At 28.1% G+C, this 115,173-nt stretch overlaps 7 protein-coding genes and 1 non-coding gene across 8 annotated transcripts; 3 read left to right on the top strand and 5 right to left on the bottom strand.

Annotated features, from left to right (window-relative positions):
* Positions 1-5,446: 5,446 nt before the first annotated feature.
* On the top strand, positions 5,447-9,600 carry LOC113549946 (odorant receptor 22a-like). The gene is made up of 6 exons (XM_026951482.1): positions 5,447-6,179; positions 6,688-6,739; positions 7,751-7,850; positions 8,990-9,109; positions 9,192-9,350; positions 9,476-9,600. Exons 1-6 carry the CDS (start codon positions 5,447-5,449, stop codon positions 9,548-9,550), a joined length of 1,239 nt encoding a protein of 412 aa, XP_026807283.1. The 3' UTR covers positions 9,551-9,600.
* A 2,353-nt stretch (positions 9,601-11,953) lies between these two features.
* LOC113550259 (WD repeat-containing protein 82-like) lies at positions 11,954-16,858 on the top strand. The gene is given in 6 exon segments (XM_026951992.1): positions 11,954-12,235; positions 12,511-12,781; positions 16,090-16,350; positions 16,423-16,664; positions 16,667-16,713; positions 16,715-16,858. Coding segments are annotated over 5 exon segments (954 nt in total). The 5' UTR covers positions 11,954-12,235; positions 12,511-12,512; the 3' UTR covers positions 16,850-16,858.
* A 1,331-nt stretch (positions 16,859-18,189) lies between these two features.
* Positions 18,190-22,123, top strand: LOC113559342. The gene is made up of 3 exons (XM_026965085.1): positions 18,190-18,238; positions 20,143-20,299; positions 21,871-22,123. The coding sequence occupies exons 1-3, from the start codon at positions 18,190-18,192 to the stop codon at positions 21,971-21,973; spliced, it is 309 nt and encodes a 102-aa protein (XP_026820886.1). The 3' UTR covers positions 21,974-22,123.
* Positions 22,124-38,972: 16,849 nt separating this feature from the next.
* LOC113559265 (dosage compensation regulator-like) lies at positions 38,973-47,776 on the bottom strand. Its single transcript, XM_026964962.1, is given in 24 exon segments — positions 38,973-39,021; positions 39,099-39,129; positions 39,132-39,304; positions 39,379-39,485; positions 39,661-39,680; positions 39,683-39,770; positions 40,109-40,282; positions 40,363-40,538; positions 40,609-40,791; positions 40,944-41,118; positions 41,267-41,473; positions 41,934-42,025; positions 42,328-42,445; positions 42,523-42,713; positions 43,714-43,953; positions 44,201-44,414; positions 44,477-44,674; positions 44,770-44,925; positions 44,999-45,243; positions 45,306-45,352; positions 45,422-45,546; positions 45,668-45,724; positions 45,799-45,959; positions 47,367-47,776. Coding segments are annotated over 24 exon segments (3,366 nt in total). The 5' UTR covers positions 47,506-47,776.
* Positions 47,777-55,619: 7,843 nt separating this feature from the next.
* On the bottom strand, positions 55,620-75,114 carry LOC113554519 (ankyrin repeat domain-containing protein 12). The gene is given in 8 exon segments (XM_026958403.1): positions 55,620-56,078; positions 56,143-56,397; positions 56,470-56,682; positions 56,764-57,536; positions 58,452-58,559; positions 58,562-58,740; positions 58,820-58,976; positions 74,792-75,114. Coding segments are annotated over 8 exon segments (1,902 nt in total). The 5' UTR covers positions 74,829-75,114; the 3' UTR covers positions 55,620-55,898.
* Positions 75,115-80,812: 5,698 nt separating this feature from the next.
* On the bottom strand, positions 80,813-82,533 carry LOC113549954 (trypsin-like; the record flags this gene model as incomplete). Its single annotated transcript, XM_026951491.1, has 4 exons — positions 82,270-82,533; positions 82,089-82,184; positions 81,215-81,411; positions 80,813-81,119 (listed from the first exon to the last, which is right to left on the bottom strand). Coding segments are annotated over exons 1-4 (864 nt in total), but the record flags the coding sequence as incomplete, so codon positions are not given.
* Positions 82,534-85,580: 3,047 nt separating this feature from the next.
* LOC113549297 lies at positions 85,581-89,526 on the bottom strand. The gene is made up of 6 exons (XM_026950527.1): positions 89,267-89,526; positions 87,939-88,053; positions 86,419-86,652; positions 86,226-86,326; positions 86,076-86,143; positions 85,581-85,992 (listed from the first exon to the last, which is right to left on the bottom strand). Exons 1-6 carry the CDS (start codon positions 89,306-89,308, stop codon positions 85,815-85,817), a joined length of 738 nt encoding a protein of 245 aa, XP_026806328.1. The 5' UTR covers positions 89,309-89,526; the 3' UTR covers positions 85,581-85,814.
* Positions 89,527-93,123: 3,597 nt separating this feature from the next.
* On the bottom strand, positions 93,124-93,248 carry LOC113550773. The gene has a single exon (XR_003405081.1). It is a non-coding gene; the product is annotated as a U4atac minor spliceosomal RNA (small nuclear RNA).
* Positions 93,249-115,173: the final 21,925 nt, after the last annotated feature.

Here is a 115,173-nt window from a genome sequence, read left to right as displayed (position 1 = left end):
TAAATTGTATAACTATTTTACTTCGAAGTTTATATACTAAATCATTTTTATTTACGATTTTGCTATTGAAATATGAAATTATTTATTACTTAGATTGGCTTTTTTATACACTTTTGTAATGGGTTGTTGCTACACGAATAGTCTTTCGTAAGTTAAGTTAACGCATAATACTAAAATCATGGTTATGCAACTATACTTGCCTATATATATACATATTATATCAGGGGTAGATCCAGACCAAGATAACAGGGGGACGATTTTTAAAGGGCACACATCAATTTTAATAAAGTATTTATTTAGGTACATACATATATTACTTTCCACAGTCTCATACAGAACAAAAATATATTTTTTATAGTAATAGTAATAAAAATATATAGCAATATAATGTTTTTACTCTTGAAGTATAATTACTTCAAAAACTAAAATGAGGGACTTCAAGTTATTTTTTTTTGAGAGAACGTGGGGGGGCGATCGCTCTGTATTATATTATGGTACTTGACTGCACGTGCAGTGGTGATTGCACCTGTCATCTATAATTTGTATAACAAAACATATGATTGATTCAGCGACGATCATCGTTCGCTGGCGATGATTTGTAGACCACGGCGTTATCACGCGTGATAAAATACCTACGCTACAAAAGGAGTGTGACTTTTGGACGTGAATAAATAAAATTATTTGAGCAGTTTTGTATTATAATAATTACACAGTTTGAAGTAACACATTAATAATAAATATTTTTTTACAATGGCAGGTTATATTTAAAAACATTCAAATTATCGAGTTTTTCAATAAAGTTATATATAAAGTTACTGTCATAAAAAAATTTTAAAAAGTACTTATCTAAGTAGTTAAATTGCGAATTTTTGTTGTACCTATATATGAACAAGATTGTTAGTAGCATAAAACAAGATTGATTATGACATGGAGTCATTGGAAGTTATAGCCACTATTACGCATCAATTCCGTTTGAACTATATACTTATGATAGATTTGCATATAAATATTGATTAACTTATCGCTAAGTCACAATAAGAAAGTATCTTAATTAAGTAATGTTTTACCTATAATGTGAAATGCTGCAGCGCGTGGTCAATATTAGATTATTAAGTTTATTATTATGTACTATACAGTAACAAGTTCCTTTAAGTCAACAAAATATATTATATATAAATAATTTGTATAATAATATAAAGTGTAAATATATATTGTTGTGTTATTTTTTAATTACATGCAGAGTATTTTTATTCTCATGAATAATTCTTGTATAATTTAACATCGTATTTATTAAGTTTATTTGGTACTTCAAAATCAAAAGTTTACATTATAACTTAATTAGTTTAATATAAAAAGAAATATTTATGGTAGTTGATAACTGAATAATGTAAGACTTGTTTTTTCTCGTTAATTTTTTTTATTACAATACAAACTTGAGCAATAATAATACTACAAAATCTTTTCTATAGGTATTAAACATGATTTAAAATAAATCCATAGCATAGTATTTGCTGGTGTCTAGTGATATTAAACAGTAGAGCGCAGTATATGATCGGTTCTATACAGGAATTTATTTAAAGTTGTGAATGTGGTGAACCACGATTGAGCATAGACTATTTTACCTTATTCTATTTTACCATAATTAACTTCTAACAATACGATTAAACGTAGAATATTTTATTTGACGTCACCATAATCAAATTTTGTAATTTTCACATTATTATTATACGTTGCAATATATCATATGGCGGCTCCCAACTACACATTTTTGTGACTCGCAACTACACTGAGTCGAACCCTACGGAAATGTATATAACAAGCTTCGCAATTTTCAAGGCACATTTATGATAAAAAAAAAACCTACACGATCCACAAGCCACGAGCCGAACCCAGGTTTATATAAGTACAATGTTATCGATTAATAAATTGGTTCCGCAATAAATCAATAAATATTAATTTTATCCGTAATACTGACTATTCTCAACGCAGCGTTTTAAACAATAAACATAGAGCACTGAAAAAACTTTTGAAATGAATATTACGGTTATTAAGATAAATAACTATTTTCAAATTATAGAAATAATTAAATTTATATAGTGAGTGTTCGATTATCCAGTCCTACATATACGCCAGTACGTTAAAAAAAAGTTTAAACGTGTTTTATTTTTTTACCACGGAAGATATAAATGATATGCATATTATTTTACCAAAAAGAATCAAGTTAATAAAACGAAACAAGATATTTATAATTTATATGGCCCGGTAACGCCGATTTGAAGCGCGGAAAGGATAACAGTTCACTAATGTGTTTCTTCCAATCATATTTTTTACATTCTTCGTGAAATTGGAAATATAGAGATGTTAACTCGTCTATTAACTGTTTAATTTTTTATAAATTTATTGCATTTTGTAACTGTAATAAATGATTTATGTTTTTAAAAATATTTTATATGATGTTATGTCAATTAAAAATAACAACGTTATAATTTACGATCTTTTATTTGCTAGATTGCTAATATAATTGTACCTTTTTTTAAAAATATTTTTTTTATCTTAAAATTACATTAACACAATTTTTTAAAAACTTTAGTGTTTTCTAAAATAATGGGTGCTTTACAATAAATTGATTATATACCGTTTATATATTATTAAAACTATAATTTTATATCTACATAAGACTTCGCACGAATTTTTCAAGCCAAAATATTTTCGCACAATAAATAAGATTAATATTATATTAGGAAAATTATTTTCATTATTCTGCAGGCTAGAATTTTAAAGTATACAACTAAATAAAAATAACTTAATTAATTAAATTTAAATTTAAAATGTAAGCATAATTGTTATATAAAACTTAGTTGTTGATTACCTATTGAGCTATTCTTCAGACTTACATGACAAAGCAGGTAGCAGATACAATAGTTTCAAAAAAATTATTGAAAAAATAATGTTCCAAGCGAAATGTGTATATAATTACTAATGATAATTTTAATTACATGTTTCTCGTTTCCTTCTAAGTTATTCTTATTATTAATTACTAATATTAGTACGGTTTGATGGCAAACATCTAATTAAAGTAATTATTTATTCAATAAAATGCGCTAACTACTTAGAATAGATGATTAAAACTGAATAATTGATTATAAACAGTAAATATAGATACACAAAACAATTACTGCGTGTATATCGTGTATACTCGTGGATTAACTTTTATCCAGTACAATAATTATACATTCATTATCATCAAGCAATAATAGAGAAACACGCCATAATAACAATCTTCTTAAAATAAAATTCGTTTTGTTTAAACGAGTCAAATTATCACAAAAAAATTTAATAACACAATATTTTAATAATTTACGTAAATTAGTTATTTAAATACTTGTATAATATTCAACATTTTTTAACTGTCATTTAAGTTATTTAATACATAAATTGTATATCAAAAACAATGGAAAATGAAAAAATATATATTTGCAGAAATCTAAAAAGTTATTTTATTGTAATTATTAGCTATTCTTGCGGTTATACTATGTATACATAATATGCAAGTTAAAAGACTTATTATAACTCTAAAATCTTATACTTCACATACGTATCAAAAAACTATCAAATATATATTAAGACAAAAAACCTTAACTGAAGTATTAAATTTTTTTTTTTTTGTATTATATTGCATCCATATCAATCTGATTTTTATATAAAAACAAATTGTTGAGTTCAAAAATCGGACGTATAATAATTTATAGTGCACGAAATATTTGATTCCAAATAATTTAGATAATTGTCTTCGATCACTGACCATGTCACATATTTTGGTATAGGGGGATACGTGGTTCGAACTATTATACAAACAGTAACAAATTGGTTATTATCCTGTGGCCTAATTGGCTACCTGGGGTAGTTTTGCATAATTAATCGAGATATGTTTTTATTTAAAACAGTCTGAGCGAGAGGGTAACCCGACCCTGTATCTAAGTGCATCCAAAATGCATTTATTTTTGCCCTTGGATCTAATCAAGGCGTGTCTTATTCGTGCACGAATAATCAGCACGAACATCTGTGCGCTCATTATAAACATGGACGTTCTAGACATAACTAAAACGACTGTCAGATAATCATAAGGCAACTTTTAGTTATTTTTATCAGCGGTGGAGAGCGCAAAGTTAATCGAACGGAAAACACACAATTTTTGGTAAAATATAAACATTTAAATTATACTTAAAACATATTTTTTTAGCATTTACTTAATTAAATGTTTATCGCCTCATATTAATGTACATTCAATGATTTAAATTAAAATTATTGGTTATCTAAATAGATAATTATTTTTATTCACTATATGATATGTGAATTTTCATACAAATGATGACTACACTTTTATTTATAATATTTCTTATTATATATAAAAGCGACATTCAATGACAAACAATATTATCATACAAAAATTTGATCATCTTACGGTCTATCAAATGTTTTTTTTTTCAGAAATCAGTTTTCCTAAATCATCAATAGTTAATTAAAGATCAATATTGATTCGCTTTAAAGAATACAATTCACCTTACGAATTTTATGTAACATAATGTATATGATATGTGTAAAAATGAAAAAACTTGATGTCAGTAAATTAGCATCACTATTAGCATTGTGGAATTTTCCCGATATTCATCTTGGCAAAAATGTAATTTAATTATATTGCCGTTAAAAATAACCTCCCTAACACCGTCTATTGTTACAACTTGTGTTACCGGAGTTGTATGTTTAATGGTAATAATATCTTTGAAATAAATGCACAAATGCATCAATATTGTATACTCGAGACGCCGTATTGAATTTTTTCTATAATACTTTTGTTATTGTTTTTATTACTCGTAAGTCGTAATAATAATTTTAGTAATTAAACAGAAAATGTTACCGATAAATTATTTTTCCACAATTATTATAACAACATATTTTATTAAAAGAATACACGTTTAAGTATTTTACTAATAATTTCTATACGTTTTCGTGACTTCGTCTATGAATCTAAAATACAAGATTATGATGTCAAGTGATTCTGACTACTCGGACTACTACATCTAATGAGTAATTCATTAAAGAATAATGGATAACGAGTATCTGCGTATATAACATATTTCAAAATTATGATGATGTATATAAGCTAATACACAACATTTTTTGACAACAAACCGTCAATTTCTGATTTTCAAAAAAAAAAAATTCAATTTTATATTATTTACACTACATTATCGCGTCGTTTAAAAAATACCCTATCGGACAAATAGTGCGTAAAATCCTAACATTACTATTGTAATATTACAGCTTTCTCCAGTTTCCTCATTATTATTATTATTATTATTCATAATAATAAATTGTTATATAAGTTTTATATGTTATATGTTTTAAATTTTCACAGATTACTATATCTGCAACAAAATCTTGTGTGATGGACAATTTGAAAATTGAAGAAGTTGCCATTAACTTGAAACTATTGAAGCTATACCGATTTTATCACATGATGAAACCGAATGGTACAAAAATTTTCAACTGTAATGCTTATCGTCTATTATTTTTTCTTTACGGTGCTATCGTGAACAGTATGGTCATTTACAGCATTATAGGATTTTTTGTCGACATGGATGATAGCCTAGCCATAAGTGACGTTGATCTCTTTTTAATATTATTTGTTATGATCAATTTTTTTTTTTGCTCTTGGAGAATATCCTTTATTCTGAAAAAAAGTATCACAATTGGTGACGCGTTAAGCATTTCGCGATTTAATTTTTTTACAAGCGAACATTGTCGTAAACATTTTAGTGTGCTATACGACAATCGTGAGAGAACGATTAAAATCACTAATTACTTTTTTATATTCTCGATGATAGTATTAATGCAATGGATAATATTTCCTATCATGGTAATCACGTTTACGGCACCCGATATCGAATATTATCGCTTACCGAACATTATGAACTTGCGTTTTCCAGTATCTACACATACTTATAATCAATATTATTTTATATTTTACCTAATGGAAGTAGTGATATCAACATTTCCCATATACGTAATAATGGTGACAGACACACTAATATTGTCCTTCAGTTTGGCTATAATTTCTCAACAGGAAGTCCTTAGTCGGGCTTTTAAAAATGTCGGACACAAAGAAAACTCTCAATCAAGTAAGATTTTTTTTAAAAAATTTCTTTGACCACAAAAAAAAATAATATCAGAAATAAATTTTAATTATGTAGCATTAAAAATCACTTGAATTATAAATATGATTATTATTTAAATTAACTGAATACAGATTATTGATATATTTATCAACATGCAAACTACTTATTTATGTATAATTGTATATACCAAATTTACCAATGTACAACCCTTAATTCACACCCAAGCACATTTTTACTGTTTTAGTCGTCGAAAATTATATTTGATTTTGGCGCGTAATCCATAGTCATTGTTTATAACTAATAACTATATATTGAGTTATAACTTATAACGCAACTACCTATCATCTCGGAAGTGACCCAATCAAATTTCTCCAACTAGATTTATCTATAATAAATTTTAGAAGTATTAAGCACCAATTTCTTATAAACTAATATTGTAATTCCAAACTTTAAATATTTATGATTACGAATAAGAAACATTTTAATGTATAGTTCTTGGTTAATATTACAGAATGTTATGAAGATTTTAAATCAATTCTAGGAGATCATATACAACTTAATCTGTAAGTAGTATAAAGATTGACAGTAGTCAACTAATGAAAATGTTATATCATACATGTTTAACGTATAAATACTTAAATTATTTTACAGACAATTTAAAGAAAAAAATATTTAGCTATAGTAAATAATATATATATTTATTAATATGTTAGAATGATTTAAATAAAACTTGAAATAGTCAAATATGCTTAGTTACTTAGTATCGACTATCGACTATCAATTATGTGAATTAAGTACGTATAGGTAAACTATACAAGACACCTAATTACGATAAAATAAAAATTATAATATTGAATAATCAATACCAATATCAAAATTTGTGTAAAGTTAAAGAAATATGAATAAAATGTACTTTTTTCTTAAACTTACTTATAATTAGTCCAGAATTATTTAAATATTCGTTAGTTTGGTTTTATCATACATTTATAGTTATTATAGTAACATTTTTTTCAAGTTTAACAAAAACATAATATAAAATAATTTTAAAATCAAAAAACATATTATATAGATATATTAACAACAACGGAAAAAATGTCTGCTCAAAATCTAAAATTAGATGAGTACCTATCATAATATTATAATATAAAATTATATATGCTAACCTTAAATTACATAATTTATTTGATTAATATTATATAATGAGAATATTAGTTGTGTGGCACATGTAAAAAATGTTTGTTTCATCAACTAAAAGTTTTAATACTTACTAACTTTTATTATACTTGCTCGTACCTAGTTTTGTTATCGTTTAATATTTGTTTATTAAATTATCAAATAATATATTCTTTAGAATGGATCATTACATTGACATATTTTTATAAATAATTTTCTGTAATTTAATTTAATAGGTTTTAATTCATTATGTTTAATTCTCGTGAGTTTAAATCTTATGTCGACTAAAACAATAGTCATTAAACATATCATACAATTATATTCAACTGATCAAAAATATTGTCAAATCTATTAAACTTTAATATAATGTTAATTTAATAAAATATTTTTCTTTTTTTCAGGAAAATCAAATCATATTATTCAATAGTGAGGCCTGTTATTTTAGCAAACGTTGCTATGTCATCGACTTTTTTCATAATTGTGACATATGTGTTAATCGTGGTAGGTATATTAAATTGTCTTTATCGATTATTACAATATATGTTATTGGGAATGTAATTAATTTTATTAGTGCATCATACATGTGTTACTACCTACTTATTTTAGTAGTTACATTATACACTATGGTTCATAGTTTACAGCTTATAATATTATATAATATAAACATGTAATACTAAGATCGCCAGCACTATAGATAGATAGAAGTATAGAGAACTCGGAATTATGATTGTTTATAGTGCATTAAATCAAACCGTAGCTTTTATATTTTTAATATTATGCCCTTAAACAACTTCATTATTAATAACATTTATTATTTTCTGTAAACCATAAAATTAGGGTAATAGTATAAGCTGATTTTATGGCTTAACCCAATATTGCAATTGTACCTGAAAAAACAATAGCATAGCGTAAATCAATTCCAACAATATGTCAAGTGGCAATAAATCACTATCGAATGAATAATATTAAATAACCTATAATCATATCGATCACTACTAGTATACCTATCTATCATAAATCCATACAACAAAAAATAATAATTAACAAAGGATTCATTTAAAAAAAAAGTTGAGTTATAGAACCACTATTATTTATCGAGCTATATATATATGACCAAGTATTAATTTAAAAAATTGATTATATCTTTTTACTGAATTAAATTAAAAATTGTCTCCATCATGTCACACATCCAATCCTCCAATATTCTCAATCAGTTACTCACATTTTTCAGTAATCTGGTCTTCCATTCAGTGATTATGCATATTTTTTTAATTATATTTTTCATTTTACCAACTAGAATATCTTCCATAATTATGCATAAAGTTGATATGGTAAAAATTTGTATGCCACGTTCATAAGAACTTTAATTCCCTGATAATTATTATTTATTGCAATCTTGTAATATGTCTTATTACTGTTATGTACTTGGCATGTTACTGCTTTTTTTCTATTCTGCTGATAATTCTTCAAATTTCCAGATTCGACCAATCAGTTTTCACACTCTAAAAATAATAACTTTCCCTCATTTTTTTAAAAGTCCTGTCTAGAATTTCATTTCTACCATGTGACATATATTTATTAATTATTTATCTAGTGCATTTAATCATAAATTTTAATTCATTTCAATTTTTTTTTTAAAGGTTTGTTTTTCTAAGGAATCAAATCAAATTCTTACAATTATCAAACTCGGATCATCAGCCCTCTTTATTTCTGCGCAATTTTTTTTATATTGTTATTTACTTGACAGAATGAATCTTAAAGTAAGTCTTTAATAGGTCTTTGATACAGCCTTTAATTACTCCAAGTTTTGATTTTGTTTGATAGTAATTATATTTTTTGCAGAGAGAATCTGTTAACTTTGCTATATATTCTTGTGATTGGACGAAAATGGATTTAAAATTTAAAAAGTTATTATTATTAACTATGCGAATGAATGATGCTAATAATTTAATGATAAAAATTTCACCAAAAAAAGTCGTCAACTTACAAATGTTTACCAATGTATTTATTATTTATTTATTTATTTTTCTGTTTATAATAAATACTTAATATACCTACCTTACACATACCTATACTACCTACAACCTACTTTAACAAAATAAATAACTAATTATATGTTGTTTCAGGTCATATCGATGTCTTACAATATTATCTCGGTCATGTTGAAAACCACAAATTCTAAAAATGTAATTTCAGAATAAATTATATTCATAAAAGTAAAATTGATTGGCCAACATCTGCACCATTTCATATACTATGATCATACCTGATATACCTAGGTAGATAAGTGTTGAGAAATGTTACTCGAATTGTCGATTATTAGTAAGTACTAAGTAGATAGGTATATTTATTAGCTACAAACAACAGTTTGTTTATTCGTTTTATTACATACAAATTTTAAAGTACTTATAGATCGATTATAACTATTAAATGACTGCTATAGAAATGAAAGCTATTTTTTTCAAATATGTCAATCTTTTTTAGCAAATTGTCAAATAAATAACTTATTTAATGTATTAAATTTGAAATCTAAACAAGTATTAAGTAGTTTTTAAGTTATTCATTTTATATATTTTAGATTTCAAATCTATGTGGAATCATCACACATAAAAAAAAAATATTATTATTATAACTAGTATTTAGCCAAGTTCGTTTTTCTTAAAAGCTACTGTGTTATAGCTACTATAAGTAAATTATTTTTCCATGATAAATATTTGTCAATTTGGTCATACTATTGGTAATATACAATATACAATTTATATAAGTAATCAAAGGCTTTTTATTTTTTAATCATTATATATTTGATAAAACAAAAAATTGTGGCCGAGTGGCTCATACAACATATTTTACATATTATAATAGAAAACAACGAAACATTAAAAAAACACCATTAAAAATGCTTAATGTAACACAAAATGTTGATAACAAAAAAGTAAAAAACAAAATCAAAACAAGATTTAAAAAAGGTAAAAATATACATCGACAGGACAACACAATAAACGGAGGAGGATGCACGATATATATTATACATAATTATTGTATATACCTATGTACAGCGAGTATAGTATAGGCTACTCGTCACCTTAGCAGCGTTCTCGCGAGGTCGCAATCGGTATTCGGTCTCACTGACAAACGGGTGTCGCAAACACGTTTGTTCGAGCACGCGATGCGACGAAAAATTAAACGGCAGACAAGGCCCAACAGCTTCGGTCACGGACTCACGGCGGCGATGTTATAGACGACAGCGAGCGCGTCGATGGCGGAGGAGACCTACAAGTCGCGGGGCGAGCGAAGAACTGATGCTGCAGAATTGGCGACCACCTGAGGCAAGACCGGGCCGGCGGAATTGCCTCGTGGCGAAACAGTCAGCGATCCTGATCTACACTCTAAGGATTTCGTCACTGACGATCACGTTAGGTTTATTAACGTTTAGTTTCCACGGGTCTGGCGCCGTTCACGTCCGTACTCCCAGCTCTTTATATCGTTACACTAACACCCCATGCCAAAGTATCCGCCGTCGTTGCAGGTTTTACGTGGACGAAATCGTCGCCGTTGACGGTTCGTGCTCGTGTGACTTACCACCGGACACCGTCCGTGCTTTGTCTCGTATCCTTCCGATTCTTGTGTCACCGTCGTCCAGTCCGATGATTTCGACTAAGGGGATGAAGAATGTGCCTGCGGACGCCAATCGCATCGGGCACAACACAACCCGTTTTGCGGCGCATTTTTGGGCCACCCCAAATCATTGGCGACGTGGTGCGGGTTGCGCTCGGATCTGATCCACCGACCATGTCACTACCAATTGCGTTTTCCACATCGACGCCTCGTCCAAATCGCCGACGGTTCTTAGTTGCTTGATAACCCGTGGCCCATGATTGCCTTGGCCGCTTCTTGATCGACTGGCGTTCTTTCGATCTCTAGAGACAGCGCGTCTCGCCAGACGGCTGTTCGTTGCTGCACAAAGCCAGTTCAATGTTCAATGTCTTCTACATCATAAACTACTTCCGACTGCGTCGATATTGTATTCGGTCATCGTGCTAGTTGTATGTGTAAGGTGGTCTACTTTGTTCGGAGTGTTCGGACTCTTTAATTGTTAATGAAATATCGTCAAAACCTCAAAACATCACGTTGGTATTTTTTCTCCGTTGCTTCGTAAGCGTTATAATAATGTATTCGGACTTTCGAAGTAATAAACTAATAACTAATAGACAATAATATCGTTTTCGGAGTAACGATCATGAATTAAAACATATTTTAATTCGTGGTAATGATCTATTCTATCGTGGCATCAGCTGCATTATCCACGTGACAAATTGATCAATGTCATTAATGATTCATATTTTAATATTATTTAACCCACTGTCATATTCGGAATAAGTGACATTCGTAGTAGCGTTCCATATCCGTATCGGCGGTAACGTCTATTCTGTAGTAACTGGTAGTACTATATAATTCGGAACAATCACGTTTCATAGCAATAACATTGCAGTGCTCACTGCTTTATTGCTGAAAATGTTGGCTACACTGTTTACGCGCCGGAAAGACGCGACTGGCGCCCGGGCGCTACAAGCTTACAGCTGCAGCAGTTAGTATGAGTAGTATGACTACTGACTAGTATGAGCCGCATTTAGTGCGCATTGTCAGTTCGCCGCCAATAGTCAATCGCCGCTATTACGCTTTTTATTTCCTGGATTCTCGACATTTCTCGCCCCCCGAACACGACCCGTTCTCACAAGTCGCACAGCTATTACATTTTCCAGTTTTCTCACTCTACAGACGACCAACTAAAGCTGCTTGCGTCCTTTCACGTATCGAACAACTTTAAGAACTCCGCCGCCGACTCATCATCGTGGTACTGACTACGGAACACAATCGGACGTTAATTGGTAACGGCCAACAACAACGACAATATTAGTGTTGTCGATAATCAATCGTCCTGCTCGCTAGCGCGTTTGTGTGTGTGTGCGTGTGTGTATTTACACCTATACATCATTACATTAACACAGAATAGATGCGATGACTTACGACATACGTGCTTAGCCGTCCAAAACCTCTAGTCACCAAGTCGGTTTCAAGTCTCATTCGTCTCTTTGCTATTAAGCGTCGACGCGTATTCTCGTCGTCTGTCATCCGGTGATTGATAGATAGTTTATGGTTGCAGAGATGAAGCTGGTCGACAACGTCGTACGCAGCTTCAAGGTTGCTAAGGTGTTCCGCGAGAACACCGACAAGATCAACAGTTTTGACTTTTCACCTGCCGGAGATTACATCATATCATGTAGTGAAGACGACCAGATCGTTATATACGACAGTCAGAAAGGCGAGCTGTCCAAGACCATTAACAGCAAGAAATATGGCGTCGATCTAATACATTTCGCGCATACTAAAACGACTGCTATACACAGTTCGACCAAAGTCGACGACACTATCAGGTATATGTCAACAAACCATGCTCCTCGCAATTTGTATTTCGTATTTTTTAGTTGTCTTTTTGATCAATTATTATGCTTTGCTTTCTTTAGTGTACTGGATAGCGGACGCTCGCTTGTGTAGTTGAATATTGTAATAATCGGTCAACACCAACAGCGACTAGGTTTTGTCCGTAACATTTAAATTAAGAAAATAACTAGTTATACATAAAGACATAAAAAAAAATTTATTTTGATTACTTAATACTTAAATATTCCCTTTTTAATTTTAAACAAGTTTTTGATTTTTAAAAGTCATTTAATAATCATGTAGACAACTAATTTTTGCCAATTACGAATTAGTAAATGTGCTGTTTAAGTATACACTATTGTAAAAACATACATTTTGAATGATAGTCACGTATGCTGTACAAGCATAAATTCTTCATGTGTTACTGTTTCTTATAATCATTCTGTTTCTGCTTTAAATATTATAATCAGTTATCTTTTAGAACAGGTAGGTAGTTAATAAAACATTATAGTTCATATAATTAAACTTTATTTGTAATAAGGTAGTATATTATTCTAAATCAAGAGGCTATATCCTACTCCCCAGAAAATAATATAGATTAAGATATTAATGTGCTGGTTTTAGGTCAGGATGGGTAAAGACAAAGTACATAACTTTTGTTCAATTATTGATACTATATAGCAGAGGTGGGTAACTGACGACCCGTAAGCCACATCCAGCTCGCAAACCTTTTTTATCTGGCCCGCGTTAACATTTTCAAATTACATTATACAATTTCAAAGTTAATCGTCTATACCAGTGGTTCTTAATCTTTTTAGTACCGCTGCCCAAATTTATCCCGACCCACATGGTTTCACTTTTCAAAAAATAGTTATAAAAAACGAAATTTGTATTATATAAATATGTATAAATTTGTAATATATATTTAGTATTTTATAGGTTTATAATCAATTTATTTTGGTGTAACAAAATGTGTGCTTGTTTTCTGTTATAACAGCATTGACATCATTATTCAAAAATTGTCTGACGACCCACACTTTGAGAAATGCTGGTCTATACTCTATGCTAAATTAAAATGCATATTTTGAATGACCGTTTTTTGCTCTCTATATTCTGACCTGCTAATTTTTAATTTTCTAAAAATTTGCCCTCTAATAACTTTCAGTCGCCCATCCCTGCTATATAGTATATCACTGTGTTTTTACCGTACCAAGTTCTCAATCCAAACAAAACATTTTCCTAATATAAATTATTATAAACTACAAAATAATTGTATTATTCTTTTAAAAAATGATTTTTGTAATTGTGTATTAAGAGGACGTTCTATCTGCATGTTTTGTCTCTATCTGAGAAACGTTAGATCATAGCAAATGTGCTTTCAGCAGAACACATTTTTTATTGTTAGCTTTAATATTGGAGTCAATTTACCTGTTATCAAACTTAAAGGTAAGAATATTATTTAGGACATAATAATTATATTATAATTTTAGAGTGAGTTATAGCTATGTAAAGTATTACAACTTTAAAATGTTCATAACTCATTCTAAAATTATAATATCAATAAAAGCATAATGACATGTCTTATATAAGATTCTTACCTTTAAGTTTAATAATGGGTAAATAAATAAATTGACTTCAATATTAAAGCTAACAACATAAAATGTGTTCTACTGAACACAAATTTGCTATGATGTACATTAGTAAGATGGAGACATGATATGTGAGTATAACGCCCTCTTAACCATAATTATTTAAACTTTAGTAATTTTAGTAAGCACAATATACATATATATACATTTATAAAGGATTTTCTATTAAATAGGTTATTTACCTTTTGGCTTTTATGTTCATTTTATTATTTTATTTGCCTAATTATTAATTTCTTCTTCAATAGTTAGTGTTATAAATAGTGTCAAAAATTTACAGTGCTCCATTTGCGTTAGGTTAGTTATATACAATAGAAGCCACTTATTAGAAGCACTTTTAGACCAAGATGAAATGTCAATTGAGCAATTGGTTTTTTTATTTTTGAAAAAAAAATATCTACTATGGAAAAAAATGAATCATTTTATATTTTATGTAAAATATATATCTATGGATATAATATATCTAATTTTTTACAACTTCTTGAGTAACTTGATCATTTTTTCATGGAAATAATATTGCTCAAAACCGAGAAACACTAACCACCTTTATGTATACATACCAAAGCTGAACTAAAACGGTAGCATAAAGAGCAAAATAGGGGTACTGTATCAGGTGCAGATCTGAGTGGCGATAGCCCCCCTCCCCCACCCGTAAATATATTCTGGTTCCACGCTTGTACTGTACTTAGGATAAAGAACAGTATAATAAATTAAATTAATTGTACAAGTAGAATTTAGTATCGATACATAACGACAGTAAGGATAAGATTATATAGTGTAGTAGTACAGTAGTACCTTGGCTCCAGTTGCTTAAAATAACCAATATGTTATTTCAATAATACAATTGATTTTCAATGTTTTAATTGAGGTTTTAATGTATGGGCAGTTCATCCTTAGACATTTTATTTCAAAAACTCAAACATATCAATTATCCGTGTTCCTAATCAATAGGTTCTAGTGTATTCTCATACAAACAATTTTAATAAATTTCATTGACAATTTTTTATTCAATTACATATACTAAGCTACTTTTTATAAAATATTAAAAATGAATACAAATTTCATTGTTCAAAAAAAATATTTGATATATTTCTACTTACCGAGCACCCTAAATTAAATTATTTCTTTTTATTTATCTTGCATATTTTTTCATCTATGACAGCGGTTCCTAAACTTTTTTTTCTGCGGTGCCTTTTTTTGGATCCAATTTAACCACGGTGCCCTGCTGTAAATAACAATAGGCAGAACAATAAAAAAAAATACTCATTGATAATCAATTTTATGTAGGTGCACAGTTTGAGAACCGCTGATTTATGAAAATAATGACCCAAATGAAAATTGGCCTATTATTAGTTTTGGTTAAATAGCCTGTGTTTGTATATTTTAATTAACAATAGTGTGATACAATAGTTAGCGAGGCACATGCGAATGTTCAGTATAATTAATTTTTTTTTTCTGATTTCTATTTATATTATATTTATATAATTAGTCTAGACTACTTCCTAAAAAATTATGTAAATATTCTTAACTGGTAATCTAGTAGATTTTCAACTTATGATAATGTTAGTCGAGAACAATATTTAATCATATAAATACAAATATTTCAATTAAGTTAGGTTAATAAATATTTTTAACTATCACACTTTAATTTTTAGATACTTATCATTACATGATAATAAGTACATTCGTTATTTCACGGGACATGCCAAAAAAGTTGTGTCATTATGTGTGTCCCCCATTGAGGACATGTTTGTTTCTGGATCATTGGATAAAAGTCTCAGATTATGGGATTTGAGGTCGCCAAATTGTCAAGGTTATATCAATGTTATGGGAAGACCTGTGGCAGCTTTTGATCCAGAAGGTTTAGTGTTGGCTGCTGGCATTAATTCTGAAACTCTCAAACTGTTTGATGTCAGGTAAATGTAATTTATATTTATTTTTATTGAATAAAATTAATTACCACCTCTAACTGATATTTTTAATTTTAGGTCATTTGACAAAGGACCATTCATTACTGTGAAGCTTCCTCAGGAGAAAGAATGTGACTGGACTGATCTCAAATTTAGTCAGGATGGCCGTACAATACTTATTCCTACTAATGGATCTTTAATTAGATTGATAAATGCATTTAATGGTACACCAATCCAGACATTTACTGGTCACTTGAATAATAAAGGCATTCCTATCGAAGCATCGTTCAGTCCAGATTCTCAATACATATTCAGTGGATCAACGATGGTCGTATTCATGTATGGAACGCAGTTACTGGCTATAAAGTTTTGTGTTCTCAATGGAGATCATCCAGGCCCAGTACATTGTGTTAAATTTAATCCTAAATACATGATGATGGCCTCTGCATGTACAAATATGGCATTTTGGTTACCTACAGTTGATGAAGTAGCCAATTTGGCATAAGTCAAACATTCATTTACGTGTGTGTGTAACTTACATTACCTAAGTACAATGTACTTACTTAAAGTCAACAACATATTTTAATTATTGATTTTCCTATAATTTAAGTTATAGACTATTAACTTTTATTCAATTATTTTGAAAAAATAAATGTTTTTATTTTTATTTCGTGATCATTTTAAAGCTTATGATGTAATAAACCATTATCTTCGCTGAACTAATTTATTATCATGTATCTATTTATTAGGTGTCTCATGAACAAGCGCACTGTTTCGATAACTTGGGTTGTCCTAAGTGGACACAATATTATGTTATTTAATATTATGTGTTTGCTTTGTCGATGTACCTAAGACTACCATTTCCATCGGGATGTAATATAAAAATCGTTTATTCAATACCTAATCAGTGTCGCTGGAAAACAAAAATAACACACATACCACTTTTCATGTTAATAATTGTGAAGTTTAGCATCTAGGAACATCAATATAAAATGTCTAGTGATGTGCCTAAAGTAAAAAATAAGCAAACAGAAAAAAATCATTATATAACATAATATAATTCGTGCACTTGTTTGTGTAACGTAAATACTGAACCTATTATAAATCTAAAATAAATTTAAAAAATGAGTATTGTTTAAAATGTATTTAGGGAAATATATTATCGTAAATGAAAGGAAATGTGTTGTATTATATTTATTGTTCTGATGAATGGCCGCAAAATGCTGTTAACAAACTTTTCAAAATGCATTTAGATCGAGCCGGCCAACTTTTTTAGCTTATATCTATGCGTGGACCCAAACACGAGCGGTTTAAACGACTATTACACAAAACTTGTAAAATTCTACGTTTGCATTATATCAAATATGTATTATAATATTATGTATTTAGTTTTCGAATTCGTCACGATATTAAACTGGACCAGACCATTAGCTGACGATGTATCGAAATTATTAACCGTTCCGATTGGCGACTCGTTATGTTCGTCGTCACGCGATTGGCGGACTGCTCTGCCGTCGACATGTGGTTGGCTGTTGCCGATGTGTGTAGGGCGGAGCCAGTATGGTTTACGCCCAAAAGGTGGTTTACGGGGAGCATAGGCGCAAACAAGTAGAGGCTATTGGTCCGCTGAGCTTTAAATTCATAACAGTGGTGGTAAGACAGTAAGATACATATTCTTCGGTTATAAAGTTAATCTTCATTTAAGAAAAATACATAATATTTTAGTTTCGAAAATGCAGTTAAAGTCTTAATGCTGAACTTAGAAGAGGACGCTACACCCGCTGTTGTCTCCGTCTCACTAACGTACATCACAGCAAATTTACGTTCAGCAGAACACATTTTGTAATGTTAGCTTTAATATTGGGAGTCAATTTACCTGTTATCAAACTTGAAGGTAAGAATATTATCTAGAAAATGTCATATGCTTTTATTGATATTATCATTTTAAAGTGAGTTATAAGCGTTATAGCTATGTAAAATATTCATAGCTCATAAATATAATATAATAATAATAATAATAATATATTATAATATATATAATATATATATGTATATGCTTAATATTAAAGCTAACATCACAATATGTGTTCTGCTGAACAAAATTTTGCTATGGTCTACATTAGTAAGACAGACACAACACATATGGGTATTACGTCCTCTTAATGTACATTTTAAATATTATATTATAATGCATTGAAATTCATTCATTTTCTCGTGGGCAAATATAGTCTGATCTCGAGGAGTTCAGTTATCTTAAAACTGTTTGAGCTATTAGAGATTTCTCCGGATATCAGTACTTTACAGTACCTGTCGGTGCCCGGTGTGCGAGAACCCGAAGTCTAGTATCACAAATTTATGCATTTCTCTCTGTATTCCAGCAATTTGATAATATGTATTTAAAAGTAATTGAAATCTATATTAATTTATATTTTAATAGGTACTATATGTCTAGTCTATATTTAATAATGAAAATGATAATAAACAGTAACAACAAAATGGTTCAGCGTATACAATATTTTGTGTTTATATGTTAAAACTTTTCTAGGATTTTCTATTTATTTTTTTTATTTTTAATATTTAATAGGATATTTACAATTTGTAAAAACAGTTAATAATAAGCATATGAACGCGACAGGTAAATATTGTAATGATATATATATATATAATATATCATTATTAATTAATAAATTAAATGTAATTTATTTTAACATTTAACAATTTAAGTTACAAATTATAATATATAATTTAATTTAACATTTACATTTAGGATTAAGTAGATAAATAATATACTATCAAATGTCATACACATAAATGCTTTGTAAGATGATGCAGTCTATGCCCTGTTTAATAGCATAGGCAGCATCCCACAATTTCTCATATAAAAGCACAGAACATAGGCGCTCAGTCACATACCCCATCAATATCACTGTTCATATATTTAATTGGTAAAATTAAAATATTGTTCATAATTCACGTTTTTATTTCATTAATACCTAATCCATTCAAAACTCGAGAGGTTCAGTTTAAACAACAAGATTTGCAAGATTTAAGGTAATACGTATATCTATATTTAACATATACTCTACGCATAGTTATATACACTTTTTTTTTACATAAAAGAAAAACTTCTCTTATCCACACCTCGAATTAAATTTACACGTTAATAAACATATATATAAAGTAATGAGCTAAGAATATCAATCTAAATACCATAAATTAATTTTTATATACTAATATTAAATTAGAACAAGTATATCGTATTTTTAACTCATTAAATTATGGACTTGAATACTTGAGGCGAGTAGCTAACTAGCAGTGGTGGCACTCGACCATAAGGAATATAGGTCGATCGTTATCCATATTAATTTTACCATTATTGGTCAATCGCGTAATAAAAAATTGGATAATGCAGGCATGGATTAACGTATAGGCAAAGTAGGCATTTGCCTAGAGCGCCGAAATTTTAGGGGCGCTCGAGACGAGAAAGAATATAGGATGATATATTTATGGATAACATAGAAACTAACAAAAAAAAAAAAGGTCAATACGTAATTTAAAAATATTACAATATTATGAAATTACGTAGACATAATATTATTATTAAAATTTATTAGTTATAGAAATACGTAACTCACTTCCAATTATTTAAAAACAAATGAGATGTGGCCTGTGTAGCTATTTTGAGGCAGCAGTATATTGTTTAACAGGATGAGGGTTATATAAATATAATGGTAATATATTGTGATAAACAGTAGTAATAATATTGTTTCGCATGTACCACGTGATAATACTTTTGAGTTATCATTTTGCCTGTTATCGTCACTGATATTTTTATTTCAAACAAATTTTTGTTCTTATTTGTCTTATTTAATGTATGGTGTATAGTTGTTTTGTTCAAGTATTATAAATTAAAATATTGTTTGAAAACTGTTGAGCCTCAGAGACTGTCATATTGGTAAATATATTAATAGTTGAATATTTTGTTTACATTGTTATGAAAATATGCTTCATGCTTTAATATTTATTTTATATGCTTATTTAGTTTTTAAAAAAAAAATGTTAGAAAAAACTTGAAGAAAAACAATGTATCATTAATCAAAATCAAAAAATTAATTTATATTTAAGTTCTCAAAGTTCTTCTCAATAGAGTAATGTTAATGAAACTCAAGTATCTGTATCACTCCAAGACACATTAATAGATGATAATCAACCCATTGAGTTAAAAGATAAACAATTACATTTAAATCAAGATAATTTTAAAAATCAATCTATGATTATTGATGGTACTAATAATGTAGCCATAGTAATCAATTGAAATGAACCAGCAGATTGGTAACCAACTGACTATTATAGATAATATATAGCAAAAAATGGCTTTAGTCAGAATATAAATGCTGATTTAAAACCTTCATGTAATATATTATAAAAATATTAAAAGACATTGTACCAAATCTTATTTTTCAATAAACTGCCAAATGGTGTAAAAGTAGAAAGAAAATACCTAGTATATTCAATAAAAAAAAATCATTATTTTGTGCACTATGTAGATTATATGGTAAAGATAGTAATTTTGGATGGGGTAATGGATTTAATGATTAGAAAAATGGATTTGATCGCTTAAGATCTCATGAGAATTCATCAGAACATAAAACAAATATAGTTAATTTTAAAATTCTCCAACGAGGTATTGGTATAATAGATACAGAATTGGCAAGACAAGTGGATAATGAAATATTATATTGGAAAAAAGTATTGATTTGGACAATTGAAATTATTAAATTTCTTTCTTCGAGAATATTAGCTTTTCATGGTACTAATGAACATATTGGTATGAAAGATAATGGGAATTTCTTTGGAGCTGTTGAATTGCTAACACAATTTGATCTATTTATTACTAGTCATGTTAAACAATTTGCTGACTCGGGAAAAGGAATACAATCATATCTATCGAAAACAATTTATGAAGAAGTTATTATTAAAATACACAAATCTTTAACAAATGTTATCTTAGCAGAACTGAAAAGGGAAAAATATTACTCTATTATTGTTGACTCCACCCCTGATATTTCTCATGTGGATCAATTAGTATTTGCTGTCCGGTATGCGTGTTCAAATGGTGAACCTATTGAACGATTTTTGTTGGTTATGTCAAATATTGGACATAAATCTAAGGAGTTAAAAGATGCAGTTGTAAGAATACTTTCGGCCCAATATACAGGTTTATAAGTCAGAATAAAGGAATTAAACCCCAATGCTGAATATAATCCTTGTTAAGAGCATTCGCTAAATTTAGTTGGCATTAATGCTGTAGAAAATTGCTTAAGTGCTTCTAATTTTTTTGATTTGCTACTAAAGCTTAATAATTTTTTTTCATGTTCTACAACTAGTTGGTTAATATTAGAAAACATATAGGAAAAGGTAAAGTTGTTAAGTCTTAGTGTAATGCAAAGCCCACTAACATGATTCATGACATTTATGTTATTGATAAATAATTTCTGTATTACTATATCTTTATTTGTTTATTAGTTATGTGGAGAAGGAAACAGCTTCATTAATAGATTTAAATCAAGCTGTTGTCATGTTTGGATCTATGAAAACAGAAGATACCTTGTTATTGCCTAGCATCTAAGCAACGCTCAGAAAACATAAATTGATGATAAATATTTTATATTTATTGAATGTTTTGTTTTATTTTTTCGAAAATATCTTTCTACTCATAATTGGCGCAAATAGGACATAAATCGAGGTAAAATTCCCCTCAAATTAAGTCATCATAAAGTAGCTAATAGCATTGAGTATACAACAAAGTATAAACAATTTTTACAAGTTCATTCAAAATAATAGCTTAAATTAATTTGAAATATTTTCATACAATTTTTTGAATGCAAAACATAAACAAATAATTTTAATTTATTACATATTATATTTATACATTATATACATTAGACATAGGTATTTTTATAATATATTTAAAAAAACATAGGTAGGTTAACTAAGTACACATATCTTAAGATAAAGTTATTTAATAATAACATAATTCAAACAAGAAAAAATATAAATACTAAATATAACTATAAAACATTTTAACTTTAATTCATAAACTAATAATCTTCACATATCAATTTTTTATTATATATAATTTCATGAAACATACTCAACTATACATATATACAGTCACATGTAGACCAGTTTATCAATTTCAAACGTCCACAACCACATCATGTGGAAAATTCAAGCGAATCAGTCAATGCTAGATAACACGAATGCACCTCATCAACACTTATCTAACACCTAATCAGATAAAATTAATTGGTATTACATGAAAAATACAAATATTTTGACCTACAACAGTTTTCTACAAACAAGAAACATCGAAAATGAAGCTTACCTACCTCTTTAATGAATTATATTGGGCTCACTAAAAGCCATTTACATTAGGTCCGTAATTAATTAAATAAATTGATAGCAATCACGACTAAAAAACCATGTTTACTTCTTGTACAGTCTACCGGCTTTACTGAAATTTCGTCTTCAGCAAATAGAAAGATTTTTTGGTTTTATGTGAGAGCTATTGAACATATTCAAAAGTATATAGAATTTTTGAATTCGATTAAAACTGAATTACTCGTATTACTAAAACCGCTTGCATCCAAACATCCGATCAAGTTTAATTTAAAACTAAAAGCTACATATAATAATCCAAATATTGATAATTCATCAGAAAACCAAGCGTTTAAGACCTCAGCTAGGACGATTTTTTCCGAAACTAGAATACGGAAATTTGTTGAAGAACGCTTCACAAAATTAATGACTGAGCAAGATGCATAATCTAGCAAAGGAAACGGATTTACCGTACAGTGTGTTAGACAACAGTCTACAATGCTTAGAATGCTTAGATGGTACGATCTTGATGGGGAAATACGATTTTTTGAGCCTAGGTACGATCCCACACCAGAATCATCGATAGAGTGGGAAATCGGAAATAAATAACTAATATATTCCTCGAATTGAGGTATAGCACTTTTTGTTAAATGTAAAGAAAGCAAAGGCGAAAAAAACACAGCTTTTCAAAAACATGAACCGATGAGCTACGGGTTTTTCGTAAAGACTACAGAAAACATTCCGATTGATCTGCTGGAAAAGTTCGATTTACCACAAGAACCCATTATTTTCCGTGGTAATGAGTCTCGTCAAGACGTAACCAAAAGATTCGTGAATGAAGTGACATAGATTGTGTTAGGAACCCTTGCACATACTTTAGATTAGTAAGCATATAAACAATAATATAGTAGTGTAGCAATATGTTCATTTTTTTTTTTGTAAGCGACTGCGTCGCCAAGATAAGAACGTAGAATAAGCAAGAGTCAGTCGGGAATAAGTAGCCGATTCATACAATACACACCACTGTGTCGTTAAAATATTCTTATAATAAAATAATCAATAAAATATTTTTTTTAAGTTAAACAGATTTTGTGCAGTGTTTTGAATTACAACCCGTAAGTGAACGAACTATTATACAACAAATATACCTTTCGGACTAAACTGAAAGAGTATATAACAATTGGAAGAAATCAAGATTTGCTTAAAACAAATAAACTCATCATAATGACCAAAGAAGAGCAAACAGCATATATGATGACAAATACATGTAATTTTTCAAACAAAAAAAATAAAGTAGCAGATCACAATTTCAGACAAACATTATATAATACCGGCAATCTCAAGCTTCAAACACCGAATTTTATACCATGTTTTCTACACAATTTATCAAATTGTGAAACGCATTTTATCGTAACTGAATTAGGTTATGACTGTATACATACAAGTTATTCCAAATAGCGAAAAAAAGTTCGTTTCATTTTCAAAACACGTGACCAACACCTTTTCAATACGATTTATAGACTCGTGCAGTTTCATGGCACCGAAACTATCAATACTTTCATACAACTTAATAACACCCGGGTCGAGAAGTTCAGAGAGAACAAAACACTTTTTTACCGAAGTTATGCAGCTCGTTACTCGTAAAGGTGTACTCTCTTACGAATATACTGATAGTTGGAACAAGCTCGAAGAAACGAATTTACCAGAAATAAAGCGATTTTTATAGTACACTAACAGAATCAAATATAGACGGATAATGAATACAAGCACGCTAAGACTGTATGGAATCATTTTAAATGCAAAAATCTTGGAGAATATAGCGACCTTTATCTCAAAATCGATGTTCTATTATTGGCCGATGTATTTGAAAACTTTAGAGACATGTGCATTTCAACATACAATTTAGACCCCGTTTTCTATTATCTTTTATAGTTGGTACAAGTTCGAAGAAACGAATTGACCAGAAAAAAAGCGATTTCTATAGTACACTAACAGAATCAAATATAGATAATAATGAATAAAAACATGCGAAAATTGTATGGAGCCATTTTAATTGCAAAAAACTCAGAGAACATAGCAATCTATATCTCAAAATTGATGTATAATTACTAGCACATATGTTTCAAACTTCAAGAAAAATGTGCATTACAACATACAATTTATACCTTGTTTATTATTATACAGCTCCAGGTGTTAATTAAAATAATTTTGAAATATCCTTACGTCAACTAAAATTATTACTCTCTAATTTCGAAATGCAAATATTATTGAAAATACTAACTATACAAGCTAGTATAAACCACGCTAAAGCTAATAACGAAAAAATTAAAGGTTATAACCCGTCAAAGACTAAATCATGGATAGTTAATCAAGATTGCAACAATTTTTACGAAGAGCAGATGGAAGGCTGGAGAGTTCGTCATCAATATTGCAGATGTTTGAATTACCCAACCGACTGGTACAAACAGAGGAAAGTGTTTTACTTCCAGGAAGTTTAAAGAGTGCTGTGATGAGAAAGGAATACAACATACATTGACTTCAACATGCAGACCGCAAGCAAATGGCCAGGTTAAGCGCGTAAATAACAGCGTAGTGATATCAATGCGTGTACCTCAAAAGATTGAGAACCCATGCTATATAACCCTCGTATAGTCATTATAGAAGAAAAATGCCCCAAATATCCGCTGCTACTTAAGTCGTGAACTAACAGTTAAAAGTATGTTCAATAATTTTTTTGAAAAACGACCAAAACTATTGTGACTGGTAAATATAATATAGAAGCATTCTGAAAAGTTCAAACATATCACTTAACCAACCAAAGGTAGATGATGAATATTAAGACTGTTTGAACTTTCAACAAAATCCATTAATTCACGATGAAGAATACAAGATGTATTTATTGCTTATTATACAATTTATAAAAATAAAGCAAACGATACTAATTAAGAGAATAAATGTATAATTCATTGATAGGTAGAGTAAACCATGCTGACAGATTATGTGTTACCTATATTTATGATAATGATAGGAAATCCTGTAAGTAGTGGCACAGATTGTTTTTTGGTTTGATAGATATTATGTTTGTTAATTTTTATGTAGATTATTGTACATTTGTTTGAGAAAATTCCTGTGTTAGAAATTTAGAATATAGAAGAGTAATAATGTAAGGTTTAATAACCAAACAATTAGCACACAAAAAAAAAATCATCAGCTCAAGTTCAAAAAAATGATAAGAGAAGAAAATCTGCTTATTCTATGCCAAGAGATATTCGTACTGGAAATCAAAGTATCCTTTGACCAACATTCGTAACACAACGTGGAAGATATGAAATATGTAGTAATAAAAATGATGAGTTAAGATCCCATTCAAAATGCTCATATTGCAAGGTCTATCTATGTATAAATGAGAAATACTGCTTTTCTGAATACCATAAAATATAAAGAACAATCTTAAATATCTAAAAAAAATAAAACTTTCTATAAATTTTAATTGTTTATTCAAAATTAAAATAAAAAACCATTAATAAAATGTGTATTTTTGTGTAGTTTATATGTATATAAGGAAAAATAACTTTAATGCCTGATGAGCATAAACCAGGCCATAAAGGACTGATGGGATTTTTGTCCCAGGATAAAATAAAGATCAAAGAACGGTTGAGAAACTAAATCAAGAAAAAAAACAATGAATTCAAGTGTATCAACTACTATCCTATACTCAATGATGAAAATACATACAATCCTGTGTGGAAAAGAAAAACAAATATTTCTATGGCCAGGCTTGATGAATACAATCAACCAACCGGAGTCAATGGAAATTCATTTTTGAATATTTAACAATTACATATAATTATAAAAAAACATTGGTATCTAATTTGTATTATCTTAATTCAATTTTTTTTATGGTAATAACTACTTAAAATATAATATAATATGACTCAAAAATATATTTTCAATATTTATTTTATTTGTGTGAAACATAATTTTTATTTTTATTCTTTGAGGAATATGGCTATAGCCAAATAAATTTGTATTTCTTATAGGGCATGTATTTTTTTAAATCTTACTATATTTTTTAGTTTTATTCAAATTTAAGTAAAAATATATTAGGTACTAATGGTTTCATGTAATTATATTTAGGTACAATTGGTGAAATGTAAATAAATATATAATTATTTATGATCATATATATCAATACTAAGATAACTATTATTTATACAAAAAAAAATTGAAATAAGAAACAAAGTATTTACTATTTTATATATTATATAATATATATAGTAGTATCCCTAAATATTAAACTTAGTACCTACTCAAATATATTAAAATTACATTACATTTCAATTTGCAGTTCAATATATAAAAATTTATGCCACAGTGAAACATATTTGAAAGTGTGTAGGAGTGCAGGTTTCAATGAATTTTATACTTCAGAGACATCAGTAAATAAGGAATGGTTCAGAAGGAATCAATTTGTTTAAATGAGGCAACCTTATATTATTATACATTACTTTGATTTTATATAACCAAATCCTATACACCAATCCGACTATGAATATTACAGGAGTAAAAAAGTTGAACATTTTCTTAAAACAAATAAACCTATGATAAATAATGAATGAATAAAATCAAAGAGCACATATTGCTTAATGAAAATTATATGTAACTTATGTAATTCTATATTTACTAACAAAAGTCAAAAAATGATAGATTACTACCATTTACCTGGAAAATTTAGATAAATGTTATGCATTACCTGTATCTTAAGCTAAAAAAATTGAATTTCAACCCATGTTTTCTACATAATATAACAAATTACAATCATTCAACCATATGAAATACGAACAATAAAATCCAAAAAATTATGCTTCAACTAACAAAATGATAGCATATAGCAAAAACTGATATAATACATACACTTATGGCATTATAAATTTGATTATTAATAATACTATTAAAAAAAAAAATACTATAGTTATTATATCATAGATATCTACAATACTTTTTAACTAATAAATACTTTTGTGAATATATCTATATTATATTGAAAAATACTTAACATTTTTATATAAAATTCAAATAATACTAAAAAATGCATATTATATAAATTTTTTAAAATTGTAAAATATAAAATGAAATCTATTTTTACCAAGAAAGAAATTATTAGACTATATTAAATCATGTTATACCATCTCTGTAAGATGAAACCCCATGTAAACATTATATATATTTAATTAAATCTTGTACTTTCATACATAAATACATACATACATATATATATACATAATAGTTTATAACAATAAAACTTACTATTAATATACTTAATTTTATAATTGTTTATTGTAGTCTATGCAAAATAAAAATGCCCACTCGATCGTCCAAACTCATTTTGTTCGCGCACGTTTGTTGCCACGGTATGCACTGATGTTTGCTGTCGTCAACATGCAACAATTGTATACGTAGTGAACTACAATATTCCCAGTGTTTTCATGATACTATGCCATTCGTGGTTTATGCATTTATCCTCTGTAGACACGATGGCGGTTTGTCAACAGTGACCGGTAACGGCAGTAGTTGACAATGACGACCAATCATAGCACACCTAAATCTCACCAGGGAGGTCAAGCCGTTCCCACGGCTCTCAGTATACATGTGCGACAAGTGGGGCATTCTTATTCTGAATAGACTATAAGTTAAAATTGTTCATAATTTTATAAAATACCTCTGTAGATAGTATTTTTCTTGTAATATCAATTGGTTTTATTTGAGTGATGTAGCCTGTCTTAATGAAACAACGAGGTGTTGACAACGTGCTTTTATTAGCATTATATACTTGGTTTAAATTTTCCATGTGTGCTAACTTAAACCCAATGCGATCAAGACAGAACTGAAACTAAATAAATATTTTACTATTTTAATGCTTATCAAAAGGAGTATGACAAGGCTGTAACTGGAAATTAATTTTGGGAGGGCTTTTTAGCAAAAAAAATTGTATTCTAATTTTAATATAATATTGTATAGGTTATTTTACTACCACATACTTGAACACAAAAGAAATTAGGGGGGAGGGGGTTGAACCACAACTACCACTTAGGTACGGACTTGGGGTATGGAAAAACAAATGAACAGGTGTTGTTTAGTAGTATGTAATATATGTATAGTTGAATATGTTTCATAAAACTTTATGAAATTATATGTAAAACAAAACTGATATAAGAAGATTGGTTTATGAATGTAAGTTAAACGTTTTATAAATACAGTAAGTTCTTGTTACCATAAAAAATCCTGTTATAACGAAAGTCATAGAAGTCCCCTGACAAAAAGCAGGGCTTATAAACAGCTTTCTTAAATTTTGTTATAAAAAAATTTCCGTTGATAACGAAAAAAAATAGGTCCCCTGGAGTTTGTTATAATGGGATTTTACTGTATTATGTTTAATATTTACATGTCTTCATAAATTAATTTACCAAAATACCTATATCTATATTTCTAATTAATATTTAATATATGGGATGTCTCACAAAGATCTGACAAATGAAATAACTTTTGTTCAAATCAATATTTTAAAAAACAATGCATAGACATTTGCGCTACATTTTTATTTTTTAATACTGAAAATAAAGAACTAAAATTTGATTAAAAATATTCGAAAATAGCCAATTTGTGAATCTAATTTAAAAAAATGTAGAGGGTAAAAACATTTAAGTCCAGTGGCTGATTTTTTAAAAAAATTTTAAATATCAATATTCTCGTTAAGTAAATTACGATCTAGTTTGTAAATATAAAAATAAAAAATTGTTAGATTTAAACATGCGCACCTTATTTAAAAGTGTTTACATAAAATATTTTTTGAAATTATTAAGTTTCTAACATTAACTAGATCGTAATTTACCTAATGAGAATATTGATATATAAAAAAATTGTAAAAAATCAGCCACCGGACTTAACACATTCGAGACGGTCCGTCATAATCTAAAAGTTACGTTTGAGACGCGTAACGTATCTGGCGCGTTACAATATTTTACTTATAAAAGACGAATCACGCGTCTCGCGCGTTGTGTCTACTATCGAATTTTAAAAATCGATATAAAATCATATACTCACACCATTGTTTTCATACGACAATCAATCGATAAGTAATATCGTAAAGATTTTTTATATAAAAAGAATAAATTATTTGCTCCACGTGGAGCGTCTCTGGAATTTGATTCGAATCGCCTATTGGCTGTTAATAATAGTTGTTTTCAATTAATAATTTTATCAAAATAATATTTTTCATTTTCTTGGGCTGTCGTGTGTCGGCTTGACGGAGTTTGTTGACGGAGTTTGTTCCTAAATGGTAATACTATTTTATTTATATAATTTATGTGTATAGACACGCATATTACGTATTATACGTCATAATATTGTCTTGTTATCGAATTATTTCTAAAATAAAATAGACGCTGTATACATTTGATTTTTATTCAGAGCGTGATTAGTAAATAATTTACGTTTAATATTTTATTATTTTTACACTGAAAAATGTCTAAAAAAATTAACGACCAAGACATAAGTCGTATGTTAGATGAATTTATGGATGATAGTGGATCTGATAGAGAAGATGATAATGTTGATAATAATAGTTCTGACGAGGACACGTGTGAAGCTGTTTATACGAATTTGTTACCGGTTGCATTTGAAAATGAATGTGCAAATCTTTTTGAAAATCTTGTTGAAATGGTTGACAATATTGATAATGATTTAACTGTTCCAATTACTGATAATAGAAGGCAAAATATGAATGAAGTACCAATAGAAAATATTGAGAGTAATTATGACAATATAGCTGAGGAATGGGGTTTTGATGACACCATAGACGAAATTCAACATGAAAATTTTATACAAAATCATGATAATAATGAACCTTTTTTAACAAATAGAGATATAGAAAGACGTTCAATTGAAAGTACAGAACCTGTTATATGTGAATGGGAAAGAGTAAATCCTGAACCTCAACCTCACGTATTTACGTCAATGTCAGGTGTCTCAGATGAAGTACTTGGTAAATCAACTGAAATAGAGTTTTTTAGTATTTTTTTCCCAGATAATTTAATTAAATTAATAAAAAAAAAAACTAATAGGTATGCATACTCGATTATTCGATCTCTTCGACGAAAAAATATGCTGAAACAAAATTCTATTTGGCATAAATGGAAACCAGTTAATATTTCTGAAATATATAGTTTTTTTTTCAATCATTCTTCATATGTCTATAATACCAAAACCACATATCAAAGACTTTTGGTCGAAGAATGCATTTATTCATAGCACATTTGCGTCAAAGCTAATGACTAGAGATCGTTTCTCATCGATTTTTTCAATGTTGCATTTGAATAATAATGCAAATTATTTTCAAGAGGTAAAGAAAATCATGACAGTTTATTTAAAATCCGTCCTTATATTGATTTAATCAATAAAAAAACAGTTGAGTCATATCAACCTGGTCAAAATTTGACTATTGACGAAGGTATGTGTCCATTTAGAGGTCGTATACATTTCAGAGTTTATATGAAAAATAAACCACATAATACGGTATGAAATTATATATTCTATCAGATCCTCTTACAGGATATACTTTAAAATTTGAAATTTATTCTGGTAAATCATCAAAAAGATAATTCGATAATTGCTTTGTTTGATAGACTTTTAGAAGAGTATTATTATAAAGGTCACACTGTGTACATGGATAGATTTTATACAAGCCCAGCACTTCTAAATGCTCTTTGGAAAAAAATACAAATGGGTAGGTACGGTTATGTCTAACCGTAAAGGACTACCTAAAGAAGTAGTAAAGGAAAAATTACAAAAGGTGAAATGACATATTCGAAACAAGGTCCTTTGGTATGTATCAAATGGAGAGATACAAGAGACGTGTTGATGTTATCAACAGCTCATTCAGCAGATATGAAACAAGTCTCAGTTAGATCTAAAACTGGTGAACTTCTTAAGTTTAAACCTAATTCTATTATTGACTACAAATAACAACAAAACAGGTGTTGATCACGGAGATCAAATGGTTTCATATTATCCATTTCAGAGAAAAAGTTTAAAATGGTGGAAAAATGTTCTTTCATTTATTTATGGTAACAGTTGTAAATAGTTACATATTGAAGAACAGAGTAAACCACAAAAAAAATAACATTAAGGACATTTATAATTAATTTGGGCTTACAACTGGCAGAAAAAAGTGGCTATAATCAAGACAACTATAATGATACGGTTACAAATCGGCTGTCAGGACGACATTTTATTGCACGTATACCATCAACAGCATCAAAGCAAAATCCAAGAAGAGTCTGTAAAGTTTGTGCCGATAAAATAAAATATATAAGTGGCAAAAGAGGAAGAAAAGAAACTTCGTTTATTGCAAACAGTGTGATACACCGTTATGTATTGAGGATTGTTTTGAAAAATATCACACTATAAATAATTATTGGTTGTAAATTAAATCATATTAGTTAGTAATAACACATTTTATATAGGAATTTTCAGTAATTTTATTATTAACTTGTTTTTTACTATGAATCCTGAATAGTATTATTAAGACACATTTTATAAATTATAAGATTTTATAAATTTAAGTTTTTTGGTATAACCTAAATTATGTTATTTATTTTGAATTTATGATAAAGAAAAATGTTATTTTTGAAGTTTTATATTAAAAAAAAATCGGTCGACTTTTTTTTTTTTTTGTCATTTTGATCGGTTTTGACCGGTAAGAAAAATATGAAGTATTTAAGTTATGAAAATTATTTTTTTTTTTTTTAAAACTACAACATTTTTACTATATTATAGTGAAAAAACCATAAAAGTTTATTAAAATGCGAAAGCATAATAATTGTACGAAAATTGGTAAAAACTGTTCGTCTCCAGGGGAAAAAAAGGAGCGAAAATGTTCCGTCTCCATTGTACATAGTTGTATCACGCGCCTCGCGCGTGATTCGTCTCGAATGTGTTAAATAAATTTTTTTTAAATCAGATTTATAAATTTGCTATTTTAATATGTTTTAATTAGGCATTAAAAAATAAAAAAGTAGTGTAAGTGGCCTATGACTTATATTTAAAATAAATTTATAAAAATATAATTAGTACAAGTTATTGTATTATTTCATTTCACAGATCTCTTTGGGACACCCTGTATATAATATAATAAATTTAAATTATTTGCAAGTTTTTTAATAGCATTAAGGTAAAATGATATGACAATATTTTAATTTAACCTATTATACTTGTAAAAATTTTTACTGGTTTTTTTTTATCAATTATATTAACATTTATGGCTATCTTGTCTTTTTGGCACTACCATAGATTACGGTTTACCTGCTATTACTACGGGATGCTGGTCATACACATTCTACTACCTAATTTTTATTCTTAATGTCAACAATTACACATTACTAAGAGACATGATACAAGTATTTTAATATTTGTGATTATTAATGATAATGAAATGAATTACAAAATGACAAACGATGATAATATAAAATAATTTTTAACAATATATTATTATTTATAAGAATTTTTCATTCATCATTAAAACCACTTTTACGTCAAACATTTATCACGAGAATATATTGCCAAACTTTAAAATCTAAATATAGTTGTTGAATAGTTATGTTAAAACACTGTAGACTGCAATCATATGGTTACGTGAGGTTAGGCAATCACAATGTTTTTGGTAAAGCGCATATGACAAGATTGGCACATTTTTAATATTTATAATTTATATGTTCTTTAACAGGATTATCTATGATATTTTTACAAAGGTTAGTTTATAGATATAGTGATGATGATATTTCCTTTCCAAAGGCTTATATATTTTCACTGAGATGAATAAAAATAAATAAGTAGGTATAGGTACTGTACCTAAAATTTTAAAATAAAAAATTGATTGCGATAATATTTAAATATTTTGGTATAAAGCAATATCTTTTTAATAATTCATCGATAAAGTTATTTAAATGCCTAAATTATAAGATTTCTTTTTTTTTATAGTAAAATATGTAAGTTTATATATTATATACCTATTTCAAAATTATGAATAAGATACTTACTATTATAATCATTTAAATATGTTCAACTGGTGTAAAATAATCTTGGATTTCTCGCTTAGTAATAGTTGGTTGTTGTTAAATTAATATTTAATCCTAAAAATAGAAATATTATTATTAAATACTTTGAAAAATAATTCATGAACAAAACATACTTAGCTCAGTTAGCTAGTAAAAAATATAATATTATGTTTCATTGTAATAATTAAACATTATAACCTTATTATTGATACTTAAATGTTTATCTTTGATATATGCCTGAATCTAATTTGTATAATAATTGTACACAGAAAAAAAAACTTAGGAAATCTGAATTTATATGTCTTGACACACGGGACTGATTTTATTATGCACTATGGTATAAGTACACCACTTTCTGGCAGGTGTTTATTAAAAAAACATAATTAAGAATCTCCTGGCACATTATCTATAATTATATATTATTAAATAGAGCACAATAATTGGAACAAATATAGTTTAGTTCCCACGCAATTTTTTTCAAATTCCCCCTCTCAAATGTGTGTTTTAAAGCACTGAATACAGAAGTATAATTCAAAAATTCTTGCCAAATCATTATTTTGGAAGTTATCTTTCCATGCACGCGTGAAATGCTGTATACTTTTCTTTCCTACGTTTTAGTAATGAATTGTCACCTCTTATTAATTATGTTATTTTATCTAAAGTAGTTTTGATGGAAAGTTTATATAATAGTGTACTCTCGATTATTTATTGACTTCCGCAGAATCATCTATATACTATCAGTGTGTTTCTAAATTCACAACATTGGTCAGCTGTTGGAATCCTAATTTCAACAGATGGCCAATCCGTTGGAGGGGAAGTAATCAAGCTGATTGACTTATGACTTTATGAGCAATCTGATATTGTATGGATGAACTGAAGTGAAACCCAATAGTTTGATAACAATTATTCACGCCAAAATTAGAGTCATTTAATATGACAATTATCATCAACTAAAATTAACCTTAAAAATTTTTCTTGAATTCTCTGAAGTTTTCTCCTCTCTTAGTTTTGTTGTCAACTTTAGGACTGAAATTTAAATCATAAAATTGACTGATATTCAACTGATTTTAATACACAATGAAAATGTTTATATACAACACTGATATAAACACTAAATATGTTTATTGCTTTATCATTGTAAGGTATTAAGTAAAACTATTTTATTTTTATAAAATTGGTTTGTCTACTTTTAATACATATTTCTAAGATTTTTAAAATTAATAGTCAATGAAACATTAAACATTTATCACCAGATAATGGGATAGCACGGTTATTTAAAGACTTAATTTGTTTAATTATAAATATTATTATAAATTATTTCAATTTATATTTAACAAAAATTATCAAGATATCTAATTCCTAATTGTTATATTTTAATTATTCGTTAATCAATTTAATTAGATTTTGATGAAAAAACATAACTGTTTTATTTGAAGAAAATCAAATAATAGTTATAGAAATATATCCTGAATGGTAAGCATATTTACAACATAATTGTTTAGTTATTTAAAATTATTAATCTGATTGTTTGAAATAACTAATAAGAAATTGTAATGCATTAATATTATGGAATACCATTTAGCATTTAATAACTATACCAACATTTTTTTTTAAATCCAATGATTCATTTAGACGATTGAGGTGGTTTAAATCAAATAACAAAATAAGTTTAAAATAAATAATTATCAATTTTTTTATAATTCAAATGGAATGTTTGAATAAACATTTTAAAAAAAATTATACACATTACATAATCAACAATCTTGTTTGAATATAATTGATAACTGATATGATATGGCGGTCAAAAGTATTAATCAACTTGTTTTTAACTAGTTACAACTCAATGCCCAAGTGTTCCCAAACTCCAATCAATCCACTGGATTAGGTTGATGAATTTAGGAACACACGGTATGTATACAAAAAAAAATATATATCTTTATACACCATTATCAATTTAATTGGACTATTATAGATTACTGACATGAAATACAATACACTTGTTAAATACATATTAATACTTTTTAGTTTTAGGTAATTGTTGATACGTTTAATTCATTATTTCAATTTGGTGGATTATCTTCGCAATTCGCTATCTGTAGATGCCCTGCCACTCTATTCCGCAGATAAACGATTGTACACTGTACTTGGATTATTATATTAAATGACTTAAAAGCCAATAGAACTGATTATGTTTTATTTTCGTGAACAAATCCTTAATTTTTCAAACATTAATACTTTTATAAAACAAAGTAACAGAATATCCCTCGGGAGTGATTACGCATATATCGGCACTCATCGCTACACTCCGCAAAAAGAAAATATCCCTCGACTTGCTATGCAAAACCACCTCATGCAAGTCACAGGGTAAAAACTAAAATATGTATTAACAATTAATATTAATATGAAAACGTAGGAGAGCAATGTATACAGCGTTTAATGCATGCATGCATAAATGCATAAAATCGTAAACTTTGGAATGAGATAACTTCCAAAATAATAATTTGCGAGTTTATGAATGAGACTTCAATTCAGAAACTTAAAACTATCTAGGAGAAAAAAATAGAAAATATCAAGTGTGAACTTAACTGCATTTATATCTAATAATTGTATACAATTATTTGTATATTTACCTGTGTTGAACAGTTTCTTTTTCAACACATTATAACTATTTATTTGCCAAGTTAATAGACAGGTAAACGTTTGCATTTATTTTTTTTGTACCAGAACTCGAACAATTATTGAGAACTGCAAAGCACAGATATATTTTTTGAAATTAAAAGACATTGGATCCAAGTTATCTAAATCATCTACCTTTCTTCCATCTACAATCTGGAACAAGCTTTGAAAATTGATGGCATACTACATCTAATGAAAAACGATTGAAAGCGTTAAATTGTTTACAATTTTTTTTTTTTTTGTCGCCTAATACATGTGAGTAACATACATTTGGATTAATTGTCTCTTACACAACACATTCAAATGCGTTTTTCGGAGACATAATTACACGCTTAACTATGCAAAACGCAAGAAAACTTATAATACAGGATTCTACAAACTACTTGCTGAATAAAAGCAAAACGAAAAAATCGTTATGGTCAATGGCAGCTTGTAGACTTAGAATCGTTAAGATCATAACACTTTGGATGCTGTCCTCCGATTTGAGGTTATGAATGCTATCATAACCTCAAACCTAACCGGATTCCAACTTTCCGTGCTAGCTCGATCTTGCCAGTCGCCGAAAGGGCGAGGTAAACAACTTGAAGATTGAAGCACATGTTGCAAGTACAGAGATATATACTACACATATTGTTAAACATTACATACGCATAGTATATATCCCTGTGGTTGCAATGGCCGACGAAGTCAGTTGTTGAGATGCGTTACCTGCGCATACGCAAGATTACTCGTATATTTATTTGAGTTCACACCATAGACGTTATTAGTAAAAGGTTAATACTATTTGTTGAATTAAAAAATCACCGGGCAAGCGTCAAAGCAGACTTTTACACTGAATGATAATTGATTACTCACAAACATGGTAATCGACTTCATCACGTGATATAGACACTGATTTTTCTAGAGTTCTAGACACCCGATTACCAATGTAGTATTCTATACCGAATTTCCGATGAAACGATTTTCACACAATCACCTCGAAGGCGGCTTCTACAAACGGAATCGAGTTACTTACACTGGCAACTAGTGAATAAATAAATAACTTAATTTTACTTACCAGTCACGATGACGACGTCGACTCCATGACGGCTAACAAAATAATAAAATATGATCTCACGATTCTCATAGTCCCATTCCCATTCTCACTTTTATTTTGTGGTTATGTGAAAATAAAAAATAATCATGAACAGTGTTGCCAGATTTCAAATAGCCAAAAGTCGTACACAACATGAATTTTTGTGATTTGAGGTTAGTGTTCAAACTCTTAATTTTGGTTATCAGCTATAATTTTTCATCAAGGGGCCGAACTGTACCCATCCCGCTAAAATTAAAACTCGTATGTTGCTTGTCAGCACTCGGCAGTAGTACAGTAGTAATGTAATCTGTTTATATTTCATACACAAACCATAGAACATTAATCTATAATACAAATATACAATTAATTCCGTTGATTTTTTTTTGACATATTCAACTGAATTATAATTAACAACCATTCAATTTCAAATTTAACCAGAATTTTTTGTAGGTACTCTAAAATCAAATAATTATTGGTAAAAATACTGATTTTGTTTTATTTCCCCGATTATTGTAAAAAATAATGGGAATTTTCTATTTTTCTCTCAGAATTACCAATTATATATCAATAACCACCCTCAGGTTAGGTAAAGTGCAAATCGAATCAATTATTTTACTACTTACTTTTTACGTATATATATAAAAAAAACATGTCACTAACCATTATAAAATCTCTACTAAAAATCTAAAATTCAAGCAGAAAAAATAAATTAACAGCCTAAAAAGTTCTATATACTGTAGTTTGATTCCTAACTATTTTAAAACTTCAACTTAACTTTATATAGAATAACTGTTAATTTTACAATTCAACAAAAATTGTGTATTATGAAGGAAGATATTACAGTTACAAATTTGAAATTGCTTCCATAATTCAATATTTTTAAGTAGTAACTTTTGAATTGGCAGTAGTTGGCATACAATAAAAAAAATAAATGATGCTACAGGTTAAATCAGTTGGCATTTACTACATATAATGTTATTGACAATTTTTTTTAAATAGAACAAATTAAAAATCACTCTTTATTACCTAGTATAAATTTAAAGCTGGTATTACAGTTGACCTTTTCAAATTTACGACAATTTAACAAAATACTTTTTATAGACCATAAATATGCTATTATTTAATTCTTATTATTTTATTAGAATAATAAGTATATACATATAACATAGGTAAATATATAAACATGAATATAAAAATAATTTAATCAATATTAAAATTTATAATATAATAATTAGAAAAGTTTAAATAAATGCATTAATATTTAAATTTTAACAATAAGTTGCTCAAATAAAATAATAATTAAAATTAATAATCTTTAAAATAAAAATAATAAAAATTGTTTTTTTTTTTTTGATACATTTTCTATATTGTTTTATTAATATTTTTCATTTTTGTTTAGTCTCATTATTCTTGTTTTTATCCTTACTATCCTCACTAAACAAATAACAAAATAAGTTTTATTTAATCATTTAATTTATATATTAATATTATTATTATATTATTCTACCTACCTAGTATCAAAAGTTATAAGGGTTAAATTTCCCTTCCTGGGTTAAAATTACATAAATCTCTCAAAATTTTGATTAGCTTAATATCAATTATAGTGGGTTTTAAAATCAGTTGTGGATCTTCAACAGTTCTCATAATTAAATCTTCAATCGCTGGTCGCAAAGCAACAATTGCAGCCGCAACTTTAACATCCATTCTTAGATATATCCTGTAACAGAAAATAAGATTTCAAAACTTTAAATCACAATTTTTAAAGAATACATAGTTTTTAGTTTTACAAACCAATCATCCAATACAATACAACCATCGGTATAATCAACTTTATGAGCACCAAATAATAAAATGTGTATAGGACTCACCATACTTGTGTTCATACACATTACACTTACCTAAAATTATTTTTAAAACAGTAATAAATGTTAATTATATCCAAAAAATATATTTTGATCATTAATTATTTATAAATCAACATTTTTAGAAAAAGTATTTTACTTCCAATGATGAATTTAAAATATGAATATATATATACTTAGTTTAAGTCAAGAATTAATTCCTACAACTTACTTGTTGTTCAAATACAAAAAAGGTAACTGAAATCGATCACTTGATCCCACTACAGGACTATTTACAGAAGATTTACAAACAACAGCAAAATTCTGAGACTTTAAATTTACCTAAATAACATTATATAATACATAATAAAGTAAACCATAAATATAATTTATTATTATAAATATATTTTATCATATTTAAATATAATTTTAAAATTAATTTTTGTAAAGTTTTTATTAGTTATAGATAAAATATTAATATCCTTCAATACTTGTATTTAAACATATTGCATAATTATATAGTTGAAATAATATTTATTTTCTTATTTTTAAATTTAATGTAACTTGTAAACAATTTAAATATTAATAATATTTAAAGTTACATAATTAAGTTTGTAACTTTTGAAAAAAATAATTTTTCAGGATTATATAATTTATTATTATTTTATAATTAAGTTTACCTTACGCTTTTCCTTATGAACATAAATATTAGGATAAAATGCTATTACAAGGAGTGCCGATACCATATCTAACTGTGGCTCATCAGAGTTTGCAGTTTTACCAAAATCAAAATGTTTTGATTCAAAACAACATTTAGGAAAACCAAACTTCAAGAACTTATTTATTATTTGTTCCTAACAAAAAATAAATATACATGCATATCAACATACATCCAAGAACACAAATTTATTAATTTACTATTATATTAAATTACTTTTATATTGTATGTTGCTTTTAATACAGATGTAGATAACCCATTTTCTCCAAAATCACCAATGTCATTTGTATAATGACCATGATATGTTGATTCACACTGCATAAATGCATTTAAAAAAGCCAACTGATCTGAACAACGATTGCCAGAATAATAATGCTTTGCAGTGTTTTGGCCTTAACATATTAAATTAAAATAAATAATATTTTTATTTTTTTTTTTTAATATCACTAATTTTTGACACACCATTATCACCCAAGAATAAATCATAATTAGTTGAAGAACCAGCGGCTATTATACTTAATGATTCACCAAGCAATAGTATATTACCCAAAATCATCATTCGCCCAAGCTGTGGTTCTACAGGCAAGTCTGCCAAAATAAATCCAAGTGCTGTGAGGTTTCCATTCACATCAAGGCATTTCATTTCTGGAAAAATGACAAAATAAATATCCTGAATCAAGAGATAAATCAATTTATGAATAAATGATAAATTAAAATTATATTATATACCAATTTAATTTATTCTACTTTTATTTATTATCAAATTGTCTGTACTTTTTAAATATTTAACAATATACCTTTCAGCGTATCAATAACATGATATACAGATTTAGCAGGAGGTGGATCAATAGCTTTTTTCAAAAATGTATAAATATCACCCAAATTCAACAATTTTATAGTTAATCCAATTTTGTTCAAAGAACAATGGTTTAGTTCTGGCAATATATTATCATCCATTTTGTTGTATCGTTCCTAAAAATACATAAACCATTTATATAAGGATATTATAAATAATTTTACAATATCTGTATACCCCACATAGAATATTTATACTACTTTTCAATCTCCATTTAAAATCAACTTATCAATAACAATTCAAACAAATAAACACAAGTATTACCTTTGTGTATAAATTAAAACAGATACCCTCTTGAACACGACCAGCACGTCCTCTTCTTTGTACCACATTTACTTTTGATGCCCAAACTGTCTCAAATTTAATTACATTATTAATACATCTTACTATCTTAGATTTTCCATAATCAATAACAAACACAACATCATCAATAGTAATTGATGTTTCAGCAATATTTGTAGACAAAATAACCTAGAACACATAATTTGGTAAATAAATTGTATTATTCATAATCAAGTACAAGTATTTAAAAATAAGAATACAAAATTAAATAAAAGTAAAAAATGTAACTAAGTTTACTGAAACAGAACCGACCAAACATATCCTTAAATCAACAATTTTTAAAACAGAACTATCAATAAAGTTTTATTAATATTTAACAATTTCATAATTTAAAAAAAAAAATAATATAAATCTTTTTTTTGTTTTTTTTTTTTTAAATTTGGCTTTATTTGAAGAATTACAATCTATACAAAGTACAATAAGTAAAAGTAATAAAAATGTACACACAATTAACAAGAATAAACACATGAGGAGGGAGTCACACATTTGTGACACCTCTTTGTATATAAATATCTACAAATAGAAATTTAAATTCTTTAAACAGAATTATAATTTCTTTAAAACTTAATTTATTAATTACATTACTTACTTTACGCTTTCCAGGTGGAACAGGTTTAAATACTTTATGTTGTTGTGCATGAGATAGTGATGAATGAAGAAGCAAAATGGAACAGTTTTGAGCTAGACCAAATTTTTTTTAAATTTTAAGTTAATGATTATTTATTTATTTCTATATGTACAAAGTATGTACACAATCAATTGAATAACTGTCTCTTATACTTCTTAGTTCTTAGTAATTAACTATTGACAGTCAAATCACTCAAATATAAATAAAAAATAAAAAAATATGTCAATATGTACATTAAAAATGCTTAATTACATCGTATTGGTAAGACAGGTAGATAATGTAAACAGCTCTTACATTCTGGTCATTATTTAATTCACAATTATTCAGTCGAACTTAAACAAAAAAAATTATTTACCAATCATTTCGTTCTGTTGTAAATAATTATCGAGTTCTGAAATCCAAGCCCATCCAGGTAAAAATATTAATACAGCACCTTTTGTTTTTAAGTTATTTTCAATATGTTTTAACAGCAACTAAAATTATAATAATAATTAATTATTAGTCTTTAATAGTTTTAATTAATTACTAACTAAATTAATATATTTCTTACTTCAATAATTTTAAAATGTTGACTATCTTCACTGATCTTTGCAACTACTTCTCTAACTTTTCTAGGATAATTATCAGGAACTAATAAATTACAATTAACTAAGTTGTCTTTACTTTTTTTCTTAGTGCTCTTGATTTCTTCTAAAGACGGCGTATAGTTTATCATTTCAACAATATCTTCTAAAAAAAAATCTACGACCAAATAAAAAAATAAAATTTAAAAAAGGTCATTGAAAAATCTTAACCCTAGAGCACACACTTCACAGTTAAAAAGACCAGGCTTTTAGAAATTTGTTCAATGCTTTAAAAATCTGAAATATTAATCTAACCAAACCTAGGAACCTTCTAATTAGGTGATAAACTAAAATTAGATACAACTCCCAATTGTATAAAACTTGATGCCTGTACTATAGAAGGGGTCAACGTTAATTATCTATTAATATACGGTCTAAAACAGTATTTCCTAACTGGTGTTCCGCAGAAACTAAGGGTTCCATCAGCCGGTACCAAAGGTTCCGTGAGAAATTTTGGAAAATATAAATTAATTAATAATATTTTTGATACACATAGACAAGCTCCAAAAATTATATGGGGGTTCCGCAAAACGTTCAAGCTCCTCCAAAAGTTCCGCAAGTAAAAGAAGTTAGGAAACACTGGTCTAAAGGACTGTGTGCATACTATGATATAACCTTATATGTAAAAACATTTATATGAAAGTTTGATTTGTTTATATTAAGTATCAATAATTTGACAATTTGTATTTATTTAATAGCAATAAAATAATGATTATTTGAATTTATCGAGTTTTAATTGATATATTTCAATACACGGTCAAAAACCACTATATAACTTTTGCCCCCTCCCCTTGACTCCACTATTGTACATTTCATACAAAAATTAATTAATTTTTTATATATTTCTAGTGTCTAGTCACTATTCTATATTTAATCGGTCAAATAATTGTATTAAATAATAAAATATCTATTATAAGACATGAATTTTGCAAGGCACAAGATTGTATTATAGCTTATGAGTTATGATCAGTATGTTCAGTACCTGCTAATAATATAAATACTAAATAGCAAATAAACAATAATATATTTCAAAAATTATAGAAATAGAATGGCTTCTATCTTATGAAATTACCACTAAATAACTGCGAAAGGTATATTATTTAATATATAACCTTAACCTTTTACAGGATAGCAATTTCCTTCCACATCAATAACTGGACAGTTGTTAAAATATTTACTGAATATATTTAAATTAGCATTTGCAGACATAAGAATAACTTTAAGATCTTGATATTTTTGCACCATGTCCTTCAGAATAATCAACAAAAGTTCACAGCTAGCACGCCGTTCATGTATCTCATCCACAATAACATGTGTTATACCAAACAATCCAGTCTTTAATTTCCGTATCAAAATTTCTAAAGATTAAAAAACAAATTTACTTATATATTTTATTTACATACTTATATTAAGGGTACATATTATATTTTGTATAAAAAAAAAACAAAATTGAAAATAGGTAGGTTTTTTTTTTTTTTAATTTAAAAATTTTAAATTTAAATTAAAGTGCATAAATACTTAAGCATATATTTTTAAAGTTGTAAATGTATTTAATATTGATACCAAGATTAGAATAAAATATATAACATGAATTATATAATTTACCAACTGTACAGAATAGAATTGCTCCAAAAGACTGTGGTACTATACTATCAAATCTAACTGTATATCCAACACTTTTTCCAATAGCTTCAGCTCTTTCAAAACTCACTCGGTTTGCAATAGAAATTGCAGATACCTTTCTTGGTTGAGTGCAGACAATATTACAATACGCTCCTTTATTTGTGTGAATAAACTCTTCAAGTATGAATTGACAAACCTAATTGTTTAACAATTATATGAAAGCGATATTACAAATTTGAAGACATTAAGTTAACTGACCTGAGTGGTTTTTCCACAACCAGTCCCACCACGTACAATAACTACAGCATTGTTTCTAATTATATTCAAAATGGTATCCTTTTTTTTAAATACTGGCAAATTAGATCGGTCTTTTATCCTTTTTTGAAATGTAATTGAATGTTGTTTTTTTTCATCAAAATCTTTTTTCATTTTATAACTTATCTCAGATAAAGGTTTCTATGAGTAAAATTTAAAATTTTACTATTAACATGTTAAAAATATTTCTGATGTTTATCAACAATTTAAAAATTAGCAGAATTAACAGCACTTACGGGATTATAAATCTTAACAGCTAACCACGGATTCCAATTTGACGCCGGAGGACACCATAGTACTACTTTAGAAGCATTAAATTGATTTAATGGTTTAAATGGTTCAATAACTTTGTCAAGAAGCAATGCTGTTTTATTTGAAATATCGGCATAATCCTAATATAATTGATAATGAATAAACATTTCAAAATACATTAAATTTGAATAAAATTAAAATTTAATAATATACTTGGTTTTTATCAATTATTGGTTTAATATTAAGATCTTCTAACAAACTATATATATCCTTCACCAGTTTTTTATTAACATTGTCAACATTAAATGAATTATGGATACAATTTAGTCTATCTTTTTTCACTTGATCACCTGAGTAACGTTCAATTAACCCTAATGTACATAAATTATTGACTAAAGTAACTTCACATTGTTGCATAACTGTTTTCTTTGATTTTCCGGTTTCACGTATAGAGATAGCTAAATTAAAAAATGATTTGATAAATATTATAATTTAAGTATATTTAAATAATTTATTTTACTTTCATTCAGTTTTTCAATAAATATTGACATACAAACAACAAAATTCCTAAAAAAAATTAATATATGATCAAACATTTACGTATAAAACAGAAAAATTAGTTACAAGTTAATTTACCTTCCAATAGTTTCAATATTTACTTTGATATTTGCTTTATCATTAGATTTAACAAATTCTTTTAATCTCTCGTAAGCGGTATCTACTGTCCAATTACCACAAACGACTGACTCCAAACTATTTAACTATGAAGAAAACATATTTTTGGATTCATATAATATTATGTTTAATACTTCTAATCCTTGTATTTATCTTAGCGCAACACATTGTTAATTACCTGATATTTATATTTTTATATTTACCTACCTTTTTAATTTTAGTTGAAACTATTTTAGAGTCATCGTTCTTTATTTTATTTTTTTTCTAATTAAATAAATAAATATCAGTAAATAAAAATAAAATAAACTTAGCAAATAAAGAATTATTATTTTGAATACCTTTGGAATAGTTGGAATTTCATTTTGACGTGCTAAATATAATACAATATCTTCTAACGCTTTTTTTCGAGCAATATTTTCATTTTCTGCAGTTCCAACACCTATATAGGTGTAATTTGGTACTCTTATTTCAAATTTTACATTTTGATCTTGTATACTACCTAATAAATCAACAGATACTTTATAATTTATCAACAATTTTAAATATTTAATTCAAAAATACTTATATAAAATAATTCTATCTAATATTCTAATAATCAATATCATAAATTACATTGAGTTCTATCACTTCTATCACTATCAATAAATTTAAAAATATAGATTAGTAATAGTTAAATAAAGTAGCTTCTGTATATTACTAGTTTTATTCCTTAAATTCACAATTTAAAATATTAAAACATAAACCTGGAAGAGTTAACAATTTTATACTGATATTAAATTTTAATATTATATATCCTGGGAAAAATTAGCTGAACTTAGATTTGTAGTAAAATAAGCAATGCGGCTAAGGTTAAAGTAATGCTACCGCAGTTTTTACTTTAATTATGATATCACATGGAAAATAAAAGAGTAAATTGATATATTTGAAAATCATAAACTTATTAAGTTTGGGTCACTTTAATAATATTCTATGATAAAAACAATTTTTTATAAATACTTTGATTGTCCATCTCAAACTATAGTATCACTTTTTTTACATATCAAACTATTTGAAAATATTAATTATTCCAAAAAATCACATAACCAATAAGTATTGCTGCCTCAAATGTAAGTTATGGTACTTTGTAGGAGGTACCTACTTCTGTTTAGTGTTTGGCACTTAGATGTAATTTTTATTTTTTATTTTATAACATACACGGGATAAACCTTTGAAACATAGTATGTGTATACTTATGTATACATAGATAATTACAAAAATTGACATTAAGGTAATGAATATTAGTGGAATCACTTTAATTCACATTAGGTACTTATTAGTTATTATAAAAGGAAACTTCCGTATAATAATCATTAAACAAATTTGAAACAATTATGGCTATTTAGAGGTGATCATTAACAGAAATAAATTATTTTCATTTGACCGTTATAAAACTTTAAAAAATATGTAATACTTTGTGGAGCAGCATTAAAGTCAAAATCATTTATAAACAAAATTGCTAATTTGATTTTACAATCTTTTATAGTTTATTATTTTTTCATTGTTGTTATATTTTCATAATTTAAGCCTGTGCACTCACACTTTTTTTTCAGTTAAAGTTAAATGTTTTCATTAATCACCATATACCATACATTCTGAAATACTTTTAACTGACTGATAAATAAAACATTTTAAAAATAATTTAGCACTTTTATTGACACCTTTATGTGATCATTATTTAATGTACCAGCCATAAAAAGGTATTCATGTATTTTTCTAATAACACTTAAACTTTATAAGATCAAAATAACACGTCAACTCAATTATACAGAAGACACTGTTAACAAAAATCGTACAGTGCATACCCATTAATCAACCGTCTATAATAAAAATAATAATAATATAGTATATTATGTATATTTCGTAATACCGGTTATTTTATATTGTGGTTTTAAGTTGTTTTTTGAACACCATTTCATAAAGATTTCATACAACTTGGCTACTTTTGAAGAATGAGCAGACGTTGTACTTCCAGTGGATAGTTTTGCCATGGCAGATTGCAAGTCCATCTTATTGTAAGTACAATAGGTATTCGGTCAAAAATACAAAACTGCGATCGAACCAATGGACGATACTGAAATAAACCGATCACGATTTAAAATTGCGAACCTTTTATATTTTATAATGGAAATATTTCACAAATAACGTATTTCCTTTGATCCATGGACAGTGGATGGGTGAAATCAAAACAAATCGGTCGAAAGACGCCACACCGGCGGATACTGTAATAAGTAATAACACTAATAACGCGTATTTTAGGCACCAACTAATGCAGTATGCACCATGTAGGGAATAGGGATTTACGCACAAAACGAATACATTTAGCAACATTTTTTAAACTAAATATAATAATATGATAAAAACATTATAAACACGTCATACAGATACCAACATACTGATGTAATTTAGTGATTTCCACGCGAAATATAATTTTTTTTATTTTAAAATAATATTTTACCATCTGTATCCAATATTTTAATACAATAAGTAAATTTTGAAAGCTTAAAGTAATACTACAGGACTTGTGGACTTGTGTGAGGGGGGCGTCCAGTGACACTACTTCAAAGCACGCGAAATATATAATTATTTTTAGATAATATTATACAAATATATTAAATTATTAATTCATCATTGGAGTTTGGGTTTAGGAAACGGTGGTACAAGAAAAATAATAATTTTAGAATGGCAGAAAAAATTGAAATGAAGGCGATGTCGCGTTTGAGGTTTGTCAACTAACACCGATGTCCGATACCGGTAAAATGTCAATTTTTTTATTTATAGAATGCAAACTCGACGCGGTATAATAGATGATACGCGAATACGCGATATACCAAATTTTATTATTATTATTATTAAAATAAATTATTTGGAAACTCAGTCACAGAATACGAAATATAATACGGGTTACGACTTGCGGCCGAGTTACGGGAACTGGTGTTTTGAACAATAGTTTTTTCATCATTAATATTTATCGACTGTTTGACGTTTTGAGTTTTGGTCCTAAACCCGGTATAAATTCATATAAAAAAAATATGGTCAGGCGAACGGCGGTGACGACCGCTGACGCTGCAAATAATTCTTAAGAAGACCAGAAGACGAAACAGCTGTCTATTGTATCAAAAACAGTGCGTTCGTATTTCAAGTGCTACGAAGTTATTAATATTATTATTACCTTTAAATTTAAATAATAGGTACACTGATAGGTGATTAATTTTACTGTGTTTTGTTGGAATCAGATTTTTAAATAAAATCTGTTTTTTTAAATTATGTACAATTTAATATTTATAAAACACTCTTTTGTTATGCCATAAATCATAACGCTCACTTGAGTTGTTAATGCTATTTTAAAAAATCTGTTTCTGACAAAACAGAAAAATTATCAACTTTTGAACAATATTTTACTTAAGTGTGTACCTACTATTATTAAACTTAACCTTTGAAATACGAAAGATTTTTACAAAAATGTATATATAGGTATATCGTCCCCTATATAATTCTGGTATTCAGAAAAAAAGCCTCGTACCAATTAAATACATTATTCGTTATTTTATTATGATTTACATAACTAAATAAAATCATTACATTTATCTATGTAAGATGTAACACTTTTTTAACATATCTAAAAGTATAGCTGCAGTCTGCATTTAATATTGTCGATAACTATTGCCATTTGTCATTTGTACCTACACAATTTAAAAAATATTATAGGATAAAAATTTAAAATAATTGTAATTTATACATAGTTTGAATAATTTATTATTATAATAATCATTTTTTAATTTTATAATACAAATGACAATTATTGACAATGTTAAATGCAGATTGCAGCTATATACTTATAGATATGCTAAAGAAGTGTTACATAGATAAATATAATGATTAATAATGATTATATTATGGAAATCATGATAAAATAACGAATAATGTATTTAGCTGGTACGGGGCTTTTTTTTCTATGATGCAGCTTTTTTTCCTATGAATATTGTTAAGGTTTTTTTTTACTGGGGTTTTTTTCCTCTAGATTCATAATTCTCTACAGTCTAGTGTCTACACCAGAAGTTCCCAACTTTTTTTAACTCACGGCACCCTTAGTCATTTTCTAAAATCCTGAGGCATCCTAGGCTCTATACTCTACAGTCTATACTATATAGTCTATGGACTACTTCGGTTTTATTAATCAGCGCATAAGTATAAAGAAAAGAAACAAAAGTAGTAAAATGTATACAGCTATATATTATAATACTATATACACATATTACATTTTATAAAACAAAATATTGCATTGTATATATTTTTATTTTTAGTTATTACTTATTTATTTATTATTTGATTTACAATATTAATTTAAAATTAAGGAACTTATGGAACTAATGTGATACTTAGGCTGGTTTTTTTTTACATAAATCTTTTATTTGTGGTCGAATAGTTGAAAGACATACTCTCATTTTTTCTTCAATGAACTTTATTTTCACTCATTTATTTGATTTTATGTTTACAAGAGTGGAAAATCCTTGTTCACATAAATATATCGTCGAAAACTACAGTAATATTTTTAGAGCTTTTTTGCCAATTTTATCATGGATTTTTTCAACGTAAACCCAAAATTCATTTAATGGAACATTTTTGTACTTTGATAAAAGAGTTCGATTGTTTCATATTTCAGCGAGCTCTTCTTCTTCTTCAAGGCTGAATTCAATTAAACTTATATCTTTATCAAATGGGTCATTTATCCAATCAAACTCGGAAATATCTAAATCAGGAAAATACTTGTCTATACTTTCATCTAAGACAGTTAAATGCTCCATCACAAATGTCATAACTTCGGAACTTTCTTGTGTCATAGAAATAGATAAGGAAGGAAACATCTCAAATTGATTTTTTTGTACATGTTTTTTCCAGATTTTTAATTTATCTTTAAGAGTATATAACTTACTACTTGATGTTAATATATTTTCATTTGGTCCTTGCATACTTGAATTAATTTGATTTAAGTGTGAAAATATGTCTGATAAGTATGATAATTTTTCCAACCATTTTTCGTCCGTCAATAACTCACAAAATTCGGGTACATTTTCAAGAGTAAAAAACACGATAAGTTCATTTTTTAACTCATGTACTCTGGACAAAACTTTACCACGAGATAGCCATCGTACTTCTGTATGTAAAATAAGTTTAGTAAATTGTGATTCCATTGCTTCACATAATAAAGAAAAAAGTCGTGATTTTAATGGTCTAATAAACCGGTATGAACATTAAAATAGACTGAACATCGTAATATTTCTACAAAATATATGAAACACAATAGGTTTTATATTATAGTATGTTTTATTACTCACAGACTTTTCATGAAATCGTTTTTTCCTTAAAAAATATATTTCAAATAATTTCGCAGCACCCCAAATAAATTTCGCGGCACCCTGGTTGGGAATATCTGGTCTACACCGTCACCTGGTGTACATAGCGGCTTGCATTTCTGTGATTTCTATATTCTATCGGCGGCGGCGTCCTACTCTGGCTACTCTATAACGCAACCATGTTCAACGTCTACCCTGCAAATTGCAATATTAATCAAAATTGTAATTTATCGATAACGTCGTCTTCCGTTATCCGTATTACGTAAAATATAATATTCAATAATAATATAATGTGTGATGTGTCTGTATTCGTCTGTTTACTGCGCAGTGACTCAAGCAATCAAGCCGTAGCTAAATAACTTATAAAAAATAGACTAAATATCTTGTAAATGGACAATGATACATTATTTGTAAATTAATAACATACACAATATTTATTTTTAACACACATTTTGAGGAAAACAATTTGTGACCATATATGATTGTACCTATACTTTTCATATACTTCATATTTTATTATTATGTAATTTTTTTTTATATATAATATTAAATACATTTCATTTATAAAGCAACTTACAGTTATTTTTTTCACATAGATGATTTTTTTATTTTACTAAAAATAATCTTTGGAATTCATTAGTACATTTTTCATTTCCCGATCGTGAATCCTCAATATCAATTATTATATTTTTCGTTTATTCCTGGAACTCGATTAATAAATTTTTTTTTCTCCGATCAGATATAATATTAGTATAATATATTTAAGGCATGTTACCAGAGGCGGCGCTAGGATTTTTTTTTAAGTAGGGTCAATGGGAGGCCAACAAGCAACAATTATAAGGTAGGGCTACAAAAAAATAAAAAAGAGCATATTTTAATGTCTAAGGAAAGGCCAGTGGTAGGGCCAGCCATTTTTAAGCAGGGCCATGGCCCTACTTTACCCATCCCTGGCGCTGTCACTGCACATTTGTAGCTGGTTACGGCTTTGATCATAAAAATTCAAGAAAAAAATCTTAAAAGATCTTAGAGATTTAAAGGAGTTTCTTATATTTATTGATCATTATTTAAAATTCGTATAAAATAAATATGTAAATTATTATAATAAAGAAACTGTTATTTTCTTCATGCATAACAAAATAAACCAACACCTGTATACTAATATTTCAAAATAAATTGAGTAAGCCTGAAGCGGCTGAAGCCAAGCGAATAAAGTGAATAATACATTCAATTTTATGTATTATTGCTAAAATCAATTTCAAACTTCAGTAGACCATTTTTATTTTTGAGAAAGGCCCGTATTTCTGTGATGTTCCATTGATCATACATGGATTTAAATATTTAATTTATAAAAAAAAATCGAGCAATCATCACCTCGAGCACATATTTAAATATTAAGATTCGTATATTCCATAAGTCATATTATTCATGTAAACACTAATTATACAAATGTTACAACTTACAAATGCTTTTTATATAACTGTTTTATGTTTAGTTTACTTTACACATAATAATATCTATTGCTGATATTATACACATATATCTACAACACGAAGTTATACCTTATGATTAGATACATGAATAAAAACTAAAGACAAAATAACTATAATACAATAAAAAGAATTTGTTTTTTAAGTATTTAAATACCTCCGCGAAAAAAAATTCTATCCTATAAACAATAATTTCTCAGGCTACTATACACCTTACTAATAATAATGCGCAATCGTATGATAATGACTAATAAACTTATAACATAAGATTTGTCTTACAGATGATATTTATAACGAATTTTGTATATTATTAATATTATCAAAATAATGTGTTCCCATATTTCCGTATTCACCTCGCTAGAATAAACGGAAACAAACGATGTCCGACGTCCGTGAGTCCATCATCAATGTCCCATCCTAATCCGCATTGGCAACATTTTTTTTAAATTTTATATTTTAAAGAGTGATTCATACAGAAATGTATTGGTTTACGAAAAATAAATATTTTTTTCTTGTTTATAATTACCATTAGTTATAGAAAATAAAATAGTTATATTGTAATTGGATAAAATATTATATAGACTTATACTTTATATTTGGTCAAAAACTCAAAACAACTTAAAAAAATTCTGTTAAAAATCTGTGCAGTTCACATTTAATGAAGTAAATTCAGAAGAATTTGTTCTGTCACAGACAATGTCATGCAAGATCAGCTAGTATATAATAATTACTTATATCTATATAGTTATATAATATATTTGACGGGTGACGGCAGAGTATTAGACACGTACATTACACGTGTACTGTATAACTTATTCTGTTGCAGCAAGATTTTATGCTTCATCTACATTTTCACCGAAGCGACGCTAACACAAGAGTGTCGATGTAGCACATTGCAGGTTTTTTCCTAGGTTTAATTTAACCTATAGATATATATTTTTTTAATTTTTTATTTAAATTGTTATTATTTATGTTCATTTTAATGGAACTACACTGTATTTAATGAGAAATAATGTTTCAAATTTTGAAAAAACATACAGAAATATTGTCAGATTTTGTGATGATAATATAATTGACATTCCTGTTGGCTGTTACTAGGTAAAGAAGAATTTCTAAAAAAATAGACTTCTCAAGTTATACACACATAACTAAATTATAACACAAAAAAATATAAAATGAGACAATTTTATTACATTACATTAGATAATATAATTTCTGCTTTAAATATTAGCTTCGATCAAGAACCAATCGACATAATTAGAAACCTGGACACATTTAATTTAGAAATTAAATTATTAAAAACAGAAATTGATCTACGAAAACATACTGCTGATTTACCAAATTACGAAAATATTAATCTTGAACAATGGATCAAATGACTATAACTGAACCTAGTGAACCTTGCAGTAAGTTGTAAGTTTTTAAAATCCAATGTTGCTTTTTTTATGAATATATGAATATAGAATATATTCATTTATGTTTTTTGAACTGTTTCTTTTTGTAACTTCGCGTAAGGTTAATACTGTAGAAAAATTTGTGACTTTGTTCTAAACACGACTATGGTTGATGCTTGACTCAAAGTGTCTATATTATTTATAATACACATACTTATTATAATATTATATTTACAGTGAGTTTCGCTTAAAGTGATCACTGGTTTATAGAATCAACTGTTTATTAGAATCAAAATTAAAAATCTCAAACTAGTTCTTATGTTACTAATGTTAAATTAACCTTTTATTAGAATAATCATGTACCGTATAATTGAATCATGTTTAAGAACATTCTTGTCGTTTTAATGGTATTTTAAACTTTCACTAAAAAGAAACAAGAATTATTTTGAAAAAGTTATGGTTATATTTCATTACTTGTTTTAATACTCTACTCCACTCAATCGCTCTCATACAGTAATACTAAATATTAAATTTAATATAAACCTATATAGAGGCTTTAACTAAGAAGCATAATAGAATAATATTTATAGAATATAAATTGTACAATAAGTTAAATGTAATACTTATTTATTAGTTATTACTTCATCATCAAGGCTCAAAATCATTAATCTACTGTCTTACTTATCCGATTTCCAGGGTTTTACTAACGATATTGGCTGAGACCCAGTCTTCAAAAACAGTTTAAAGTGTTTACAACACCACAACTGTTGTGGTGATATACATAGATCACTTGTAACTTTGTTACATTTACAGACAAGAACACATAGACTATTTAAGGGGTTTAGTATAGGCAGTTTTAACGACATTTTGAGAAGAATTAAAAAGTTTAATCTTAAATATAGCCATATAGGTATTAAATACTAATTAAAAGTATTTTAAAAGTAGTCCCATGTTAGTAATATAAATATTTGTTACATAATGAGGTTTTATAAAAAAAACGGCTTCACATAGGACAAACCTTATATCTAAATACATTATTTACAGTAGATTTACTACATTTTTACATTATACACAAAGAATAGAAATAAAATTAATGAATAATCCAATTTTTTTTAAGTAAATAAAAAAATAAAAATTCTAAGATATGCATTACATTTCTAATAAATGTGTATGTATGGTATACATTTTTAAGGCTACCATAGATATTATCTTGATATCTGCGCAAGACTATTTTGTTGGGTAAATTGCATGTGATGAGAGATTTTCATTTTTTTTAAATGTTATTAAAATTAGCTATATTAAACCCTTTAAAAAGTGTATATTGTCTTGTTTATGAAAAAAAAATAAATTTTATGGTAAAAATTATGTTGTTAAGACACATAAATTAATTGCAAAAGTAGTTTTGTAGCATAACATTTGCAATATTATATCAATAAACCAACCATGATACATATTAGATAGCTTTTTATTTTAAGCTTTTAGGTATTTAGACTTAAAAAAGATCTTAGTCTCATTATATTTATGGTTCATATTTCCACTGACTTAACCTTAGCACTTTTTAATAAAAAAATATTTATAGCAAACAATTAAAAATCAAATCTATATAATTAAAAAAAAAAACATAAAAGTGAAAAAATTAAAAAGTATAAAATGTTAGTTAATTCCCAGATGAGTTATAAGTAAACAACTGGGAAATTATTGAAATTAACTAACACACGTCATGTCATAACCTAACCATAATCATTGAGATAAACAGTATCTAGTTATATTTCTTTTAACATAGAAAAAAAAAATTAAAGCATCTGTTACATTTTCCAAAATAATGAATGTTTATTGTTAAAATATTCATCTAGTGTCAAAAAAAAATATAAATAAATAAAAGTAAACAGTTGGTTTGAAAAAACATTTATTATCACCATAATAGTATTCGTCAAGAAATTATAAATTTATAATAAAAGAAAGATGTAACAAACAATACTTGGCCAAACACACAATATTGTTATTAACATATTATTGATAAAATGGCACGAATACAAATGACAAACATTTGGAAGTTGTCAAGTAAAATATTTATCCATAACAATAATAATCTCAACTAAAGCTTAGTCGAATAAATAACCATTACTCGACCGTTGACATTGTACCGATATGTTAATGAATAACAAAACTAGGCGGGCAAGAGATCGAAATCATCGCTGACTAAAACCATTGGTACATGCTCTTCATCAATATTGGGTTCTGAACTATAGGTACATAACTGTAATTCTTTTAACTTCCATCCCCAGTCCATTTTTTGTACAGCATGTAAACTCTCTGCCTCATTGTGATGTCTCAGTAACATTGATTCCTGTAATGATCATAAAATATTTAAATATTTGTTTAAAAATAGTTATAATTTATAGAATTATTACCTTAATTTTTTCCCATTTGTCATCTACATCTTGTAGCCATGACAAAAAAAGACGGCCATTGTAACGGGATCTTGCATGTCTGTCTTTCTCTTCTTCTTGCTCAGGTGTCATAATGTTATATACTTCATCATCCTTGAGTATAGTACATACAGAAAATGGTAAAAGCTGATTAGCTAATGCACGAGCTGCACGTCCATGAACCCTGAGTATCTCTTGTTCAACACTCAACACCAATTTTTCTTTTTCTACTATGTGCTAAACAAATCATAAAATCACGGTAGTGTTATTATATAAATGTTATTTTTTTTTCAGGCCAACTGAACAAACCTGTACACGAAGTCTTTGTCTCTCCTTTTCCTGTTCAACAAACAGCTTTTTCAACTGTTCATGTAAATTGGCTGGTGATGGGGTTTGTGTATTTACTACACGGCTATTAGAATTACCAGCCAAAACATACGTGCATCTGTTCATTAGATAGTCTTTAAATCCAGATGGTGGTTTTGGTTGCACAGGAAACAAATTCTTACGTCTCTTATCAATCTACAAAAAATAAATATAGTATAATAATAACATAAATAAATAAAAACAGCAATTTAATATATTATTATTTAATCAATTTACTTGTTTTCTAATGTTTAAAAACATCTGATAGCAATTGGTAACTGGAGCAGGTTCACTGGTTGTGCCGGACGGATTAGTTTCTACAGTAGTAACATTGGCGGCAGATGAAGTATCACTAGTTTCGGATTCAGTACGGCTAGCTTTCAATTTGCGTCGTCTAGGATGAAGTTCCATACCTGACAATTCAGCAGTTGCAGTAGATTCAGACGTTGTAGTTGCAGTAGCTGCAGCAGTAGTAGTTGCCTGTTTGTCATCTCCAGAAATGTTGGCCGATACATTTTCAGTTTGTTCTGAACGAGTAGCAGACGGAGAAGGGTTACCTGATCCTACATCTACTGTCACAGCAGCTGGTGATGCAGTTTGAGCCAACTGTTCATCAGGAACAATTGGAGAAGTACCACGACTTGGTGCACCACTACTGTTACTGCCGCATCTGTTAGACGACCGTAATACTCTGGTTTGAGGAGACTTTTGCTCTTCAACAGCTATTGTATCAGAAGTTGCTTTTTGCGGAGACTTAGGTGAGTTAGGCTGATTAGATGCCGGTGGTGACTCTTCAGATGGTACTACATACGGTAATGCTGTATGATGATGTGATCGATTACCATTCTTGCCATTTGTTCTTGTACCCGTATCGGCATCAGTAGTAGGTATCACAATTTTTAATGGGGGTACTTTGGGGCCACCTCCAGGACTGTCAGCATTAGAAGGTCCAGAACCACCAGATTTATCCTCGTCACTATCAGGTTTAGGACTAGAAGCTTCATTTTTACCTAAAAAAAATGGAATATTTAATATTTTTTTTTTATTTTTCATCTAATAAAGTAGGGTGTGTTAAATTAAATTATCACTGTCTTTTTAAATTTGGGTAAAATCAATAGTTCAATTAAATACAACAATAATATAATAAACTACATATTATATGATTTATATTATAAATAATTAAATCAAAATACATATATATTTCTACTTGAAATATCTTCTAAGAGTTCTTAATATATTTTACAGATCAATAAATATTATATGGTATTTTATACTAATTCATTATTTTAATTTAAATTACTAATTTATATTCAAAGTACAATATATTATAGTATGAAAAATATATTATTACTACTAACTAAAGATCATATTTGCATTTGTTTTTTTTTTTAAAAAACTAAAAATTTCTATAATTGTTTAACTTGTACAAGATTGATATGTAAGGGTGCATTTTAATAAAAAAAAAACTAAATTAATACAATTTTTGAACTTAACGGAATTTTTCATTATATATTGCCATTTATATACATATAAACAAATAATCTGATATGTCTTAATATTTATCAATATAGCATAGAATAACATTTAATTTAATTTAAAATAAATTATTATGACTTATACGTTATAACATTTTAGGTTTAAACATATAAGTATACGATTAACTAATCTTAATATAATTTTTTAGTAATTTTATAGTTTAATACTAAGTACCAACTATAATCATATTCAGTTTTTTTGCAATAGCAAATCTTTAAGTTCTAATAACCATAATAAATTTACTGATTTTAAATTTAACAAAATATTGTTTGATCATTTTAAAAGATTAATAGTTGAATATTAAAGTATCATTTTAAACCAATTGATAGTAACCATTACCATAGAAAGTGACTTATTAACTCATATTAAATTCAAAATAAGTAAGTCACCTTTAGAACTTTGGCTATCTTCTTTGCGTTTTTTTGGTTTAACTTCTTCATCTTCTTCAACTAGAGGTCGTTTTAAATTATCTGCTTCTTTTGATGGCTTTGCAGTTGATCATTTAATGAGCTATTTACAGTATCTGTTGCTTCAACTGAGTCCCCATCTTTGGATTCAGTTTCTTTAGAAGTACTAGCTGATGTACTCTCTGCTGGCGCACTAGTCGATACATTTGCAGTCGATTGAGAAATCGACTGACTGGGTGTATCTGGTTTTTCTTCAGTCTCAACAGTTTTTCTATAAATTAAAAGATTTATTATCTAATATGTTGTGTTTGACAAATCCAAAAAGTATATTTTTTTTTTATAATACTGACGTATCATTCGTCATGCTGGCGTTCTGTTCCTCAGCTATTTTCTTATTTTTCTCATCCTGTCGAGCAGACGAACTCTTAAATTGATTATTACCCGTGTTGGTAAGTCTTAGTGTTACTCTAGGTGATGCATGTTGTTGTTTATCACTGTTCGCAGCATCTAAAATAAAATAAAAAAAACTATTAATAACAATAGGTAGCTACAAAATTAGAAAAAATGTTCAATATTTTTTTAATAATTATTTACATTACACAATATATTGCATTAACAACTCGCTATTCACCAAAAATTAAAAATCTAAATATTAAATTGATTTGCAATAAAATATTTTTAGTAGGAACCTTGTCAATATTTTTTCTACAAAGACACTGATAAATATTGAATAATGAAATACTAAGTCAAGCAATTTGATAAAACAAAAGCACACTAATTTGATAAGAAATTAATGATATACTGAGACCAATCAAATACTCATAAAAATAATAATTTTACTACAAAATTTTACATTAATTTAGGTAAACACAAGTAAGTGTGAACAAAAATATTCAAATTATATTCCTAAACATATTTTTCTAGGAATTACTAATTAGAAGATAAATAATTATTTAAATCTAAAAATAATAATAAAATCAAGAGGAAAAAATGTACAATATAATTGTTTCATTCAAAATACCTATCTCAAAAAGGAACCAACTATACATCATACTTTAATAAGTAAATGGTAGATAGTCATAAATAAAAATAAAAATCTATATTGAAACTTAAAAGTAAATTATTTAATTTCAAATTGCATTTATGTATAAGAAAAATATATTTTTCAAGTCACAACTAGATTACATAACACACTTTATTTATATTATTCTTTTTTTTTTATTGTACAATTTATAAATCCTTATTGCAGAAATTATTATTATCATTACCATCAAATACCAATTAAAAATAAAGGTGGAACTAAGTTGCTACCTACTTTGTACCTACGATGTAGGTCAACTATAAAACTTGTGCCCGATATATGATTATAAACAAAACTACAAAACAATGCGAACTAAACGAAAATTACAATCGGAGTGAATTGCATTGTTATTTTGTATAAAATATAAACAAATGTGACAAAAATTCTTGGTATTATATATATTAACATATAATTCGATGGAAATTAAAAATATGTTTCATACATATTATTTAATTAATCATAAATTTAACTGTCGGAACCAATGTTAAAAATTAATATAAATGAATGTATTAATCTTATCAATCAATATAGTTATAAGCTAGTAACTCAATAACAACATACTTTTGTTTAACCCCATAATTAATAATAAAAAAAATATATATCTAATAAATACTCGCATACTTGTGAAGTTGTATTTATTTTATAAATGTTTTTACAAACGACATTTCACTGTAAAATACGTTAAATAATTGTAGGTATAAAGATCCTGAAAAATATTCGAAGTTCCTGATTATAGATGGTAACAAATGTTGAAACGTCTATTATTGAAAATAGCGTTCAATCGTTTACGCATAAGACAAAAAAAAATTAAGTAATAAATATTATTTTATAATACTATATACCTCCTATATTGTTATTATGGATGCCATATGCACTAAAAACCAAATCCTATAGTGACTTTTAAAGTGGGGATACTGACAATAGTCGGCAAGTTTCGTGTTTCCAAACAATATGATGTTATTATTTATGTACCATGTATACACTAATTTAAATCGACTAGGATATTTCAGGCAAAGTTCGCAACGTCCATACTACTATGTTATGATTAACACAATGACATTCGTTTCGTATTTGGAGTTTTTTCAATTAGTTAGAATCGGTACGTACAGACAAATACAATGATAAATTGTTGATTTTTGGAATTGAAAATGTTCAAAAATCGATGCCCAACACTCTACCTACGCTTCACAATTATAATTATTATTTATGACGGACAAGAAAAACAATTACAAGCGCGCTAACCCCGTTCGTTTCTCAACCAGCGGCTTTCTCCGCAGTCCGTTGTATAACCTCCTAATGCAACGTTTACAGCGGGCTGCCGTTTTCCCGCAAGTCTCGCACTGCGCTTCGCCGGATTCAAAGACCTCATGATGACCGTCGTCTTGGAGGCGAAACGTGCTGATATATCACTGAACGTAATCGATTTCTGGGCCGACAAGACACGGTCCAGAAATCGGGGCAAAACTAAGGGACACAATTAATTATTGTCGACCGTAGGCGACTGAAGACGCGTATGGTGCTACCGGCAGGGGGTATAGAAACCGACAATCGGTTATAGCCTTATAGGTATTATTGTGAAAAGTGTTGGACAGGGTATGTTACATAATATTACTACGACGTTTTAAATGTGACGAATGATGATAGTGTATCAGACACACAGAGCGGTCGCAGTGTCGGCGACGATCAGCCCAAGTTTTCGGGATGACCTGAGTTGTATCGCGAAGACATTTTCCCGTCTCCTGGCCCACAAATACATTATCAAAACTATACGAATTCAATATATTCGTACATTATTATATCAAGGATTATATCATTTAAATCCGTGTAACTCGTCACGGCGCAGACTGCAACGAGCGACAGATTGAAAAAAATACACATTATTCATCGGTTTCGTCGACAACGTTAGCGTGGAACGGGTAAAGAAAGGAAGAATAAAGACAATAAAAACCAAAACCACGACAAAAATGTTGTCGTCGGTTAGACGATCACGCTGTATACGCCGCTCGACCATTGTACGCGCACAAAAGGCGGTTGGGAAACGTGACAACGTCGCTTTGACAAATCGAAATATTCTGCCCCCACCCCCGGGTTGAAACCGCGCCGAGCACCGCATGCAACCGCTACCACCCGCTGGCGTACAACGCGCCGCGTAAACATCAGCTCTTTTGTGTGCCAGCATGTGTGTGCTGTGTGCGAGTGAATCCGTTTCGAGACCGTTTCCAAAACGCGCACGCCTTAACCATGTGAAAAGAAAAAAAAATGCACCGACTGAGTGGTTGGGTAAGGGGAGGGGGGGAGAACGGACAACAAAAGCATCGGCAGGCATGATGCAAACGTCGAAATCGTATTATAATCATTGTTATTATTTTGTTGTACAATAAAAGAGAAAAATCGAGTTCTGACCTCAGCCGCGGCGGCGACACGAACGCGACCCGTTGTCATTCTGTCGCATCGGAGGGCGGGGGAGTAAGGCCCGGACACTGGATTTTGAAAGGCTCAAAACTCGACGAAAAACGCGAGGACGACGTTTCAGAAGAGTTCGGAGCAATGCCGGCTGTGACTGGTGTTGTACTGTAGTTGTGTTCCCGAAGAGGCGAAAGAAAACGACACGGCGGCGACTCGCGGACCTGGACGACGCACAATCGTTGTAGTAATAGGCTGATGGTTGTACCTGGACGCGTTCGCCGACACTGGCGAGCGCGTCTCTCGTGGTCCGCTTGCGCTGCAGAGCCGCCGATCGTACGCCGTGTCGAGTTCGGCGTTCAAGGTCGGCGGCTGCGGCGGCAACGTCTACAACTACATAGTATTATACCTGTACGAATAACACTCGACGACGTTCACCGTCGCGTTATCCCACATCATCTATACGCCAGCAATAGTAACCATATACTGACTAAAGTATCGTAGTAGTAGTAGAAGTAGTAGTGGTAGGTATAGCTGCTGCTAAATTAGTGCGTAAGCGCATCGACTGTTCGGCCTTCGGCGTTTCTTTCGTTTTTCAATTTTACGAATCAACATTTTTTTCTTTCAACCCATCACGTACGCCCAAACTTAATCAATTATAGGTTTAAAGTGTAGAGTATTCCTCGAAAGAGCCTCCCCATTTGATACAGAAGATCCGCCGCGGTATTGACGGAACCGTCGGCTTTCATTCGAGAAATTCGAGTTGCGTATAGCCCAGCGGGACAGCGGATTGGTTTGGGGAGGTCTTAAATATTAGATAAAATATATTATGCTCTTTTGCGTGGTAGGTTTCATCTCACGGAAAAGATTTCTTCGGGCATACCTGCTATAGCAAAAACGCTATTATATAGCTGTAGAATTGGAAATTGTATTTTCATAAGATTTTTTAATTTTATTCAGAATAATTATGTTTGTGATTAATATTTTTCATACGAACGCAATAAAATATAAAAACGCGTCAAAATCAATCGTTATATTTGAATGCGATGATTTATTGTTACGTTTAAATGTATATAATAACAACTACACCATCACTATTACATTATATAACACCCCGGTAGTTCGGTCTTTGGCATCATTTCCCGATTTCCGACTTTTCGTTATTTATACGCGATATTCATAAATTATGAGCTTTCAACTTGAACTTCCTTAGAAACGTAATACACAGAATATTTAGCAGATAAAATATTTACGTATATACTATATAGATATTTATTTTAGTATTTTACTAAATACAAATCTATACAATGAATTTGAACTTCTGTCAATAATTACTAGTTCATAATATTATGATGATATAAAGATAATGATGATTAAGGAATTAGGAAATTTAAGATCATTAGTCATTACTATGTTTATTTTACTCAAAAGATAAAATGATAATTTATAACTGACTGTTCAGGTTACGTTTATGATTGATTTATAATAAATAATTATAATATTATTTTTACGAATCAAAATTATAAACAAAATAACACAACGTTGTTATTGCAGATATATATTTTTTAAATAATATAATTTTAATAAAAAAACTATTAGAATAAGTTAAAGCATCATAAATAAAGCAAGCTTAAACCCTTAAACATATTAAAAATTTCAATAAATATATTATAACATTTTGAAATGTTTCAATTTTTATAAAAATGAAAAACCATTATGCAAATATAAGAATTGATAATTTTAGTTTTTTAGCGAAACAGTGAATGTATTGGTAATGACTAATGTTAGGTATTTTTTTATTATTTGAAACATTTGAAATTGTATAATATTTTGCTTCTAGAAATGTTGATGAGAAAAAATTTTCTCGAAATTTAAAAAATATCGAAAACATATAAAAAATTATCAGTATTTTAAGTTCAACATTTTGAAAAGTCTCATGTTTTTACCCCAAATGAAGATTTTTTTAAGTTTGTAGTAATTAAAAAAATATTAACTATTGACTTTTGGCCATTACGTACATTATTATTTATATTTACATTATCGTTCTTCGGTATGTTGATATTGACTTAAAAAAAATAACAATAATATTTTATATTATTGAAAAAATATATTACAATTTTGATTTTACCGTATAGTATTGGTATGGCAATTAAAAATAAAAATAATCACAATAGTAAAATTATATTCATGAACTATGATAAATAAAATATTTATTTTCAGTTATTTATGAATAAATAATATCCAACCGAGGTTAGACCGAGGGAGGTTGGTGATGGAAGATTGCACAGGACAAGTATTTGAGGGGGGGCTAAGGGGGCTCGTTTTTTTTCTATATAATACTTTAATTAATAATTTATTTAAAAAATGTTCATTTGATAAAGATTGTAAATCGTAATGATATCATAATATTTAACATAATAAGAATTTTATGCCTATTTAAGTAATTAACTTTAAATTATTTTTAGTTTATATAAAAGAAAAATTAATTTTGCCCCCCTTCCCATGTTTCACCTAATTTTTTTTTGTTTTTCTCGATTATAAAAAAGAAGTACCGAGAATTTTTAATTCTTTAAAGTACAACTAGATACAATTTGGTATCCAAAATCAGCTTCAAAGTGAAAATTGAAGCATTTTATACATCGATTAATTATCGCGTATATATCACAAAAAAAACACACATATCATTGTAAAATCAATACATTAATCGCTCCGCCTAGAATCTAAAATAATTAAAAATGAGAAATACTTCACTATAAAGTAAAAAAAAAACACCAATAATTCCACATTTCAGATAAAACATTAAACATTAATCAAAATGTGTTTTAATTATTTAATTTGCGAAAAATGAAATTTAAAGCAATAACTATACATATTTTAAGATATAGGTCGTATAACATGTCTTATATAGATATATACATGACTATACTGTGCAACTATTTAAGTACCAACTACTAAGTTAAGTAATGTATTGTAAAATGTTATAATGATATATTACGTATTTTATTATGTACTCGTATTATGTAAAATTTAAATTTACGAAAACCAAAATTCATTTTAGTCTTTTAATATAAATACCAAAATAATTGTTGTAGTCAAATTCAAATAAGTGTGATGAAAATAAAATAATTACAACATTATAAGATCATCTACTTATTAATAATCACTGATAACAATATTTTATATAAAAACCCATTTCACATACCAAGAGTGCTCAGTCGCAGATCTGTCACAATTTATAATATGGCACTAATTTATTTTATTTTAAAATATCATTGCAGTATTATTTATATTTTATAATATCTTTTAAATCAATTTCATTCTTTAAATTTATATTCATATTTTTTACTCATAACAAGTAACTGCTGTGCAAGTCATGCAAAAAATTAACATTGTTATGCCCTAAAAATAAAATTTGCATGTAATTCTTTAAATGTATGTCTGTGTTCTATTATAATGTAATAATTTGTTATTATAATTACCTATATACATATTAAAAATAGATGATATACGTATGTATATCCTAATCATAATTCACAATACACTATGAATTATTATAAAATATAAATTACAAAATAACTGTTTGAATACGAATAAAATTAAATGCAATTATTAAATTCCCAATGTGTAACCTGAAATGTATACAACATATACAACATCGTCATGCACTAGAAAAATTTTAATTTCATAGAAAAATCACATATTTCCAATGATTCATCATTCATTGCAAATTTTAAAAACGAATTTCTCTTTGCAATAGTTGTGCACTGCAAATATGACTCAACATCATGCACATGTGAATAGTATAATTATTTTTTCTATTTTAAAATATTGAAAAAAAATATTAACGGTATATATTTTCGTTTGTACATAGACTATTTTAAACAAATTTAAATAAATCCAAGGTTTGGAAAGAGGATCAATACAAATTTATCACTTTATGTGTAGGATTGAAAATTACCATTAACATTTGGTAATATTCTGTATATTCAATATATAAGAAAAAACACGTTATAACGTAGGTATATACCTCAGGCTATAGAAATAAAATATAATATTAAACTCAACACGACACGGCAAGTTGTGAATGTGGCTTAAGAGACCAGAACCATGGTAATCTACACAGATAAACATGACCACAGTCTACAGTTATTTAATACATAATTGTAAACCTGTACACTTACAGACATTGGAAACAATACCAAATGACACGAAAAAGATAAATATTTAAATTGATTTAGGTAACTAGAAATAAATTATTGCTTTTTAATTTTTCAATAATAAGATATTTCATATTGTTAAATTGTTAACAATTAATGTGTACTCATTTACAGAATACAAAAAAAAAAGATCACAATGAATGAATATATTTTGAACAGCTTTTCTAAAAGCTACAAAAGCTCACGAGTGACAAGCATATACTAAATAATGATATGTACCTACACTATGTATATAATACATAAGTTTAAAATAAAATATAATCACAAATGTATGGTAAATTGCGAAATTAAATGTGTTATATTCAAATTTTTATTTCTAAACGGACCGCATAGTTAAAATACAACTGTGCATGATTAATTGTATGAATGCTATCTAAAAAAAATATACTTATAAAATAAAATGGTAGGTTTAATAATTTTCTAACAATCAATATATTTATAACGTTGTATTCAAGAAGATACCTATGCCAAAATTTACAGTCAAATAATATTTTTATAAAATCCATAATGGCATTTAGTAGGTAGGTAAGAGGTAACTATGACAACGGAAGTTGGCAGACGCATGGATATGTGAAAATATAGTGTATAATATCATTTATAAATGTACAGTTTAAATAATATATACATAATATAGAAACAAAACTAATTGTGTTTAAATCAAAACAATCAAGTGCCAGTTAGATTATAAACCTTTTTATGAAGTGTTCTTAGAAGGTTTATTAGATTAGTCCAGTAATCAAATTTAGTGACGACATGAGGTGTATAAAATTACTAAGCTGCAATAGGTCCCAATGTTGTAATGCCATGGTAATAATATGATGATGGTATTATGTAATAATATAAAAAAATTAAAAACATGTTAAATATTAGTCATCATACGCTTTTTAAGCTTTTACACGATTTCTAGGTTTGTATAATGTATATTATATTAGTATGCTAGTAATAGGGTTACTACAGAAGTTATATCGTTAACATGATATAGTTTAGTCACTTAATAATAAGACTTGATGCTTACATAGTCGCATGTGTTGACTCATCTTAAATACGTATATACCTAACATTGAAAATTTGTTTTCAACAAAATCCATTTTGTATTGTTATTTAAGTTAGTTTATTATTTTAATAAACCAGCGACCGCAACAGTGGCCATTGTCAAGATTAAATTACATAAAGATAATATAGAAATATAACGATGTACATAATAATATGATCATTTAAAGGCTACTTAAATATTGAAATTGTGATGAGAAAATCTGAGGCTATGAAGAATTTGATTGAGAAGTAGGAGATTAATGTTGTTAGTTTTAATATTACAAAAAATCAACCTTGAAAGTAAGAATATTATTTGTGAGCTCTTGATAGTTGAGCATTTTTAAATTTTAATATTTTATTTATTTATTAATCGCTTTAAAACTAAAATAACGAAAAACTCAACAAGATAACATTTAATATGTTTACCTATACATTTTAAAATAAGTCAATTTACTTTAATTTTAAACTTAACATCACAATATTGATTCTGCTGAACGTAAATTTGGTATATGTTGTAGATTTATATAAGACGGAGATAATGTAGATGTTGAATTATTTAGGCATTCAAATACGCGATTCGATTAATAGTTTAATCCATATAACAAGTATAATGCATAGGTAAATGTTAAGTTCTAGATCAATAAATCTTAGTTTAATAAAATACATTTTTAAAATGCACGAAACTTCAAGAATAAAATAATTTATCACTGCACCTAATAGTTTTAAATGTAAATTATATTTCAAGGTTAGTATAATATATTTTATTAATAAATATATTTTATTTTGAATATTACTTTAATACACTTTCGACATGAAGTATTTAGAACATATTATTTTAGTATAAAAAAAAAATCATATTACCTGTATAAAAATATACTAGTTTATGATTTACATGATATTTGAAAAAATTAAAATTAAAATATCCTTAAACTAATATCAGCAATATCCTAAAATCGTATTTTTAATTATTTAAAAATAAAATTGATGCGATTGGTAAAAAGTAAATGGGCACATTACTATATATTAGTACGGTATTTATGAATTTTCGCTTAGTGGCAACAACTAATGTTGATGTTCTAAGACATATGATAAAATGTAATTAATTTTATGAAAAATTAACTGTAAGAAATAAATCAATAGTTATGAGAATATGAATAAAATAATGAATATTAAAAAAAAAGTTAGCAATACCCGGGGGAAATAGCCTCTAGTTGCTTCGCTCAGTTCGCTCCCTAAATATGGTCATGCATCATCATAGTATAAATGTTTATGAAGATATACTATTTTATCATGTACGTTTTAAAAACAAAGGCAATCAATCAACAATAAATATAAATGAGTTTAATGCCTTCGTATAAGTTGATAAAAAAAAATTGTGAACTGACGTTTTAGTATTATATTTATACTTCTTATCTTCATCACTATTTGTTTTGTAGAGTGATAGCACAGAATAGATTTAATCTATTCTGTGGTGATAGAGTTATCATACAAGTTTTTTTTTAATTTCGTCGTTTCTCGATAAGTGATAAAACATTAAAATAAATAATAAATATTAACATTAGAAACCTTATTTAAATTCACTTAAAAAGTTAAAAACGTATGCTGTTTGTTATTCACTTAAACTTCACATCAATAACATAATAAACTTCCTACTTGGTTACTTGTACTTATACAATTATTCTAATTATAAATTATTATAATGAAAATATATTTTCGACTGACTATTAAGTAAGTACTTACATTTTGTATGTTCATAATGAGTTACCTGTAATTTGATTAGATACTTGGGTATAAAGTACAAATAAGTCAAAAGGAATAATTAATAATATAATATAACATTTAATAAAACACGTAAAATACGACTAAGAACAGCATTTTTAGTAACACGATTGACAACGCTCGATTTTGATTTTTTTTTCAACGTTGCCAAATTTAATAATTATTGTTGAACGATAATTTGAGCATGATAATGTGTTGACACAAGATATTTATCAGATTAACCGGATATATTAGTAACTTAGATACTAGATCCACGATATGACGTAGTCCGTAACTCATTTGTCAATTTATAGTCATATATTTCAGGGCTCGAAACCGAAACATTTTTTTTCCAATTTTGATATCGGTTTTTAAAGGATTTAACCAGTATTCAAAATCGGTATTCAATATCGGTTTCAAGCCCTGACATATTTATTACATTTTCACACATATAATAATATATATATATATAGTACATAATTTAAATTTTTTATAAGTTCATAATATTATTATAGGTATAATCATGAATACTGTTCCAAATATGTTTTATTTATTAGATGACAGGTATCCATTATATATTTATATAAGGTTATTATTATAATTATTGACTTTTTGAATATTTATTTTATGTTTATATTACTGAATCGTTTAAAATTACGAACAAGTACAGATTAGGTATTTAATAATATAATTTGGAAAAACATTGCTTATACTTTTTACTTAATAACTGTTAAATCAACACTAAATATCAGTTAAACATGAAAGCCACTATAAGAGTACCTAAAATAAATCTCTACTCTATATCCCTCTCTTCCTGCATGGGAATGCCCATGATAGTTGTATAAAATAGGTAAATTATAAAGTCATAATTATTTTACAAAAAATTAATTTATTAATAATAATTTGTGTTATTAAAAATTTTTTATGAAGGGTATAATGTATCACTAATTATATTTCTACTATTTTAGATCATAAAACTATCATATTATGGTTTCTAATACGGTTCTGCCCTGCCTTTCCGTATATGTGTGGTCATTTTTGAATACAACATTATTTGTATATCGGTTCGAGATATTTATGCTGTCTAAAAAACAAAATATAGAAACTGATATCAACGTTTTAAAAGAAATACAATTTTTATTTTTATTTGTCGATGTATACATTTTAAATTATTTCTAATCTAAAATAAATTAAGAAACGTAGTTACAACAATTAAGTATCATATCTTAATTGAATAATTGATAATAGAATTTGTTTAGATTATATATAAAAGAAAGTTCAATGGTCAAAGGGAACAAATTATTTAATATTTTGCACTCGTTGTGGGTATGGTAATTTAATAAAAAAAAAGAATGAAAACTAACTTAACTATTTGAATAAAATTATGAAACAAGATGATGACCTTCAATTTTTGGATGTATGAAACGTTTACAATATATCAAAAGAAGGGTCAACAACATACTTATAAATTTAGTTAAGTAAAAAAACCCCAAGTGGCCAAGTCAACAAGACCGCAAATGGTTTATTATATATTTATGTATTTTTTTTTTAGAAAACTATTTTAAATATTTTAAATAGTATATTTTATAAGTGTAACTTAACTATAATAACAATATTGTTACAAGCAAAATGAGATAATCAAAGTTCCAAAAACATACAATGAAAACCCCCTAAAATTTGTGAATAATACCAATTTTTTTCTAGTAGAATTTTTTAACCAAACATAAAAATAATTAGAGGATTACTTTGATTGGACAATTTTGATCGAAATATTATCCATTGACCGGTTATAAAAAATTTAGGTCAATCACACGGTAAAAATTACATTTTAAACTGTGGAAATAGTTTTATACATAAGTGGATTGTTTAAAAAGATTGATAGTTTTAAGTAGACATTGCCATTCGCCGGACGTCGATATATTAAGTATAAGACGTATATTCAGGGATAGCGTTCAATACATTACATTTGTACGCAGGGCTTGTTTAGCAGGCATGCTGTAATGAGTGCTTGTCCTAGTTATTTTGAAAATTACATAAATAACTCTTAAAGATACTATGTCAGAATTGAATGACATCATTGAAAGGGAAAAACGCAAAAATAAATAATATTTATGATGTCTATATTTTAAACCATCTTGGTATACATAAATAAATAAATAAATACATATATAATAAATAATACGAATAACTTATAATATTAAAATTTAAAATACAATGTTTATACCTATAAAATGATACACAAAAAAAGTAATATATATAATATTTGCGTAGATATATAAAAATGAATTGGTAACAAACTAACAAAATTAGCAAAGAAAAATTGATTGCTCTGGAATTTTAATTTATGATAATTAAAAAATGAATATCATTTTTCTAGATATTTCATTTACGAAAACTAAATGAGATTTAGAAGAAATACTTAGTGTTTAATATAATATACTAAAAAATACTAATTTAGATATACTTATTAATACATGAAAACAATTTGCTAATATTATGAGTTATGACGTATTATTGAAAATTTATAATGGTATAACATAATATACTTATCACATGCATTTGTATATTTTCCAAAGCATGATTACATAATTATAGGTAGATAATCTAGATTCACGTATTCAATTTTTAATCAATACAATTAAAAACATAATTTAACATAATTATAATAAACATGATTTCTTACAATATTTCTCTAGGATTCGAATAACTTTTTGTTAAACATATATTTATTAAATTTATTTAATTACGTTTTTGAGTTATATTTATACTAAGAAAATATTACGAATACTTATTAAATATTTATTAATGTGAAAACAAATTTAAAAATATAGTTTAATTATTTATTGTATTGATTATTTTTTGGTTTTCATTATCTCATTGATATAATAATATTATAATATAATACAATGTACATTATGTATTTAGAATATTGAGTACTTTTTATTTTAATATATTTTTTGTGTATTTTCCATTGGCGGGGCTATATTACTTTGATTTTGATAATGATCTTTAAATTACGTAATTTTAAACGATTGTGATTAAACTAGATCAAATTTCTTACTACCTACTACCAACTATTTTAATATTTAAATTATCGATTTTTTTTTTTATTTGTTCTATTTATCGGCACAAAAATTAAATTTAATTGGTATACACATTTCTTAGTTATATACTTGTCTTATATAAAAGTTAGTTAAACTGTATTTAGTTATAGTATAATCGGTGAATATTTTACTTTGAAATTTCAATTAGAAACTAATGTTAATTCATAAATTAAGTATTAAAGGTACCTGTACAAAATTACACTTATTACGTAATTGGGATGGAAAAATTTAATTTTAAATACCTACTTTTTTATCAGAGGTTATTGAATTCGATTTTAATGCGATTATAGTTTATCAAGGATTTATTTTATATTAAATTAATCAATGTATTTTAAAAGTAATCTAATATTCTAAATACGTTTGAAAAATAGTTCACCAAAGTAAACTTGGGTTTAAAAAAATAAAATGTATTTCATAAAATGACGGTCAATAAATTATATTATTTAAAAAAAAATTATTATAATATTGTAGTTATTGGTATTTATTCTTTGCGGTTGTAGCCGTTAGCTTATGACGAAATTAGAGTAGTTATCCAAACTATAATTACGACATTTTACAAAGAAATCTATTTTTATTTCATATTTTTCCTGAACTTTCTGTTATTCATAGCAGTACCCATATTCTAATTTCTAATAATAGTGTTTTTAGTTTTAATATTTTATGTACTTATATTTAATTAGTATTTGCTAATTTTTAATTACTAGTTTCTAAGAATTCTGAAGTTAATCAATATAAAAAATGTATTACACTATTCGTTTGCTTTTAAATTTTCAACAAAACATATTATAATATATTATATTGTTTAAAAACTACAGATAATTATTATTAAACAATTTAAGAAATTTATTTATAATTTTAACAGATAATTGAATTTAATTCCAGGGAAAAATCAAAGTTGAAATAATTAAATACATACAAATTGTAAGCATACGATTGGTAGATGGAATTATTATTATACATACGTAGGTACTATATTATAATTATATATATTTTTTAAATTTTGATGGGTAGAAACTAGTTATAGTATAAATATTTAAGCACGAGAATTGTTTATAAACCATTATATATAAAAATGATTATACCTCTCTGGTTTCCAAAAATTATCATGATCTAGTTAAACCCACTCATAATTTATTTTATTTGATAAATTTATAGTTTTTCAACATTTTTCTAAGAACTATAGTCAAGCAAACTATTTGATTCTATATACTTAAGCCTGTAAAAAATTTCCAATCAAAAGGTTACATGAAGCTGTTTAGCTTTTCTACTTCCCTACAAAAATTGCTAATCAACTATAAAAAAATCATTTAATATAGTTTTTCTTTCTCATTACGCGCAGCACTAATAATATAAAAAAAGGCCTAAATTCTACATTTAATTTGTCGATCGTGATAATATATTTCAATATGTAAATGTAATGTTTTATAATTAATATTAATTACTATTTGCATAACATCTGACCAATAATAGAATATTCTAATCAAATTGTACGTCTTAAATTATCAACAAATCCACAAGGAGAGTTATTTGTAATTTAGTCCATAGTATTTTTTATATTTTTAGTGCTTACAGACTACGAGTATTAATAGTATCAATACATATATTGAATGGTGTATACTATATTATATTTACCGTTATGCCGGACAAATATAATGTTTCATGGTACAAATACTGAAATACTTCATAACTCAAGGTTAAAATAATTATTCAGAAGCAATGTAAAATTATTTCCAGGACGACAATGAACAATTTTTATGAATTTAAACTCAAAATAAATGTTTTAATATGTTTATCTGTAAAAATATAATGATTGCATAAGTTCCGTTTTAAAAATAAAAACCCTCTAATCAAAAAAAAAAAAATGGTTCAACCATCGATTGGATGATTTTCTAAAAAAAAAATTATGACATTTGGAAAATGAAATTCATTCATTACTTGTGGACACGAAACCAAATTTTTTTCTCTATATTATTTTTCTAACTATGGAACGATGACTGTCATTTTGACATCGTTAACATTTTTTTTTTGAGTATACGACGTAACCGACATAACAAAGCAAATCACAATATTCAGTCGAGATGGGAGCCCTTATTTTAAGATTTATCAAATTAGTTACTAAAAGGTAGTTGGTTTTGGGATCACTGCGGGACGACGATATCCCTGGTTCGGAGAAATTCGTATATTATACAAAATCTTATTGCAATTCGATATAAACATAATATTAACAACAAATAACAATAAAATAATGGGCATTATATTATGCATAGACGACCGGAGAGAATTCGACACATAGTAATGGAAATAAGCCGGTTTTTGCCGAAAAAACAGATGGAAAACACGTGATCACCGGTACAGCTGGCGACGAAGAATACGCCTACAAAAGAGCTACATAGTATTATGGCAACCAACAACAATATTATATGCGTCGTCGAAGAAAGTCGTCCAGACAACCGGACCGGCACCGAGACTGGGGCCGGTAAAGAGATTTGGTTGCGCGTCACCGAAGGAGGCGTACATACGCAGGACGAAAAAAAGTTGACGAGAACGGGAAATACAAAAATATATATCAATAAAAAAAAAAAATCAGCAGCAAAAATATTATAAAAAAAATTAAATACGATAATATTAGATATTAAATAATAATAATAATAATAATAATAATAAACAGTAATAATAGCAATATAATATTAATAATGAAAAACGGTTTAGGACTTTGCCGACACGTACTTGCGGTGGTCTTGTAACGTTTTTTGTACGCGCTCATGTTGCCGGTTTCCTCGTCGGTTCACAGCACGGTCATGGCGAAACAACGCAACGTCGCAGCGACGACGGCGAGTAGGTTGGTAGGGCGGTGGCGGCGGCGGACGAAATAATAATAATAATAATAATAACAGTAGTAATAGTAATAATAAAAAAAAAAAAGAAAAAATAAAGAGAGTAACGAACGGCGGCGGCGCGGGGCGGTGAGCCGGTGGCGGCGGCGACACACTACAGTGGCGAAGCGAAAGCGCCACCCGGACCGTTTCGGACGACGGCTTCGTCGTTATGTACGCGGCGCGATGCGTATACGTCGTTATCGTCGGTGTTCAGCGGCGGCGGTGTTTGCCGGGTGCGCGAGCGCTGCGGCACGACGGCGGGCGACAACAAGCGGCAACCGCGCGGCCAACGACCAACGGAACCGGGCGGTGCGGCGCTCGCGGTTGGCGGCTTGTGCGTCGACCGCCCGTCGCCAGGGCCGGGGGAGGCGGGTCGGCGGCCGCCGCGATAACAACGTCGCACCGGCGCGCGGTCGGGGAGGCGCGGCCTACGGCGCGGGCGCCGCGTCATCCGACAACCCGGCCGCCCGGTACCTCTCCACGCGGCCCCCGCCGACCCTGTCCTCTCCGCCCCGCAACAGTACCCGAATCACCCGGCCCCATCACCCCCCCACCAAGGTTCCCCTCCGACTGACGAGCCGGCGTGTTCCCTACCGGTCGCACAAATCGGCAACGTCTATTTTATACTCCGGCGACTGCCGCCACCGCTGCAGACGTTTCGTGAGGTACGGACACTCTCCTCCGTCCGTTACCGCCGACCTTGGGGATCTCCAAAACATTACCGCCGGCCGACTCGCCCCCGATCACCACCCCTTTCGACGTCTCGTCGTCCAAAGCAATAAACGTGATGATATACTACGTCTACGTCATGTTACCGGCATACTTGTCCTGCAAAGGCCCGTTTAGAACACAACAGGTCCAAAACTTGCAAACGATTTTCGGATAGTACCCACGCCGAGGAGGACCAACGGCTACCCATTATTCTGGATATCGCAAACCAACCACCCGGACCACCGCCGAAGCGGGTCTGAAACTCTGAACTTCGAAGGTTTAGGATCAAATTAATACTGTTCTCTCGCATTTTTCTGACGTCGTTTGCAATGGACTGTCTGGATAGTCGATAAAAGACGATTACGAGTATATTCATTGTATTATAATATATTATTATTTATTATTATAATATAAATCGAAATAACTTGCTATTGGATAATATTCCATCAGTTTGTCTCTCTCTCAGAAATAATTTATGTTTTTATTATATTTCATTGAAAATTGTTATACTTTGTCTCCACTCTCCACTGATTGCATAACGTTCATATCACACAACTAGAGTAATGACGTAGATGAGATAACAGCAGTCAATAAAAACACTTAAGCTCTATGTTATTGCAAGAAAACAAACTCATTTCAAATTTCAAGTGTGGTAGTGTGAATGTGTAGTGTGTAGACAACTTGTCTACTGCACGCAATAGGTAATTTACTTGGCTATTATAACACGTTTAGATAAAATATTTTTCTACTTTTTTTTGATTAAATCTATAAAAGCTTTTTCAATTATCTATATCGTTCGTTATCTGTATGACAATTTATCAGAAACATTTATATCAGAGGCCTCCCGAAGGCAATACTGATTTTATTATTAGATTAGTTGCAACTTGCAAAGTCCATTATAGCTAATGTTATAATAATAGTTATTATTAATAAAAATAAAAATAGTTAAAATTAATTTTAATTTGCTTTTAGTATTTATAAATATCAGAAAGTTACGTGAATTTGGGTTTGTTGGTTATCACTTATCATTAATAGTAATATTATAGTTTTTATGTTATATTCAATATTATATAAATAGCCAAATAGGTACTATTATACAACTGTAATATTATAGCATATCAAGTATCAATTGTTTATAGATATTGTTTGTATAGAAGTATATACGATCATAGTTCATAATGTAAAGTTTTCGTTGTTCAATAAATTATAATTTGCATTTAACGATAGTAAAATTACTCGTTAATTTTACGAAGGTTACTTAGTATTAGCTAATATTGTTTTCGACGAATAATAATAATTACTTTTTTAGGAATATAATAAGAGTGTTGTTTTCTTCGGAATCACTAAATATTGCTTTAGATGTGATCACACCAATTACCAATAATTGTACTAGTATTATGAAAAAAGGTATGTGAGTTGTTACCGCTCTGCTGTACATTAGGTCGAGTGGGTTACTATTATGAGTGTGTTGAATTGCTAATTTTAATTCAATATATATTATATTATATTATTATTGGTCATTGGATACGAATAATAATTTTAAGCGTAAACGGTTTGATGCCAGTCTTATCAATATCGTTTAGTATATGTCGTAATATGTTTTATTTTGATATACCTAGCTTTAATGCCATTTATTTTACTTAATGTTGATAATTTTATTATATAATAAAAACGTTTTATGTGAATTTCAAGTATCTACAGTTATTTGTTTTTTAGTTTAAACGAAAAACCAATATCGTATGGATAGAAAAAGTAATTATATGAGTGAATATCTGTTGTAAAAATTTGAACGCAAATGCTTATAAAAATTAATTTGGCTCTATGATAGAATTTTTTTTTATATAGATTGAAAAACTTATAAAGAACCTTGAATTCAATTTTCAAATCTCAGGTATAAATAAATATTGTTTTATGTACTTTTAATTACAAAATAACATGTATTTTTGTTTTTTTGAGATTTTTACGAATTTTGTTAAAGTTCTAAATTTAAATGCTTATAAAAAAATATGATGCCCATAAATTTACGATATTTTTTAGTTGGGAAATGAATCACTTATTATAGCAAAATTGTATTCATTTTTCAAGCATTTTTACCCATTCATAAATTTCTTATTGGCATTTATATAAAAAAAAAAATAATCGAAAATCTTAATTATTGTCTATAAATAGCCTAAAGAGTCAAAATATTTACCACATATATTAAATGATAATATAACTACTTGGTGAAAATTATAATAAATTATAAAGAAACGAATTATTTCGTCAAAATTTAGTTTATAGCATAAAATTTATCGTTTTTCCTTAATTTTTGTTTATTTTTCCTGATTATAAGAAAATACCGTAATGTTTTATCTCTTTTAAGTACAAACTATATCCATAGGCGCCGACTCCACGGGGGCAAGGGGGCGATCGCCCCCGTGCATTGATTTAATGGGGGGAAAAGTATTATTTCGCCCCCGTTGTGTTCAACAATAATTATTTGATTAAAATACCAGATTATGACATGAAAATATTCATCAGAACGACAGAACATCGACGACTGTATATTTGTATATTATAACCTAAATAATATAATCATCGATAATGATTATAAACACTATAGATCGCTCACTATTATTTGGTTTTATAATTGGTCTAAAAATACATCTGTTATTTCAATTTTTCCCGGAATGTAGAGACGGAATTGATTTTATTATATAAAATTAAAATAACATACATGCATAATATTTTATTTTACACCCTAGAGGAGAATTAAAAGAGGATTACCGGACAATCCGGTAATTACTCCTATTTTTTTTCGCTTAATGGAGGAAGAGGAGGTTACCCCCGCTCTAATATCTAAAAGTCGGCGCCTATGACTATATCCAATTTTCTTGACTACTCTTAATTTTGAAAATCGAAGTATTTTATACAAACTATACTTATCGCGTTATCACAAAAAAAAAACATAATTGTAAAATCAATACATTGCTCTGCTCAGGACCTAAAAAACATATATGTATAGTGATGTTTTTAAGTTTTATCTACATACCTGGCTAGTGGATACGGATATGGCTATATAATATATATACAGAGTGATTCTTTTATCAAACAACACTCATTATTTCAAAAAGTATTAATGTTTTTGAAAATATTTTTTTACATAGTTTCAAATTGTTAAAACAACAATGTTTTTATTAAAAAATTATATTTTTAAATATTTTTTATCCTTATAATTTTTTAAGTTTTTTACTTTTTTGAATGACAACATAGATTTTTAATTTCATATTCCAAAGCAGAATAATTTTTTGAGTATTTTGATACATAAAAATCGAATTTAGGGCGAGTAGTTTATGAGTTATACGTATTTAAATTTTTTTTTGCGTGGAGTGGAGTGGTACGGAGTTACCCCGCAAAATGTCCACTACTCCGCTTTTCCAAAGTTTAAATAAGTATAACTCATAACTACTCACCCTAAATTCGAATTTTATATATCAAAATACTCAGAAAATTATTCTGCTTTAGAATATGAAATTAAAAAACTATGTTGTTATTCAAAAAAGTAAAAAAATTAAAAAATTAAAAGGATAAAAAATATTTAAAAATATAAATTTTTATAAAAACGTTGTTTTTTAACAACTTGAAACTATGTAAAAAAATATTTTCAAAAACATTAATACTTTTTGAAATAATGAGTGTTGTTTGATAAAAAAATCATCCTGTATATATTATGGTTATATAATTATATAATAATACTCATTGAGATGCGCTTTGATATATATATAAATAACTATTACGTGAATAATATATAACTGCTAACTAAAAAAAACTTAAAGGTAATGATACTAATTATAGACTATTTCGTAAGTCATAGGCTTTTATTGGTATTTTAATTTTAAAGTGATTTATATAATTTATAACTATGTAAGATATTAAAATTTTAAAATTTTAAAAATGTTAATTATAAATTAAACTTTTTATAATATTCTTACCTTTAAATTTGATTATTTACTGAACGCAAATGTTGCATTGTGTACAGTGTGTAAGACGGAGACGAGTGACAACGCATGAGGATCTATGCAGTTATCTAAATGGTTTTGACAGTGGCGGAATTAGAAAAGTATTTTTTTACTTTGTTATGAGCGTTCGAAAGTAATAAGCAGTTATAAGTATTAAAAAACGTCCGTTTGTTTCATTTAGTTACATTCTCACGTGGAACAGTCGTGAACCTTCGTACGCATTAAGATAAATATTTGTGAAAACTAAAAATTTAGGCATATACAATATTATTATATTATATATTATATTTTATACAATTATATCTATAAAAGACTGGTGGCTACCACTTATATCGATTATCGTCATACATTATTTTAATATTATTGAATGTCTAATCTGTTAATTTGTATATTATGTTAATATTTATTTTACAATCTATTTAAATAATAGTTAAACAATAATTGAATGGATGTGAGAAAAAAATATGTTTCTCAGAATGAAGAAACCTCTCAGTGGAGGAACTACGAGATGTTAGTATTTAATTAATTATTGTGTTAACGTTTTTTCTTCTTTTCAATGATTTAATAAAATAGAAATTAGTTAATGTTAATGTTAATGTTAGTTTTAAATGTATAATTAACACAATTTGTGAAATGTTTGAAAAATTATTAAGTCCATAATACATGTAACTAAAAAACTACTAACTTTTAAAAATTAATTGCATATATATTTGCAGCTACCGCGATCTCTTATATTATACAACTGTTTAACTAATTGTCTGTAGTTATAATTATTTATTCCAAGAGAGTGCGCTTTTTCCGTATGTATAATTTAAAAGCCAATCAATCGAAATTTGATAATTGTTTATCAAAAAAACAAAATTTTAATACAAGTATACAACTTAAAATGGTTAATAAATAATGATGATTACAATATTAATAGTAAATAAATAGAACATTTGCACTATTAGTCGATGTATACGCTTAATTTCTGTTAATAGGTTAAAGTTGTTTGGCACTTACTTAAGCGGTAAAGAATAAAATATGTTAAGAAATATTTTCATTTTTACAATTCTTTATATTTTATAATATGTAATACAAATTCACGATAAATTACTATGGTTTTTATTGTAATTTTGCATATAATATATTATTATATAATTTTTTTTATTTTATACAACATTCACAATGTATAATACTAACATAATAGTAGTAAAATATAAATTATTGTGTGGTATTAATGGGTTTCCTGTATTTGTTGTAATATTAGCTATCCATTTTTTGTAAGCATATACGAATAAATGCCTAGTTTGAATTTCGGAACTGCCACATTCGAAATCCTTATTTAGTTTTTTGAAATTGTATCCGTGACTGGCTATTCCATATAGGAACCCATTACAAATCATTGGGCCACCGCTGTCCCCAGGACATACCATATGGATGTCTGGTTTTGAACACAAATATTCTTTCCATGTATCTACTATATTCGATCTATTTCAACGTGTAGTTTCTATAAGTCGTGATCGGTGGTAAAGGATCTGCTAAATGATTAAATTATATAGTACCTACTACCTATACTAACCTACCTATTGGACAATTGACATGCTGTAGGACCGTACGTGACACTTGCATTGGTCATATATCCTATAAAGTCAGGTTGCGGTATATCTGCAGTAATTCCGAACCCGATAACTACACAATCCAAACTTTTGCCGTGAGAAAAGTCGTCCGGATGGCCAGCTACACTTATATAACGGTCGACGTTCTTGAACGGTTTTCGTAGCTAAATCCCAAGTATAACTGTATAAGTATCTACTGTATAATAATTAATAATATACATTATTATTTATTACATTAATTGTTCAATATACACATATTTTGTACCTGTACATTAATTAATTCGTATTATTTAAAACAAAACAAAAAACACATAAATTTGCGTTATAAATCATAATCGATGCTCAGAAAAAATCTTTAAAAAGAAAAATAGGTTAAATAAATTAAAAATTATAATATTATAGTTAGTCAGTACATGTAATATATTATCTCTTAGTTATATGCATACTATGTATTACATCTTTTTTAGGCGATAAATGCATTATCTAAACTATATGAAATTATTATTATTGTATTTTTTGGTTAGGAACGTTTGGACAAAATGAAATAATTATGTTACAAAAATAAAATATCTAATATACTTATTATTATTTAGAAATATTTAATATTATTTTCTTAATGCGTATTGTACCCTTTACCTACGTTAATTTAGGCGAAAATAATGTAGGTGGTTATATAATGTATACATATAAATGATATTATTATAGATATGATAATCATGTCGAAAAGACCTTGGAATTTTTAGCTACACGCCTTCACACGTCATAATATTACAATAATATTTATAATAATAATTTAATATAATTATTATATTTACAAACTATAATATCACAGATTGCTTACTTTTAACAAACATATGTCTGCTCTAAACGTTAATGGATTAAACATATCGTGTTGATATATGTGCTGAATCTGTTGATGGCTATTACCGCGGAATATCTGTAATCATTAAGGAACTTTTCATAGAAATATTTGTTTTTGTTTTATTTATCGTATACAAATGCGAGTTTAAAAGTGAGATTACATTTATGTCAGATATTGTCATGTTGTCGGTACAATGTGCAGCGGTCAATACGAACCACTGCGATATTAACGAGCCCGTGCAAACAGCCTTTGCCGCAATGGAATTTAAGAAGATTTTTATTACTAAAATCACTACGAACGGATATTTCTCGACGTCATATATTTGTCCATTGGCTATAAGACCTTTGTTTTCATAATTCGACACATTTCCTTCCAATTTCACCACGTTAAATAATAAAAACAAAACGAGAATAATTTTAATCATAATATATTATTATGACACGCTAAATGTGTGTAGTACACTAGTACAGTTAAAACATATGGTCATACATAAGATCTCTAGTTGACTTTTAATAACCCCGGCAACTTAATATTATTTTAGCCACCATTATAGACAAAATACTATAACGTGTAAGCATAATATAATATATTTAAATATACCCAATCGCTAAATAATAATATGTATATGTTCCTAAGACCAACGTTAAATAAATAATGAATAATATATTATGATGAGATCAATAAGCAATAAAATAACAAGAACATTTTATGTTTATAAACTTACTAGGTAACTTATAGGTACTAACTGAAAATAACTAATAAAAATATGTTACGATTTAAAATATAGATAACCGATCTGTTATTTGGTATTTGAGTATCTACACGTCTTGATATATGTATTAAAATATTCGATAAATAAAGTAAAAATAAAGAAAATATAATATTGGTTTAGTGGATACTTTTAAGTTTTATTTTATGCGTAATATCAATGTTACCTGTTTAGTTTACTCATACCTATTATTTATTGCATTCCGAATATTCTGTTATCCGTTTTAGAGTATTCTACCTTTTCACATACACCTGGCAGAAATTCCGGACCTCCGACTGCAGGGTATTGTAACATAAATGTAGTTGTTGTATAGAAATTCGTTATAGTATGTTATTCTTAGTATACGTACCATTCGCATCGGGGAATCAAAATTGAATTGAATTGTATATTTGTATTATCAGTCGCCAGTCGAGGAGAAAAATAAATCCAATTATTATATTTTATGGAAATAGTGTATTACATGTATTATTGTAATATAACTTAAGATATATATCTGTAAATGGTTGATAAATAAAAATTTGCATTAAAATATTGATAGTTAATTAATATTACATTAATAATATTAGTCGACTTAAACGCTTAATTTCTGTTATTAATTATACTAATCTGTGTATACTACGAGTACTTAAGGGAAACATCAAAATATTTTTTTGTTTTACAATTCTTTATAGATTATAAATGTACCTAAAATAAATTATACTTGTGTTGCTTAAAACGATATACATATCACATATTATATTAATAAGATTATTAAGTATACAAGTAACACAAAATAGAGCATATGATGCTAAAATATCTTATTCTAAAAAATCTTTTATAAAATAAATTTGTTAATTATCTCGGTCCTTCGTATTTCAACTCATTGCCAATTAATATTAAAATAAGTATACACACTAACTCCAGGAATCTTAAAAAGTCGAAGTCTCAAAAAATTGATTGTTAACTGATTAGTCACTCTAATAGATTAATATTTATGTATATTGATTCATTTTGTTATGTACTTACTGAAACTTTAACAATGTATTTTTTATTTTTATTTATACAATTGTTCGATTTATCGATTATTATATAATTACTAGATTTAGTAGATTTTGTAACTCTCTACAAACATCACAAGCTTGCTTACAGATGGTAGATAGATTTATATTGTTATATTATTGTAAACTTGTTCTTTTGAGCTCTATATAATTTATAACAAAATTAATTTTTCAAATAATAAAAAACAACACATTAAATACACAACTTGTTGTGTATTTATGTCTTATAAGATAAAGTAGTGTCTTTTTAGAAATATATAAATTTCTGAAAATGTATATATCTATAAGCATTAATCTTATTAGGTATTAAATTCTTGTTAAGTACAATGAATCCCGAAATTCCTGTCAAAATTTACTATATTATGAAAAATGCAAGTGATGACGGATATTATGGAAAATACAGCATCATTATCAAAAAAATAAAAATAAAACATTCTCGACGTATAATATACTAACATAATACAACTATATAGTGTGGTATTACCCAATGGTATCCATTTCCTGTAAGCATAAACTAATAGATGTTTATATAGTCTGAATGCTGGGACAGCCAATGTCTGTACTTCTTTTTTTCTTTGTAATTATATCCGTAACTCGTATCCCAATATATAGGAATCCTTTGAAAATAATTGGACCACCACTGTCCCCAGGACATATCATATAAATGTTTGGTTTTGAATACAAAAATACATTTTTATATAATTCCATGTAGGCATATCTTTTATATTTTTTAATCTTGATTTATTTCAAAGTGTAGTTTCTATAAGTCATATGGCAAGAGGTCAGCAGGTACGTGATATACTAAATGCCTAAATTATTTAGTGCCTATACAATAAATGAGCAATTTAAATACATGTAGGATCCTACGTGACAATACCAGAGTGGTTATTTTCAACAGACAGATGTCTGACAAACATTTTATTGGGTTGTACATATTGTGTTGAATATGTACGCCGGATGTGTTCGTTGATCGTGAATATTACTGTGGAATACTTGTAAACGTTATACGAAACTTTTCGTAAAAATATATATATTTTTTATAGTACACAAATGGGAGTATGTAAGCTCGAGGATACATGTATATATAGAATGTAGATATAATCACGACTTCGGTGTATGTGATGAGACGGTCAATCGTGATATCAACGAACTCGTGTAAAAAGTTGCTTGAAATTCTCATCTAGTTTTTAAAACTTTTAATAATATTATGCTTACTACGAATGGATATATCTTGACGTAATATAAATATATATCCGTTAGCTATACAAACATTTTTTTTCATTTGATACATTTCGTTTCAATATTAGTGCGTTAGACAATAAAAAAAACATAATGAGAATACATTTAATCATAATGTTTAATACGAGTAATACGCTAAATTTGTGTAAATGTATACAAGTATAAGATATGGTCATAAATAAGATATTAATCTCTAGTAGACTTGTAATAACCCCGGCAACTTGATATTACTAATTACTAAATACTATAACGTCTAAACAGATTATAATTTATAATATAGACATTTAAATAACCAATAGTTAGACAAAATATACTTATAATAGTATAATACTACAGAATACAATCGTATTAAAAAAGAATATAATATTATTTTATAAAATATATAACTTTTACAATACATTTTAACGTTATTTATACAAATAATTAATAATAATATATTTCTATGAGGTCAATAAGCAATCAAATATAACGGGAACATCTTATAAATATAAATATAAACTTAGTAGTTACTCATAAGTTCTAATAAGTAATAGTATAGGTATTATAGGTACTAGGTACTTAATATGATAACAAATAAGTGAAATAACTAATAAATATGATGTTTTCATGTAGGTACCTATATTTTTAAATTATAACAAAGTATACGATTGGAACAGCGTTTTAACGATCAAAGTTTCTTTTCCAGCTCATAGCTTCTTCCAATAGCTCTAACATTTTACGTCTTGTATCCGTTAGAATTTGTTCAGATAATTCGTCCATTAAAGGCGATAACGATAGCAAGAACAGTTCATTGCCTTTTTTGTCACTGGATTCTTTTAACTCTCGCAAAATTGTCCACCTTTATGGGTAATTTATAATATTACATCAAAATTGTATTTCATTTTTGGTGTATAAATTCATAAAATATTTTACTCAAGTTACCTATTTGTGTTGATTGATACTGGTTTGGGTAACGCAAATCCGGGATTGAACGTATCCAGTGGATAACACTAAAAAAAAACATAATTTATATTTATATTATTCATTTTCAAAGTATACAATTAAGTAGAGTATCAATATGATTTAGTTCACCTCTTCCAGCATGAGCTTATCTTGATAGCATAAAGGCTCAGGTTTTACGTCTTTTTTTGAAAAATGTATTGTGATATTTACTACACGTATGACATTATCGCCTGTAATTAGTATTTCAATAAAAATATTTATACTTTACTTCGGCTTTTGAATTAAGCGAAGTTCTAAATTTATTGTAATTTAATTTACTAACCAATTGCGTAAAAACAAAATACAATCAGCACGAAACCGCCTTCCCATAGTAAATATTGATAAGGCAATGCCCTCGAACGGTTTATATGAGTCTTCCAAAATTCTCGATAGCCATATTTGATAGGTAATAATTCTACATGACGTCTTCTAATGATCATAGGATTTTTCAGGACAATTTGATGGTATTCGGGCGGTACGTGCAGTATAATCGGAGTCAACTGATACGGCATTGAAGCTGTGAAACAATATTTAAACATTTAAGTGTTATTTAAATTCATATAACCATACACATTTAAATAAACGATTTGTGAACTTTTATTGTTTTTTCATGAATAGAAATTTAACTTAAATAAATAATTTTATCAAGGAATGGTGATTATAGTGATTATATATATATATACTGAGGATTAGTCATTACTAATAATATAAAGTTAAAAAAAGGATGAAAATATAATGATTTGAAAGTGGTTAAGTAATATAACATAGGATAGTTTGACTAAATATTTATTATGGAAAGCAGAAGTGTAAGATTTAAAATATATTATGTTGAAATGCATCACAGCCGAGGGAGGGGGGAGCACAGGAACCCAACATACTTTTGAGTTTTAGACGTTACTATTAGTGTATTATTAGTAAAATCTAATGTTCGCATAAGATAATTGATAAATGAAGACTATAATATAGCTTGATTGTGTAATATTGCGATAATAACTGTAGTGATTTTTTATTGTTATAGCACAAATACATGGTTACTTATACTTAACATTGTTTAATTGTTGTGAATTATAATATTGCATAATCAAAATATATTTAATTAAAAATTAAAAATTAAAGTATAGGATAATTTGAGTTAAAATTCAAGATGTCTATTAAAATGTACGTTCAATTAAACTTGTATAACTAGAGTAAACATATTTTGGTTATATCAAATATTGTGATTTTAGCCTTCAAATGTTTCAACTTGTTATTTCCCACGTTTTCGTTCAAAAAACGAGGTGTGTTAAAATAAATCATTAATGTTTATGTTATTCGTTTATTGTAAAAAAAAAAAAAATAAAAACACTATTCATTAAATTGAATATTTTCAGCGACAATGAAAGTGTATTATAAATTATAATAATAATTTATATTGTTTGTGTGAATTATTTATCATTTCTTAAAACTACAAAACACTTTATTGTATTATTTCTGCATTTCTATGTTTGCGTACATGTATAAAAAATTGTGAAAATACGAGTAATATTTGATTATTTGTATACAATACTGTTTAGCCGTTTGGTTATTTTAATAATTTTAAAATCAATTAATATTATAAGGACACCAATCGAAGATATATTATGATAAAACAATATATTTTTATTATCCCATATATATCATAAACAAGAATGTCATGATATGAAAAAAATATTACTAAAAATATAGGTGTTTAAATTTTTTCTAGTTTAAACAGTTATTTTTAGGAATATTTTTTTACGTTTAATATTCCTACGAGCCATGCAGTACATATCTTGGCTCACTTACTTAATTCCGGGTAGCAGTTTAAATATTTCAGCATCATAAAAAGCATTTTCCAACCAGGTTTATGAACCATGCGTTCACGTGCACCATGAGTGCCATCATGAAACTTGAGTAAAGCCTACAAAAAATAAATACATAATGTATTATGTAAACTAAATTCTTGATTTCATATACATTTTAATATTAATTTTCTTTATTTACATAATATATACAGTGTACCTACTTAAATTAATTAAATATACATGATACGAGATTTAATTTTAAGCAGTTGAATAATTTGAATATTTATTTAAGATTAAACTGTATTGTTTATTAGTAAACTAATTTATTAAAAAAAAAAATGAATTTATTATCATCTATTACAATTGAAAATGTATTTATGTATAATAATAAAATTAAATAAAAAAGTGAAATTGAATCAAAATAACGATTTATAATGCATTTAAATTTTGGTATTTTTCCTTCTCATTCTGTTGATATAATATTTTTTCTTATTATTTTTATTCAATCAAAGTATACCGTAAAATGAATTTGATGCATATTATTAAAAAAAAAAATTGAATAAAAACATGAAAAATATGTAAAAATAAACAATATACAATTTTATATTTGGAAATTGGAATCATAATAACGCATAAATCAATTTTGTAGATAATTTTTCTTTTATGGCATATATGTTAATATGTATATTCTCTAATGGTTTGTAAAAGCTATAACAATTTTATAGAATTTGAACTTTGTTTATTAGTAGTTGTAGTTTTACCATAATTCAACAAAATTAATATAATAAAATAATATTATATTGTTTCAAAGAATTGAATACAATTTTTATGTCAATCGGAGAGAAAAAGAAATTCATTAATTTTTCGTACAGAGAAAGAATAATATACGTATCCAGCGTCTTTTATTGTAGTTTTAAATATAGTGATGTTATTTCATTGCTTTTTTCCTTTAAATGGTTCGACGTTTTAAGAGTGCACTTTAATTTTCCTTTTCTTTTCGTTATGCAATGATACATAAATTATATTTTATTTTGGTATACGATCATATACAGTTTGCTACTTTGTCACAAAAATGATAAGTTGTTAAATTGATGTCTTATTTGTATAACAAAATATTATTCTTAACGGTTTCTGGGTGGACTGACAATAATATAGTCGTTTTTCATCGGAACGTACAAAATTGTTTTGAAAATAAAAATGAAAGGTCAATCCATATACTTATATATATATATAATTATATATGTGTATAAATAAATCGTATTCGCGAAGATAATGATGGTGATTATGATAATAATAATGTATATTGACTAGTTAATGGTAGAAACATACTTGGACGAGATCGTATCCGGCTTCTTCAGTGGTTTTCGTCATGTTTCAACGGTTAAGATTTTGCAGCGTTCGTTTAAAGCTTTAGACTACTCGGCGGCACTACCTGTTGTATCCAAAGGCTTTATACGGTTGGAATGCGCGCAAACACAAAAACCTAACTGCCGCGGCTAACACATCGGTCTATTTCTAGACGTTTGGCCTCTGCCAACTTGCGCGCGATCTTTTTGTCATCGGACATCGATTCGGCTTTGCGCGCCGGGATTATGTCTGTCCGCGGATCAGCTGTTTATAAATACCAGTTATTGTTGTAATACCAAGTTTTCGCCTTAAAATAACACGGTGGTGCAATGTTTTTTAAAAGAAAAATATTATTACTTCCGCGCGTCATCAATAATATATACCATACGAAGGTCATCGAGTGTGTAGGGGGGCTCTTAATATATCATTTAGCTATCCGTAAATAAGGCGTAAGCCCACGGGACGCGTAACTGATAAATATATACCTATATACGTTTTGCCAGATTCGGCGACATTGTTTATGTTAATATTATGATGACGCGTAACAAGACAATAATGCGTCGCGATCTCTAATCTTCAAATATTTCATCTAACCTATGTAGAGGTTAGCAAGCGGATGAATAACATAATTTATAATTTCTACCGTGCGATATCGAAATCAGTCGTTAAGTTTAAAGTTAATGTAGGTTTCTATAACAAATGTGTGTTAATTGCTTTAATACTCTAATGTATGATATTCAGCAAATATATACTTTCTATTGACTTATGGCTATTATAGCTTGACTTAGAAGTAAAAAAAAAAATATCATAATTATTAAAAAAAACTACTGATGAAAGAATATTGAAAAAATACGAGTAATAAACTTTAGTACAACGCACATTTTTTTCTGCAGTACGTATTTATCTTCTTCTAAGCATATGTAGGTATATTATGTAAAATAATATGCTCTTTTATACATGCTATTTACAAAAAAAAAAAAAAAAAAAATGCTCTTATGAACGAAGAAGAGTGAAAATGCAATGATACTTTTCTTATGAATACTAATTTTTCTCCTAATATTATCAAACACATATATATTTCTTTACATCTCATTATTACTTATTTAGATGTTATAGTAATAATACTGTGTTGCATTATTTTTTAAAAATATGCATAGCCATTAGCCTTAAATTGATTACACATATTATTTTTGTTATTGTTACGTATATTTTATTATCTTATAAATTGAATTAACATGATAAACCAATACGTATATACAGGAGGTGGGTTCATTCCTTCCCGAAATTTTTAAAGTAGAAACAAAAACTATAGCTTTTATAGTTATAACTACAGATTTTATGTATAATTATACAATCAAAGTTTATGTATTAAAAATATTTATCCCCCCCCCAAAAAAATTGATCCTGAATACGTGCTTGTGATAAACCAAACCGAGAATATCTTTTAAAAAGAGGTTGTCAGCGTACAATATTTGGTTTTATACCTCTCGCTTATATGCAATAAGAAACTTAACCTAAGAAATTTACGTTTAGCAGAATCAATCTTATTGTGTTATTACTTTATTAGCTATGTAAGAGTGAATAGGTTATTATATAATTTAAGTTAAGAACGTGTTTTTACATTATCTTTTTTAATTTTTTTACGATATTTCGATTTTTATGGAAGCTATGAGTAGATTTAAAAATGTTCATATATACCGTATACAATACCGTATATATGTTGTTAACTTAAATTAAGTATTTTATGATAAGTAAATTTTCTTTGATTTAAAAGCTGACAGCACAAAGTTCATTACCTTGAACACAAATCTACTGTATTGCACCTTGCACGTGGTTTAAAGATCTGAAAAAAAACAAATATTGCACTGACGTTTTCAGGTCTTCTTAACAAATTTTAATTCATTACAAGATATAGAATTTATATAATATGCGTACTTATTAATCAAACTGTATACTGTAACGGATAACTTTTATCAAATTTATTCATCTCAATGAGATGTATGTATATATATATATATGTATAAACTGCAGCAATTAGCGAAACAATTTAAATGTGTTTAATGTTTAATATACATATACACCTGTATGACATTTATAAATAAATATTAAAATATATAATATTGTACCGATATAAGTTATTTTTATTCACGGTAATCGTCTCCAAAGTAGGAACAATACGAATCTATATTTTGTATTTATATTTTTAACTTAATATGTATTATCATGTACGCAAAAAAAAAACATAATAATAAACAGAGGTGCGGTGAAATTTAAATTTAACACTGACACACTGTGTGGAAATTTGCGTAGGTCGTGTTATTAAGACCGTATATGAGACAGCGAACTGCAGCTGAACAATATTAAATTCTATGAAAATATATACCACATAGTATTTTTGTGGACTGTTTTTGTGTTACTATTCAGTGTCCCGTACGGTCTCAAAATTTGACCTTCGGTTGTAAGAATAATTGTTTTTAATCAAAACACTTTGAAACATGATGAAAAAATATAGTCTTTTGTAGTTTTGTGTAATACTAGTAATATGGCTGTGAACGAGTACAATAGTACTATAACTATTACGACGTGATTTAAATAATCTGCATAGCAATTTACATTAAAAAATGGTGGTTATCATTCGCCACAAGATATTCCGTAAATGGCACATAAAAAAATCTTATTATTTAAGAGTAATAAAACCCAAAAAAATCAGTATTTGAATACCACATTACTAAAGGATAAAAAAGGGTCATTATACTTGGTAAATCACCTTGTATATTGTATATTGGTCAGACGTGTAGCCAGTGTTTTGTAGGAAATTGTTTTAATTTTGTATTTAAATATAATATATGACGGACTTTACATACTCTACATTGTGGTCATCAATCTTCGTATAAATAATACCAATATGAAATAGAACCATATGATAATATATTTTGTAGAAATCCGAATTAAACAGTCAATGTATTTTTGCATAAACATTAAATGTATTCGATTTTAGTACCTCACAGACACGGATAGATCCAACGAGTTATTGAGTATAATTTGGTGGACTGGCTGGTGAAAAACAATAACATGAACTACATTTTGGTATATTATAATTTATAAGTATTAAGCTTAATAAACCATTCTAAACCATTTTAATTGGTTTTGGGCTAGTATTTAGTAAATATACTAATACTTAGTGGACCTGTATTTACCCTACTGATACTGCACACTTCTGGTTTTCGACATTGATGTAGCCAACGCACGTTTCACAAACGTTTTCATACTGCTGTGGGTGTAATGCATTGAAAATCCGAACGATTAGAGTGAACTGAGTAAATTTGTAAAACAAACCTTTTTTCTATGTACATTACTTATTGTCTAGAACCGGCTATTTCGCATTACTGCTAAATGCTAATAATAATATCAATATAAAATTACGATACATTCTGGAGTAGGTTAAATCATTTTTAAGGTGAAACGTATAGGCAACTTATGATCGTTTTGGGCATTGCCTATTTTACATTTAGACGGAGTCGGAATCGATTAAAATAACCGAGCTAAACTTTGAAGCTGCACAAATAGGCCGTGACACTTTTCGAAAATACCGGTTTGGAGGAGAGTCAATTCTCGACACTCGTAAACAAATCGATAGTGGCCTAATTTTAAAATTATTTGGTACTGAGTGTACAATTGAGGTGTATGAGTAATTATTATTATTACGCATTTCTTTCGAAAACAATTTTGGCTCCAAACCGCCGTCGTCCGAACGAAACACGAAAACACGAAATACACACCGGATAAATTCGGCGGACGGTCAGAGAACACACCATTTTGGTCCCTTGTAAAGTAAAGGGACGTCCAAAAATTGTGCCTCAACGCACTAGGGCGCTGGACACGGGCAATTATTCCGTACGGGTGTCAGCAGCGCGGGCTCACTATACGATCACAGATCGCGCCGCTCCCCTAGGACAAGGATGTACCGGTGCGCGCCGTCGGCCACCCGTACTTGTACGCGGTGTCGCGCGCGCGGGCTGTGCAGCGGCCGCGACCGAGCGCGGCGGCGTTTGGTGCGCGTCACGCGGCCGTCGAGTGGCCACGCGTGCCGCCGCCGAGCCGCCGGTCTGCCGTCCGCCGTCCGACGGCGGTTCGGCCGGCGACGCGCACGGCTCGGCCGACTGCAACGGACGGCGCTCGGTAGCCGGCCACCGTTCGCCGGACGGCCGATCAGCGCTATCTACCGGCCGACGCCAGTCTGTTTTTTTGTTCTTCCTTCGCGTGTCGTGACGAACGGGCCCCCGATCGACATAAATCAGATAAACACTATAAAATATGTTATGATAATATCGAACGAACTACGACAACGACAGCAATACAGTTTCGATATTATTAACATAGATTGTTGTTAAAAGGCAGCGCAAGATTTACGACGCTCAATTGTTGCGTCGCTTCCGTCCAGCGGTCCGGAATCGCCGAGTTGGAGACGATTGCCAAACGGTTTACATCCGGCGTCTACAGAACAACGTGCCGACGGTCCTTCTGACGACCGATGACACCGAAACAACGATGGTATAGGACGTGATGATTTTTCACGCAAACCACAATAATTATTGTTATACGTTCGTAAAATAACGTTTCGCGTAGTGGTCGCGCGTGTCTGCCACCAGGCGACGCCACAAATACATACTTCGATTAAATTGCATTCAATTCATTCTGAAAAACGGTTTATAAAGGGTCACGGGTAGGTCGCTGTGATGGGTGTGTTAAATTCGAATTCGACGATTTATCATTGCATACAAAAAACGAGATTCTGAACGGACACAGTATCTCCGCAGCGTATATCACCCAAGTAAATTTCAATGTATTATGTTTTTTTTTTATTAGTCCAATTGAGTAATTTATTTTACTATTAATATTACTGTCGGTTAAATTCGTTTTTGTCAAAAACTCGACATTCATTATATCATTAATATTTAGTTACTACAATTATAAATATTTATAAGTGCCAGATTACATTATTACTATTAATAAACAATAACAATAGTTATTAACATTCGAGTCGATAACATTTTACCATAAAACTGTGGTTTGAAATGTTTGAATAGGTTCTTGGTATAAATAGTTAAAATCTTAAAATTAATCTACGTGTTATAAAAATTTTATTGCGTATAGTAAAATTTATGACATACCTAAAAGTTTCAAATGTCCACGAATAATGTTTTTGAATTATACCGAAATAATTGATATAATTATTTTTTATCGTTAAAATACCTAATTTAGTTCAAATTGTCTTAAATGTCTATAAAATATAATTGTGTTTATATATTTTTAAATTTTTAGTCATAATACAAATTACTTATGAATAGTATTGTGTTACATTTTTTAACTTTAACTATAAAAATTGAAGATTTTATAAACTTTTTATTACAAAAGATATTTGTAACTAATAATTTTCGTGACTGATGAATTTTGTAAACATTTAGGCTTCAAATGTACATAAAAACTGTAGCTGTGCATTTTTAATAGTTTTATGTTTTTTTTAAATATAAAAATAATTCATTTGATATACGGGATCTTGTATTAAATTTTCAAGTATTTTTACCTATTCATAGATTTTTATCTTCATTATAAAAAAAAAAAAATGCAAATTTCAAATGCACTTATTAAGTTATAAATAGCTGAAAAATATGTTTAATATGTATAAACATTTGGTGGAAACAATTTTGTACGGTTATTCGTTTATCAATTGTTAACTTTTGAGCGTGAAGAATATTTATTAATATTTGATCGTGATTGTAATATCAGGTGGTTATAGGAAACAATTATCGTTGCAGATAACTAATCTTATTTTCTGATAAAAGTTTGGTGTTAAAAGTTTAAAGCTGCAGTCTGTTATTAATAGATATTAATTATCGATTTCATAACGACATAACCTATACGAATATTGCTCTAGAAAGTAGAAATATTGTACAACTTTACAATCTTCACATTTTAATCATAATATAATATAATGTTCAAAAACGATTGTGTTCTACGCACTCGCGATATTTTTATATTTTAATTTTTTATTGGACTTAATTACAACTCCGGCTTCTGTACATATATTTTATGACGATTAGTTACACTTTTAATTTAATAATATTGTTTTTCAATATATACAACAGTGCATTGATGCGGGTAAACTACAACTGTACACCGCACGTATAAAATATTTATTACGTTGATCTCAAGAATTCTATTCCCTATATTGGTGTTATTGAAACATATTATTTTGTAACGATCTATATAGGTTATGCGTAATAAAAATACATGAACGCGTCCATGATAATCGTTAATCATTTTCGACGGAAACCATTATATTATTATATTATATTAATTGACAGTCCGTTTAATTATTGTAGCAGTAGCAGTATGCGTCATAGATTCAATTCATATACATCCGTGTACTGCAGTATTATAGGGTACAACTGGTGATATTGGTATAAAGTTATATGTATATGTCCTGTAATCCATCGTTATTAGTCCATGTATTTTCAATATTTCAAAAATTGAAATCGTAATAATAAATTTTAGTTTAAGTATACTTATGTGTATTCATTTAATATCAATAAATACAATTCCGCTAAATATTTGGATACAAATAATTGTGTGCCTTTCGACGAACTAATTAATCATATATTTGCAGCATACATGTTGCTTAGAAATAACTTCAAATTTTAATTTAGGTATATCGATACATTCTTCTAAAAATTCAGACTCCGAATAAATAAACTGTTTAAGGGGGAAAAAGCGGGATGAGCATCATCTTGGCAAAAATTACTCTCCATGTATCAGCCAATTCTCATTCAGTATTAACTAATTATGTAATAACAAATAGCTATCACGATCTTACAACGCATGTCGCGATCCGTCGAGTTTTATAAATGGCAATATTAAGCTATATTATACATAATATCCCTAATCGGAGTGTGCGCAAATAGTCAGATCCAGGTATACTATGCACGGGAGAATGGTTATGGATTTGGAGGTAATATGTTATTTTACACCGTAAATAATTATGCACACGGTTTGTGCGGGCACGATATACCTACCTAACTATAGTGTTTATATAATATGGAGTGTTCACGTTTCGGCTTTGAGCTTTTGCGTGACTTTCATCAGTTACACACATCGTATACATATATACATGTATATGTATATTTACATTTATAAATATACATACACTATATGCAGTCGATACTTACATCGAACAATAGGAGCGCAAACACGAATATGGGCGTTCACCTTTCGGGTGAAAATATAATTAAAGAAAAACTATCTATCCAAATTAAATGTGAGTACTCATATCCCACGTGTCATTCTATAATATAATATTAAATATATAAATGTTACACACTGTAGAGCAGCATACATAACATATTATATTAACTATAGCGGTCGCCTCCCATTTTACTATGGTCGTTATACCTACGATACGTGATTATTAATCTTCTTTTTTTATGAGACGATACGATCAAATAAGTCACGTTTTGAAAAAACCATACTGTCTGAATTAGTATATATATATATATATATATATATATATATATATTACATACTTATATATTAATTATAAGAGCTACCCGAACCAGATATGTATTTAGAAATTTACGTAAATTGAAAGAGCTTTTGAGCCCGAAATAAATGTCACAGAGTAAATTTATAAAGTGCAGTATTTCACCCATACACCATCTAACTATGAGTACATAAATGTCATATATCAGGGGTTCTTAACCGGTAGTTTGTAAGCCCTCAAGGGATCAGTAGATGAATTACTCGATGGTCTACTACAGAGTAGATTTTATTATAATTTGTATTAATGTTTGTGCGTATTTAATTTCATAAAAAAGTGCATTAGTAATTTTTGTGAGGTATGACGATGTACTCGCAATAATAATACTTTTTAAAATAAAAATTCGAATATTAAATAATAATCAAAATTAAAAATGTACTATATTTTATATTGTAAAGGTCCAATGGGGGTCCATCATAATGCAGAAATGTTTAAGAACCCCTGCTATGTATATATATAATATTGAACAAAAATGTATAGGTAAATATTGAAGACTGGAGACTGAATTGAAAAAAAGTTTTTGGAGTGAAGCTTGTAATCGATCAAGGATAGTTATGGTATCTTAAGCTTCCCGCCATATATATAAGGGTCTGACGTTTGAGCACATTTCAATACAATATACATTTCGTAAACCGCAGGCATAATATGTCTTATTTGCGGATCCCGATTACTTTATACTTGTATATTTTCAAATTTTATATGGACTAGTTATTATTGAAGTTTCTTTTAAGTAAAATGTATATGAACTTTTGTTTTTATCGAAAGTATTATATACTTCCAGCTAACCAATATGCCATCAATATAACAAAGTGTACGATACGTATACGTATTGAATAATCGTATTACGAGAATATTATAATGGTATACCCAGACTGCCGAGAGTGCATAGAATAATATTTTTTTAATGTTCGAACGCGTTTATGGATCGGTACCGCTTTTAAAATTCGTACATTATACATTAAAATAGGGGATGTTTCTCGTTTTGTAGGTACTAGGTATAGGTATTCGTATTATATCGTACTCATGAATTCATCGCATTAGTGAGTATTAGAAAATGAGATACTAATTAAAAAACTAAAATCATAAATTAATTCTTTATAGTGAACTGCTGTAGTGTGTGTATAACACTCCAAAGCTGTACAAGTGAAATCAACCAGTCAAAGTCACGCTGGGTAATTTTTATTTTATCGATGCATATTCATTATTCATCGAAAAGTTATAGGATAATGCTAAATAGTGTATACTATAATTCTATAACTGCATACGGGAAGTCTGTAGACATCACACAGTTATTGGTGTGTTTATATATACCTGGCTATATACACGTGATGTTAACCGACCGCTATAACAATTAAAAGTTGACTGTTATAGTGTTATTAATTTTAACGATTTCTGAGACGCCTTTTAGCAAAATTTTATATGGTAGTAAAATCAGTTTTATGCTATTTAAACTTTACGACGTCAACGGCGCTGTAGACGGGTTAGACTATAAAAAGTTTCCTTTGGGTTTCGTACTATTTGATGTAACTACACCTATGAAGTATGCACAAAATACAATAAATATTAAATTATATTGACATTAAAAATACGCATAAGTAATTTTATGCATTATACATTTATATATATGTAGGTATTTTCCAAACATATACACATTACATGTGTACGATATAAGTATATTGTAACGTTAAACGACAATTTTACAGATACATGGACAGTGCCCATAAATATTGGATGCACAGTAGTTGCATATATTCTGCAGAATTTTTTATGGAGGAGGATACAATAATTGATTACAAAGTTAGCAGTGAAATAGTAAATTGCACACCCTCCAAAATAACGAAATACTTAATATACTTAATGTACTTTAAATCTCAACAAATATTATTTTTTATGCCTCATATATATGTATAGAAAATAATCATTTATAAAAGTAAGTCTATACATTTTCTTGATTTTTGAAACATGACATCAAGTACTTCTTTCAAATAGCAATAACGATTTATCCATAAATGGTCAAACATGTTAACCCAATGCATTGTGATGAGTGATGGTTTTAACAATTAACTTAAAATTATGAAAAATATAATAAGTTTTACATTAGTAAATTTAATCTTTACTTCATGAGTCATTGTATTTCGGTTATATATTATGTTTTTAGTTTCTTCATACATGGAATATTTTCTTAGTAATTGACGGCAAGTATAGAAATGTAAGTATTAGGAAGTATTTAATGATAATATAAGACAATAAAAAATGTATTTGACTGTTTTAGGTAATTTACAATTTGCTATCAGTTTTACCAGCTATCATACCTATTCTTAGATCATATGATTTGAATGTCCTAGTCAAAAATAAGTTTTAAAAAGTTTTTTAAATATATAAGGCTTATAGTAAGTGCATGTTCTAAAAACTGTAATTGTTGTGCTATAATAATTGATAAATTTACTTTTTCTTCAAAGCTAATAAATAAATTAATATAATATAATACATAGATAAAAATAAATGCACACTATTAAAATTAACTATTATTTGGGATTGTAAAATGCAAGCCATATGGTTTATCTTAGGATTTTTAGAATATCGTTGTCAACATTTTCAATTATTTTCACGTATAATTTATATTTCTATATTTTCATGTATGATTTAGTAAGGAAAACCATTAAAGAATGTAAAATATACGTATAATACAAATAATAAATATTTTTCAAAAATGCACGGATTTTATTAAAAGGAATGTCAAGAAATTGAGAAAAGCGTAAAACGTTTATGCGTAACTAAAATATACATATTTTTTTTAGTTACTATTTAGTTAGTATTTTATGTTATCTACTTTTTGTTACTTAATATTTATTGAGGAATAATTTTTTTTTAAACTTTGTAAAAAAACCACGATTGATAAAAAATGTGTTTTGGAATTCATCGGTTCATCGTAACTATAGTGCTTTATTACTTTTAACATTTTTTGTTTGAAAAGTTTGTTATATATGTTATCTTAGTGTACGAGTATTTTTGTGAATAAAATATCTGTCGGCAACAAAAAAGGGCCAGATGGAATAATTGATATTGGTCACAGATATGCGTTATAAAAAAAATGTGTTTTTTCAATCAAATATTTGTTTCATTTTGTTTATGTTTACTCGTGTATTATATATTAATAAAAAATATATTGTTAAATTTATTTATAATTATATTAGTAGATACAATAATAGATTTTTATTTTTTTTATCTATAGTTAAGATAATTTAGTCTTTAGTAAACCTAATTATTATTGTCTTATAAATTATATAATAATTTATATTATATGTAGTATGTAGTTTCCTATACTTGTTGAATTTTATTAAGCAGCATTAAATTTGAATTAAAAATAAAATATTCACCCATATAATTATTATAATACTAAATCATTGATAGGTAATCAATGGTACCTATTATGAAAAAAAAATATTTACTATATTATGTAGTTGAAGTATTATATTTAATTTTACATTTTAGATTTGAATAATACACATAATAACGGAAAAAATATGCAATTATTAAATTCTTCGACAGTCATGTATCGTATTAACAATTATTCATATGTAAAATGTAAAGAACGTACCAAATGGAGGAATTAATATATACGATAGTGAAGTATAATTATCTGACGTTTTAGGTATAGTGCATTAGTGCACACTTATTTATAATGTATGCAGTTGTCTGACAGTGTATTACATGGTTAACTTAAGTGTTTATAGGACGTGATTTGAATTAAAACTATGAAGTAGTTTAAACTTTAAATAATTATAAAAAAAAATAGCAACTATTAATTTTTGATATTTTTGAATCGTATTTCGATTATCATCATTATCTGGACGACCTTATATACTATATTATATACTTAGCATATATATAGTAACATCTCCTAATAATCTGTCAGTATCAGCTCCGTATAATTAGGCACTTATAAATCTGGCATCAGCAATCTGGTTTCCAGTCGGATGACCTGTTTATCAAAACGAACGGTTTTACAATATACACACACACACACACACACACACACACATATATATATATTATGCGTTTATCTTCAACAAATAGTTTTCAACACCAATATCGATGTGTCGATTGTTTTGTGTTGTTATATTGTAATTAATGTACATATGCTGTAGCGTCTATCCAATTTAGACTTAATTTAACAATATATCGTATAATAAAGACAATTATTAAAAATTTGAGATGCATACTTATATACGCACATCTAACATATTTTCAAGTTTTAATTCTATAAAATGTTATTCGATTATATTATGTTTTGAAGCATCATAACTACAAGTTATGACACAAGTACGTCCCCACGGACCACTATATCACGTTCTGACTCGATCACTTAAGTGTATATATTTATTATTTAATATAAATAATAACATCAGAAGTTTGAAGCCGTAGAGCATTTGTGCACGTACAAGGATAATATTTAGATTGAGTAAGTTGAACTTTCCAACGAGTTTATACAAAATACCTACCTATATGCGTGTAAATATATTTTTGTACACCGACTGCCGCTCAGTCATGTGTATATAAATTTAATATTGTAATATTGTATTATTATTATGTATTAGTCGCTCGAGTAGTCGGATATTTTCACACAATATTGTATTATTATTATTATTAATTTTGTACACCCCCGTTTTATTTATGCTAATTAAAATAAAAATCGTTGATGTACATTCATAACGAACTATATATAGTATTAAATATTCTATCACACATGAGATGTGAACGCACAAGTCATAATATGATAGTAAAAAATGCTACAGTAAAATGTTTTAACGTACATAGTCACTATAGCCAGTCTAATATAATTCAAGATTTAACTACGTACAATATATTATAATAATATTATATATTATTATGTTGATGTATAATTTAAAAGTGGGTTCTTATTGTTTCGTATATGGTTTTTTAACCATATGTATATATACTTTTATACATATATATGTATATTATACACATTGTTAATTTAATGTAATTTCCCGTCTGTGCTTCCTGCACTTTGTCAATTAAACACGTTAATGACAGGCTATACCTGGATATTGCGGCCGGAATTTCAACTGAATACGTTTATAAACGCATGTACACTTTATTTACAATGAATACAATACGATGTGTTCGAGATGACAGGAAACACTCGAGGAGATCCTTGTGTTCTAATCCGATTCCCATTGTATGTTTGTTGAACGCGATAATGCGAACGAAGGTATATAAACGACATATACCTAATACAATAATTTTAAGTAATTTTTTTTTTATTGTAATTTTTACCTTTTTTAATGCACCATAACTTTTTTTCACAAACATCAAGACAATCTACTATGGAAACAACGTTGAAAACTGCCATAAGTACCTATAGGGCACACGCATCAACAAAATTAGCGTTCAAATCGAGTATATCTACGTATTTTATATGCATAAACAAAATAACGTTTAGAATTATACTTAATTTTATTTTTTTAGGTTTAGATGTATGCCTATATGTATGTATATATATATACTAAATTGTACAATACTCTACAGTTAATTAGCTTTCACAAACTCTAAAATGTCTTCTCTTATTCTTGTTGTATCAAGAATCAAAATTAGCATATAGTAAATTTACTAAAAACCATTGTTTCTATACACTTTTCTATTCTTACAAAAACAAATCGGAAGAGTAGGACTATATCTTCTGATAAACAACCACCGGTGTATAATTGTTTTTATCTTTTTGCTAGAATATTTAATGTTGGGATTGGTTAAAAAATAAAAATTTGTTGACTAGCCGAACTGTCACGCGCTTTGCAATGAGATTTATTTGAAAAAAAAATAATAATATCAAATTAATTGTCAATTATTTAAATGTACAACCAAAGGCAATGTCCGTTCCGTATGTATGAATGTAGGTTATAGACTCAAAAACTACTTGTCCAATTATTATGAAAATTTAAGGATATTACAAAAATTTCAAAGAGTAGTTGGACCACGTTCAAAAATATAGCAGTGCTATTGTCCATCTCGATCGAATTAGTTTACAAACCGAGGTACGCTGACGCCAGTCTGCTTATGAATTGAGGTACACTAAAAAAAACGGCAAGCCACATTGATGTAGCGCTGTATTTTAAATTTTTATGTTTGTTCATTTTTTGCCAGGGGTGAAGTCGGTTTATACAGCTAGTAATATATACATATGCAATTGTAGCTACTGCGATTGTTTACACGTGTGTTTCGGAAATGGCACGTCCGAGCGCAAAATAAATATCAATAATAATATACCGAATATTCTCGGATATGTGCTGCAGTATATATATCATAATATTGTCGTTGGCATTATTTATGATGAATATTAATAATCATATACGAACGTGGTTCGGCCGATCGAAAACGATATAATATTATCATCGTACGGTAGGTACTCGTTTTATTATATCGACATTGTTATTCGTATGGCAGTCCTTTTAGTTTAATATTATAATAATTATTATACAGGATTTATGTTGTAGGTACAACGCCGCCGTAGCTATGAACCGCGCGAAAAGTGTGTCAGCGCAAAACGAGGCCATCCCGAGCGGCAGCGATGGCGTAACAGAACCGCTCTCGGTGCACGTGGAGTTCCCCGCCCGCGAGAGGCCTCTTTTCTCCTCTTCAGTTTCACCATTTACGCTCGATTCCCTATCCACCGTCACCACCACCACCATCACCACCACCACCGTCACTTCGTCGCTAGGGGCCGGGTTATCCTCCTGAGAACTCGCACGTGCAACCCGACCTAACTGAACGGCGGTGAGGGGGACCCTTATATTATACAGCTTACTATATGCCCAGTACTCCAGTATATACGCGCATTACAATAATGTGATATTATCCGGATGGCCATTTCAGTCATGAGCATAACACTATATAAATATAATATTATAAGCTTATGGGACTGAAGATACTCCAACTTAATATTTTATAAAAACGATGAACGAGATGATCCATTTAATGTATAAGATAGGTACTCATTATTGTTTTAGAAAAACACTGAAGTTTTTAAAATTATTTCTTTTACATAATTTTTAGTCGCTACAAAACGTCACTTTTGGAAAAATGGTTGTTGTCATAAAAAATAAAATAAAAATGATACCGATAAAAAAGTAATGATAACTTTAAAATAATGTAAAATATGTTAAATAGATTACCTGGTATACATATATGCTTAGTATTATAGGATCTATGTTTTGAATTTGGGGATTGGGGAGGGGGGTAATTTGAGGGAATCGAGTCTGTCCGCACCTATTTACAACAATGATAAACTCAATAATCGACGAACTAAAAATATCAATTGCTCTGTATATCAATACATTCTTTAAAAATACCATTTCATATTGAATAAATATTTGTTTAGTACATTTTTTTCAGGTATCAGTCTGTACAATGGTTATTATAGGATGATACATCGGAAAAATCGATGTAAAAATTTGTTTTTGTTAATATTACTTTGTTATAGACAACTAGGTAAAACTAGGAATAAAAACTATTAAACACGTGTAGGTACATTGTACCTATCAATATACATTATAAAAGGTCATTTAGTCGATGTATAAGTGTATAACGTATCTATGTGAAGAATCGAAATAACTTTGAAAGTTTTTTCGTAAAATCATTTAAAGTAATTCGCTGCGGGAAAGAGTAGAGTATTTGTATCTTTTAATCATAGGTACATAGTATAAATCATGCCGTCTTATCAATATTGGATTAATTTTATTTTTATAATTTAATTTAAATAGCGTAGGTACCTATAAAATTATAACACGTTTTATTTTCATATCAAAATAAATCATGTTACATATTAAATAGTTTATTTTATTGCATTGTATATAAATACTATATTATTAAACAAAATATTATAATGATGTAGTTTGAAAAGCATAATAAACGTAGTAGCTACGAGTAAAAGAGTTTCATAATACAATATTGATAAAAACGCATAAATTCTAGTGTCATAATTAGTGCTATCATAAAACATGAGTTATTCATGTTATTATACATATTATGTAATTATGATCGTTGACAAATAATTCCTTATAAGTTACAATCTGTTTTTTTTTTGAATAAATTCCAAGTATTTCTGTTTTATTTTAAAAACCACATTGAAGTTAATAATAATAAAATACAAAATATATAGGCACCTACACTTATACGAATTATTATTTATTTTTTCTTTTGTTTGCTTAATTACGACATGGAATGCGGTTGGTACACACTACACAGTAGGCGCAATTATAAGAGTATAGCGATTCATATAATAAAATTACTATTGAACGAATATTACAATATTGCTTTTAAGTGAATATGCAACTGAAATCATAATACGTCACATTTTATAATAACCATATATTTTTCCTATTAATGCGATTTCTATTCAGAATTATCCACGAGTACTGCTAATAACTAACGCTGAAGCCCGAAATAGCATATTAATACATTTTAATGTATACGCTTTAATAGAAGCAGCTTTATTGTATTATTGTTAATCGAATAAGTGAGGTAAAGTTTTACTAAACAAAACATCATGCATATGCCTCAAGAGTAGCTTGTTGTCCTTATTTGTTTATGTTTTTATCATGTATAAATGTTTAATATATTTACTCACAAATGGGGAATTAACAAACGACAACAGTCGAACAGTATATTATAATATAAATTATAATTTTAGAAGTGCTTAGTAACCTATAATAATAGCAGTACTAATGATAAAATAAATAAATAGATAAATTGTATTATATTGTTAATTCGTTTTATATAAATATATGTGTGTATAATCGCTAATTATTGTTATTGTTAATTTTTATTGATAATTATTTTGTTTAATTTGTACATATAACATACGTACATATATCGTATGGTGCACAATATATTATAATAATTTATTATACAATATTAATAAGGCGATTCCCTAAGACATTAGAAATGTATTATTAAAATACTTTTGATACTTTTTATTTTTTTTTCTTACACTTTATCCGACTTATTATATTAAAAATTAGATAACAAATAGAACTTATTTTTTACTTTGAAGTAGAAATTCGTTTCCTTTCGCTGTTATAGATTTTATGCATTTTTAAGCAAGGCGTTTGTTTTTAAATTATTTATTTTATTTATATCCGTATTCAATTGTTTTTGAAGTTTTAATGATGCACCTTGTTATAAAAATTCTGACATTTTTGGGATTATTTTTTTAGAGTTATTTTTCATTATTATTATCGACGTTGTGTGGAATTTTGAGTTAAACACGTTTCTTAAAATAAATTAATATTTCAAAACCATGAGTTAAAATAATAAATTTCTCTATAAGATTTTATACAGATTTTATGCAGATTGTTTACTATGACATTGAGTAATTCTTTCAACTTTCAATCATGTATCTGTCGATAGGTAGTCATCAATGATATAGAACCGAGATTTAATATATTATTAATAAATGTATAAATAAATTTTCGGCAATATATATATATAATTATCAAATTGTGTAAAATTATGTTTTTAATATTTTACATAAAATGTATTATAAGATTATAGCCCAATTGAACAGTTGAGTTTAATTTTACTAATTAGTTATTATAATATTATTATGTATATTTATAAATGTGTATAATTGTTAGTTATATTATTATATTTTGTTTTGTTCCTATCGTTAACTTTCTCTTAACGTTGTTTTTAGTTTGACACAGTATATTTTTCAATGAATTCATTGTATTGCGTTTTTGAAGTTAAGAATGATGTAAAGGATTTCTCATTTTTTTGTGTGTCAGATATGGGTTTCATTGTTATTACTGAAAAGTATTGAATTTCACCAGACACCAGGATGTACTTTATTAATTTTTTTTTTTTTTTGAAGATTTATTTCTTAAAGAATATTACATCTCTTCTATATTACAGCAAGTACTTAAAAGTTAAGACTTACCTACTTTTATAATAAACAAAGTAGAAAAAAACAGAATGATAAAACCAAAAACAAAACGAAAGTTAAAAAAAAATCTCATTAAATCTGCCAACAGACTGTATTGTTAAGGTGGAAAAAACTACACATTTTATCAAAACCTTTCACGAAGTAAAAAGTAAACTATGGATTTAATTAAGTCTGAGACTTCGAGGATTTTTGGTAAGATTTACCGTAAATAACTCCGGGAGAGACAAAGTATTATACGTTAGCTAAGAGCATCACAATTTATTAAGAATTCGCGGATGTGCCGAGTTTGTAAAACAATATAATTTACATTTTCAAACAGTAAAATACTGCTTAAGTCCAAATGATTTATATGTACACAATATACATACTTGTGCAAAGATTCTGATACCGGACAAAGACTATGTTTTTATGATATTTTCGTTCGATTCTTTCTTATAAAATTCCGTGAGAACCCTTTATACGACTGGACCATTTTCTTATTTATAAGTTATAGTTCACATTCTATATAAAAACTGTGTCCTATACATAATATATATATATATATATTCGTATAATTTAACTTATTGTATGGCTACGATCACACGAATTACCTTCCTGAAAATAAATTACAGTTGAAGTAGATATAAGTTATAATTCTAGGCATTAGAAAAAAATGTGTCGTTTTTTACTGATTTCATAAGATTTTTGATTTTTAATATGATACATTTACAATATATAAATACTTTATTTATATTACCATTAGGATTTGTTTAGAAGACAGGAAATAGTTATTTATTTGTGTAAATTTATTTATTTTTATTTTTCATATTTTATTCATAGAAAAAAGACAAATTGCTGTTATTATACAGTATTTTTGTCGTGAACTAAAATCATGGCAATACGATTATGTTTATGTTGTAGGATACAATACATTGTCGAGTATACAGTATCACTGTAGTAATGTAATTTTCCATGATTTTTCGTTAAAAGCATTTTACGACAATTTTTTTATAGTCTTATTATAGTTACCTACGTTATACGCGTTAATGTACCTTTTGTAAGTAGTAAGTACCTATAGTGGAATAATGTGATGTTTCAATAGAAAAACTTAGAAAAACCACTCGTTATTGTGCAAATATATAATACTCAAGTTACGGGTTGCAGGTTATTCGAAGGCGACACGAGTAAAAAGAAAAAAGAACATTTCCCGGCAAGCAACTCGTCGGGTTCTCAATGTGCGTACACTTTATAATATGCCGTATACCCGTATTTACTCCATAATAATACATCGCTGTCGTATAGAAGTCAAATTCGCAATCCTATAATAAATCATTGTGATATCCGGGATGTCGATCCGGTAACATCATATATTCATAATATCAAACATATATATAAATATATATATATTATGAAGAGTAAATACACACAAACAATGGAGGCGTAAATAAATATACATTTATATATATATATATATATAGTACACATGTATACGTAACACAATAGTTTATCATATACAATAGATTACCTATATTTATAATATATTGTTCATATAATATAATATACTGTACATATATATATATATATGTATAGTGAAATCCGTCGTACGCTTTGAATGTAGGTCAAACTTCCGACGCTAACGCGGTTCGTAAATATACGCACACGCCATAATATATATATATATATATATATATATATATATATGTGTGTGTGTAAGTGGACGGCCGGAGCCGTCGTTATTACTATAATAATACAAACAATATATATCATCATTGTCGTTGTTATCATTAGTATTAATCATCATCACTACACAGTCTATAATGCGTTATGGCGATGAGCGCGGGTGAAAATAACAAAAATGCAAAACAAATAATAATTCGTTTACGGGACGGACCATGGCATGCGATCGCGAAATAATACAGAAGTACGACAGTTCGGTAAAAAAATTGATGAAAAAAAAAAATGTTCCGATTAACTAGATGTAGTGATATTACGCGTATATTCGTGTCGTTATAATATCATATATCTCCGTCTATCGTGAAAAACAATAATAATACATAAATAATAGCTATATAGATAATCCGAATTCCAGGACGTCGTCGCCGCGTGTAAATCGGAACAAAAAGAAAATAGACGGTACTCTCTCCTCCCCGTGCCCCGCACGCGATCCGGTCGGTCGATTTTCCCCCACCGGCCCCGAAAAATATAAAAACGGCCTTACGGTTGACCCGATTTCTCCGGGATTCGTAATCACACACACTTACACACACATACGCATATATATATATATGTATTATCGTTATATTCATTTTACGTGTCGCCACCGCTACCGCCATCCACAGTATATAAATATAATATAATATATATAATAATATACACAACGCTGCACGCATTATATTATATTATCTGTATAGATATGCTTAAATAATGTAATAAAACAATGTGATGCGTGCGAGTTTAAAGTTCAAATGCATATACGAACGAACGCATTACTGTGTAATGTGTATACAATATACGAATGAACATTACTGTCTGTAATATACAACTGTGTGTATGACTGTGCAATATTATGTCGTATTCGTGTTTGGTGTGTATTATATTACACGCAGGTACGTATGTATGCTAGTACAATATACTCAGTGAAATATCGCGGTATACGCATATTATTATGTTAACGGTGGTACATGACGTGTTTATTTATATATTTAAATAGATCTTTTGTCTATTTTTTTGGTAATAAAACGTCAATTGGAGGAAATATCATAGTATCGTCCATAATAATTGCATTTTGTTGCATTATTATACGTATATTATAACGGGTTACTAATTTAGTAACTTAGTAACTAATTAACTTAGTAGCGAAATTAGCTACTGAACGTATAGTTGCAATAACAGATCTACCGATAATTCGTACTAATTTTTGTCGTCGAAGCTTCATCTGCAGTCCGTATTTTCGATTCCGTATATATACTATTGTAAAATATTTCAACGTTCTGACTCGCGTTTCAAGAATTATGCAATAACTTTATTATCTTTAAGTATTTAAAGAGTATACATAGCATGTATGTAGTAATAATTTTATTGTTTTCCGGCGGCCTTCCGATTTTTGTATGCATGTAGTATATAAATATATCTAAACGTTAAAAATGTATGGGGAGCGAACTGTTTGTGAACAATTTTATATTTATATACCAAAGACCGAATCATTTAAAGAACACGTCAGCGTTTTATAAATCAAAAAATAGAATTGATACGACGCTACAATAAAGTAGGTATCTAAGTGTAAAAGTGCGATGAAAAATTCTTAAAATTTAAATCATATTATATACCGTATATACTGTATATCATTATTCATTGGAATATTAAAAACGACTACGGTCAGAATTCAATATTTGGTTGGGAAATTAAAAAAACATTAATTGAAATCCGCATTTGAGTTGCGGTAAGTTAGATGCATTTTGGTTGAATGTAATATTTGAGTAAGTACTAAGTTTGATTAAATGTATTGCATGCCGATTTTGTGAGGAAACTGACCGGAAATGATAGTGCGTTTTTGTGCACAATAATATATAGCTTATACTTATAATTATATAATATAAACATAAATTGTACATGACCGTGAAGTAGCTAGTCATGTCGTCCAAATTTAAAATGTTCCACTCAATTTCGGCTATAACTATAGTCATTTATAGGTTTAAATTGGTAATTTGTAAGTTCGAACGTTTTCACTTATCCACTAAGATATTGACAACGGACAACTTCTTCGAAATCTGGCCGTCGCTTCACGTAAATCATGTTATGTGCACAAATTCAAAACGTGCGATTCGCCTACTTCCCTCGATCACCTTTAAAAATCGAATAGACCGTGCTTCACGTGGAACTTTTGAAGTGTGTTGTATAATATAATAATATGTTACGTGCTCATAATTGTTGTACTTATAATACGCGAAACATAAATATTTTCAAGCAATAAATACGAATGTCACTGTTAAAACTAAAAAATCTAAGAAGTCGATTGCTATGTGTATGGGGGCGGCGTGTCAAGGCAGAGGAAACCCGGTTTCGTATCGAGAGCGGTATTGCTGGTATTATATTATATCAACCGACAATAACAAAACGCCCCTTCTGCAGGTTTTTTACGATAACGTGTCACACTGATAAGATGTATGTGTATTACAATATAATAATATTACGATATGCGGTCGTACATATTATTACGATGTATTTGCGCGGGGCGTGCGAATAACGCATATACCTATAATTATTATTAACATATAATTCAAAATATGCCACTTAGCCATTATAGGGAGCGCGTTTACCTATCGCATATACGACGTATAGTTATGAATAGTAGTTATAAAATATTATAATGTATACACTCGTATAGTATAATATTGTAATCGCGCGACGAATGCGGTCGTCCGCTCGCGCTCGGCGTGCGCGTACGAAGAGTTTGCGGTGGCGGTAAAATATTACGGCGGAGAAAGACCGACGGGGTGTGCGACTTTCGGTCGTGTCCCGGGAGGGGATGACGGTGCGCGGTGTCGGTCGCGCGGCGAAAGCGCGGGCGCGCGCGTCGACGGTACATGCGCGGAATCGGCGTCTGCATGTCCCGCGATCGCGGCGGCGCGTGTCGGGGAGAGGGTACTCGCGGGTAAACTTGCACGTGCAGTTTATTGATCCGTGACCCAGTTCGAGTCGAATCGGCCGCCGCCGCCGCCGGTGTTGCTGTTGTTGCTGTCGTCGCGGCTGTCGCGCGGGCGAGCAAACGACGACGACGACGCCGCGACGGCGCCTCCGTAAATATTTATCGCTACAATAAAACTTTTCCACTGTTTGTTGTGTGCATTGTATAATAATATTAATATTATTAACATCGTGTACAGAAGTTTTCGCGGTCTAGTCCCCGTCACACATCACACTATAAAATACGTATAATGTACATATACATGTGTGTGTGTGTGTGTGTAGTATCCTATAGGATATCGCGTGTGCATACCTAATACTTGTATAGATATACACGCGCGTATACGAGCTAATACTTCTCTTTCTCTCTCTCTCTCTCCACATATATGTGTGATTACGAGAATATATATATATATATACGTATAGGTACGATTGCAGTTATATTACCTATAGCTACGTGTTATTACTCGCTTACGCATACATGTATATAGATACGCCTGACCGGCAACGCAGTTTTTACGTCGAACAATATTATTATTCGTATTGTATTATAATAGGTACGTTCGTGCTGGGCAGGCTGAATATTATATATGCATTACTATAGGGTTGACCAGGAACGAACACAACTTTTTTCTTCAGACTTAATTGCTGCTCGTGCGATTATTATTACGATAATAATAGGTAATTTAAGAAAGTTGAGTATGTATGGGTAGGCGCTTTCGGCACTTTCCTCTGTCGTCTGTCGAAGTCGTATATATGCGTCGCTTATGCCTCGTTCGTTTATATTTGTATATTGTGTAATTCAGACTTGATATTAAAAGAAAAGGGAAAAACCTTTACCCTGCAATTATGATGTCAGCCCTTCGGAACTAACTTCCCTTATTTAGGAGCGACAACGGCGAATAATGTGTATACATTCTGTGCGTTACATCACTTATAATTATTACGCGCGCCTCGACGGTTTTCGACGATTTATACAATATTTTGCCCAGCAATATAATACAGGCAGGTATATAATATTGTATTATATAAAGTTTATTTTCTAATTAACCGTCTATCGATTTTCAACCCACCGCCGAGTGTTGTCTTTGATCTTCCACAAAGTGTTGCAAATCGAATTATATTTACAGTACAATATAATAATGTATAATATATACTCTAAATTATACAATCAATTTGAATATTTTACACAGCAACAAGGTTTGGGACCGATGTTTTTAGAATGAACATTTAAAAAACCCTTTCATAAGTTATAAGATATAATTAAACAAGAAAACATAATTACCGACTGTGAACAATATACAGAAAAATTGTATTGTATTACACTGAGTTTTCGCAGTGTATTGGGTCCTTGGGGTAAATTCGTTTCGTTTTGCTCGCGCCTCGACGGAGCACGCGGTTTACACTGAAATGATTGACGTATTATTTAAAAAAGTGTTCTGTACGTTTATACCGTTCGTTATTTCGCAGTTTATATAATAGCCATAGGTATCCTATTATAAGACAATAACCGGGAATTAGAAAAACGATTTGTAATTTACGTTTAAAATGTTTATCTATCTATCTATTGGGTTATAGGAATCTATATAAAAAGAGCTAAGAACTACTTTTTGTACAGCCTTAAAAAGTGTTTTATGAAAGTAAAAATAAACAATAAACAATAACTATAAATAAGCACTTTAATCAGAATCGAATAATAAAATTAAATCGTTTTGAAATTGATACATTTCATGTAATTCAATAAAATGCTATTCAACAAAAAAGTTACAGAATTTAAAACTTATTATACAGAGATACTAACTGCTTCCGAAATTTCATCAACAAGATGACTTCACAATTGCATCGTATCAAATGTATAGATATATATTATTAGTGAGTCGTGTCCTCTTGTAAATGTTAAGAGAGTTGAAACTTTTGAACCATTTTTACTGCCTGAAGAAAAAGTAATGCACCGAGTAATGAGTAGGTGTATTGTATTAACTATAAAAACTTTTATGATTTTTTTACAAGTCTTCAAATACATCGGATACAAAGTCAAATTTTTGTATACGAACAAATGTTTGAAATGTTTAACAGTTTAACATTTACGTCTCGGAGATTGTATATATTCTAACTAATATACTTGGTATAAACATTATTTATTTTTTTTAAATTCAATTAAATTTCTTCATAACCCAATCTATTGTAGCAGTTAATTATTAAAATATGTTCAAATATATGTACATAATAAAAATTATTTCATGTATTATTAATAACATAGGTGCACGTGTACACGATAAGAAAACTATATAATATAATTCATTGACATTTAATTTTTAAATAAATAAAAAATTTGATCTGATGTTTAAAAATTATATTATAAGAAAAAGTCATATTCTTATTCAAGCCAAATGCCGTTTAAATTACATATTCGTATAATATAAAAAAAATAAAATGCTTCTGTGGGAGGAGAAAAAAATATTAAATTTTTGTTTATTGACTTTTACCAAAAACGCTTTGAATTAAATATCTACCTAAAAAAAATTAAAATCGGGCAATAAATAATATTATCATTGAAATTATGTATTCTTAATTTTTAAACATCTGCTGTTAGAGCAAATGCTTTAATTCTCTATGTAAGATAAGAATGATCTGAATGTTCTGATGCAATTTAGGTATACTAGGTATAGGTATTAGTATTGTAGTAAGAATACGTGCATCGCAATACTTCAATACCAACATATATAGTATTGCCTGCGTTCATCGTTCATCTATCTTTTCCAAATGCCCTTTATTTATTGTATCCACTATTTCATTAACGGATGTCGTGGATTCGTGGTCTTTTCAATTTAGCTTTTTCACAAAAACACTCTTGGTATAAGACGACCATCTGTACATCAAGTAACATACTTCCCACACATTTCATCCATTCCAATTCAGTCATAAATTGATTTGTTTTAAGAAAACTCCGATGTGTATTATTTTTAGAAGAAAATACATTTTTTTCTTATTTGAAATAAAAAACGGAACTATTTAATTATTTTCAATGTTATCTTTCATCAAAACCAAATAAAAATATAAAAACTATAAAAAAAAGTTTGGCAATGACGAACCAGGTGAACGACCTTAAAACCAATAATACAATACAATTAATAGAGTTAATGACCTTGATGAGAATGTGTGTATCAATCAAATTATAAAAATATAGATATGTGTAATTATAAATATTTAAGCAAACTTTTGTGTTAATATTAGTAATATAATTTAATACTTACCTAGAAAATCAAGTCAACTTTTCAACTGTATAAGGATATTTATATTATTATATATGATTAAATTATTATTATATTAATTTAGGAACTCCGTATACCAGATACGAGCTTGACTCAGTTGGTATACGTATCAGTTCTTATTATTATTATTGTATTGAAATTGAATTATGCTGAAATAAATTTAAAAAAAATATAGCATAGCAGATATATATAGGTCCAACCAACTCCTGCACTATGCAGTACAGTGTCTCTTTAGTTGTCTGATAAGCTTACATATGGTGTAGTTGTAATTTGATAAATCTGTTTTCTGAAAAATATTTCAATTATATTTTAGAACCATAGTATAATATAATCAAATATTTACTTTTTTATAATATAATATTACGTTAATATAAATGTTAAAATGGTTTGTATAGTA

This window comes from Rhopalosiphum maidis, chromosome 1 (genome assembly GCF_003676215.2).
Source record: "Rhopalosiphum maidis isolate BTI-1 chromosome 1, ASM367621v3, whole genome shotgun sequence".
NCBI lineage: Eukaryota > Metazoa > Arthropoda > Insecta > Hemiptera > Aphididae > Rhopalosiphum > Rhopalosiphum maidis.
The sequence above is the reverse complement of the archived record's forward strand: the minus strand, read 5'-3'. Positions and strand labels throughout refer to the sequence as shown.

What these genes read in the sequence shown, in the direction of transcription:
- LOC113549946 (XM_026951482.1), top strand. Translation starts at nt 5,447, where the DNA reads ATGGACAATTTGAAAATTGAAGAAGTTGCCATTAACTTGAAACTATTG. An exon ending in GATCATATACAACTTAATCT is followed by an intron (nt 6,740 to 7,750) that starts GTAAGTAGTATA and finishes TCTTTTTTTCAG; the next exon opens with GAAAATCAAATCATATTATT. An exon ending in TGACATATGTGTTAATCGTG is followed by an intron (nt 7,851 to 8,989) that starts GTAGGTATATTA and finishes TTTTTTTTAAAG; the next exon opens with GTTTGTTTTTCTAAGGAATC.
- LOC113559342 (XM_026965085.1), top strand. Translation starts at nt 18,190, where the DNA reads ATGTTAGCTTTAATATTGGGAGTCAATTTACCTGTTATCAAACTTGAA. An exon ending in ACCTGTTATCAAACTTGAAG is followed by an intron (nt 18,239 to 20,142) that starts GTAAGAATATTA and finishes AATACTTTTGAG; the next exon opens with TTATCATTTTGCCTGTTATC. An exon ending in CCTCAGAGACTGTCATATTG is followed by an intron (nt 20,300 to 21,870) that starts GTAAATATATTA and finishes TTTGTTTATTAG; the next exon opens with TTATGTGGAGAAGGAAACAG.
- LOC113549297 (XM_026950527.1), bottom strand. Translation starts at nt 89,308, where the DNA reads ATGACGAAAACCACTGAAGAAGCCGGATACGATCTCGTCCAA. An exon ending in CCGGATACGATCTCGTCCAA is followed by an intron (nt 88,054 to 89,266) that starts GTATGTTTCTAC and finishes TATTTTTTGTAG; the next exon opens with GCTTTACTCAAGTTTCATGA. An exon ending in AAACTGCTACCCGGAATTAA is followed by an intron (nt 86,653 to 87,938) that starts GTAAGTGAGCCA and finishes ATTGTTTCACAG; the next exon opens with CTTCAATGCCGTATCAGTTG.